This window comes from Salmo salar, chromosome ssa13, assembly GCF_905237065.1.
Source record: "Salmo salar chromosome ssa13, Ssal_v3.1, whole genome shotgun sequence".
Lineage (NCBI taxonomy): Eukaryota > Metazoa > Chordata > Actinopteri > Salmoniformes > Salmonidae > Salmo > Salmo salar.
Genome location: NC_059454.1, coordinates 28940154 through 29054025, shown reverse-complemented (window position 1 = coordinate 29054025; position 113872 = coordinate 28940154). Strand labels below are relative to the sequence as shown.

Here is a 113872-nt window from a genome sequence, read left to right as displayed (position 1 = left end):
AGAGTTTTTATTTGACCACATGAAGTACATGATAATTGTAATGTTAATAGGCCTAACAAACAATTGAAATAGGTAGCCTACCAGTTCCCTATGGTACCAACATTTTAAAAAAGCATGTATGTTTAGCAAACACTCCTAAGTAATTCACAGGGCTTCTCATCAACATGGAGTCTGTTGTCCCTTCTTAAGGAGTTTAGATGGATTTGACAATGAGGGAGAAAGGGAGGAATGAGAGAGGCCCCTGAGTTCATGCTGTGCAATTCAAGAAAGATGTTGCTGCTGTCATTGTTCATTTGGCACTTTAGGGCACTGGGAAAAAGCCAGTGTCTGGGAATTCCAGAGATTCCTGCATGGCGGTCCAGCTTGGTGGCATACAACCAGAATCACTTTGCTCCGCTGGAGTCTCCATAAAACAGGAGTGGAGAGAGCAACCATGAAGGGGGGATAAGACGGGCATTCACACACTGCAAAGCCATTCGTCCCCTGCCTGTGTACTCCCAAAACAAATCAGCAGTCTCCATTGCTCATTGTGCAAAATTGTACCGTAGCTAACCTTAAACACTACGAAGCAAGATCTTAGTGAAACATCTTCCTTAGTGAATAACTGAAAGGCAATGACAAATGGGGGGTCCCTTGATGTTGTCTGTATTTATCTACTACACTTAGATTTTAAAAAAGGTGCTATCTAGAACCTAAAAGGTTTCTTTGGCTGTCCCCATAGGTGAACCCTTTGTAGAAGCCTTCTTGGTACTAGGTAGAACCCTTTTGGTTCCAGGTTGAACCCTTTTGGGTTCCTTGTAGAACCCTTTCCACAGCCGAAGAACCCTTTTGGAACCCTTTTTTCAACAACAAAAAATCCGAAAAGGAATGATGATTCGTCATCATTGTGACCAAGGCTGTCATTTCTTGGTCCACCTAGGCACTGAGGGGCTACTCCACAGCCTTCCATATCCGCTCCACACACTACAGTTCTGGGAAGTATTGTGCACTGGGAACTAAGCTTTCCTTTTTTGAGGAAGTGACTTATCCATTACAGGATACAGTTCCAAATCGGTAGTGAACACCACTTACTCTGTACTAATACTGGCTTAACTATTTACACTTGTTTTAAAGTTTTCCAGCAAACAGTCATCTAACAAAATCTTAATGCATTTTGTTCTGAGTCAGTGTACCCCTGAAAGTGTAGGAATATAAATATAGCCACATCTTAGAGGAGCTCATCCTGACGTTTCAGAGAACAATAGCTACAGTATGACTGATGATGGGGCTGTGACTTTGTGTGATCCTTATGTCAACTGGCCCAAAGGAAATGTATTATTTGTGGCTACCACCTGCCTTTATTCATTTTCGGATGACAGAGAACGATGGAGAATTTTACTTTCATTGAACGTAATGACAGCTAAACTCTTCCCCTTTAGTAATCTACACGCTGCTGATATATCAAGTTATTGTGTTTTATTGTGTTTTGTTAAGATTTAGTGTTTTAAAATGATATATTATCATGAATTATAAACCAGTTTAGTCCTGGTTGTCCTTTGGGTGAAAAACAGAAGCTGCGGAAAAGTCCCGTAATGAATAATTATGCATAAAACTGGCAGACCTGATGTTCCTGTAAATATTATAATCTAAAAAGAACTCATACTGTAGATATTAGAAATAAAGAAATGCAAATTATTTGTAGAATATCGTTAATTGATAAAAATTAAGAATTCCTAAAGTCATCATATAAGTCATTCATTGGCTGGGGTGAATCCAGTACCTTGGGTTGGTTGACTCTAGTGTAACTGACATTCAGGGTGTGTGTGACAGAGTTTCCTGAGCTGGAAATGAACAATATCCCTTACGAGATGTAAAACAGAGACAGAGTTGACAGAGTTGACGTCCCACTTCTGTGTGTGGGTGTTCTCTCACAAACTCATCCCCATCATAACTTGCTGACTCCATACTGAAATTATCCCCCATCTGTTTTTGAACCAAACCTCTATGTGCTTTGAACAAAACACTCAAGTATCTCCTGTTCTATGTATTGTGGATATGACATACACTGTTGTTGCTGTCCTCCACAGACCTTAAATGATCTGAGTTTGAATAACCAGTGTTGTGAAAGGAGATTCATGTTCAGTATGCCAACATGCATTGTAAATTCACATTCAGTCCCAGGATATGGTGTAAACACTACCTCAAGGAAATGCTACATGTATATCCATAGCTGTTAGCTAATATTCCAATGTGGCCAGAAAAACAGTATTTTGTGACAAACAGGTGTCCTACCTGGAAGCCACCTAACCTCTGAGCAAGCATTAATTATGTAAAAACATTTTATGAAATAAAACAACAGAGACAAGCTGTGTTTTACGTGACACAAATCCTAATTGGCTCTAACTATAATGTTCTGCATAAATTAGCCATGCCCCCACTGGGCTGGGACTCCAAGCTGTTTTCAGAAATGTGCTCCCAACAGGATCCCTTTAATTGTTGAGAACAAAATACTACACAATACATTTTTCTTCAGTAGAATCGCCATAACAGAGTCCTACTGTTCGCAGCTGCTCTAAAGCATACTCATGATAGTACTCTGGCTGCAGAGATGGAATGGAGAGTCTGGGATATCTGTCCAATGAAACAATAAATCTTTCACTCCTTACAGTACATAAGTGCAGGAAACTGCAGAAAAAAAGAAGATTCTGGAAATGCTTTAACTCATTAATGATGTATACTCTTTTCATTTGGCACAGATCATTCTCCAAGATAGCTCTTGAAAAGTAATGAGACAGAGAAGCCCAAATTAATCTGGATTACTGTAATGGTTTATATCATGTTTACTGACATCTCAGTAGGCTATCAGGGATGGGAAAGTTTTCAAAGCAGCTACAACAAATCAATAGGCTTTAAAAAACGTCTTGGGAAAATCTTGTTGTGCATGGATATAATTCAAAAGTTCCTTTTTGGGAGAAAACATGCATTACATTTAGACATGGATGAAGGTAACCTGTAGCTGTTCATTTTACCACAATGGACTTCATTTAGCCAACTCAAAAGACGCCACTGTGGTTTCTTTGAACGTAAACAACCTATCACCCTAGCGGAATGGTGGTGGTGTATGTGTGTGGGGGGGGGTTAGGCAATGGGGTGTTGGAAGGTTGGATCAAGCCATTCATCTGGTTTGCATAACTCTGTCATATCAAAGGAGATGGGGCTAATTACCCAACTATGCACCATTCTGCCCTCTACTAGAATATGCGTGCGTGTGCCTTTGTGTGTTGGTGGGGGAGGGGGTTGTCTGTCTTTCTGGATTTGTGTGCATATGTATTTGTGAGTCAATGATTGTGGATGTATGGCTATGTGTAGTTCTGCTGTGTGAAATCACAGGCAATAGTATTGCTGTTTACAAAAGCATGTTTAGTGCCAAAATGGGACAATTCCAGCGCTAACTCAGAACCAACGGTGGACATGTAAATCCACCCAAGGGATAAATCTTCAATGTAGGACAACTGTCCCTCTTTGTTCACTGTTGTCAAGCACAGCACAGTTGTTTTTATTTTCTATGAGATATGTTTCAAAGTCACAAGAGTGTTGCATCTCTCTTTTGACTGCTAAGTGTGTTCAACGGGTGTGTTTAATGTGTTCACACTTTGCTGAGGGACTTTAATCATGCTCTGAGCAATTATATTTTATACAGCCCGCCAGCAGGAGACAGAGAAATGGGTGAACTCATGCAAGTTATCATCCGTCTCCCCCCAGGCTGCTCCATTCAAATGTCATGGCATCAAAGTGGTGGAAAGTCCTGGGCTGTCAGACAGCATCAGGAGCTTGTCAGGCCCTCCGGTGGGATAACCCCATCCAGTGAAATGGAAACCAGCTCTCTGTTCATGTTCTCTGTTCAGATACAGCATCTTCTCTCTCAAAGACAGTGGGAGCGGCACCATAACAGAGGAAAACACAGACGATGTCATTCCTCTGAACTAAATCCTGAATATGTATTTTGCAATCATTATAGGAATTCATATCAGACATGAATCCCTTTATAGTTTGTAGTTTCCTGGAAAAACAGGAAAAAACTGAGAACCATCTTGAAGCATTTAGTTTCAAGATTGGGTTTAAATGTGTCCCCCATAGGATGGGCTTGGCTTGGAGGGCTTTGATATTCAGAATAACTCATTGGGGATTAAGCATGACCTTTGAACCCATAATCCCCAACAGCAAAACACAGAGTTGGGAAAGGACTACAACTGTCAAAACTGCAGCCACCAGGTCATGCAATATGCTTCTGAGCTGTGACAGAAGTATAACAGAACCACATTATCCAAACAGTAAACTTATCCAAAGGGTACACTTATGATTGTATACACAACATACCCGCCAATTAAATGTTATCTTGCAAAATCAAATTATTTGAACATTATCTTTTTGGGATAGTCCAGCAGATGGGTGAAATAATTGTTCTGGTGACTATTAAACACTCTGAATCTGAATCCATTGCTGCCTAGAAAGCCAGCAGCCCGGAGTCACCTCTTCACTGTTGACGTTGAGACTGGTGTTTTGCGGGTACTATTTAATGAAGCTGCCAGTTGAGGACTTGTGAGGCGTCTGTTTCTCAAACTAGACACTCTAATGTACTTGTCCTGTTGCTCAGTTGTGCACCGGGGCCTCCCACTCCTCTTTCTATTCTGGTTAGGCCAGTTTGTGCTGTTCTGTGAAGGGAGCAGTGCACAGCGTTGTACAAGATCTGCAGTTTCTTAGCAATTACTCGCATGGAATAGCCTTCATTTCTCAGAACAAGAATAGACTGACGAGTTTCAGAAGAAATTTGTTTCTGGACATTTTGAGCCTGTAATTGAACCCACAAATGCTGATGCTCCAGATACTCAACTAGTCTAAAGAAGGCCCGTTTTATTGCTTCTTTTATCAGGACAACAGTTTTTAGCTGTGCTCACATAATTGCAAAAGGGTTTCCTAATGATCAATTAGCCTTTTAAAATGATAAACTTGGATTAGCTAACACAACGTGCCATTGGAACACAGGAGTGATGGTTGCTGATAATGGGCCTCTGTAGATATTATGTAGATATTATGTAGATATTGCATAAAATATCTGCCGTTTCCAGCTACAATAGTCATTTACAACATTAACAATGTCTACACTGTACTTCTGATCAGTTTGATGTTATTTTAATGGAGAAAAAAATGTGCTTTTCTTTAAAAAACACCGACATTTCTAAGTGACCCCAAACCTTTGAACGATAGTGTACATATCCTTAAAAATGTGAGTAGAAAAGTGGCAAAAACATGTGCCAACTGAATTTTTTATGTACATGTTTTCATGGCTAGTTCCAATAGTTTACATGTAAATGCTCCAAAAAAATATATGGGTGTTCCCTGAAGTCTACTGATTGCAATAATATGATATTATGTTTAGTTAAAATGCCATATGTCCAGCAGAGAGACAGGTGAGCCATTAAAATGAGAGCTTTCAGTCTTTACACAAAGTAAATAAAATAGTACATAAAAGTGTCTAGCTATAGTGCCATTGCAGATTTAATAACCTAATATACCACAGTGTTGTTGAATACTCGTTTCTGATTGGCTAGAACGGTATTCTAGAATGGACATTACAGTTTTTTTTACAATCGCTAGGACCCATTTCTCAATACTTAGGTCACTTTTTCAAAACTCTTCACACAGTTCTCCTAACTAACTTTCAGCTTGGCACAGCAGTTAATTTCACGTTCAAAATGCCCTAAAACTACCAAAACACTTCATACATGTCTCAAATCAACTCGTTCTTCCATAACACTAGCAAAGGTTGTCCCCCAACAAGCACACGTTGTCACTCATAAAACAACGACCTAAACAACACTAACAACAGGTAGCATTACACAATGTTTTCTTTACAAAACAAGAATGACACCTCGCTACTGTTTAGAATTCACTGCAGTATATGTTACAGGAATGAATCAGACATGATACAATATGCTTCAATATGTTTTATGTCATTGAGTGATTCCAAAATACAATAATTTGTATATACACCATCTACCGATACAGATACAGTAGCAATACTAGTCAACCCTGTCTTCTGCATTTGGCCACAGGTTCTCATCCACGTCACATCTTATGTCATCTTGGGCAATACACCTAGGAAAGAATATTTTGGCATGCCTGGTCCATCCCTGGCAATCTTCTGCAGATATGTCCAGGCATCCAGCATTCATTGCGTCCAGCAGGGACATTTGATCATGTGGATGGTGGTCATAAACCTTCCACCTCCATGAGGAAAATAATTCCTCTATGGGGTTGAGGAATAGAGAGTAAGGAAGGAGAAGAAGTGACATCATCCTGGGATGGGCTGCAAACCACTCTGTGACTGCACGGGAGTGGTGAAATGCCACAATGTCCCATACAATTATAAACGTTGGCCGATTTGGCCTCACTGCAACCCTTTCCTCACCTGGCACAACCCTTCCATAGAGGTCATCCAGGAATGAAGTGAGACGCTCGGTGTTGTATGGCCCAATTAGCGGTTTGTGTAACAGCAATCCATCAGAGGATACTGCTGCACACATTGTGATGTTGGCACCCCTCTGGCCCGGGACATCCACTGTGGCTCTTTTTCCAATCACATTCCTTCCTCACCGCTGTGTTTTGGCCAAGTTGATACCAGCCTCATCCACAAAGATGAATATGTGGGGTGTTTGCCTGGCTTCAATCCCCATAACTCTCTAAAATAAATCCACAAGGCAACATAAGAGTTAGGCTATTACGGTAGTTTACATTATACCTTAAAACATGCCATTGTGTGCCTCTGCCCTGTTTGGTTTAGTTCAAAACCAGTTCTGTATTTTATAGTCATCTTACCTGGACTTATTGGTTTCTGAGTTGCTTGACTCGTTCAGAGTTCCTCTCAAAGGGGACAGTGTACAACTGCTTCATCCTGACTTGATGTTGTTTCAGGACTCTATAAGTATTTGTTATGCTTACATTGTCTGCCAACACTCGTCCCGAATCTCTGTGAGTTTTATGTCATTGTTTCTGATGACCATATCAACGATTGCAGTTTCCTGCACAGCAGTGAAAATCCTACCTCTCCCGCCTGTAGGAGGTAACCGTTAGGTCCTAAGCAGAAATACAAAAGCAATTACACACAAGTAGGTTTGGAGGCTTTGCTCAATTTACTTCTGTAATGTGAAGTTCAGTAAGATGCCCTTGCAGAATGCACATCTTACCTTTTGTTTTGCCGGAAATTTCTCAGAATAGATGCCACTGTTGAGCGTTGCAGATTTGGCTGCACTCTCAGACCAGCATCTCTCATTGATAGATCATGATTTATTACATGATCAATTATAGTAGCCCTAATCTCATCTGAGATGACAGCTCTTGATCTTCCTCTCAGTCTTCTTCCACCACGCGTACGTACTCCTCTCCCTCTCCCAGCCACTCTTCTTCCTCTGTCAGCCACTTCTCTATCTCTGGCTGGGTCCATGTTTACATTACACTACAGCATTATTCCTAAGATGTCCCCTTTTGTATAGATGGTAATGTAATTGAAAGACTAACACCTGTGTAGGTGTTCAGCTACAATTGGAATCAGCTGTGGTTGGTCTAATTGTTTTGATAGTATTTCATTTTTTAGATTTGGAATATATTTCAATATGGTATTACTGTAGAAATGTAGCAAATTTATATCATATTCAATTTTGTGTTATTTTAGGTTTTGAACTTAAGTTTAACAGTTTTGAAAAGAGTATGTAAACATGTGCAAATTGGCCTGTAGGTACATAGAGTTTTGGTGGTGGTTGTGTCTGAGTGAGAAAAGAGTTCATGAAAATTGAAAGATGTAGTCATTGAATGCATTGAATCAGTAATTTTTTTGAGCACTTTTTAACCACTTTTCTATAAAATATTTAAATGAAGTAGGTGCCAGGCATAGAGGTTTGTGTCAAGAACTGCAACGCTGCTAGGTTTTTCACACTCAACAGTTTCCCAAGTGTCAAGAATGGTCCACCACCCAAAGGACATCTAGCCAACTTGACACAACTGTGGGAAGCATTGGAGTCAACGTGGGCCAGCAACCCTGTGGAATGCTTTTGAAACCTTGTAGAGTCCATGCCCCGACAAATTGAGGCTGTTCTGAGGGGGGGCCTTCCCCAAACTGTTGCCACAAAGTTGGTAGCAAAGAATTGTCTAGAATGTCATTTTATGCTGTAGCGTTAAGATTTCCCTTCAACCTAGCCCGAACCATGAAAAACAGCCCCAGACCATTATTCTTCCTCCACCAAACTTTACAGTTGGCACTATGCATTCGGGTAGGTATCATTCTCATGGCATCTGCCAAACCCAGATTCGTCTGTCGGACTGCCTGAGGTCAGACGATTTTACGCGCTACACGCTTCAGCACTCGGCGGACCCGTTCTGTGAGCTTGTTAGGCCTATCACTTCGCAGGCTGAGCCTTTGTTAATCCTAGAAGTCTCCACTTCACAGTAACAGCACTTACAGTTGACCAGGGGAGCTCTAGCAGGGCAGAAATTTGACGTACTGACTTGTTGGAAAGGAGGCATCCTATGACGGTGCCATGTTGAAAGTCACTGAGCTCTTTAGTAAGGCCATTCTACTGCCAATGTTACCCCTATGGAGATTGCATGATTGTTGGCTCAATTATATACACCTGTCAGCAACTGGTGTTGCTGAAATAGCCGAATCCACTAATTCGAAGAGCTGTCCACATACTTTTGTATATACTGTGCATTCGGAAAGTATTCAGACCCCTTGACCTTTTCCACATTTTGTTATGTTACAGCCTTATTCTAAAATATATTCAATCGTTTTTTTCCCTTATCAATCTACACACAATACGCCACAATGACAATGAAAGAACAGGTTTTTAGAAAATGTTGTAAATGTATTACAAAATATATATATATATATATATCACATTTACATAAGTATTCAGACCCTTTACTCAGTACTTTGTTGAAGAAACTTTGGTAGCGATTAAATCCTCGAGTCTTCTTGGGTAGGACGCTACAAGCTTGGCCCACCTGTATTTGTGGAGTTTCTCCCATTCTTCTCTGCAGATCCTCTCAAGCTCTGTCAGGTTGGAGGGCAGCGTCGCAACACAGCTATTTTCAGGTCTCTCCAGACATGTTCGATCGGGTTCATGTCCGGGCTCTGGCTGGGCCACTCAAGGACATTCAGAGACTTGTCCACAAGCCACTCATTTGTTGTCTTGGCTGTGTGCTTAGGGTCGTTATTCTGTTGGAAGGTGAACCTTCACCCAGTCTAAAGGTGCTGAGCACTCTGGAGCAGGTTTTCATCAAGGATCTCTCTGTACTTTGCTTTGTTTATCTTTCCCTCGATCCTAACTGGTCTCCCAGTCCCTGCCACTGAAAAACATCCCCACAGCATGATGCTGCCACCACCATGCTTCAGGTTTGCCAGATTTCCTCCAGACGTGATGCTTGGCATTCAGGCCAAAGAATTCAATCTTGGTTTCATCAGACCAGAGAATCTTGTTTCTCATGGTCTGAGAGTCCTTTAGGTGCCTTTTGGCAAACTCCAAGAGGGCTGTCATATGCCTTTTACGGAGGAGTGGCTTCTGTCAGGATGCACCTGAGCTCATTTTGAGTCTCATAGCAAATGGTCTGAGTACTTATCTAAATAAGGTATTTCTGTTTGTAATTTTGAATGCATTTGCAAACATTTCTAAAAACCTGTTTTAACTCTTCCATTATGGGGTATTGTGTGTAGATTGATGAGGATTTAATTTTAAATCAATTTTAGAATAAGGCAGTAACGTAACAAAATGTGGAAAAAGGGAAGGGGTCTGAATACTTTTCAAATGCACTGTATAGCGTAACATACCATAACGTAACTGTAAGACCAAAAGCAACACGTCATTTGTTATTAGATTTAAGGATGATTGTGCTGAATATTCACGTTTCTTCTCATAGTGTGGGCAAAACTAAACAGCACGCAACATAGGATAAATGTGCTCTGATGGAAGCAATACAGGTAGGCTAAGCTATAGCTTGTTAATATCCCCTGCTCTGAAATCCGATCAAAGAGTATTTACTCATATCACTCAAGAAGATCTAAATGCATATTGTCATGAAACTGCATGAGATCAAATGGTTATGGTTGGCATAGTAGGCAGCTTGGACGTTTCACCCGTAAAATGAGAAGAATTAGGCCTATGATGGCCTATTTTGAAATTAGGTTTGCCTAATTTGGCGTTTGGGGGTATTAAATGTCCAAACATTTATTCAAGTCAGTGTGTGTAGCCAACGGCAGACACTGCATTTGGATGATGCGTTTTATGCATATAAAATTATATTATTCAACAGGTTAAGACACATAGTACTTCACTAGTGAGAATAAGGTTCAATCTGCAATGGCAATATAGCTAGACATCTTTGTTAGACTTCTACTTACTTTGTGTAAAGGCTGAAAGGTCTCATCATAAAAGTATTTAGTTAAAATGGGTTACCTGTCTCTCTGCTGGACATAATACATTCCTATGGGATTTTACCTAAAGTGACAGATACAGCTAGAGCAGGTTTCCTGTCATTTTACTTCGAATTTAAACAAAACACAATATCATATTATATATCATTGCAATCAGTAGACTTCAGGGAACACCTGCATTACTTTTTAGAGTGTTTACATGTAAACTATTGGAAATAACCATAAAACATTTACTAAAAACAGTGCTAAAAGTTTAACGGATATTTTCAGTCTGAATTCAAAATGGATTAAATAGATTTTTTTCTCTCACCCATCTAGACACAATACCCCATAATGACAAAGTGAAAACATGGATTTAGATATGTTTGCTAATTTATTGAAAAGGAAATCCAAAAATACTGTATCTTATTTACATAAACATTCACACACCTGAGTCAATACACCCATTTGGCACCGATTACAGCTTTGAGTCTTTTTGGGTAAGCCTCTAAGAGCTTTGGTTGTACAATATTTGAACATTATTATTAAAAAAATTCTTCACGCTCTGTCAAGTTGGTTGTTGGACATTGTTAGACAGCCATTTTCAAGTCTTGCCATAGATTTTCAAGCAGATTTAAGTCAAAACAGACATTTGCATCCTGTAGCACTAACTCCAAAAAGTTCTGGGACACTGTAAAGTCCTTGGAGAATAAGAGCACCTCCTCTCAGATGCCCACTGCACTGAGGCTAGGAAACACTGTCACCACCAATAAATCGGCGAAAATTGAGAATTTCAATAAGCATTTTTCTACGGCTGGCCATGCTTTCCACCTGGCTACCCCTACCCCGGTCAACAGCCCTGCACCCCTCACAGCAACTTGCCCAAGCCTCCCCCATTTCTCCTTCAGATAGATGAGGTCCTGAAAAAGCTGCAATATCTGAACCCCTACAAATCAGCCTGGCTAGACAATCTGGACCCTCTCTTCCTAAAATTATCAGCCGAAATTGTTGCAACCCCTATTACTAGCCTATTCTACCTCTCTTTCGTATCGTCTGAGATCCCCAAAGATTGGAAAGCTGCCGCGGTCATCCCCCTCTTCAAAGGGGGAGACACTCTAGACCCAAACTGCTACAGACCTATATCTATCCTACCCTTCCTTTCTAAGGTCTTCAAAAGCCAAGTTAACAAAGATCACCAACCATTTTGAATCCCACCGTACCTTCTCCACTATGCAATCTGGTTTCCGAGCTGGTCATGGGTGCACCTCAGCCACGCTCAAGGTCCTAAACGATATCATAACCGCCATCGATAAGAGACAATACGGTCCAGCTGTATTCATCGACCAGGCCAAGGCTTTCGACTCTGTCAATCACCACATTCTTATCGGCAGACTCAACAGCCTTGGTTTCTCAAATGACTGCCTCGCCTGGTTCACCAACTACTTCTCAGACAGAGTTCAGTGTGTCAAATCGGAGGGCCTGTTGTCCGGACCTCTGGCAGTCTCTATGGGGGTGCCACAGGGTTCAAACCTCGGGCCAACTCTTTTCTCTGTATATATCAATGATGTTGCTCTTGCTGCTGGTGATTCTCTGATCCACCTCTACGCAGACGACACCATTCTGTATACTTCTGGCCCTTCTTTGGACATTGTGTTAACTAACCTCCAGACGAGCTTCAATACTCTTAAATGCAAGCAAAACTAAATGCATGCTCTTCAATCGATCGCTGCCCACACCTACCCACCCATCCAGCATCACTACTCGGACGGTTCTGACTTAGAATATGTGGACAACTACAAATACCTAGGTGTCTGGTTAGACTGTAAACTCTCCTTCCAGACTCACATTAAGCAGCTCCAATCCAAAATTAAATCTAGAATCGGCTTCCTATTTCGCAACAAAGCATCCTTCACTCATGTGGCTCAGTTGGTAGAGCATGGTGTTTGCAATGCCAGCATGGTGTTTGCAATGCCAGGGTTGTGGGTTCGATTCCCACGGGGGGCCAGTACGAAAAAAAAAAGAAATGTATGCATTCACTACTGTAAGTTGCTCTGGATAAGAGCGTCTGCTAAATGACTAAAATGTCAAATGTAAATGCTGCCAAATATACCCTCGTAAAACTGACTATCCTACCAATCCTTGACTTCGGCAATGTCATTTACAAAATAGCCTCCAACACTCTACTCAGCAAATTGGATGCAGTCTATCACAGTGCCATCTGCTTTGTCACCAAAGCCCCATATACTACCTACCACTGCAACCTGTATGCTCTTGTTGGCTGGCCCCCGCTTCATATCTGTCGCCAAACCCACTGGCTCCAGGTCATCTGTAAGTCGTTGCTAGGTAAAGCCCCGCCTTATCTCAGCTCACTGGTCACCATAGCAGCACCCACCTGTAGCACGCACTCCAGCAGGTATATTTTCACTGGTCACCCCCAAAGCCAATTCCTCCTTCGGCTGCCTTTCCTTCCAGTTCTCTGCTGCCAATGACTGGAACGAATTGCAAAAATCACTGAAGCTGGAGACTCATATCTCCCTCACTAACTTTAAGCACCAGCTGTCAGAGCAGCTCACAGATCACTGCACCTGTACATAGCCAATCTGTAAATAGCCCATTCAACTACCTCGTCACCATATTGTTATTTATTTTATTTATTTTGCTCCTTTGCACCCCAGTACCACTACTTGACTTTCTCTATTGTATTATTGACTGTATATTTGTTTATTCCATGTGTAACTCTGTGTTGTTGTTTGTGACGCACTGCTTTTCTTTATTTTGGCCAGGTCGCAGTTGTAAATGAGAACTTGTTCTCAATTAGCCTACCTGGTTAAATAAAGGTGAAATAAAAAAATAAAAAATAAGAAAACTGTAACTAGGCCACACGGGAACATTCAATTTTGTCTTAGTAAGCAACCTCAATGTCTGCTTTGTTTAGTTTTACCCATCTACCAATAGGCACCCTTCTTTGTGAGGCATTGGAAAACCTCCCTGGTCTTTGTGGTTGAATCTGTATTTGTAATTTACAGCCAGCTGATAATTGTATAGTGCATTCAAAAAGAATTTAGACCCCTTGACTCTTTCCCAATTTTGTTACGTTTCAGCCTTATTCTAAAATTGATCAAATTAATTTTATCCTCCTTAATCTACACACAATACCACATAATGACAAAGGGAAAACAGGTTTTTAGAAATGTTTGCAAATGTATTAAAAATAAAAAACAGAAATACCTTATTTACTTAAGTATTCAGACCCTTTGCTATGAGACTCGAAATTGAGCTCAGGTGCATCCTGTTTCCATTGATCATCCTTGAGATGTCTCTACAACTTGATTGGAGTCCACCTGTGGTAAATTCGATTGATTGGACATGATTTGGAAAGGAACACACCTGTCTATATAAGGTCCCACAGCTGGCAGTGGATGTCAGAGCAAAAACCAAGCCATGAGGTTGAAGGAAATGTCCGTAGAGCGCCGAGGCAGGATTGTTTCAAGACACAGATCAGGGGAAGGGTACCAAAAAAATGTCTGCAGCATTGAAGGTCCCCAAGAACACAGTGGCCTCCATCATTCTTAAATGGAAGAAGTCTGGAACCACCAAGACTCTTCCTAGAGCTGGCCGCCTGGCCAAAGTCAGCAATCGGGGGAGAAGTGCCTTGGTCAGGGAGGTGACCAAGAACCCGATGGTCACTGTGACAGAGCTTCAGAGTTCCTCTGTGAAGATGGGAGAACCTTTCAGATGGACAACCATCTCTGCAGCACTCCACCAATCAGGCCTTTATGGTAGAGTGGCCAGATGGAAGACACTCCTCAGTAAAATGCACATGACAGCCTGCTTGGAGTTTGCCAAAAGGCACCTAAAGGACTCTCAGACCATGATAAACAAGATTCTCTGGTCTGATGAAACCAAGATTGAATTCTTTGGCCGGAATGCAAAGCATCACGTCTGGAGGAAACCTGGCAAACCTGAAGCATGTTGGTGGCAGCATCATGCTGTGGGGATGTTTTTCAGCAGCAGAGACGATGAACGGAGCAAAGTACAGAGAGATCCTCGATGAAGACTGAGGCGAAGGTTCACCTTCCAACAGGACAACGACCCTAAGCACACAACGCAGGAGTGGCTTGGGGACAAGTCTCTGAATGTCCTTGAGTGGCCCAGCCAGAGCCCGGACTCGAACGCAATCGAACATCTCTGGAGAGACCTGAAAATAGCCAGAGACGCTCCCCATCCACCTGACAGAGCTTGAGAGGATCTGCACTAAATAATTGGAGAAACTCACCAAATACAAGTGTGCAACGCTTGTAGCGTCCTACCCAAAAAGACTCGAGGCTGTAATTGCTGCCAAAGGTGCTTCAACAAAGTACTGAGTAAAGGGTCTGAATACTTATGTAAATGTGGGTTGTTTTTTTTGTTTTTTTTTTGCAATTAAAAAAAAAAACCTGTCTGCCTTGTCATTATGGTGTATTGTGTGTAGGTTGATGAGTGAGGGAAAAACGATTTAATTAATTTTAGAATAAGGCTCTAATGTAACGAAATATGGAAAAGGTCCAGGGGTCTGAATACTTTCCGAATGCACTCTATGTGTGGGGTACAAAGATGAAGCAGTCATTAAAAAATCGTTTTAAACATTATTATTGCACACAGAGTGAGATCATGCATGTTATTATGTGACCTTTTATGTAATATTTACTCCTGAACTTATTTAAGCTTGCCATAGCAAATGGGTTCAATACATATTGACTCAAGAAATTTCAGCATAAATGTTTTATTCATTTGTAAAACTTTCTAAAAACATTATTCCACTTTGATATTATGGGGTATTGTGTGTAGGCCAGTGACACAAAATGTAAATGTAATACATTTTAAACTCAGGCTTTAACACAACAAAATGTGGAAAAGTTAAAGGTTGTAAATACTTTCTGAAGGCATTTCTGGGACATTTTATTGTGTTTTTATTTAATAAAATGTTAGGTGTGCTTGCAAAGCAAAACACAACTCCAAATGTATTACATACTCATATTATTATTTGATTTATTTAGTTCGCTCTAGAGCTTAAATTATTTAAGTAATTAACACAAAACCAACTCCAAATGTCCAGACTGCCCCAACTGTGATTGCTTGAGAAAAAAAATGTCATAGCATTTATACTTTTTGAACTATAACAATATTTAAATGAGCTCCCGATGCACTTCAATGGCAAAAAAATGTCCCATAGACTTGAATGTTAAAAAAAAACTAAACATTCTAGAACTATCTATTCAACTACACTGTTTAGACCATTAACACCAAACCAACATTGAGATGTTCAGACTGGCCAAACTTAGATTGCGTGTCAAAGGATATTTGATACTATGTATACTTTTGGAACTATAACCATTTTAAATTGTAATAAATTAACATGGGTGTGAATGAGAACCATAGGAATAAAGTGATAGCAATTCAAAATTATCCTGCTCCTTGGTTATCTTGAACGAGAACCATAGGAATAAAGTGGTAGCTATTCAAAATTATTCTGCTCCTTGGTTATCTTGAACGAGAACCATAGGAATAAAGTGGGAGCTATTCAAAATGATTCTGCTCCTTGGTTATCTTGAACGAGAACCATAGGAATAAAGTGATAGCTATTCAAAATGATCCTGCTCCTTGGTTATCTTGAACGAGAACCATAGGAATAAAGTGGGAGCTATTCAAAATTATCCTGCTCCTTGGTTATCTTGAACGAGAACCATAGGAATAAAGTGGGAGCTATTCAAAATTATCCTGCTCCTTGGTTATCTTGAATGAGAACCATAGGAATAAAGTGGGAGCTATTCAAAATGATCCTGCTCCTTGGTTAATTAAGCTACAAGACCAACTTTAAAACATTCAGGCTATCCTAACTTCAAATTCTCTAAAACCTTTATAAACTATTTTTTTTTTAGTATTAGCAAAATTACCATAAAATAACTCACCTATAGTAACTCAAGCTAGAGAGACCAAACTAACTTTCACATGTTCAGGCTATCCTAACTTAGCTATCCTAACTTCAATATTAGTTTTTACTTTGATCAATTATAACTATATACATTTGCATAAATATGCATAACATAACACACCAACAGTACAGTAACTCTTGAATCTTTCAAGTGACACCAAACCAACTTTCACATATTCAGGCTATCCTAACTTCAAATTCTTAAATAATGTTTATCAACTTTAACTATATAAATGTGCATACATTTGCATAATATAACTCACCAACAGTAACTCTTTTATTTTTCTATATGTACTTTTCTAGTTTTATTTTGTGTTTTTATTTTGTTTGTTTATTGTGTTTCCATACCCCCTCAAACAATCTGAAGTATATGTATCTGAGTTAGGAGTAAAAATGTTAATCATGATATGAGATCAGTTTGTTATTGATTTACAGGCGAACACTTTTATAATTTAGCAGTTGCCTTGAACAGGCGTCGGCTAGTTAACATTTTTCCATATTTTGGATGGTTATTTTACAGGTGAACACTTTTATATTTACGACTCGAGGTCTGAAAAGTGGAAAAGTGTCATCTCCACAGAACTGTCTCTGTCTTGTCCTGTCAAAAATACCTTGCCTGAGGCACTTTTCTGAGAGCTAGCAGGTTTGTGGATGTGAGCTTGTCAGTGAGAGATAAGAGGCAGACACTTTACAAACTTGAAACAAAATATGGGGGGAAATATGCATATATCTCTGGAAAGAGAGAGCAAAGAGGAATGTGCAAAATGACTCACCTCATATGGAATTACACAGAAATGTTTTTCACATTGTAGTATACTTTTGCGTTTAGAAAGCATAATTAGCATGCATTATCTTCCAAGTCATAAGGAAAAGAGATCTACACCATATATAATTATTCGCATTACCCAAGGCTTGTGCATATTTTCTGTCATGCATGTTTATATTAAGAAGTACATTGTAAAAACACTTGATACTGTAGTCTTCAATTTAATTGAGTTACATTTTGGGATTACACATAAAACAGACATTGACAAGATGTGCAATGGTATCTCCTATGAAAGTAATCTCACATGAAAACACTTCCAAAGTGATCTTATTCGATCAGGTCAATGTGACAACTACTATAGGTCTACTCATGAATGAGCATACTGCACATCTGGATATATTGGACTTCATACTGCACATCTGGATATATTGAACTTCATACTGCACATCTGGATATATTGGACTTTCCATACTTCACATCTCCACAGAAACAAAACACTTGTCCAAGTGCTTATTTAAGCAGATGAGGAAAACACTGTGATTAGCTCAAACTGTCCTCACTTTCAAGACTACACCTTATACTTTGAGATGGTGTGTTTTCCCCAAAAGGAAATAGCTTTCGATTTTATCTTGTATTGGCAGTCTGTTTGTGTCATTGTAAATGCTGCCAAGGGGTTTGATGGCTAGCGTTTACAGAGGAAGTTGAATCGGTAATAATAACCACCTGCCAGCATAAACCATAAGAGTAGAGGTTTTAGAGGATGTAACACTGTACAGGATTCTCCTAAAGGAAATGCTTCAAATGACAGGCCTGGGAAATGGATCTGGTCCAGCCTGAGGTGTGCCTAGAGTAAGGAGTTATATTTTAGCCTCATATCACACAGTCTCATGTTTACCCATGCACACCAGATAAATCCCTTTTGTCCTTTAGAAAAATAACTCTGGATATAAATAACTGGATATCCCTTTCTAGTGGAAAGACTGATTCATACAGAAGGACAACTGCTGTGTCTGTGGAAAAACTGACTAATAGCTGTGAAATATGAAAAACACAATGGAGACATTTAGAAACCGTAGGGCTAATTTATAGACAATATTTTGCTTGATGTCAGTGACACTGAAATGTTAGACCCATTGTGTTCATGAGATATTATTCAGTTTGTGGTAAAGATTAAGTGGCTAAAGTTCAATGGCAATGAAGGAGTGTCAGGAGCAACAAAAGAGGCTGAAGGCACTGAGGCAAGGCGGAGGTTCTCAAAGGTTGTGAGAGCATTGAGGAGTACATGTACTGTAGGAATCATGCATGTGGGAGCGAGGAGAATGGGTTTTATTTATACTTCACCTTCTGACTGAGACTCACCAGGGAGCTGAGAGAACTGCAGCAGGCTGCTACTCACAGGTGAAAACACTATTAAACAGGGCTTTCACATTGCAGGAAGATACATTCTCCCTTTGTCTTTCACAGAGTTAATCTGGACTTATGGAGAATGATGTAAAAGGGATTGTGGAGGGTAGCTGTTATTTGAAGGTTTGTGGGTAAAGTGGTTAACTGATTTTGTTTTCTCACAAAATATTATCAAATAATGACTGCAACCGGTGATCCAAAATCAGAAATACTTTCAAATATTAATTTAATTAATTATTTTATGAATTTTTGACAGATATCAAATTTTTACTTGCGTAACACATATGTAGCCAACACTACAAAACAAAACGATTGTTCACCTTTTCACTGTGTTTTTATTGACAAATACTTTTTAAGTGTATATTTGTATTTCAAAGGCTGCAAAATATATTGCCATTCCAGCCATGCACACTTCTTCATGATCAGAGTCTAGAGAGGCAAAAGAGTCCGGGGCTATGCTATGTATTATAGCACCATCTGCTGCTGAACAAAGAAGGTGATGCTGGGTGCTGTAGATACTGTAGACCAGGACTGGTCAACCCTCCGCCTGGAGAGCTAATATGGAGGCTTTTGCTCCAGCCCTGTTATAATATACCTGATTCAGTTATAGGTCCTGGTGACTTCCTTTTCCTGTAGTTTTCATTCACTGAAGGGGTGGCTATGTTCAAGGTTCCTCTGGACGGAATAAGGAGAAGGGTGCCAACCATTTCACATGATGATCCCTGAAATAGTTTTTCATATTATTACAATATAATAAAAAACATGCCTTTGTTAATGGGTGGGGTTAACAATAGCACACTCACTTGTTGAGTTGGAATGAAGTTGCAAAACTAAGAGTGAATGAAGAAAGCACATCCAAAGCAGAGGCCTACCTGTGATATTTTTGTCCCTTTCTCCTTTGATATTCCATTTCATCCACTGTCCAGACAGCCCCCTTGCCTCCCTCCACTCGCACAAAACACTTGTGCAAGCTAAGATTATGACGGACAGCGTTCTGTGGTGGCAAAGGAATACAGCTTGTGTTAGGATCTCGGGAGCCAATATTCCTCAAAACTCAAATGTAAGACTCAAATGTAAGTTAACATAATGATCCAAGGAGAAGCCAAACCTTCCATGTGGCCGTGTTGTGTCGGAAGTAGAAGAACATGGTGGTGAACCAGTTGTAGATGTCATTCAGAGAGCGCTGCTTGTCTGGAGTCTCCATTATAGACTGCAGACAGACATGGTGGACATTCACAGTAGACTTGTGCAATTGAAACAGCTCACATGAAGTCTAGACATAAATAGAAGTCTTGCTACTCATGTAGTCCAATACAATGGATTCGATATTAATGTCCCACTTGTGTAGACGAAAAGGTAGAATGTTGTTGTCTTTCAGCTCAACAAAGATGCGTGAACTACAGATCAAACTGTATTAGTTGCTCAGCCAGACTCTCGACAGTCTACCTTTTCCTTTACTCAAGTGTGCCTTTACCTGAGTGTTCAGAGGGACTCTACTGTCTGATTCAGACAACTCACCCATCTTATCAGGCAGGCGTAGGTGTACGGAGGCCGGATGTTGTTGTATTTGTAACACTCAACACTCGGGACAAGATCTGTGGGGTGCCCAATGAAAGCAAACATGCTGGGTCTTGAGTTTGGATCAGATTTTGTGGCAACGCGAAAGGCATCATCACCAAAACAAACAAGCAAAACACTTGGAGGAATGCAAAATGGAGTGGAACTTTCTCTAGCTTAAGAAAAGTGAATCAGCAGTCATGCTATGTGAATGTTATGTGAATGTTACTCCGTGTTGAAGATGAGCGTGAAATGGTGTTACCTGGGAGTAGGTGGTGGGGAGCGGCAGCGGGCCAATACTCCTGCTGTGCCAGCTCCTCTGGCTCTTTAGTGGCGCAGCGTGGCACTCCATCTGCTGCCCGGGCCGGGGAAGGGTTCTGGGGCAGGACTAGTGCCAGGCTGTGGCTGTAGGGCCAATCTGAACCTGCCTTCTGACAGGGAGAGACAACCAACAACACAGACATTCAATATGGGCAGGTTGGGGTGCATAGGACATTTCTTAAAAAGGGAAGGATAATGGGCAATGGCATGGGCGGTTACTATAGTCATTTGAAGGCATTAGCCAAAATAGGGAAGCCTTGAGGAGTTACCATGCCAGTTGACTTGTGTTCAGACAGGTGCAGATGGAGTTGCATTGCAAAGAGTCTCTGTTTTTCCACAGTCAGCTAAAAAAGAGAGAAGATTAATCAAGGTTCATTAGGGGCCACATTTCCACTTAGTTGGACTTGGAGCTTTACAACCTTTCTCTGTTGTCAGTGTTCACTATTTGGAGCTTTTCTGTAAAACTGTCTATTATACTGTGTGTAGAACTACAGGAACAAACCTGGGTCTCCATGTATTGCACCATGTCTTGTTGTACCCTCCACTGTGCAATGCTTCTGTCTCCATGGCCATGGTCAGAGTGGAGGTGTCTGGAGATGTAATCAAAGTCATGACTATAAAGAACAGCACTCCAACTGCATAACAATGACCAATGAAATGTACTGGTGCTCATGACTCACTTCAAAAAACGGGGAAATTCTTCAAATACCGCATCGCAGCCTGGCCAGCAGCAGAGTCCGTTGAGAAACAGAGCACTGGAGCTCCGTAGGGTTGGGTGACCTGGCCTGCAGAAGGAAGGGAGGAGTATTATCAACTCAGGACTGAACGCAATCAAACCAGCCTTGCATTGTTTATGCAGTGTCTGTTTACACACGTACACACACATAGAGGACGGCTCCTAATAATGGCTGGAAAGGAGCGAATGGAAGGGCATCAAACACATGGAACCCATGGAACCCATGTGTTTGATACAGTTTATGCAATCCACTCATTCCACTCATTCCACTCCAGCCATTACCACAAGCCCGCCCTCCCCAATTAAGGTGCCACCAACCTCCTGTGACACACATAACTCACTCATGATGCCTGGTGATGATGGAGCTCTGCTTAGGACTGGCTCTCCTCAGGGGCGAGGGGTGACGAGTGGGCCCAGGAGAGTGCTCAGAGTGTGGGGGTGAGGACTGTCCACGGCTCCCTGTGTCCACCTCCACCTTGCACAGTGATATGGGTTGAGCTGAACCGGCCGCTGCTATAGTGCACGGTGTTGGAAAAGAAAGGTAGAGAAATATTTATATTATGGAAAAAGACCTACAGTGGGAAGAAAAAGTATGTGAGCCCTTTAGAATGACCTGGATTTCTGCATAAATTGATCATAAAATTGTATCTGATCTTAATCTAAATCCCAACAATAGACAAACCACAGTCTGCTTAAACTAATAACACACAAACAATTATATTTTTTCATGTCTTTATTGAACACACCGTGTAAACATTCACAGTGCAGGGTGGGAAAAGTATGTGAACCCTTGGATTGAATAACTGGTTGACCATCCTTTGGCAGCAATAACCTCAACCAAACGTTTTCTGTAGTTGCGGATCAGACCTGCACAACGGTCAGGAGGAATTTTGGACTATTCCTCTTTCCAATTTTTTTCAGTTCCACAATATTCTTGGGATGTCTGGTGTGAACTGCTCTCTTGAGGTCATGCCACAGCATCTCAATCGGATTGAGGTCAGGACTGACTGGGCCACTCCAGAAGGTGTATTTTCTTCTGTTCAAACCATTCTGTTGTTGATTTACTTCTGTCTTTTGGGATGTCGTCCTGTTGCATCACCTAACTTCTGTTGAGCTTCAATTGGCGGACAGACAGCCTTACATTCTCCTGTAAAATGTCTTGATAAACTTGGAAATGAATTTTTCCGTCAATGACAGCAAGCTGTCCAGGCCCTGAGGCAGCAAAGCAGCCCCAAACCATGATGCTGGTGTGCTGTACCTTTTTTGGTGTGCTGTGCCTTTTTTTCTCCACACATAGTGTTGTGTGTTCCTTCCTAACAACTCAACTGTAGTTTCATCTGTCCACAGAATATTCTGCAAGTAGCGCTGTGGAACATCCAGGTGCTCTTTTGCGAACTTCAGATGTGCAGCAATGTTTTTTTGGGACAGCTGTGGCTTCTTCCGTGGTGTCCTCCCATGAACACCATTCTTGTTTAGTGTTTTACGTATTGTAGACTCGTCAACAGAGATGTTAGCATCTTACAGAGATTTCTGTAAGTCTTTAGCTGACCCTCTAGGATTCTTCTTAACCTCATTGAGCATTCTGCGCTGTGCTCTTACAGTCGTCTTTGCAGCACGGCCACTCCTAGGGAGAGTAGCAACAGTGCTGAAATTTCTCCATTTTATAGAGAATTTGTCTTACCGTGGACTGACTTTTGGAGATACTTATGTAACCCTTTCCAGCTTTATGCAAGGCAACAATTCTTAATCTTAGGTCTTCTGAGATGTATTTTGTTCGAGGCATGGTTCACATCAGGCAATGCTTCATGTGAATAGCAAACTCAAATTTTGTGAGGGTTTTTTATAGGGCAGGGCAGCTGTAACCAAAATCTCCAATCTCGTCTCATTGATTCGACTCCAGGTTAGTTGACTCCTGACTCCAATTAGCTTTTGGAGCAGTCGTTAGCCTAGGGGTTCACATACTTTTTTCATCCTACACTGTGAATGTTTCAATTATGTATTCAATGTAGACAAGAAAAATACAATAATTTGTGTGTTATTTGTTTAAGCACACTGTGTATGTCTATTGTTGTGACTTAGATGAAGATCAGATCAATTTTATGTCAAATTTATGCAGAAATACAGGTAATTCCATAGGGTTCACCTACTTTTTCTTGCCACTGTAGAAACACTTTCCATGAACCTCCTATATGAATTATGCATAATGGCTGTATAGAATTGTGTACAACATATGTAATGACACAATTTTTTTATTAAGCCAGCAGTGTTTCCATTCAAAAGTGCGACCCTACACCCGCATTACCTGGGGCATCAGGTAGCGTAGTGGTTAGAGTGTTGGGCCAGTAACCGAAAGGTTGCTAGATTGAATCCCCGAGCTGACAAGGTAAAAATCAGTGGTTCTTCCCCTGACAGTTAACCCACTGTTCCTAGGTCGTCATTGTAAATAAGAATTTGTTCTTAACTGACTTGCCTAGTTAAATATAAATGACCTATGTTGGGAAGGGGGAATAATTTTTTTTTTAAATACAATGAAAAGCTATAATGGTTTGGTTGTAAGGATGCTGCAGTCGGAGAGAAGTGAACTATGGAGTTGGTTTTGGATTCTATACATCCATTCTACATCCATTCTACATTATTACACAGCAGTGTCATGGACAGTGTTTCTCCATACAGAGCTGTTTTATTCTATCTTCTCATACGACATGATAGTTCAGTTGTATATGTACTGTAAGGGTGCTGGTGCAGAGGGTCAGTCAGAGCAGAGCTTACCCTGTGGTCGTACGTGGGCAGCTAGGACACCCTGGCGGAGGACAGAGGGTCTGTGCTGGCTCAGCTGGGTGCACCGAGACACCCGCTGCAGGAACGGTTTCCCCTCCTCCTCACTGGAACACTGGGAAGGACGAATAACATGCTCACACTTACAGTACCCCCCTTTTACCAGCAGGGAGTGCTCTGAGCAAACACAAGCAGCTTTTTTTGCGAATATCAGTGTATGCATTACATGAATCCCCAGTTCAGAATAGGGCCTTGAAACATGTTATAATAGGAGGTATAAGAAGAGGATAATATCCTACCTGCTGTAACAGTATGCTTTGGAGCTGAGATGAGGCCATAAGTGGACGTCCAGGTCTAATCATCAATGGGAAACCCATCTATAAATAATGGACATTTATCTATATCATTCATCTATCTCACTATTAGGAAAAACTCCATGTAATAAAAATATAGATATTGCCTCCTGGGAACTTGTCTTTAAATTAGCATTATTATACAAAATATAATAAACAAAAACAACATGAAAAAGCCAACTGTATGGAACTGTCTTGATTTACACTTTAGCTCTATACTTTCCATTGATATTTATTTTAGTCTTCTTCCAATTATGTGTTACATGTTGATTGAAACCACGCTAGCAGTTCAACCAATACCTGAGTAACAGAGGTACGAGCATAGAGCCGAGGTGAGAAAGAATCATTTGGCTTGGTACGTGTGTCTGGCTCCTCTCCGTGTTCACCCCGCCGATCTCGCTGCTGCTGCTGTCTACCACTGTTCAGCCGCCCACTCTTCAACCTCTCACTCTCAGTCTGTGGCATCCCTGGGCTTGGTGTAGAAGAGAGGAAACGGATGGTTAGTGCTAAGTGCATGCCTCCGCCAGGAATGCATGGGTGGTGGTGGATAAAAGTTGTGAATGTGTAGACAACATAAACATTTGCAAATAATCAAAAGTCACAATAGATCGTCCCCACACAGGGCACCAATTATGTAGAGATGTTCATATTTGTAAGGATATGTTGTATTCGGTCTTGCATATATTTCAACATATGATATTAAAACAACACATCGCTACTATAAGAAAGAGAGAGAGAGAGAGAGAGAGAGAGAGAGGAGGTGGGGCAAACCAATGTGCTCTTTGATAAATGTTAGACAGCAACAGGTTTGGAGGCATGGTGTCTTTTGTTCCCTTATCAGACATAATGAAAGGTAAAGGAGTTCAAACACAGTCTGGGCTGAGAGATGTTGTGGTTGCGCACAGGTGCAACTACACAGACATTGAAGCGTACAGAGATGGAACTGATAGCAGCAGGTATCTCAAAAACATACAGTGAATCGAACAGTGACATATTTAGTTGTTGTTTTGGCTCTGTACTCCAGCGCTTTGGATTTGAAATGATACAATGGCTTTGAGGTTAAAGTGCAGACTGTCAGCTTTATTTTGAGGGTATTTTTATCCATATCGGGTGAACCATTTAGAAATTACATCACTTTTTGTACATAGTCCCCCTATTTTAGGGGCCCAAAAGTATTGGGACAAATTCACTTATATGTGTTTTAAAGTAATCAAAAGTTTAGTATTTGGTCCCATATTCCTAACACGCAATGACTACATCAAGCTTGTGACTCTACAAACTTGTTGGATTCATTTTCTGATGTTTTGGTTGTGTGTCAGATTATTTTGTGCCCAATAGAAAGTAAAGGCAAATTTAACTTCCTGACTGATGTCTTGAGATATTTCTTCAATATATCCACATAATTTTCTTTTCTCATGATGCCATCTATTTTGTGAAGTGCACTAGTCCCTCCTGCAGCAAAGCACCCCCACAACATGATGCTGCCACCCCCGTGTTTCACGGTTGGGATGGTGTTCTTCGGCTTGCAAGCCTCCCCCTTTTCCTCTAGACATAACGATGGTCATTATGGCCAAACAGTTCTATTTTTGTTTCGTCAGACCAGAGGACATTTCTCCAAAAAGTATGATCTTTGTCCCCATGTGCAGTTGCAAACCGCAGCCTGGCTTTTTTATGGCAGTTTTGGAGCAGTGGCTTCTTCCTTGCTGAGCGGCCTCTCAGGTTATGTCGATATAGGACTCGTTTTACTGTGGACATAGATACTTTTGTACCTGTTTCCTCCAGCATCTTCACAAGGTCCTTTGCTGTTGTTCTGGGATTGATTTGCACTTCTCGCACCAAAGTACGTTCATCTCTAGGAGACAGAACGCGTCTCCTTCCTGAGCGGTATGATGGCTGCGTGGTCCCATGGCGTTTATACTTGCGTACTGTTGTTTGTACAGATGAACGTGGTACCTTCGGGCGTTTGGAAATTGCTCTCAAGGATGAACCAGACTTGTGGAGGTCTACATTTTTTCTTCTGAGGTCTTGGCTGATTTCTTTTGATTTTCCCATGATATCAAGCAAAGAGACACTGAGTTTGGTAGGCCTTGAAATACATCCACAGGTACACCTCCAATTGACTCAAATGATGTCAATTAGCCTATCAAAGGCTTCTAAAGCCATGACATTCTTTTCTGGAATTTTCCAAACTGTTTAAAGGCACAGTCAACTTAGTGTATGTAAACTTCTGACCCACTGGAATTGTGATACAGTGAATTATAAGTGAAATAATCTGTCTGTAAACAATTGTTGGAAAAATGACTTGTGTCATGTACAAAGTAGATGTCCTAACCGACTTTCTAAAACTATAGTTTGTCAACATGAAATTTGTGGAGTGTATGTAAACTTCCGACTTCAACTGTAAGTATTCAGACCCTTTGCTATGAGACTCGAAATTGAGCTCAGGTGCATCTTGTTTCCATTGATCATGCTTGAGATGTGTCTACAACTTGAGTGGAAACAACCTATGGTAAATTCAATCGATTGGATATAATTTGTAAAGGCACACACCTGTCTATATAAGGTCCCACATTTGACAGTGCATGTCAGAGCAAAAAGCCATGAGGTGAAGGAATTGTCTGTAGAGCTCGGAGACAGGATTGTGGTGAGGTACAGATCTGGGGAAGGGTACCAAAAAATGTCTGCAGCATTGAAGGTACCCAAGAACACAGTGGCTTCCATCATTCTTAAAGAAGTTAAAGAAGTTTGGAACCACCAAGACTCTTCCTAGAGCTGAACTGCTCTGCCAAACTGAGCAATCGGGGGAAAAGGGCCTTGGTCAGGAAAGTAACCAAGAACCCGATGGTCACTCTGACAGAGCTCCAGAGTTCCTCTGTGGAGATGGGAGAACCTTCCAGAAGGACAACCATCTTTGCAGCACTCCACCAATCAGGCCTTTATGGTATAGTGGCCAGACGGAAACCACTCCTCAGTAAAAGGCACATGACAGCCCGCTTGGAGTTTGCCAAAAGGCACCTAAAGGACTCTCAGACCATGATAAACAAGATTCTTTGGTCTGATGAAACCAAGATTGAACTCTTTGGCCTGAATGCCAAGCGTCATGTCTGGAGGAAACCTGGCACCATACCTACGGTGAAGCATGGTGGTGGCAGCAATATACTGTGGCGATGTTTTTCAGTGGCAGGGACTGGGAGACTAGTCAGTATCGAGGGAAAGTACAGAGAGATCCTTGATGAAAACCTGCTCCAGAGCCCTCAGGACCTCAGACTGGGGCGAAGGTTCACCTTTCAACAGGACAACGACCCTAAGCACACAGCCAAGACAACGCAGGAGTGGCTTGTGGACAAGTGTCTGAATGTTCTTGAATGGCCCAGCCAGAACCTGGACTTGAACCCGATCGAACATGTCTGGAGAGACCTGAAAATAGCTGTGCAGCGACGCTCCCCATCCAACCTGACAGAGCTTGAGAGGATCTGCAGAGTAGAATGGGAGAAACTCACCAAATAAAGGTGAAGTGTCCTACCCAAGATGGCGCCAAAGAGGATGGCTGACGTTTTACATGCCCGTAACCAACTCTACTTGTTCATTCTTTTGTGTTGTTTGTAACTTTTTTTATATTGTGTAGATAATGTTGCTGCTACCGTCTCTTATGACCAAAAATAAATTCTGGACGTCAGAACTGGGATTACTCACCACGAACTGGAAGAAGCCTTTTCCTTTAACGAGTCTGACGAAAAAGATATAGTGCTCTCCCGTGAACAGGCCCAGATCCCCATAATTTACATGAAGAAAAGACAGAGGAAAAGAGGATGCAGATCTGGCTGCATTTTGAGAATCTGTAGGCAAGCGTGTAAACTCCCACTGCCATAAATTCTACTTGCTAACATGCTATCATTGGAAAATAAAACTGATGATCTACGATTACGATTATCCTACCAACGGGACATTAAGAACTGTAATATCTTATGCTTCACCGAGTCGTGGCTGAACGACGACACAGATAATTTAGAGCTGGAGGGATTTTCAATGCACCGGCAGAACAGAGAAGCTACGTCTGGTAAGACAAAGGGTGGGGGTGTGTGTCTTTTTGTCAATAACAGCTGGTGCGCAATGTCTAATATTAAAGAAGTCTTGAGGTATTGCTCGCCTGAGGTAGAGTACCTTATGATAAGCTGTAGACCACACTATCTACCAAGAAAGCTCTCATCTATATTATTTGTAGCCATCAATTTACCACCACATACCGATGCTGGCACTAAGATCGCACTCAACCAACTCTATAAGGCCATAAGCGAACAAGAAAATGCTCACCCAGAAGCTACTAGTGGCCGGGGATTTTAATACAGACAAACTTAAATCAGTTTTACTACATTTTTACCAGCATGTCACATGTGCAACCAGAGGGAAAAAAACTCTCAACCACCTTTACTCCACACACAGAGATGCATACAAAGCCCACCCGCCCTCCATTTGGTAAATCTGACCATAATTCTATCCTCCCGATTCCTGCTTACAAGCCAAAACTAAAGCAGGAAGTACCAGTGACTCTCTCAATACGGAAGTGGTCAGATGACGCAGTTGCTACGTAACAGGACTGTTTTGCTAGCACAGACTGGAATATGTTCCGGGATTCATCCCATGGCATTGAGGAGTATACCACCTCAGTCATCGGCTTCAATAAGTGCATTGACGACGTCATCCCCACGGTGACCGTATGTACATATCCCAACCAGAAGCCATGGATTACAGGCCGCTTTGAAGGATCGGGACACTAATCCGGACACCTATAAGAAATCCCGCTATGCCCTCAGATGAACCATCAAACAAGCAAAGCGTCAACACAGGATAAAGATTGAATCCTACTACACCGGCTCTGACGCTAGTCAGATGTGGCAGGGCTTAAAAACTATTACGGACTACAAAGGGAAACCCAGACGTGAGCTGCCCTGTGATGCGAGTCTACCAGGCGAGCTAAATGCCTTTTATGCTCGCTTCGAGGCAAGCAACACTGAAGCATGCACGAGAGCACCAGCTGTTCTGGATGACTGTGATAACGCTCTCGTTAGCCGATGTGAGCAAGACCTTTAAACAGGTCAACATTCACAAAGCCGCGGGTCCAGATGGATTACCAGGACATGTACTCAAAGCATGCGCGGACCAACTGGCAAGTGTCTTCACTGACATTTTCAACCTCTCCTTGACCGAGTCTGTAATACCTACATGTTTCAAGCATACCACCATAGTCCGAGTGTCCAAGGAAGTGAAGGTAACCTGCCTAAATGATTACCGCCCTGTAGCACTCACATCGGTAGCCATGAAGTGCTTTGAAAGGCTGGTCATGGCTCACATCAACAGCATCCTCCCAGATACCCTAGACCCAATCCAATTCGCATCCAATTCGCCCCAACAGATCCACAGATGATGCAATCTCAATCGCACTCCACACTGCCCTTTTCCACCTGGACAAAAGGATCACCTATGTGAGAATGCTGTTCATTGACTACAGCTCAGTGTTTAACACCATAGTGCCCACGAAGCTCATCACTAAGCTAAGGACCCTGGGACTAAACACCTCCCTCTGCAACTGGATCCTGGACTTCCTGACGGGCTGCCCCCAGGTGGTAAGGGTGGACAACAACACGTCTGTCACGCTGATCCTCAACACTGGGGCAACTCAGGGGTGTGTATTTAGACCCCTCCTGTACTCCCTGTTCACCCACGCGGCCAATCACGACTCCAACATCATCATTAAGTTTGCTGATGACACAACAGTGGTAGGCCTGATCATCAACAATGATGAGACAGCCTATAGGGAGGAGGCCAGAGAACTGGCAGTGTGGTACAAGGATAACAACCTCTCCCTCAATATGAGCAAGACAAAGGAGCTGATCGTGGATTACAGGAAAAGGCTGGCCGAACAGGCTCCCATTAACATCAACAAGGCTGTAGTGGAGCAGGTCGAGAGTTTCAAGTACCTTGGTGTCCAGATCACCAACGCTCTATCATTGTCCAAATACACCAAGACAGTTGTGAAGAGGGCACGACAAAACCTTTTCCCCTCAGGAGACTGAAAAAATGTGGCATGGGTCCTCAGATCCTCAAAAAGTTATACAGCTGCACCATTGAGAGCATCCTGACCGGTTGCGTCACCGCCTGGTATGGCAACTGCTCGGCATCTGACCGTAAGGCGCTACAGAGGGTAGTGCGTACGGCCCAGTACATCACTGGGGCCAAGCTTCCTGCAATCCAGGATGTATATAATAGGTTGTGTCAGAGGAAAGCACATAAAATTGTCAGAGACTCCAGTCACCCAAGTCATAGATTGTTTTCTCTGCTACTGCACGGCAAGCGGTACCGGAGCGCCAAGTCTAGGACCAAAAAGGTCCTTAACAGCTTCTACCCCCAAGCCATAAGACTGCTGAACAATTAATCAAATGACCACCAGACTATTACATTGACCCCCCCCTCCATTTGTTTTGTACACTGCTGCTACTCGCTGTTTATTATCTATGCATAGTCTCTTACCTACATGTACAAATTACCTCTAACCTGTACCCCCGCACACTGACTCAGTACCGGTACCCCCTGTATATAGCCTCGTTATTGTTATGTTATTGTGTTACTTTTTATAATTATTTACTTTAGTTTATTTGATAAATATTTTCTTAACTCTTCTTGAACTGCACTGTTGGTTAAGGGCTTGTAAGAAAGCATTTCACGGTAAGGTCTACATTTGTTGTATTCGGCGCATGTGGCAAATAAAGCTTGATTTGACTCAAGGCTGTAATCACTGCCAAAGGTGTTTCAACAAAGTACTGAGTAAAGGGTCTGAATACTTGTGTAAATGTGATATTTCAGTTTTTTGTTTTATACATTTGCAAAAATTCTTAAAGCTGTTTTTGTTTTGTCATTATGCGGTATCGTGTGTAGATTGATGAGGAAAGTAAACTATTTAGGCAATTTTAGAATAAGCCTATAACATAACAAAATGTGGAAAAAGACCAGACCACCGTGTACAATTGCAAATGCACGCCCTCACCCAGCAACCCAGGAAGAGGAAACAGGAATTCAGTAGAAATAGAAAGTATTGAAGCTCTTTGTGGTTTCTCGTTTTTATCTCCACTTCACGAGCAAACCAAACATATCTCCTGTACAGAGAGCTCAGATCAAAGTAAAGAGAAGACTGAATCAACAAGTCACATAACAGGCATTAAATGAATAAGCAAATCTTTTTTATTTGGAATTGAGAGCTACGTGTTGATATCACACAGATTTGTAGAGTGTGATCTGATGAATGGATGTGCTACAAGAACATTACAAGTAGAAGATATTAACACTTCTTTCAACACTTCTCTCAACTGAGGGCAATGACATTCAGCTTTTACTGTAGTCTAGGAGTGGGTTTGATGATCAAAATACCATATTTGCAATCAACTACATACTGTACAGTGAGGGGAAAAAGTATTTGATCCCCTGCTGATTTTGTACGTTTGCCCACTGACAAAGAAATTATCAGTCTATAATTTTAATGGTAGGTTTATTTAAACAGTGAGAGACAGAATAACAACAAAAAAAATCCGAAAAACACATGTCAAAAATGTTATAAAATGATTTGCATTTTATTGAGGGAAATAAGTATTTGACCCCTCTGCAAAACATGACTTAGTACTTGGTGGCAAAACCCTTGTTGGCAATCACAGAGGTCAGATGTTTCTTGTAGTTGGCCACCAGGTTTGCATACATCTCAGGAGGGATTTTGTCCCACTCCTCTTTGCAGATCTTCTCCAAGTCATTAAGGTTTCGAGGCTGACGTTTGGCAACTCGTACCTTCAGCTCCCTCCACAGATTTTCTATGGGATTAAGGTCTGGAGACTGGCTAGGCCACTCCAGGACCTTAATGTGCTTCTTCTTGAGCCACTCCTTTGTTGCCTTGGCCATGTGTTTTAGGTCATTGTCATGCTGGAATACCCATCCATGACCCATTTTCAATGCCCTGGCTGAGGGAAGGAGGTTCTCACCCAAGATTTGACGGTACATGGCCCCATCCATCGTTCCTTTGATGCGGTGAAGTTGTCCTGTCCCCTTAGCAGAAAAACACCCCCAAAGCATAATGTTTCCACCTCCATGTTTGACGGTGGAGATGGTGTTCTTGGGGTCATAGGCAGCATTCCTCCTCCTCCAAACACGGCGCGTTGAGTTGATGCCAAAGAGCTCCATTTTGGTCTGTTGACCACAACACTTTCACCCAGTTGTTCTCTGAATCATTCAGATGTTCATTGGCAAACTTCAGACAGGCATGTATATGTGCTTTCTTGAGCAGGGGGACCTTGCGGGCGCTGCGGGATTTCAGTCCTTCCCGGCGTAGTGTGTTACCAATTGTTTTCTTGGTGACTATGGTCCCAGCTGCCTTGAGATCATTGACAAGATCCTCCCGTGTAGTTCTGGGCTGATTCCTCACCGTTCTCATGATCATTGCAACTCCACGAGGTGAGATCTTGTATGGAGCCCCAGGCCGAGGGAGATTGACAGTTCTTTTGTGTTTCTTCCATTTGCGAATAATCGCACCAACTGTTGTCACCTTCTCACCAAGCTGCTTGGCGATGGTCTTGTAGCCCATTCCAGCCTTGTGTAGGTCTACAATCTTGTCCCTGACATCCTTGGAGAGCTCTTTGGTCTTGGCCATGGTGGAGAGTTTGGAAGCTGATTGACTGATTGCTTCTGTAGACAGGTGTCTTTTATACAGGTAACAAGCTGAGATTAGGAGCTCTCCCTTTAAGAGTGTGCTCCTAATCTCAGCTCGTTACCTGTATAAAAGACACCTGGGAGCCAGAAATCTTTCTGATTGAGAGGGGGTCAAATACTTATTTCCCTCATTAAAATGCAAATCAATTTATAACATTTTTGACATGTGTTTTTCTGAAATTGTTTGGTTGTTATTCTGTCTCTCACTGTTCAAATAAACCTACCATTAAAATTATAGACTGATCATTTCTTTGTCAGTGGGCAAACGTACAAAATCAGCAGGGGATCAAATACTTTTTTCCCTCACTGTATGTAAAGCTATTCATCGTGTGTCATATCTAAAGTATTTCTCTTTGAGTTTTGTTATTACTCACCATCCTCCCATATCTAGGATATTATTCTGGTGTTGGCGCATTGGTACGAACCTATGGTTGTCATTGATTTGAACAGGAGCTTTTTTTGGCTTATAACACTACACTTGGGGAGGGAGACTTCATAAGCAGAGGAAATGTTATTGTTAATCTTTGATCCACAAAGGACATTATTTAACTTGATATTTTTCTAAATTCTATTACGTTTAACTCATAATATATTTTCTTCAAAATAAAATGTTCTATTTGAATGAGAACAAAACATATATAAAATAGATTAGAGTATACTGAAGTGGTGACAATTTCATGTCCAAAATGACCGAATTAATCTAAATAGCAAAATCAGTATGAAACCAAACTACGAATTTGATCTTCATGTAATACAAGTCCTACAGCTTTTTATTTTTATCATACTGAGCAAATTAGGAATTTGCTAACATTTTTGCAGTTTAAATTACAAAGTCAGGATATTACTTGAACATTTATGTCCAGATTCTATATTTCCAGATGTTTGGCTGTAAAGGAACATTTAAAAAGCAATTGAGATAGAACATGAACGTCTACTCAAGATTACTCATGCGGCATTAGCATGCAGCGTAAATCCAGCCACAACAAGTGAGGGGTGTAAATGCTGGAATGAGCAGTTCCCACATTCTACAAACCCACACTCTACAATCATGTCACACTGACTCAGAGCTTCCATTTATAACTATGACTAGTACATCACTATTGGCTTTCACCAGAATTTAACCTACATTTATTATTCTATAAACTACAATACAAAGAATTGTGCTCATTCCCTTATGTATTAATCTGTTCATCCTAATCTGATCTTTAAATTAGGTTAAGCATCAATATGTCCATTAGAAACACAACCTAATCTTCCTGGAATGTTTTGATGAGTTTCTGATTAAATGCATGTTGTGAAGCCTCAATACTTTATTTTTAGACTCACTGCAAATAAATCATAGAGACTAAATGCTTTCTTGGTTTCTAACCTAAAAATGTATATCTCACAGATCAAAAGTAATACAATTGAAAGACCAAAGCATAACAGTACAAATTCTGCAAGGTGATTCATAGTTTTTGACATTGATGTACCGAAAACATTATCCTATTCCATCATTTGCTTTTTTGTGGTAAAAGAAAGTACAGTTATTGACAGAGTCAGATAAACCAGAATGTAGGGTCATTTTGATTACACGGCAACATGTGATGATAACGGTACACATTCTTGAAAAAATTACATCCTTGTACTATATTTAAGCAATAAGGCATGAGGGGTTGTGGTATATGGTCAATATACCACGGCTAAGGGCTATTCTTACGCACGATGCAAAACAGAGTGCCTGGATATAGCCGTTAGCCGTGGTATATTGACCATATACCACAAACCCCAGAGGAACCTTATTGCTATTATAAACTGGTTACCAATGTAATTACAGCAGTAAAAATACATGTTTTGTCATACCTATACGGTCTAATATACCACGGCTGTCAACCAATCAGCATTCAGGGCTCGAACCACCCAGTTTATAATTAGGTATAAAATCCAAATGTGCCACAGAACAAATTCTGTTTGGTGTAAATACATGAAATTTGGCGTCAACAGTAAAAGTGTCTAGACAGGCCACATTGGATTTTAAGATGGTCATTATCGATCACACTTCCAGTGTCAATCAAAGTTGGGATTTAGAGAAAATATGAAAAAATCTAAAATACTAAAGCATATATTTTTTTAAATACAAAAGAAACAAATACTATTGTTATTTGACCTGTTCTAAGCCCAAATATGCTAAATATACACTGAGTGTACAAAACATTAGGAACACATGCTCTTTCAATGACAGACTGACCAGGTGAATCGAGGTGAAAGCTATGATCCCTTATTGATGTCACTTGTTAAATCCACTTCAATCAGTGTAGATAAAGGGGAAGGCAGGTTAATTAAATAAGGATTTTTAAGCCTTAGGGCAATTGAGACATGGATTGTATATTGGGGCAGCAGGTAGCCTAGTGGTTAGAGTGTTGGACTAGTAACCGGAAGGTTGCGAGAGCAAATCCCTGAGCTGACAAGGTAAAAAAATCTGTTGTTCTGCCCCTGAACAAGGTAGTTAACCCATCATTGAAAATAAAAATGTGTTTTTAACTAACTTGTCTAGTTAAATAAAGGTAAAAAAATAAAAAAGGATTGATATATGTGCCATTCAGAGGGTGAATGGGCAAGACAAAAGATTGAAGGGCCTTTGAACAAGGTATGATAGTAGGTGCCAGGCTCACCGGTTTAAGGGTGTCAAGAACTGCAACTGCTGTTTTTTTTATGCTCAACAGTTTCCTGTGTGTATCAAGAATGGTTTACCACCCAAAGGGCATCCAGCCAACTTGACGCAACTGTGGGAAGCCTTGGAGTCAACATTAGGCAGCATCTCTGTGGAATGCTTTCGACACCTTGTAGAGTCCATGTCGGATGAATTGAGGCTATTCTGAAGGCAAAAGGGGGTGAAACTCAATTTTAGGAAGGTGTTCCTAATGTTTTGTACACTCAATGAATGATTCAACTTATTGTCGTTTGTGAAATACAGCCGTTTCTGTATCATACTATATTTAGTCTATGGGCATGTGGTTACTGTTTTTTTTTACACAAGTCTGTGGGAGATAAATAGAGAGAATTATTTAGCATGCCTCATTCTCTATAGATGTGCATTGGATTTTCTTATACTGTACAATATACTCTAGGAGTGTGTGTTAGTGTGAGTGTGTGTGTATTTCTTTAGATATTGTTTATATATATATATATATATATTGGTTCAGGCAATATATACACCAAAATGTATTAAGATCTGAACATGTTTAAGATCTGAGAAGGAGAGAAAACGTTGTAAAAATGATGGATTTGCTTATGTTGCTTAATATACGCTACAGGTGTGTGTTTGTGAGAAAGCGTGTTTGTGGATTTTTTTAGATATGTTGACAGTGCCTCCAGAAAGTATTCACACCCATTGACTTTTTCCACATGTTGTTGTGTTACAGCCTGAACTTAGAATTGATTACATAGCAATTTTTTGGGGCATGGGGTTATACAAGATGCCCTATAATATCAGTGAAATAAGTGGAATAATGTTTTACAAATATTTGTACAAATGAATGAGAAATGAAAAGCTGAAATGTCTTGAGTCAATAAGTATTCAACCCCTTTGCTATGGAAAGCCTAAATAAGTTCAGGAGTAAGAATGTGCTTAACAAGTGACATGATGAGTTGCATGGTATCACTCTGTGTGCAATAATAGTTTTTAACATTATTTTTTTATGACTACCTCATCTCTGTACCCCACACATACAGATAACTGTAAGGTCTCTCAGTCGAGCAGTGAATTTGAAACACAGATTCAACCACAAAGACCAGGGAGGTTTTCCAATGCCTCGCAAACAAGGGCACCTATTGGTAAACATTGAATATCCCTTTGAGTAGGGTGAAGCTAGTAATTACACTTTGGATGGTGTATCAATACACCCAGTCACTACAAAGATACAGGTGTCCTTCCTAACTCAGTTGCCGGAGAGGAAGGAAACCAATCAGTGATTTCACCATGAGGCCAATAGTGACCTTAAAACAGTTAGAGTTTAATGGCTGTGGTAGGAGAAAACTGAGGATGGATCAACAGCATTGTAGTTACTCCACAATACTAACCTAATGACACAGTGAAAAGAAGGAAGCTTGTACAGAATAAAAAATATTCCAAAACATGCATCCTGTTTGCAACAAGGCACTAAAGTAATACTGCAAAGAATGTGGCAAAGCAATTAACTTTTTGTCCTGAATACAAAGTGTTATGTTCGGGGAAAATCCAATACAACACATTACTGAGTACCACTCTCCATATTTTCAAGGATAGTGGTGGCTGCATCATGTTAAGGGTATGCTTGTAATTGTTAACGGCTGGAAAATGGTTGTCTAGCAATGATAAACAACCAATTATTTTCATAATAATGGCCAAATGTTGCAGAATTCAGGTGTGGAAAGCTCTTAGAGACTTACCCAGAAAGACTTACAGCTGTAATCACTCCCAAAGGTGCTTCTACAAAGTAGGGGTGTAGGGGTGTGAATACTTATATAAATTATATACTGTATTTTTGTATTTTTCTAAAAACAATTTCTAAAAACCTGTTTTCACTTTGTAATTATGGACTATTGTGTGCAGATGGATGAGAGAAAAAAAATCTATTTTATCCATTTTGAATTCAAGCTGTAACACAACAAAAAGTGGAATAAGTCAAGGGTTATGAATACTTAGTGAAGGCACTGTATATTAGTCCAGGCAATATATATACCAAACATGTTAAAGATCTGATGATTTGAACATGTATTCATTCACATGACTTGATTCATGAAATGTGTAAAAACTGTAACCCCATGTATCCAAGGACTAAATATTGTACAATATCAAAACGTACATAGTAGAAAAAGATGTTCAGATTTGTCCGCCAGTAAGCTCAGAGAACAAGTTAACCAAATGAAATTAGAAATGTCCATTATGGACATTAATGGGTTAATAATAAAAGACACATCCAGGACAAGTCCCCATGTTAGTCACAAATTACTTTTCGCATCATGACTACCATGCAAGTGAAGAGATCAATTCATCAACAGTTCATTGTGTTATGAATATCAGGTCTTGGGTCTTAACCCAAATCAATTTAAGAATTATATTGGATGAGATTGTCAATCATTTTTTATTTATTCTTCTCTTGAACATACTGAATTCAAATAATCTACCCGAAATGTAATAGATATCATTCCAGAGTCGTTTCAATTTTGTGAATGATTGTGTCAGAACTGTGTCGACTGGGGTGTCATTGAATAATCCATTCACTGAGAAGTAAAAAAAAAAAAAAAAAAAAAGGCATTGAACATAATGTTTCAATGTGAAGAGGAATGATTAGATTGTTTTAGCCTAAATTATTAGTGATGCTTTAAATGCTTACTTTTACACCTGTTAACACCTTTTAACAGGTTCCTCACTACATCAGCCATTGCAAACTTTTCTTGATCGTGTGTACTTAAAAAAATCTATCAGCCGCTTTTCACAAAACATGCCTTTTTCACTCTTTCGCTATATGCCTACAATCTCTCATCTATGTTACCCAACTAGTATACAATATTGATACTTTTTACATTTTTAAAGGAGTAAGGTCCATGATCATTAGACTACACTATGAAATAGCTCATACACCACAGTTACATACAATCCACCATTACAGATCACACCACGGTCTGGAGTTTTGCGTACCTAGCATACCTCTGGTGGACACGCACCCCAATTTGAGAGACACTTGCCCACTGAATTATCTCCCTTCTGATGCTCAGAATGGTTTGCCAACAAATACTCTAGCTGAAAGCAAAGAAGTACATTCCTAAAATGCAAAGGCCACACACTAAAACAGACAGTTTTCTCACCTTACTCTGTATCTCCTGCTCACTTTCTGTCTTCCTGTTCTCAGGAGGAAGAGATGCTAGAAAATGAAAAAAGGTAACAAATGTGTCAGAGGAAGGGGGGGGAGTAGTATTCCACTAATGATGTTTGACGTCTATTATTCAACACTCACCTAAAGATGCCTCACGCAATGTGCGAGAGAGGGAACAGATGTGTGAAATGTGTGTTTGCAGAATCCAGTCTGTATTTATACCTGGAAGTTACTGAAGGTAAGAAAAGCTTTCTCAAAAAAAAAGTTTGAGCCTGCCAACAGAATAGAAATGTACTACATACATTCACATCCAACATTATTGGCACCCTTGATAAAGATGAGCAAAAAAGACTGTATAAAATATATAATACAAATACTGAGCTATATTGAATCCTCAAAAACATTTTAAAATTATATTATTTTATACTAGTACAATGCTCAGAAAATAATATTTTGTTTAACAAATAATAAAATAACATTTTCATTTGTGGGTCAATTAAGCATTTCTTTGTGGATTTTTATGTGTGCTTGGGGTTATTGTCTTTTTGGAAGATTCATGATGCCATTGACCTTAACAAGGGCCCCAGGACCAGTGGAAGCAAAACGGCCCCATAACATCAAAGATCCACCACCATATTTTACAGTAGGTATGAGGTTCTTTTCGGCATATGCATCCTTCATTTGAGACCAAACACTGTGTGGCCAAAGAGCTATACCCCAGTGAAACAGGAAGCTATGGAAGGTCACAATAATTTGACATCAACATTTTTTATGAGGAATGGTCTACAATCCCTCCCAATGTGTTCTCCAATCTCATAAAATATTTTTGAAAAATGCTCAGTGCCGTTATCCTCGCAAGGTGAGGTATAGAAAGGTACTGAAAACAGGGGTGCCAATAATTTCGACACCTATCTTTTGAGGAGGGAATAAATATGACTTGTTTCTGATCATTTGTATTCATTTAAAATAATATAATAAAATATATATATATATATATATATATATATATATATATATCATACAATTTAGCTCAGTATTTGGAATTTCTATTTTACACTGTCTTTTATGCTCATCTTTATCAAGAGTGCCAATAATTTGGGATGTGACTGTAACTGTAACTGGGACAGGTTTGACACAAATAGGGCTTGCATAATTTAAGTGACTTACCCTACCCTCAATAGTTTGAAACACAATATATTTCATTCCAAACAAATCCTTCAAGCCACAATGGCTATGAGGGCTCAGGGCTCAGGGCCAGACCCAGGAGGCAGATGGTTTGAGTGTTTGATATTTATTAGTTCCAAAAGGGGTAGGCAAGAGAATGGTCGTGGACAGGCAAAAGGTCAAAACCAGATCAGAGTCCAGGAGGTACAGAGTGACAGGCAGGCTCAAGGTCAGGGCAGGCAGGCGGGTACAGAGTCCAGAAAACAGGCAAGGGTCAAAACCGGGAGGACTAGTAAAAGAAAGAATAGCTAAAGCAGGAGCATGGGGGAAAAGACGCTGGTTGACTTGAAACAGACAAGACGAACTGGCACAGAGAGACAGGAAACACAGGGATAAATACACTGGGGAAAATAAGCGACACCTGGAGGGGGTGGAGACAATCACAAGGACAGGTGAAACAGATCAGGGCGTGACAATGGCAGTGTACAGAAAGAGTTTGTGTTGTGATACTGTTGATTAGTTAGGTAATCCACTGTATTGCACTGAATTAGCATAAGTAAGTTAAATGAGTTGGGTTGTCTGCATGCGACATGTCAATATTAGGAAGGTGTTCCTAATGTTTGGTATACTCAGTGTATGTTACAAATTTTGCAGAACTTCTGATATGTTACAAATTCTAGCTAGGTGGCTAATGTTACCTAGCTGACTAACGTTAGCTAGGCTAGGGGTTAGGGTTAAGGTTAGGGTTTAGTTTAGGAGTTAGGTTAAAGGGTTAGGGTTAGGGGAAGGGTTAGCTAAAAGGGTTAAGGTTTGGGTTTAGGGGAAGGGTTAGCTAACATGCTAAGTTGTTGCAAAGTAGCTAAAAAGTAGTAAGCAGTTGAAAATGTGCTAATTAGCTTAAATGATAAAGTTACTCTTGATGAGAACTTGCAACCTTTGGTTTGCTAGACATTCGCGTTAAAAACCCATCCACGCTGACCAACCACTTTCATGTTTTCCTTAATTAACCATCTGTCTTATGTAACCATACCAAATGTAACATTTTTTACTAATTTGAAAAGTAGTAAGCAGTTGGAAATATGCTAATTAGCTTAAATGCTAAAGTTACTCGTGATGAGAACTTGCAACCTTTGGTTTGCTAGACATTCGCGTTAAACACCCATCCACGCTGACCAACCACTTTCATGTTTGCCTTAATTAACCATCTGTCTTATGTAACCATACCAAATGTAACATATTTTACTAATTTGAGTAAATGTACATTTACTATGTTATATCTAGACTATGAGACCACGTTACGTGACACCATGACCCTGAGGGGCCTACACTCTCTGCAGAGCTATCTGCAGGCTCTAAACCCTGCATCTAGCCTACAATTAACCAGCACTGTCTCCAAACCACATCCCTAAATAACTTTCCAGAGTTCTCTCTTAACTCCTTTTACCCATTTAACTCTTGGACTGGCTATGAGGAGTAGGGTTTATCATGTGTACCAAGACACATTTGCCTGAAACTTGTATTCTTGTGTGAATGTAAAACACAGCTGAGGGAAAACAATGAAATTAACCTCATTCTGCGGTGGAACAGAGAAAGGACACAGATTGTTCTGTCTTTTACCACACATTCTGACATTCCTGACCACACATATTGTATTGATACTTGCTGACAAGACATTTGAAAAGCACTTTTTTGTGAATTTGCATCCTTACCTCCTACATATTAATTTGAAAGTGATTCATAATGAAATGAATATGTCTCTTATTCAACTTTTCCTCTTTCCTCGCGTGAGAGGAGTGGTGGTGAAAGTAGGCAGTTGTTGACCTCAAGGTGTCATAATCGTGACTTGCTGAAGGTTACATTTTCATTATGACGTACAGTAGTACATGCTCAAAACAGTAACAGCATGAAAAGTTCCCTAGAATGAAGGCCAGACGTAGGTTTATATTGAATGAGAATATAAGGTACTGCAAGAAGTTGTGCAATGTTTACCATTGGGTAGTAGACTGATCAGTATCGTTTTAGAATTAAACAGTTTATGAAAATATCAATGTTACAGCTGATGACATCAAAATGTGTATTTCTTAAGAGAAATTGAATTTCTTGCTGTTGTTGTGTCTACTTTACTTCTTCATTTATTCTGTAATAAAGATGATGATCATCAGTATCATTAATACCACCATCACCACCGAAAATTGTTAGCAAGGCATTTTACAGAGGAAACATTAACATAACCAACGAAAAATTGTCCATTACGCAACGGGGAAGCCCACGCGAGGTAAAGTACGACATTCTAAGCAGGTGTAAACACTTTGTTCTGAAAAGTTATTTTTCAGGTTTTCAAAGGTCATCTATCTAAAATACACCACAGGAAGTTGCAAGGAAGCTGTCTACTTGAGCATCTCAATTTCATTTTCAATACATTCTTATTAAACATTACCCTTATTAGATAACAACTGAATACAGGCCTTGACAAAAACCTGTGTGGGGTTTGTTTTTCATAACTGTTTTTTAATTAATGCCATGGTGTGTTTTTCAAATTTTTAGGATATAATTTGGAAATTCTGTAACAGTTACTGTATGATAGTAGGCCTATTTTCATTCATCACAAATCTATTTGTTAAAAACCAATAGTTTAATCTGCTAAGTGAAGCAACAAAATACACTGAAAATTACAGAAATATATCCATTGATATCACATGACTTTGACTGAATACAGATTGACAAAATGTTTTGTCCTAAAACTTATTAAAATGTTTTGTCCTAAAACTTATTTCAGAACTCATTAGCCATGCTGTATTAATAACTTGTCATTGAAAATAGTCTCATCAAATTTCAAGGTGGCCTTTTTCTATTACTATTTTATGACAATGGCCAACATACAGTATTAGTAATTTAGTACAAGGTTATATAGAGTTAGATAATGACTTTACTTGGTAATACTCATATGTGGTTCATCCTGTTACAGAGCTAACATTGACGTTGATTAATGCAGATGGAATTGAGATGTTTTAGTTCCAGTACCACCGTATACAGTATAACAACATTGAGGTCATTTGATTTAATTCTAACTACCCAATGGTAAACATTACACAACAGTATTTTATATTCTCATTCAATAAAACCTAAGTCTGGCCCTCATTCTAGGGAAATACCCATCAGTTTCACAGACCATTCAGATAACACTGTTGTCATACCAACAGATGAACCATAAACATGTGAGTACAAGGCTATTGAGAGAGATGAACCATCTCTGTTAAAGGGAAAGTTCACCCAAATTACAGATTTAAGTAATTGTATTAATAAAGTATTCTAAAGGCATACAGAATCTGCAATCCATAGTTTTGCAATGCTAACGAATATATTATCATCTTAATATTAGTACCATAAAATATAAAACAATGGGGGGTAATAAGCCCTGTTCTTCCAGATAGTATTGGGTCATAGACTCCCCAGATCCTTAGCCTACACATCAAAGACTGCAGGTTCCCAGACTACTCCATATGATATTCAGCTCTTTTTTATGGTCTGTCGAGACAGATAGGAACAGTTGTCCAGGAATCATGAGCAGTAGGGACAGGCTACAGTTCACTTTGCCTCCCAGCCAAGATCTTACCTGGGACCAGGCTTCCCGGTTGGCAGATGCACACTATATGCCTCGTTTGCCATACACACAACGGCAAGAAGTTCCTAGAAGTCCATTATTATGTAATATTCACCATTTACTTTGACATTGACCTTGGCTGAACAAGCTTATACTAGGACACAAATTCAATTGAAAAAAGACAGTTTTACATTCTTCCCCGGCCCCACAGAATGAAGAAAAACCTCCAATGGATTGTTGCTATGATTTTTGGGAGAGTTACTCTGTGTCCAGCTCTCTTTCCTAAATATTTCCCTTTGTCAGGAGATGCCATCTGGTCCCCTAGCTTCCAGCGGTTTAGACAGCTGTCGAGGCAGGCATGACGGCACTCGGCACAGTGTTGTGTCATGCCGAGACAAAACACCTTTTTACCAGGGATTTAGAGCAGGATTAAATGATTGGGCACCAAGAGCCTTACAAGGGAAGTGACTTACAGCACCGCTTTTTATGTCAATATCAACATCACCTGGTGAAGCCATGTGGTCTGATGCATCCACAATGCAGTCTGACCTTCACTAATACTATGGAAGTATTTGTAGAGATGACGATAGTGATGATGGTGATAATAATGATGATAAGGATGAGGATGGGGTTGAGGATGATGATGATTATGATTTTGATTATAATTATGATAATGATGATTATTATGATGAGGAGGATGATAGGGCGATGATGATTATTATGATGATGAGGATGACGATGATTCAAGTAAAAAAACAACATCTAAACAGATAGTCATCTAAACTAAAGACAGATGAGAAATTGCAGTGCACCTGACTTTTTCTTTAGCTCTCTAGAGTGGCAGCTGTTGCTTCAGTCTGACCCTTGATATATAGTGAGCTCCAAAAGTATTGTGACAGTGACACATTTTTTTGTTGTTTTGGCTCTGTACTCCAACACTTTGGATTTGAAATTATACAATGGCTATGGTAAATAATGTATTGTGTTATTTTGGAGTCACTTTTATTGTAAATAAGAATAGAATATGTTTCTAAACACTTCTACATTCATCTGGATGCTACCATGATTATGGATAGGCCTGAATGAATTGTGAATAATGATGAGTGAGAAAGTAACAGACGCACAAATATCATACCCACCAAAAAATGCTAATCTCCCCTGCTATTGTAATGGTGAGAGGTTAGCATGTCTTGGGGGTATGATATTTGGGTGTCTGTAACTTTCTTACTCATCATTATTCACGATTCATTCAGGCCTATCCGTAATCATGGTAGCATCCACATGAATGTAGAAGTGTTTAGAAACATATTCTATTCTTATTTACAATAAAAGTGACTCCAAAAGGACACAAGGCATTATATACCATTCATTTCTATTGGGCACAAAAAATAAACAAAACAAACAGCAAATGCATTCAACAAATGTGTAGAGTCACAAGCTTGATGTAGTCATTGCGTGCTATGAATATGGGACCAAATACTTAACGTTTCGCTACTTTAATACACATATAAGGGCATTACTTTTGGTTCCTTAAAATGGGGGGACTATGTACAAAAAGTGCTGTAATTTCTAAACGGTTCACCAATATGGATGAAAATACCCTCAAATTAAAGCTGACAGTCTGCACTTTAACCTCATATCATTTCAAATTCAATTGTCACTGTCCCAATACTTTTGGAGCTCACTGTATAAACAATCTATATTTACATATAAATATACTTTGCTATCACATGATCAGGTCAAGTAATACTTTATTATAGGGCCTACCACCATGATGGGAAAGCGACAACATTAAAAACAATAGCCTACAGCAATTGAAATATATGCTTTGTTAAAAAAAAAGGGCACAGTAACTTCAAACTGTCACATCATGAAGAGGGGAGATAATATTTCCAATATCCTTTCCATGTAGTGAAGTTATGTGACTGATTGTGTATTACACGGATTCTTTTTTCTCTCTAGAACACGGTACCACGCGCCTGTCCTATTCCGAAAGATCCCGAATCTTACCTCGCTAATTCCGAAGGGAGCCGAGGGAAACCCGAGGCTCCGCGCATAGACGAGAGCCGCTGTTTCCAATTCACCATTGCTAACAGCCATTTCATTATTGGTCATTTCTAGTTTTCATTATTTATACAAGGACCGAGGATGGATTCCGAACGACTTGACATGTCCGTGAAAGACCTGGGATTTGGGATTTATCACCGCAAACAATGAATCGTTTTTTTCAATCCCTTCAAAGACCAAACCAGACGGGTGCATTTTTAAATATATAGGGCGCCTACAGACACAGTGTACATATTTTAAAAAAAAGATGACTGCACTCTGAACGGAGTCCGCATATTGGCCTACAGTTGAATATGGAAGAGGATGGGTTATCACTGAAAATATAAATCACTGGAGACTAGAATGGTCGAAAAAAGGCGTCTCTTTTTTTGATGGAGAATCCAACAAGCAGAGCAAGACCCACGATAAAAGCGTGATGTTCTGTAATATGACCACCGTTATTTTCACAATTGAGATGCGTTTACCAGTGATAGGATCCAGTTGATGACATTCACCGAGAAATAAGTATTTGAAAACAGAAAAGATTGTCAGAATTGGAATTTACTCATTTGTTCTATTCTGTCAATGTGATGGGAATTTATTGCTGAACATTGGGAGAGCTTTATGGAAAACCCGAAGACATGACATGCACACGAAAAAAGAGGAAACGATCCTTTTTGTTCTTTAAAACCTGTGTTTATTTAAGAAGTCTGCAACAGGCTTAATTGACGGGGGAGCCTTGCAAAAGTAAAAGTATATGTGCATTAAGATCTGATTCTACTGAGGTGACAATACCTTGTATAAATTATGTTTTCAGTCATTTAATTGTGAAGGATGTCGACATTCATTGTGGATTATATTTGGAATTTATGCTCGTTTTGTTGACCCCTCTATGCCATTTACTGTTGCTTTACCATGATCTTTGAATCATTTTATATTTAATGTGGACTGCAACAAGCGGCCTAGAATAAAATCCTAAGCCTTTGTCTCGAGGACAAGCATAATAAATAAGGTAAGATTTCCTTTCACCTTCCTATGTCATTTTTTTGTTTCGGTGTTTTTGTTATTACTCCCAGGCCCCACGTAGCCTTATTTTTTCTCTCGGGTACCTGGTTAATTCGTTAACGCGAGTGAAACCCATTTTTGGGGCTACAACATAGCCTATTTCTGTTATGATTCATGCAGCCCCATGACGCATGCCATAGACAAACTGTACATGTAGGGCCTTAATATATTTTGGTTATTGTAGTCGACACACACCACTGCAGATTTAAGTGCCATTTGTGTGATCTATGCCCTATGTAAATTACATCAAGGAACCGCATTATGGACACGAGGCTATATCAATCGGTAACTATATTATTCACTGGGCGAATTTCCGTTATGACAGCATCGATACAGGTCTACCCATTTGCGAATGCGATGCAACTGGGGTGTTGGGGTCTCGTCATCAGCCCTCGGTGATGAATTATTATCAACATCATCTGTTCATGAATTCTGAAAGGATCGGATCAAGTTGAATGCTTCAAATGACCCAGTCTACCATAGGCTCTAGGCCTATTCGCAATTGTTCATGCATTTACTTAACTTCAAACATGACGCGTCAAGCCCACCACTAAACCTATTGTATTTTCCCTAGCCCCGGATGTGTTTATTCATATTCTAATACCGTTGTTTATAATTGCATTCGGTCGGTGTTGAACAGTGTCAGAGTGATTCCGGCTCCTTTGGTTGGTGAATTCCGCGTCGCCTCCTCCCACCGCGACCATGGCAGCGGTACTCTATTGCTGTTGCTATCCAGTTCTTGACAATGGCTCAGCTACCACCAACCCACTCCAATTTCTCCAGGCCCCTCCCCTCATGATCAATAGCCTTTCGGTATTCCTGTGAAGCTCTTATATCCCTATAGCCAGTATATTAATTTTGCAATCAAAATTATATAGGCCTACACATGGTGATGTAATCTTACCTCATCAATATCTTTCTTTTTTCCCAACGTTTGAACTCTTTTTCCACTCACATCTTTCTGTAAATTAATAATCTATTCTTCATATGCCTATTTCTCTAATACCTTTTTGGCCTCCAGGCATAAGTAACATAAGCGGCAAAATGAGTAGAATTGCAAGAAATGTGAAATAAAATTGCTAAATGTTCTCTCCGCCCCATTGGAAAATGGTTAGAACTGAAGAAAACTTGCTTTAAAACAGAAAAAATGTCTCCCTGCCCCGAGGCTAAATTTGTGGAATTGCAGGAAATGAACTTCAAAATTCTCTGCTGTCAAGAGTTGGCCTGCTTGTTAGCATTCCCCCAAACCAAATCTCGCTTAGGGCCTCCAAAAGGCTAGAGCCGGCCCTGACTGTAGGGCTTCTACAAACTGTTCTCATGTTCTAGCCACCAAGGTTCATGCCACTTAGACTAATAAAGTCACATGAAATGTAATAGACCAGAGCCTTATATTTGGATTATAGATTCTTTATCTCAATATAAGGCTCTGGAACAGCCTAATTCATTCTAAATATCTTAGGTGTAATGATAGAGGTGTAATGATAGAGGTGATTGAATAGGAGACACCAATAGTGTATGCTACAATAAAAAAAAATGATTCTAATACTTTACCAATTATTAGCCTATGACAGGTGTGTGTTTCTGCTGTGATTCTGCTATTGACACAGACAAGTGACCCTCAACCACATACTTCATCTAGCTATTGTTAATCTACTAACTCAATATATCAGGTGCCACCCAGGACCGGCCCCAGGCATAAGCCATAAGCAGTCACAGGGCCCCCGGTCGTTTGTTGGAATCTATAGTATTCCACAAATGTAACCATGGGGAATGGTAATATAGAAGACATTATGTCTCCATGACCATAGTATTGCATCATGTGAACAGAGTCAAATGATACCACAGTCCCTTTCTATAGCTAGCAACACAAAACTGTGACATTGCTTTGGTTTAAAAATGTCTCATGACTAATTAGGTAAGCCCCTGTTTATATCTGAAATATTGAATTTACTATAACAAATCAAAAATGGAAGAATATATGTATATGAGAGATTAGGCAATTAACAAGAATATAGGCCCCTATAGGTTTTTTAAAAAAATATGCCATATTGAAATTGGTTTAAAGGTACACTACCGGTCAAAAGTTTTAGAACACCTATTCATTCAAGGGGTTTTCTTTATTTGTACTATTTTCTATATTGTAGAATAATAGTGAAGACATCAAAACTATGAAATAACATATATGGAATCGTGTAGTAACCAAAAAAGTGTTAAACAAATCAAAATATATTTTAGATTTGGGATTCTTCAAATAACAACCCTTTGCCTTGATGACAGCTTTGCACAATCTTGGCATTCTCTCAACCAGCTTCACCTGGAATGCTTTTCCAACAGTCTTGATGGAGTTCCCACATATGCTCAGCACTTGTTGGCTGCTTTTCCTTCACTCTGCGGTCCGACTCATCCCAAACCATCTCAATTGGGTTGAGGTCTGGTGATTGTGGAGGCCAGGTCATCTGATGCAGCACTCCATCACTCTCCTTCTTGGTAAAATAGCCCTTACACATCCTGGAGGTGTGTTGGGTCATTGTCCTATTGAAAAACAAATGATAGTCCCACTAAGCACAAAAGAGATGGGATGGTGTATCGATGCAGAATGCTGTGATAGCCATGCTGGTTAAGTGTGCCTTGTATTCTAAATAAATCACAGACAGTGTCACCAGCAATGCACCCCCACACCATAACACCTCCTCCTCCATGCTTTACAGTGGGAAATACACATGCGGAGACCATCCGGTTGGAACTAAAAATCTCAAATTTGGACTCCAGAACAAAGGACAAATTTCCATCGGTCTAATGTCCATTGCTCGTGTTTCTTGGCCCAAGCAAGTCTCTTCTTCTTATTGATGTCCTTTAGTAGTGGTTCCTTTGCAGCAATTCGACCATGATTCACTCATGGTCTCATGATTCACTTGATTCACTGTCTCCTCTGAACAGTTGATGTTGAGATGTGTCTGTTACTTGAACTCTGTGAAGCATTTATTTGGGCTGCAATTTCTGAGGCTGGTAACTCAATTTCAAATATATATTTTTTATATTATATATATATATTTTAACCTTTATTTAACTATTAACGTATTATTTGCAGTAGAGGTAACTCTGGGTCTTCCATTCCTTTGGTGGTCCTCATGAGAGCCAGTTTCATCATAGCGCTTGATGGTTTTTGCGACTGCACTTGAAGAAACTTTCAAAGTTCTTGAAATTTTGCGGATTGACTGATCTTCATGTCTTAAAGTAATGATGGACTGTCATTTCTCTTTGCTTATTTGAGCTGTTCTTGCCATAATATGGACTTGGTCTTTTACCAAATAGGTCTATCTTCTGTATACCCCCCCCCCACCTTGTCACAACACAACTGGATTGGCTCAAATGCATTAAGAAGGAAATAAATTCCACAAATGAAGGCACACCTGTTAATTGAAATGCATTCCAGGTGACTACCTCATGAAGCTGGTTGAGAGAATGCTAAGAGTGTGCAAAGTTGTCATCAAGGCAAAGGGTGGCTATTTGAAGAATCTCAAATATAAAATATATTTAGATTTGTTTAACACTTTTTTTGGCTACTTCATGATTCCATATGTGTTATTTAATAGTGTTGATATCTTCACTATTATTCTACAATGTAGAAATAGCAAAAAATAGTAAAAATAAAGAAAAACCCTTGAATGAGTAGGTGTTCTAAAACTTTTGACCAGTAGTGTACATTTATGTATTTCAGCTCTTATTCATTAATATAAGCATTATTATTCAATAATATGGGTGTTGTTTTAAATGAAGGAGAACTGGGTTCATCAGGGACCACTGGGTTATTATGAGTAACTGTGTTAGCACTTTATAATAACTTTAATTAGTACGCCATCATAAATACTCAGGTATGCTTATAAATGTTTTAGAAATTATTCTAAATGTGTATAATAATTTTACTCTACGTATAAATAATTGTTTACTAAGAAAATTATTCTGAAGTGTTATCATAGACTTTGAGAACTAACTATGGGTGCACTAATAACTGAAAACAGTTTATTGTGTGATACCTTCATTGGCTTTCTCATATGGTATGCACTCCCCAGAAAAAACGAAACCATAGCTATTCTCCATCTGAAACTATCAATGTCCCCACCATTCATCACAATAGTTCATATAGTCTTACAGACAGACAGACAGACAGACAGACAGACAGACAGACAGACAGACAGACAGACAGACAGACAGACAGACAGACAGACAGACAGACAGACAGACAGACAGACAGACAGACAGACAGACAGACAGACAGACAGACAGACAGACAGACAGACACACACACACACAGAATAGCACAGCACAAGGCAGAATGGTCCTGTAGCCTAGCAACAAGCTGCTGTAATTACTGTGACAGAAATACATTAGTATGCCTGCGGTGAAACAATGGGTCTAAGCCCTTCTCTCTCCTGTAGGACTCACATACTCCATAATCATCACCTGTGCATTCCCCCGATCACTTCCGACGGTTTCATCAATACAAATGATGGTGGTGGAGTGGTCAATACCGATTGACTCCCATCACACACACACACACACACACACACACACACACACTCATACACAAGAGAGCATGCACAGACACCTACACATGCACACCACTGAGCTATCAGACATACTGTACATCTCAAGTGTCACTGTGCAATGCAACCTCTTTTGGAAATGCCCGGTCAGTGGTCCCCAAAGTGACTGCACCAATGAGGCTTCATCAAGCAAATGCCATCTCAACTTCACAAGTGATTTGTTTTCCCCCCATCTCCTTCACACACACACACACACACACACACACACACACACACACACACACACACACACACACACACACACACACACATACATACATACATACATACATACACACACACACACACACACACACACACACACACACACACACACACACACACACACACACAAAATAATATAAGGTGTTGTAGCCTAGCAACAAGCGAGGTAATTACCGTGACAGACTAGTTGCTGGCATGCCATGTAGCGTGTGGAGAAAACAGCTGATATGATTGGTGCTGAGGGGGAAGGAGAAGATGTTCCACAGCATGCTACAGCAGATGCCTATGTGAGCCCTGTTTCGCCCCTTGTAGAAACAGTTGATTGATTCCATGGGACAAATGATTTGTGTAATTCCGAGGATGATGACTTGAACATCTTCCTCCACTATTATGACATTTGATTCTGTATTACAGGCCTTGTATAATGCTCGAAGATAGGGGCTTTAATACAATGTATTAATGTTGTAAACAACTACAGTCAGAACTTTATTTTGGGGTAAAGGGTGGGACAGGTGGGACAGACTTAGACATAAAGATGGAAAATGAGTTAAAGGGATAGTTCAGGATACCATTTGTATGTCTCTGCGTCCAGTATGAAGGAAGTTAGAGGTAGTTTTGCGAGCCAATTCTAACTAGCTGTCACGCCCTGACCAGGTGAACTCAGGTATATTGGGTCAGGGTGTGTCATGTTAGGTATTTTTCATTGGTTTGTGTTTGGTTTACGTTTTAGCCTTGTGTAGGCTCTAGGTGGGTTTATTTCTATGTTGGGTTCTGTCGATTCCCAATCAGAGACAGCTGTCGCTAATTGTCTCTGATTGGGATCACATTTAAGTTGCTGTTTTCCCCACGCTGTTTGTGGGGTGTTGTCTCTTTGTTTGAGCACGTAACGTAGCTGCATTTTTCTTGAGTTTTGTGTACATGTTTAAAATTCCAGTGTGTTGAATAAACATGTGTTCGCTCCCAGCTGCGTTTTGGTCCGCTTCCTCGTCACCAGGCGACGAACGTTACACTAGCGTTAGCTTTGTGGAAAATAATAATAATTGTATCCACGGGTCCATCTGACTCTGGGGAAGTAGATAAAGGGGTTAATTGTCAAAATCCCGAACTATCCCTTAAAGATTTAACTGAAATGGAATAACATACCTTATTATTATGATGTACTACATACAGTGGGGTCCAGAATTATTGGTTCCCTTGATAACAATGAGCAAAAAATACTGTATAAAATAAATAATTCAAATACTGGGCTAAATTGTATGCTCATTTGTTAAACAAGTAATATAAAAAAGATATGGGTCAAAATTATTGGATCCCCTGTTTTCAATACTCCAGAACCATTTAATTACATTTGCGTTTTAGTCTTTTTAATTTTTTTTAGCAGAAGCTCTTATCCAGAGCAACTTACAGTTAAACTAGCTGAGACATAAGGCAGATGTATTATTTAAGATACTCTTTGAAGAGGTAGGTTTTCAGACATTTTTGTATTTTGGGCATGGACAGTGCTGTCCTAGCATAAGGGGAAAGCTGGTTCCACCATTGGGGTGCCAGGACAGAGGAGAGCTTTGACCACTGCTCCCGTAGGGGTGGGACAGCCAAGAGACCAGAGGTGGCAGAACAGAGCGCTCGGGTTTGGATGTAGGGTTTGAGCATAGCCTGAAGGTAGAGCAGGGCAGTTCCCTTTGCTGCTCCATAGGCAGGTACTTTGGTCTTGTAGTGGATGCCCGCTTCGACTGGAAGCCAGTGGAGTGTATGGAGGAGTGGGATGAAGAGAGAAATTGGGAGGTTGAACACAAGACGGGCTGCAGTGTTCTGGATAAGTTGTAGGTGTTTGATGGCACAAGCGGGGAGTCCAGCCAGTAGAGTTGCAGTAGTCCAGAAGGGATATGACGAGTGACTGGATTAGGACCTGCACCGCTTCCTGTGTGAGGTAGGGTCGTACTCCACGGATGTTGTAGAGCATGAACCTGCAGGAGCAAGTCACTGCTTTGATGTTTGCAGAGAATGACAGGGTGTTGTCCAGGGTCACGCCAAGGTCTTTTGCACTCTGGGAGGGGGACACAGTAGAGTTTTCAAACATGATGGAGAGGTCTTGGGAGGAAGAGCAGCTCCGTCTTGTTGAGGTTGAGCTTGAGGTGGCGGGCTGACATCCAAGCTGAGATATCTGCCAAGCACGCAGAGATGCGTGTTGCCACCTGGGTGTCAAGAGGGGAATGAGAAAAGCAGTTGAGTGTCATCCGCATAGCAACGATAGAAGAGACCATGAGAGGATATGACAAAGCCGAGTGACTTGGTGTATAGAGAAAAGAGGAGAGGACCTAGAACTGAGCCCTGGGAGACACCAGTAGTGAGAGCACATGGTGCAGACACAGATCCTCTCCGCGCCACCTGGTAGGAGCACATGCCAAGTAGGATGCAATCCAGGAGTGTGCAGAGCATGAGACGCACAATCCTGAGAGGGTGGAGAGGAGGGTCTGGTAATTCACAGTGTCGAAGGCAGCAGATAGATCGAGGAGGATAAGAACAGCAGAGAGAGAGAGTCAGCTTTGGCACAGAGAAGAGCAGTCTCAGTTGAGTGACCCGTCTTGAAGTCTGACTGATTATTGTCAAGAAAACCGTTCAGAAAAAGATAACGAGAGAGTTGGTCAGAGAAAGCACGCTCAAGTGTTTTGGAAAAGAATGAAGGGAGACCGATCAGAGGGGTTGAGTGTTGGTTTCTTGAGGAGGAGAGATACTCTGACCATCTTGAAGTCAGAGGGGACGCAGCCAGTGGTCAGGGATGAGTTGATGAGGGAGGAATGGGAGAAGGTCTCCAGAGATGGTCTGGAGAAGGGAAGAGGGGATGGCCGTCGAGTGGGAAGGTTGTAGGGCATGGCTGGATTTCAGCTGGATTTCAGCAGGATTTCAGCTGGAGAGAGAGGGAAGAAAGAGGTCAAGGTGTAGGGAGTTCTGTGTGAGTGGGACCAGTGGACTCAGTATGCTGAGTGAATGAGGAGTGGATGTCATCAACCTTTTTATCAAGAGAGGAAGGAGGGAGAGGAGGTGGAGGATTAAGGAGGAAGGAGAAGGTGGAAAAGAGTTTCCCAGGGTTGGAGGCAGAGGCTTGGAATTAAGAGTGATAGAAAGTGGCTTTAGCAGAGGATACAGAAGAGAAGGTAAAGAGGAGGGAGTGGAAGGATGATAGATTCTCCGGAAGTTTAGTTTTCCTCCATTTTTGCCTAGCTGCTCAGCACCCTCCCCCTGCGAGGATAAAGTCACTGAACCTTTTTCTAAAATGTTTATGAGATTGGAGAACACATTGGGAGGGACCTTAGACCATTCCTAGTCAAAAACCTGGTTGCCTCTGCCTGGAGGCCGCAAGTGAATCTTCTAGCAAGACAATAACCACAAGTGTACACCAAAATCCACAAAGAAATTGTTAATTTACCACAAAATCAACATTTTGCAATGGTCATCTCAGTCTCCAGAATTGAACCCCATTGAAAATGTGTTGTTTGGATTGAAGAGGGCAGTCCATAAGCACAGATGAAGGATATCGAGGATCTGGAAAGATTCTGAATGGAGGAATGGTTTAAGAACCCTCCCAATGTGTTCTTTAATTTCATAAAACATTTTAGAAAAAGGCTCAGTGTCATTATCCTCGCATTGGGAGGGTGCTGGAGTATTGAAAACAGATGATCCAATCATTTTGATCAATATCTTTTAAATATTTTTTATTACTTGTTGAACAAAACCTCTTTCTCTGAGCAATTGTATTAGTATAAAATAATGGAATTGTTCTATTTTTTGGTAGCATACAATATAGCTCAGTATTTGTATTATTCATTTTATACAGTCTTTTGTCCTCATCTTTATTAAGGGATCGTTAGCTGACATGGTCTAGTTGATCTGGAGATTTCTGAATAGTTATAAATAGCTCTCTTAAGACAGGGGTTCCCACACTTTTTCATTCGGGGCCCCCCTTCCAGCATTGGGGAACATCCCCCGCCACGTCTATATCTATGGGCACCATCACTGTTCAGAGAATTTTGCAGGTTTAAAGCTTATTTCTTGCAATTCTACACATTTTGTCAGGGTGCAAAGAACATTTTTAAGTTTTAAAGCAAATTTTCTTGCAATTCTATACATTTTGCCATGCCATGTGATATTTGAGTGACAAAAAAATTGACAACAGTATATATGGGCTAAAAAAACATTAGCTGACATGGGCTAGTTGATCTGGACATTTCTGACAAGTTATAAATATCTCTCTAAGGTCTGCAATGACTGACATGACAAGAGGAACTGATGATGCACTAGCCAATTTCAAATTGCACTTTGTGCATTCTACTATTACAACTTTTAAGAGTAAGTTGAAAGCCGGCGTGATTTTGTTTTATTATTTATTTTGGGGGGGAAGGGGGACCCACGGGCCCCAGAGTTTGGGAACCACTGTGCTAAATGACATCAATGCAAATGTAAAAAAATGCTGCTGGAGTATTGAAAACAATTTTGACAAATAATCATTTTGACAAATATCTTTCATATTTTTTTTAATTAAATGAGCATACAATTTAGCTCAGTATTTGTATTATTTATTTGATACCGTATTTTTTGCTCATCCTTATCAAGGGATCCAATCATTCTGGAAACCACTGTATGTAAACTGGGGCTACTAGGGCTAATCATCTGCATATAGGTAGTTACACGGTTGGTAGAACGGCTGTGTCTAACACTTCATACTCTTACCTAACTCCATATTGGCCTAGCACGATATTGACAGTTAGGTAATCATTGCATATCATAACCACCACTTCCTGGAAATTATGACATTTTACAAAACAACTGCTGCAGTCCAGCTAGGCCAATGCTGGAATCATAAAAGCATTGTATTTTAATACTAGAAAAGCCAAGAGACACACACCTCTCATATTAACCTTATACAGTATACTCCCTGTAAACGCTTACACTGTTGTATTATTCCACACTGATGTAAGACCTGGAAGTCCATCCAAACGTTTAATGCTTGCTGTTCTTACTTCCTGTTTACAGGAGCTGAAGCTGTGAGAAGAAGAGGCACGAGAGGTAGAGCTACAGGAAACGAGGGGCTTAGTGAAAAATGGGGCAATGCGGACTGAAGCGCTCCGGTTCCATGTGAGATCAAAAGGAGAGGCAACCACGAGGACGAACGAAAGGGCAGCTGGAGGAGGAGGCGGAGGAGGAGAGGGAGAAGGAGGAGTGGATTTCAGGAGAGAAGAGGGCATAACCTGGGAGACAAAGGGATGGCCAATGGCAACGAGACCAGTGAGGGGCTCGGCGGTCCCCTGGCGGCGGTGGTGGCCACGACGGGAGGGATGGCAGTCGGGGGCCCATCGTCAGCTGTGTCCACCTACATCAAACTGGTCCTACTGGGGCTAATCATCTGCATCAGCCTGGTGGGGAACCTGGTGGTGTCTCTGCTGGTCCTCAGGGACCGGGCCCTGCACAAGGCCCCCTACTACTTCCTGCTGGACCTGTGCCTGGCCGACACCATCCGCTCGGCCGTCTGCTTCCCCTTCGTGCTGGTGTCCATCAAGAACGGCTCGGCCTGGACCTACAGCGTGCTCAGCTGCAAGGTGGTGGCCTTCATGGCCGTGCTCTTCTGCTTCCATGCCGCCTTCATGCTGTTTTGCATCAGCGTGACGCGCTACATGGCCATCGCCCACCACCGCTTCTACTCCAAGCGCATGACCTTCTGGACGTGTGTGGCGGTGGTGTGCATGGTGTGGACACTGTCGGTGGCCATGGCCTTCCCACCTGTCTTTGATGTGGGCACCTACAAGTTCATCCGCGAGGAGGACCAGTGCATCTTCGAGCACCGCTACTTCAAGGCAAACGACACACTGGGCTTTATGCTGATGCTGGCCGTGCTGATCCTGGCCACGCACGTGGTCTACATGAAACTGCTGCTCTTCGAGTACAAGCACCGCAAGATGAAGCCTGTCCAGATGGTGCCAGCTATTAGCCAAAACTGGACCTTCCACGGGCCTGGCGCCACCGGCCAGGCGGCAGCCAACTGGATCGCAGGCTTTGGTCGGGGCCCCATGCCGCCCACCCTGCTGGGCATCCGGCAGAACTTGCACAACCAGAACCGGCGCCTGTTGGGCATGGAGGAGTTCAAGGCGGAGAAGCAGCTTGGCAGGATGTTCTACGTGATCACCCTGTTGTTCCTGGTGCTGTGGTCACCCTACATAGTGGCCTGCTACTGGCGGGTGTTTGTCAAGGCCTGCACCATACCGCACCGGTACCTCTCCACCACCGTATGGATGAGCTTTGCCCAGGCAGGGGTCAACCCCATTGTCTGCTTCTTCCTCAACAAGGACCTGAAGAAGGGGCTCCTGGCACACCTGCCAGCCAGCTGTAGGACTAAACCTCATCTGCCCCGAGAGCCTTATCGCGTCATGTGAAGGGGACGGTGGGCGGTCGTTACCTGGGGAGGGTGGGGTGACAGGGATGTCTGGGAGTTGTTTGGTTGGCTGAGGGACCATTTGAGTTGTTGTGGCTTTTGATTCAGTGCAAGATGATTTAAAAGGGGTGGGTGTCAGTCTGGAACTGCTGAAGAGGTTAGAATTTCAGAATTCCATTCACCTCCATGTGATGTATCTGGGTTTCTCCTTGTCAGAGGAGAGCAGAGGTATTTCAAGCTCATTTGGGATGTTCTAAATAGTTTTTCTAAAGTCTTATTGGGGGAGTATTACACACAGTAACAGGCATGTGGTTGCTGCAGTGTAGAAATCATGAAACCAATTGTTGGTCTAAAATTATTATAGAAAGAATGTATGATTTCCGCATTTTATTATCAAACCAAAAACACCTTTGACTCCAGCTTATAGATTTGGATAGATTTTTAGATCAGTTACATTAAACTGCTAACTGCCATTTTTATTTTTTTAATAAATGGCCTTCTCCACACAGAAAGAATAGGAGACTGAACCAACAACAAAAGAGTCCATCTCAGATGCATGTATGTATTCTTACTTTTAATGTGGAACAAATATGAAACTGCTTCCTTCAACTGCTTCAATCAAAGGCATCAGTAACACAGTCAAACATACAAAATATGAGTTTTGTACAAATAGCATATTCAGGCACTCTCATGGGTTTATTTGGTGTTTCTCAGATTAATTATTATGTTTATTTATTTGTCCATCTTGAGATCTACATTAATTTTGATGATTTGAACAACTAATACCCTTGAAAGAAAACATGCAAGATTTAGTGAAGTCGACGGAAGTAGAAACTGACAAGAGGCTATCATGGAAAGTCAGCAAGAGTTATTATGGCATGGTCATACGTTACGAAAATGTGCAATTAACATTCTCATTTGGTCTAATGAACACCTCAAATCAGTGGGAGATGGGAAAAACACGTGTTAAGAAGAGCTGCCATCGAGAAAAGTTTGATCTTGTATTCATTAGCGTTGAACAGAAATGAGCAGATACTAATTGTGAAGTGTTAATAGTAAGACAGAATTATGAAGTGCATGTTTAGGTGATATTTGTGTTATCCCATGATTCCTGAGGATAACTTAAACAAAACAATGCCCCAATCAAGGACAAACTATGAGAATCTGAGTCCATTTTATAACAGAAAACCAATGATGCATTGACAGAAAATGCTCAGTGCTCTTTCTAAATTCCTGTTGCTGCAGGTGGTATTGTTACAGATGATTGAACACCTTGGAAATCTCTTTAAATCTCACAAATTGTTTAAAAAGACAGTTGATAGTAATGTTCATAAAAGCTAAATCAGAATGTTTATATCTTCAGATAGAATAAAGTTATTTATCTTTGATGACAACATCACTTCACATGAAGGTCTTGGAAGAGGGGTGGGGGGAAAAACTTGCCCATTTATGTTTTTGCACATCGGAGGATGATAAATCAATTGTTTTTTTCTTAACATGATTTAGAATTGAACCAGAATGCTAACCAAGTGTAGGTCAGGACACAGAGATTGTAATATCTTAAGTGAATGTCAAGGAGAGGTTTGGAACGTGATACTATCCCTTTGTGGGTACAACTGTATGTTTCTTTAGGTTTTCTAATTGTCAACTGTTGTCTGCAAACAATAACAATGACACAAACTAACAATAACAATGAAAAAGCAACAGAAATTTGAATTGTTATTTCTATTATCTGGGTTATGGCCTTACTCTGTAAAAAAAAAATGAAAAAAAGTTGGTTTATAACCAATGCAAGAAAGAGTTGACAGCTGTATGCCTCTATGTGTTGAAGTAATAAACATCAAGGGATTATTCCAACTAATGGGGAAACACAACACTGTGGAATTAATGACTTTCGGTGGGAACACATAACTCTCCCCCTCGCAACCTAAAAGTAAATGCTCCAGTCAAAAACTTTAACAAGGATGGTATTAGAGAAAAAACACTTGCCAAATTGTAACACGGGAGTGTACAATTTTGTGCAAAGGACAGAGGAAACTTTAATCCAAAATGGACAATTAATGGAATTAACAAAAGCCCTTCCTGGATTAATGTGGATTTCTTTCAGAATTTTTGTTGTTGTTTCTTCTCTTATCAGTGGAAGGGGGGAGGGGATGAGGCTGGTGTTGTGTATTGATCTGTGAAAACAAGGAATGAAAAAAGATGTGTGAATTTTGGGGTTGGTTGGTGTTGGGGAGGGAAGGAGGGAGACCGGGAGGGATTTTTTGATAAGCAGAAATGCCTGACAGTGCTTTTTTTGTTGCTTCAGGCACACTACCTTTTGTAAATTAACTGTGACCTCTGTACTATTTAATGTGTATATGGACAATGGACTAACTTGGAATTGGGGGGGGGTCCCGGTCATCATATTTTTACCATGCATGTGTGTGTGAGTGTTTCTGTACGTAAGTATGATGGTGTGTATGTTTAGAGGCTAGACTAGAGGGATGAAAACAAGGATATTTGGGGAATAGGAATGGCCAGAAACACGTTGCATTTTGAAAAATGTCAGTCCTGCAATGCTTATTCGAGTCTTTTTCACCCTCAGCCTGTTCCTGACACAGAGAATTGAATGTGCTAAAACCAATGAGGTTCATTCAAAAACCTGATGCAACGAGTGTGTCTTCTTAAACCATTGAATTGAAAAGCCTCTAGAGGTATAACATTTTTTACACGTGCAGTTCCTCTAAATTGGACGACAGAGCCTTCTGTCTGAATGGGGATTATGTTATTGCTTGTATGGGAATATAAAGGTTGAAGACAGTTTGAGATTGTCTTGGGGCGAGTGGTTCTATCCACACAGATACTATGATTATTGCACTCTTATTAATTTCCAATGTGTCTCAGTGAAAGGAATAACATCATATAAAATAATGTTATACATGATTTTTGTTTGGTTTGAAATACACTGCATTTTGTTAGTCATAGAACTGATTCAATTTCTATCTCTTCTGTAGTGTTTGGGCTTTGTAAAAGCCCAAAACCATCCAAAAGCCAATTTGACTTTGAATATTTCATTTGATGTCTCATCTAAGTTCACGGATTTTACAGTGTAGCTGTAGTTAGTATGACCCTGTATGTGGAGAGACTACATACATACTTATGTTGTGGATTTAAAATAAGAAATTTCACATGTGTGCATCCACAGTGTTATTATACATGAAATCTATGAAAACACAGAATCATAAGAATAGTCTCTGAATAGTACAACAAATCCTGAATTTCAGGACTTAAACAGTTTTTTTTTACTTTACCCTTTAAGCTGGACCCAAAATGTCAAAGCTCACAGAACAATCCGCAGATGAATATCAAACGTAAAATACAAGAGGTTTGAAGGATACCTATGTAAATGTCTTTAAACCCCTAAATATTATGGAAGCAGCAAGTCAGAGTGTGTGATTTCCATTTCTTTCTTGTATTATTTAAAAAGAAAATGGTTGAGCTGTTAAGCATGTCTCGCGCCATTTAGGATTTTTGTTGTTGGTTTTTGTAATGAAAAATAAATTTCCTTTGAAACTATTCTCTGCTAGAGTATGTTGCTCCTCACCTGTGATATTAATGCTAACATGTATTTTGTGTATTGCACTCATAATGGTTTTTAGCACACGCAACAGAAAGAGTATGAGTTCACAGGGTTACAAGAGACCATTGTAAAGGTAGTAAAGATACGGTATTCCTTTTCCATGCCTTGTTATCCATATTTAAGGTCACCAAGTTGTCAAGAGTTTACAAAACCCCAGATTAGCATACATTTTGTCATTTAATCTGCCTTTTAGATGATCAGCACTTGTGGGTAGAAAGAAGCTCATGATCAGTTCGCAGATCCGTAATATTATGATAAGCTATGTTTCAACTTTTGATGTTATCTTTCCTTTATACCAACTTTTGGCATCAAACTTGGGAAGCTTCCCCTCAAATTAATTTACAACTAATGCTATCCCACATGCTTGAAATTAAATAGACATACCTGTACATAGTGGCACAGCGGTCTAAGGCACTGCATCTCAGTGCAAGAGGAGTCACTGCAGTCCCTGATTTGAATCCAGGCTGCATCACATCTGGGAGTCCCATAGGGCGGCACACAATTGGCCCAGCGTCGTCCGGGTTTGGCCGGGGTAGGCCATCATTGTAAATAAGAATTTGTTCTTAACTGACTTCCCTAGTTAAATAAAGGTTCAAATAATGTATATATTTTATTCAATATGACCAAAGTATTGAACAAATCTAGATATTTCTAATGGTTCTTTAGAGAATTCATATTTGTCATATAACCTCATCCTCATACAGGTTGCTCATCATTGTTGATGAGCAACCTGAAAACAACTCTCTAGTCAGTCCATTCATAAAATCAAATCCCTGTTCTCACACATGCCTGTTCCAGACAGGGGCAATCTGGGTGCTTTGGTTGATTCTCCATTTCCATCTCTGATCCTCCATAAATCCAGCCAATTCAATAAGGGTCCCAGTCATGCCCTCTCACCCAGCAGACACCTAGCCTAACGCAGCCCCCCATGGGTGTCCTGCTGCCCCAGGCTCTGGTGCTGCTGCAGACATCTGAATTCCAAAGTAAAGCTAATGCTAACCAGAGGCAACTGCTTGACCAGAAGATTCTGAAGACTGAGATATGATAGTCCATGATAGCTAATAGGGAGCAGCCTCCTGACCCTTGACGTGTCAATAGAAATGGTGTGTATTGGTGCCATTGCATTGACGTTGAGAGGGGAAGGGAAAAGGCCCTGTGCTGTGCTCACTAATGCCAGTTACTGCCTATACAGCCTTGACTAAAAAGAGCTCCAGTACATATCCTTGAGCCAAGAGCGGAGAGAGCTGTGGCCTGGTGAATTCATCTGATAGAGTGGGAGGTGAGAACAGGCAGTGGAGGGACAGAGAGGGAGGAGTGTGTTGTGTGTGAGACATACATAGAGGGACAAGCACTACTCTTTACTGAAAGACTGGGATGGAAGATACAGGTATTGCTGTCTAAATGTTGATGTTGATGTCTAAATGTTGATAGAACAAAATTACTGTCGACCCAGAGACATGTCATATTTTTGCCGTTTGAGCTAGTGCTAATACTTAATGTCAGGACAATTATAAAAGGAAAGTATACATTTTTTTTTAATGAGAACACCATTGCTTGATGAGTTTAAAAACCTAAAATATCTACATTCTGACCAGGTGAAAGCTATCCCTTATTGATTTAGTCACTTGTTAAATCCACTTCAATCACTGTAGATGAAGGGGAACATACAGGTTAAAGGAGAATTTAAGCCATGAGACAATTGAGAAATGGATGGGGGGGGCACTTAAGAGGGTGAATGGGCAACACAAAATATTTAAGTACATTTGAACAGGGTATGGTAGTAGGTGCCAGGCACACCGGTTTGTGTCAAGAACTGTAACGCTGCTAGGTTTCACACTCAATAGTTTCCCATGCGTATCAAGAATAGTCCACCACCCAAAGGACATCCAGCCAACTTGACACAACTGTGGGAAGCATCCCTGTGGAATGCTTTCGACACCTTTTGGAGTCCATACCCTGACAAATTGAGGCTGTTCTGAGGACAAGAGGGGGACTCCAGATTAGGAAGTTGTTCTTAAAGGTTTTGTACACTCACTGTAGCTACAGCAGCACCATATTATTGGGGGATTTGATGTGAAGTCATAGGAATGCAGTTGCACCATCTAGTGGTATTGAGGTTGTACTCAAATTAATTTTAAACTTTACATTTTGATTCAGCTACATTTACATTACACTTTTAGTGCTGCATCACTCAAAATATTGTCCAGAAGAATAAATCAGATTAAAACTTTTATTTACAATGTTTTTTGCTGGCTGTAACCTTAAAAAAGATTTGCATTGATAAAAATGAACGTGAATAAAAGAAAGTTAAATATAAATGACTAAGGAAAAAATAAAAAGGAACAGCTTTGTTTGGCCATCACATTACTACATGAACAATAATATTGACTTCCACACAAAGGACATTTCTCATCTGATTCACACAAAAATAGGTTAAACCATGGAGAGCCGTTTCATGGTGTGGCTTGTTGTGAAATTATACTGCAGCTCACAAACAACCAATTGAAGGACAACAAAATGGGAGTGTCAGAGGGGATTCATTCACATTTAAGAAAAAGTAGGCCAATTCAAAAACAAAAAAAGCACTGGGACAGTTTGGAGGTACACAAAATTCCTAAACATTTTTTCAGGACAACATACAGCACTATCTACAAGAAGTGGGGAAGAATTGCAACTTAGTCATTTTCTCAACAGTCATTGAAAGCATATCAGTATAAAAGTACACCTTTTACACGTTATAATGTTTCTTTACACCAACAAGGCTTGAAGCTCAATAAACTTGAGACAGGACGAACTGCTAGCGAAAATGACTGGGCACCATAGAATTTGCAATGACTATGTTCCACTGAATTTATAGGTTGAGATTTTGAATTCTCAAACACTGACAAAATGTACAGACTGACAAGTGCACTACAGATATGTAAGCTCTGAAGAAATTCTAAAATCCAGATTTGTGTAAAATGTATGTTTAAGCTGGGTCATATTGGCCATTGTTTTACTAAAATAGTTTACCAACATACTAGATACATTTGGCGACATTTAAAATGAAGTAAAAAATAATAATATTACAAAAATGCGTCATATCACTTTTGATATCACCCAACATGCACCAATGTGGCTTAAAAGTTAATGAAAGTAAAAAAAAAATAAAAAAAAATTGACAAATACAAATAAAGCCGTACAATTTTCATAATTCCCCCAAATATTACACAGTGTCTGTTCAAGCTTTGCTGTTCCGTTTACAATCCATATCAGAAGAGATACTTCCGACATGTGTCAGATCCACACCGGCATTCCACCCGAATCCGCTTTTTGGGAGAGCTTGGGAGTCCCGCTAAACTGAAATTTGAGTCCATCCTCGTGCTCTCCGCATCGACTGGATCAACTGCAATGACAATGTCAAGAGTCAAATTCAGCCAAGACAGCACATCTGAGATATATGCGTTATGGTTAGCTCACCTGCACCACATAATTGTCAAACTGCTTAACAAGCCAAATATGAAAATAATTTTGCCTAAGCATCAAACACACTCAAGAGTGAAAAGCTAAACAAAGTTTCATGTTGAAATGTCCAGTGTTCATTGAAATTGTATAACTCAATGTAATTAATGTGTTACTGTAGTACAAAAACAAAGTTGGGTTTTCCCAGCTGCACTCTCCTACCTAGCCCTGAAAGGACTGAGTTTAGGTAATATGACACATTTGGTGCCCACTCCCACTTTTACAGTTAGTGAAAGTAGCTAGCAAGTTACCTGCAATGCCCACTAGCAGTGATGGGTGATGACAAAATGACAGAGCCTATTCATTTTCAATGAGCCAGGTGAAATGTGCAAAGCGAAGAGAGCGATGCAGAAAAATGGAGAAAGCCGAACTCTATGCAAATCTCCAGCGATATTGCGGCACGATTACCAATAGAGGCTCACGATAGCTTCCAGCCGATGCTGTATTGGATGTTGATAAATCCACTACCTATCGTGCTGTGGGCTTGCTGCTCGAAAGAGTCACCCACATGGTGATCAACTGTTGGAAAACCAAGTGACTTGTTGCTTTCAGTTGATATTAGTAACAGTAGCTGTATTATCTACCTTTAATGTGTAAACTGTCATGTTGGGTCAAGCTAGTAGAGCCGGGACGAAACCAGAATCGCAATACTCGTTAGTATCGTGGCACGTAAACAAAACACGAAGCAGATTTACCTTCTTTAGGAAAACAGCCCTAGTGTTGGAAACATCATTATGTTGTCATCCACAGTCACATGTATTTATTTTCTAAGTTATAACACACTATATATATTTTACATATAGCAGGTTTTTAAAGGAGCAAAGCGATTAGTTAGCCTTGTGTTTTCATTTTTGAAATGTAAAAAATATCTTGATACTAGTGTCGTCACAGCCCTACATGTCAGGCAGTGAAACTTCACACTTACTTTGCATCTTGTAGTCAAAAGTGAGCTCTTCTCCTGCTCTGATGGGGCGTGTTGAAAATAAAGCTATCCTCGGGAGCCTCTCATCCAGGTTGTCTATAAACACATTGTATACTTGCAGGTTGGGGTTGCACTGCAAAACAGAGAAGAGACAACTTAAAGGTCAATACTTTATGGTCAAATCACATTTCAGCAATTAATGCTTTATTTCAGAATAGCCTACTGCTTATAATACATTCATAAACACAATTCTATTCAGATTTTCATACAACTTTGAGAAAGAATGCTCTATAATATTGACAAATTTGCTGCACTTCATGCTGTTTGAGGAAGCATATTACAATGCAATACTATAACATTCATCCATTCGGCTGTGTCTACGATGCGACTGCTTTCACTTGCACCTAGAATACCAAAATATACTACTACCAAAAAGGTACGACATGGTGCTTTGGCTACTCTGCAGGTATGCCTCAGGTTTTAAAAGGAGAACATATATGATAATGTGCCACTCACACTGTGGTTGACAAAGTGGGAGATGTTGCCATGGTGAGCAGCATCCACTGTATAAACGTCCTCCACGTAGTCCAGGTCAAACAGGTAGGTGGCGCCCTGCCGGTCGTACAGGTGTCCTCTCTTCTCCGCCTCGTCCGATGTGATGATCTTGACAAACAGACGCACACACCACTTCAGAAACTGTTCAAACACTCGTAATAGAAACACAGCACTAGCACAACGTTTGTCTAATGTTCTTTGTCCATTACTCCAATCCAATTTATACATTTTCATGACAGAATAGCTAATTCTGGTAAATGCAGTTGACATAGGCCAATACATTTTACCTAAAGTATTGGCCAATACTTTATACTACTTACCTCTCCAACATACTCCATGACAAAGGTGTTCTTTTTGATGTGCTGTAGTGCGCGCACGCCCCAGCCTCGGCCGTTCCCAGTCTTGAAGATGCACAGGTCGAATGGAATGCCCTTCTGGACCACTCGGTTGGGGCAGTCAGAACCGCAGCTGCAGCGGGTGTTACACTCGTAGATGGGCTCCCCGGCCCGCACTCGCACCTGGCCCTTGTCAGTGTAGGCCAGGCGGTGGAGGGAGGCCCCGGGGCAGCAGCCTCCGACCGGATCACTGAAGCAGTCCTTACACTCACAGCCAACGGCCATCTCATTGAGCACGATGCCCTCGCCCACCTTATAGGTGTTGATGTAGGTGAAGTCCCTGGGAGGGCCGTCCAGGTCCACCTCGTTCAGGACAAAGATGCGGCCTGGGTGGTTGCGCGTCTTGTTCAGGTCGGCCTCCCAGTGCTGGAGCCTCTGGCGGAGTTTGGCTTTCTGCACCAGGATCCAGGCTACGTCCTTGTCCAGCCGCTTGGGACAGGTGGTCCGTCTCTTTTGCCGCCTCAGCTCACGTTCCATGTCCTCATGGAACTGAGTCATCAGTTTCCTGCACTTGAGATTTTTGCGGGGCTCCCAAGAATTGGCCGACTCAGGGAAGCCCTTCCATTTGACCAGGTACAACTCCTGCTCCTGATAGATGACAAGAGGACACATGACTTGGATTGCGTATTAAGCCACAAAATAATTATATTGAACGTGGTACATTTTACAGTGAGGTCCAAAAGTATTGGGACAGTGACACATTTTGTTGTTTTGGCTCTGTACGCCAGCACTTTGGATTTTAAATGATACAATGACTATGAGGTTAAAGTGCAGACTGTCAGCTTTAATAGAAATGAATGGTAAATAATGTAGTGTCATTTTGGAGCCAATTTTATTGTAAATATGAATAGAATGTTTCAAAACAGTTCTACATTAATGAATGAATCATTAATAATAAGTGAGAAAGTTAAAGGGATAAATATCTTACACCCCCCCAAAGATGCTAACCTCTCCTGTTATTGGTAATTGTGAGAGGTTAGCATGTCTTGGGGGTATGACCTTTGTGCCTCTAACTTTCTCACTCATTATTCACAATTCATTCAGGATTGCCTGTAATCATGTTAGCATCCACATTGTTCAAAAACATTATATTCTTATTTACAATAAAAGTGACTCCAAAATGGCACTACATTATTTACTCTTCATTTCTATTGAGTACAAAATAATCTGAAACCAAAACAAACTGCAAATGCATCACAATTTGTCGAGTTATAAGCTTGATGTAGTCATTGCGTGCTGTAACTGCTGACTCTTTCTCAGTATCCATATGAAACCAAAAGTTAAAGGAGCCACACCAACTGACAGTTGCAATGCTCGAGATAACTCTACCGAGCACTTGTCCCAGCCTTCATAGTCCCATTGTGAATTAATTCACTCACCTTAGACTTCTTGTAGTCACAGAGGTACTCAACCTCATAGTCATCGATGTTATGCTTGTTCACCTGTAGTTCTTTACAGTGAAGCCTTTCCTGGCGGCAGACAGCCTGCAGATCGTCCAAAGACAGCTTGCAGGATACGCTGCAACCTGCAATGGTGTAATTGTAGCCACCATGTTTAGCTAGCTACGTTAGCTAATAGCTGCCAACTACGTTAGGTTTAGAAGGCAACAAATGAACGAGACAATTAAATATATTCAGCTTGAACATATTGTTATTTGTTGTAATTTGGAATTGTGCAGGCTAACGGGTTCTGTGAAATGATTGCAAGACAGCTTGCAGACACTGCCAGACATTTCTAGCTAACTAGCTACTCAACGAGGTCTGTGTTTTGGCGCGTTATGAAGTTATCCGTTGTTTGCAAGTAGCTATGGCTGTCTGAAAACCGGGCCGATTTTCCTCGAATTTACGCTTTATATTGCCATGCAGCTTGCGATCCTTTCTTTGGCTAGTTTAGTTACTAGTTATTCGATATCCGTATGCATTCGTTTAGCTTTTAATCAAAACGTTAGCCGCTACAATTTATTTTTTTAAAGACCACACAATCGAAGTGCGCAGATAGAGCTGCCTACTCAATGTCATTGTTATTGCTTTATCAATGCTAAATATTCCATGACAAGCGTGTATTAAAGGTCACAGAATTAAGTGTAACATTTGATCAGTTCAAACAGCCACAATAACCTCAAAACACAGCAAATATACACGTATTAACTTCCCACCCTCCTTACCGTTCAAATCTTCCGCCATGTTTTCCGCACCGCCAAAATGGAACAATCCTTCGATTGGGGGAAAGACTTTCGAGGAAGCAGCGGTTTCATGCTGTTGATTGGATGGAGCACATTCTAGCGGTATTTCTATTGGAGCAGAAATAACTGTTGCTGCAAGCGAAGCTTTGTAAGGATGTAATTCTTTTGCAAGGTCAGCAAGGTATGGAAAGAGAAGAATATGCATATTCTCACTCTAATATTCAGATAATATTGGTGGGGAATGGATATTCTTATTTATTAATTAAACCATTGGAAAAATGTGTATCACTAAAAGGTCACAGTAGACACATTGTTTCAAAACGTGGCTCTTACTACATGCCTGGGGGAGTTACAGTAGCCAGCGTAAACTACTTCATATTTGTTTGACATTATATTTTACAATATGAGACCTACAGTACACTACATGGCCAAAAGTATGTGGACACCTGCACGTCGAACATCTCATTCCAAAATCATGGGCATTAATATGGAGTTGGTCCCCCCCTTTGCTGCTATAACAGCCTCCACTCTTCTGGGAAGGCTTTCCACTAAGATGCTGGAACATTGCTGCGGGGACTTGCTTCCATTCAGCCACAAAAGAATTAATGAGCTCGGGCACTGATGTTGGGCGATTAGGCCTGGCTCGCATTTGGCGTTCCAATTCATCCCAAATGCTGTTGAGGTCAGGGCTCTGTGCAGGCCAGTCAAGTTCTTCCACACTGATCCCGACAAATAATTTATGCATGGAACTCACTTTGTGCATGGGGGCATTGTCATGCTGAAACAGGAAAGGGCCTTCCCCAAACTGTTGCAACAAAGTTGGAAGCGCAAAATCAGCTACAATGTCATTGTATACTGGAGCGTTAAGATTTCCATTCAATGGAACTAAGGGGCCAAGCTCGAACCATGAAAAACAGCCCCAGACCATTATTCCAAACTTTACAGTTGGCACTATGCATTGGGGCAGGTAGAGTTCTCCTGGAATCCGCCAAACCCAGATTCGTCCGACGGACTGCCAGATGGTGAAGCGTGATTCATCACTCCAGAGAATGCGTTTCCACTGCTCCAGAGCAGTGGCGGTTCTAGACCATCAACTGGGGGGGCCAAGCTGGGGCCAGTTGTACTGTTAGAGGGGCCAGTTACATTAGACGTTATTGTCATGTTGTTTTCTTCACTGCATTGCAGGCATTAGCAGGCAAAAGACCATGTTCATAATCATCATTGTTGCCACTGTCTAATAACAGATGTAAAAAAAGAACGATAGCAAAAATGTATGTAAAAATTATTTCATACTCCACATTTAGGGGGGCCACAAGGGGTTCCAAAATTATTGTCACAGGGGCACTGCAAGCCCCCCCCCCAGAACCGCTAGTGCTCCAGAGTCAAATGGCGGCTAGCTTTACACCACTCCAGCCGACGCTTGGCATTGAGCATGGGGATCTTAGGCTTGTATGCAGCTGCTCGGCCATGGAAACCGATTTCATGAAGCTCCCAACAGTTATTGTGCTGACGTTGCTTCCAGAGGCAGTTTGGAACTCTGTAGTGAGTGTTGCAACTGAAAACAGACGATTTTTACGCGATATGCACTTCAGCACTTGGCGGTCCAGTTCTGTGAGCTTGTGTGGCCTACCACTTCGCGGCTGTGCCGTAGTTGCTCCTAGACGTTTCCACTTCACAATAACAGCACTTACAGTTGACTGGGGCAGCTCTAGCTGGGCCGAAATTTGAGGAACTGACTTGTTGGAAAAGTAGCATCCTATGACGGTGCCATATTGAAAGTTACTGAGCTCTTCAGTAAGGCCATTCTACTGCCAATGTTTGTCTATGTTAATTGCATGGCTGTGTGCTCGATTTTATACACCTGTCAGCAACTGGTGTGGCTGAAATAGCCGAATCCACTAATTTGAAGGTGTGTCCACATACCACACAAAAGTATCTTTGGTATCAAGGCACTTCAGAGGGAAGGCTAGGTCAGAGGCCTACTATGTATGTGGTGTGAGAAGCTCATAGGGAGCCAATATCATCTGCCCCATGGGGCAGTTATGAGAACAGATTATATTAGTGCTTACTTTGAATTGAACATTACATTAACCCATGAAGGAAATCAAATTCATATCAAACTCCAAAGATTTTTTGTACGTTTTGAGAGACGGCATTAGAGACGCAGAGACCGATTAATAAATATGCAATAGGCGTTTTAAAAATGAGTTTATTGGCTTTTTGAGATAACATTGCAAAACAAAATGTAGAGTATAAAAAGTAGGAAAAAAATCTGGGTAGGAAAAAAAATAAAAAAATCACAGCCTATCACACCAGTAGCTACCAACTTCATTCAGCTAAGGAATAGATAGAATGGATAGAGCCAGAGTCTCAGTCAATATACGCAAAAAGGAACAAACTGGTTAAGGTAGTACCTCAAGCGGTGTGGTGTGTTTCTTCCATTTTCTGGAGGTGACCCCTATGTTGTCTTCCCACCAGGAGATTCCAGGACAGTACATTCCATATTGTCATACAACAGTAACATTTCTAGACTCTACAACATTGATGTCAGCAGTGACAGTCAGTTTGGGCAACTCCAAAGTGCCACTTTCATCAGTTACGTTTTCTGGCCTCACCGTCTCTTGACGTCTTGGTTGAAGAGGGAAAGGGAAGCAATCCAAAGGGGCGTGTTCGACTTTACAGAGGCTGTCCTCATTGCTGTCACTACTACAGTCGGGATTGGAGACTCTGGCGCCGCCCCAGCAAGGCCAGGGGTTCTCCCTGAGTGGCACCACGTCTTCAGTCTGAACCGCCTTCTCCATCAGCATGCCTCTCGGGGGCCTCTCCTCCAGCCCAAAGCCCTCCTCTAGACTAGGCTCCACTTTACGGAAAGTGTGGCGGGCAAAGAGGCATATGCAGAACATCTCCACAATCACAGAGTAGTGGTAAATTACTGAGAGAGGAAGATAATAAAATAGAAAAAGTTACCACCAATGTCACATTGATAATTTCATAATAAACATTTATCTCCACTGTTACAATATTGACATGGAGATGATGTTGAGAGGGAGATGTATGGGGGAGGACTTCCATCACAGTGCACTTACGCTGGGAACGCATGAGGACAGAGAAGGGAGGGGTGCAGGGCACCACCTCCAGGGCCCCCATGGTCTCCAGGATTCCACTCTGAAGGCCACACAGCACCAACACTACAATGATACAGACAAATTTGGCCCTCAGCCCATAGCCAGGCAAGGCCTTTTTGGTGGCCTTGTAAAACAGCAGGTGGCCATAGAAGGACAAGAAGGTAGACACGCCTATGATGACATTCATGTACATATTGGGATTGGCATAATCCACCTGTGAAAAATTGCATGGATATGGTAAAAAAAAAAGAAGATATATATTTATATATATATAATGAACTAATTGACTTATTAACCAGGGACTCATTTGCTTAAATTAAGGACAAAAATAAATTGATTACAATGCAAATATGTCTTGCGATATATGCAATCCACTCACATCTCCATAATCATACTGCTCATCTGTCCAGAGGACCAGAGTGACAAAGAACAGGATGGTTCTGACCACAGACAGTTGCAGCACAGCAGCCATCATCCATCCCAGGCTGGTCCTATGGAGGGTGAGGTAGAGGGCAGGGTGATTACGGCAATATATGTGCATTTATCATTATCGCAACATGGGAGATTATGGTGATATTTTGTGCATTTATCATTATTGCGATGTGGCCATATCTTATGAATCTATCATTATCAGGATATGGATTCGCACACTGAGGAGGACACCCAGTTATAAAGTACCTGTTGATGGCTATCATAGGGAGGCAGCAGCAGCAGCAACATGGGAACGGATCCGGAGACACCTGCTCTCCAGCTAAGATCTCCAGCATGCGGGCCTTACCCCCAAAGAAGTCTGTGATGAGCCCCATAAACTTTAGCAAAGTAATGGAGTGGTACCTACAGAGCGAGAGCGACAAATGGAGAGATAGTTTTACTGATGGATGTTTTAGCCCAGAATGATGTGAACAATTTAAATTAGTACACAAAACAAAGTGATGGTCAGAAAGAGGTTGTACTCGATACTTACAGAGAAGCTATGAAGCTACATAGTGAGGAGGAGCGAGGAACGTACAGCGCAATGATTGAGGTTAAGCCAAAGACCTGACCGAAAGAGAATGAGTGTAGTTAGGCAACAATGACAAAATGTACAAATACCTATCCGAAACAATTGAAATGTGTGGCAAAAATGAGAGGTCCCTTTACCGGGTACATGCCCAGTATCCACAGGTAGAGGCGCCGGCGTCTGGAGTAGGGCACGTGACGCAGGAAGAAGCCCACCTCTTCTAGGAACAGGGCCAGCATGATCACAGCGAACCCAGCAGGAATGAGAAACAGCCATAGCTCATCCTTGATCACTGGGTACAAACGCACAACACAAGGACTTGTGGTGGGACAAATCATATACAGTGAGGGAAAAAAGTATTTGATCCCCTACTGATTTTGTACGTTTGCCCACTGACAAAGAAATGATCAGTCTATAATTTTAATGGTAGGTTTATTTGAACATTGAGAGACAGAATAACAACAAAAAAATCCAGAAAAACGCATGTAAAAAATGTTATAAAATGATTTGCATTTTAATGAGGGAAATAAGAATTTGACCCCTCTGCAAAACATGACTTAGTACTTGGTGGTAAAACCCTTGTTGGCAATCACAGAGGTCAGACGTTTCTTGTAGTTGGCCACCAGGTTTGCACACATCTCAGAAGGAATTTTGTCCCACTCCTCTTTGCAGATCTTCTCCAAGTCATTAAGGTTTCGAGGCTGACGTTTGGCAACTCGAACCTTCAGCTCCCTCCACAAATATTCTATGGGATTAAGGTCTGGAGACTGGCTAGGCCACTCTAGGACCTTAATGTGCTTCTTCTTGAGCCACTCCTTTGTTGCCTTGGCCATGTGTTTTGGGTCATTGTCATGCTGGAATACCCATCCACGACCCATTTTCAATGCCCTGGCTGAGGGAAGGAGGTTCTCACCCAAGATTTGACGGTACATGGCCCCGTCCATCGTCCCTTTGATGCGGTGAAGTTGTCCTGTCCTCTTAGCAGAAAAACACCCCCAAAGAATAATGTTTCCACCTCCATGTTTGACAGTGGGGATGGTATTCTTGGGGTCATAGGCAGCATTCCTCCTCCTCCAAACACAGTGAGTTGAGTTGATGCCAAAGAGCTCCATTTTGGTCTCATCTGACCACAACACTTTCACCAGTTGTCCTCTGAGTCATTCAGATGTTCATTGGCAAACTTCAGACGGGCATGTATATGTGCTTTCTTGAGCAGGGGGACCTTGCGGGCGCTGCAGGATTTCAGTCCTTCACGGTGTAGTGTGTTACCAATAGTTTTCTTGGTGACTATGGTCCCAGCTGCCTTGAGATCATTGACAAGATCCTCCCGTGTAGTTCTGGGCTGATTCCTCACCGTTCTCATGATCATTGCAACTCCACGAGGTGAGATCTTGCATGGAGCCCCAGGCCGAGGGAGATTGACAGTTCTTTTGTGTTTCTTCCATTTGCGAATAATCTCACCAAGCTGCTTGGCGATGGTCTTGTAGCCCATTCCAGCCTTGTGTAGGTCTACAATCTTGTCCCTGACATCCTTGGCGAGCTCTTTGGTCTTGGCCATGGTGGAGAGTTTGGAATCTGATTGATTGATTGCTTCTGTGGACAGGTGTCTTTTATACAGGTAACAAACTGAAGATTAGGAGCACACCCTTTAAGAGTGTGCTCCTAATCTCAGCTCGTTACCTGTATAAAAGACACCTGGGAGCCAGAAATCTTTCTAATTGAGAGGGGGTCAAATACTTATTTCCCTCATTAAAATGCAAATCAATTTATAACATTTTTGACATGCGTTTTTCTGGATTTTTTTGTTGTTATTCTGTCTCTCACTGTTCAAATAAACCTACCATTAAAATGATAGACTGATCATTTCTTTGTCAGTGGGCAAATGTACAAAATCAGCAGGGGATCAAATACTTTTTTCCCTCACTGTAGTTCCCAGAAGACAACACTAGAGCTAACATTATCATAAACACTGGTGACACACTGGTGTGAGGTAAGTCTCAGGCGGAAATGCCCCAATACATTAGCAGGGTTGGTGTAGCAGAGAATGGCTCAGTTAGCATCACTCAGAATCTAAGACGGCAAACACCAATATTGCACATAGTCAAAGTATTGAAAATGCATTGTGCCGTTTTTGGCATAGAAAGAAAATGTTGGTGTCTTCAAACACGGACCTTTATCACACAGAACTTGATATGTATCAGATCCAATGACTGTAAAATCTCTGGCAAGTCAAAAACATAGCCCATACAGTTCATGTGAATGCATAAATGCTGGTCTTACCGCTGAAGAACTCCCAGGACAGCGGGATCTCTGCTCCTAACCAGCTGCAGTTAACTCCTCTCCTCATCCTCTCAGAGAGCACAGTTCCCACTAACAAACACCACAAACCCTAGACGTATTATGAATAGGACAGAATTTAGAGTAGATCTCAAATTTAGGGAGGGACAATTACTTTTGAACTAACTGACCTCGTATAGAAAGACTGATGTAATAAAGGACGAGACTTTGTTTTTCTATTCTCAAAGGACAGACACTTGGCGAGTGTCTTGTCAGTTCCGTGTTGAGATGGTGTCCTGTCGTCTGAACGATGCTTTCCTGATAGCAGTGTTTAATGATTGACTAAACACAGGTAAGCCAACAGATGGGGAGCTAAGTCCACTCTGGAATGTGTCAACTTGTGTTGTCTCTGAACCAATTATGAGGGGGCTCTAAACAAGCTGGGTTGTGAAACTAACGTAACAAATTGTTTTAAAGTTGTCATACCATGTATCATTTAGCTATTTGATTTGGAATTCTAGGACCCCTGTAGGTATCAAAACAATTGTTTAAAATTATTTGATAAAATATTGAATTTGGGCTTTACTAGTATAGCCCATAGAAATGCATTGAATAACACATTCATAAATGGAAAAACACAGTAAAAAAAAAAGGATAAAAAATCATAAGGAATGAGTGTCTCTAGGAGATACAGTATAAGAACGCTCAGGAAATATTTTACTTTTTTGGACACATATTTAACCCCTTTTTTTGTTGGTATAAAACTACCTCCATAGTTCCATAATTTTTTTAAATTGGTGTTACCTTCAGTCGAGTCCTGTCATTGTTGTGGGGGTTGTAGAGCAAAACAGAAATACCACCGTGTTCACAAGTCTCCCCTTTCCAATATGGGGTCATATCAGCAGAGGCTGCTGAGGGAAGAACAGCTCATAATAATGGTCGGAACGTAGCAAATGGAATGGCATCAAACACCTGGAAACCATTTGTTTGATGCATTTGATACCATTCAACTGAGCCCGCTCTCCTCAATGAAGGTTCCACAAACCTCCTGTGGGTATTATTAGTTTGTAGCCCAAACGGTTCGGATGCTACAGACAGACATTGGCACATCGGCGGTACTGATTTTAGACCAGTCCCATGGGGCTTGTGGGGGTCGTAGAGCAAAATGGAGTACACCATCGTGTTCGTGAGTCTCATCTTTCCATATAGTGGTCATATTAGTTAGTCGGCCAAACCGTTCGGACACTACGTTTTCGTGAGAAGATCCATTTTCAATGTCTCCTGGTCTGACAAACAGTGCTGTAGCTCTACCACTTTCCACCGCAGATACGGAAGGCCGACATCGGCAGATGCGGTGGATTGAGATGCAGCCCATGCAAAAAAGCCCATACAGATATCTCTACCTTAAAACTGACGGATTTTGATGGGAATTGTTGTATTATGTTAATTAGATTGACACATAGACTCTTAAGGATTAAGACAAATTATATACAATTGTCTTTGTACACAACACTTGTAATAAGCATGATACTCTTCTTAGTGGTTAAGATTAACTCCACTGAACAAAAATATAAACGCAACATCTAAAGTGTTGGTCCCATGTTTCATGAGCCGAAATAAAATATCCCAGAAATGTTCCATATGCAAAAAATGCTTATTTCTCTCAAATTTTGTGCACAAATTTATTTACATTCCTGTTAGTGAGCATTTCTCCTTTGCCAAAATAATCCATCTAGTTGACAGGTGTGGCATATCAAGAAGCTGATTAAACAGCATGATCATTACACAGGTGCACCTTGTGCTGGGGACAATAAATGGCCACTCTAAAATGTGCAGTTTTGTCACACAATGCCACAGATGTCTCAAGTTGAATGTAATTGGCAATCTTGACTGCAGGAATGTCCATCAGAGCTGTTGCCAGATAAATGTTAATTTCTCTACCATCAATCGCCTCCAACAACATTCCAAAGGCCACAATCAACAGCCTGATCAACTCTATGCGCAGGAGATGTGTCGCACTGCATAAGGAAAATGGTGGTGACACCAGATACTAACTGGTTTTCTGATCCACGCCCCTACTTTTTATTTTAAGGTATCTGTGACCAACAGATGCATATCGGTATTCCCAGTCATGTCAAATCCATAGATTAGGGCTTTGTGAATTTATTTCAATTAACTGATTTCCATATATGAATTGTTACTCAGTAAAAAAATTGAAATTGTTGCATGTTGCATTTATATTTTTGTTCAGTATACTTGATGTACTAACCATTGTTTTGATCTGGCATTTTAAATTATATAATTTGCTGCAAAATACAGTACAATCCTTCACCTTGTTGAATAAATAATGTTACTACTAGGGTGCGTTTTACCTCCCATTACCAAATAAACCCTTCCTTGATTAGTGTTTAAGTAGGGCCACGGAACTAGAAATAAAATGTCTTTAATAGAAAAACAGATACACAAGTAGAAAAAAACTACCTCCATCGAGAACATCATGTATTATAAACTGGGTGGTTTAAGCCCTGAATGCTGATTGGCTGACAGCCGTGGTATATCAGACCGTATACCACGGGTATGACAAAACATGTATTTTTACTGCTCTAATTACGTTGGTAACCAGTTTATAATAGCAATAAGACACCTCAGGGTTTGTGGTATATGGCCAATATACCACAGCTAAGGGCTGAATCCAGGCACTCCACGTTGCGTCGTGCGTAAGAACAGCCCTTAGCCGTGGTATACTGGCCAAATGCCACACCCCCCGTGCCTAATTATATAACATCAATGGTCCAACATAATACATTCACTTAAGGCACACTGCACCTTAGCCCCAGGTTAACAAATGCTTGTATGAACACAGGATAAGCTAGCCCAGGGCCCAGTCTTAGCCTGGGGCTAAGAACAATGCAGTGTGAGAAGGCTAATAGTGCTACTAATATACACAGAAGCATAAATATTCATAATGATTGTGTGTGATCAAACTCCAAAAGACCTGAAGATGAACAGTAGCCTATACAGAAGCCACTGACAAATCTTCAGCCTACCTCTGGTTCTCAATCTCAACAGTGTGATGCATCATAGCAAGGAACTTGTGTGTGACTGGTTTGTTAGTGTTCACCACAACAAACAAATACAGAAAGACCCTAGTAAACAATGCAGCATTCTTCCAGTCATGATGGTGTGGGACAATCGCTACTCCGTGTCCACTAAGTCTTTACCCACACCAGACCTTGCTAGGTAAGATGGCCCACCTGTGAACTAAGGGTTCTTTTTGGACCAGGCTTTTGTCTTCTGTTCAGTGCAGACCTTCGCCCAATGAGATTACTGAATGAGGCGGTAGAAGAGCCAGCTGCCGAACACCAGCCAGTGGCCGGCCCAGTTCAACTCTGACCACTTCTGAATGGTGTGGTTGGCCACATAACCCTGAGAAGGAGGACAATGGTGACTAAATGTGTAAAAGTAATACATTCATATAGACCGCTGTTTAATTCTTATGTTCTCCATTAACTTGGCCCCAGCCAGCAGTAGCAGGTCATTGGTGGGCCTTACCTCCTCTGCAGCCAAGTTGTCTACTTCAGCGTCAAACAGGGAGCCCAGGTATGTCAGGTGGAAGATGGCCATGGCACTGAAGGCCAGGTTGATGCCATACACCCACAGCTCCTACGAGAGAGGCACAGATCATTCACTACACTGGGGATGTGTTCTGAATCCCAAACCTCCCCGCAATGTGCACTAGCTAGCTCACTCACTCACCCCACATGGACCCATTCAATGTGCACTAGCTAGCTCACTCACTCACCCCACATGGACCCATTCAATGTGCACTAGCTAGCTCACTCACTCACCCCACATGGACCCATTCAATGTGCACTAGCTAGCTCACTCACTCACCCCACATGGACCCATTCAATGTGCACTAGCTAGCTCACTCACTCACTCACCCCACATGGACCCATTCAATGTGCACTAGCTAGCTCACTCACCCACCCCACATGGACCCATTCAATGTGCACTAGCTAGCTCACTCACTCACCCCACATGGACCCATTCAATGTGCACTAGCTAGCTCACTCACTCACCCCACATGGACCCATTCAATGTGCACTAGCTAGCTCACTCACCCCACATGGACCCATTCAATGTGCAATTAACAATAGCTTCTCTTATGGAAAGCACCTTCAAAATATGATATACAAACGTGAGTGTAAAACATTCCTGGATGCAACAAGCATGTACCTTCTTCTGCTGATGATGGCAATTGTTGGGACACTGTTTGGACAGGATACAGGCACTAAAGATGGCTGCCAGCCTCTTCCTCAGAACTGACAGAGGATGACAAGACAATAAGGTGATGTACAACCTTTGAAACAAAACTCACATAAAACAAGCGAGCATGTGAATGTGAAAAGCAGATAGGCGCGGTAACTTCACCATGTTCCACGTAGGTGATGAAGCCCAGAGACAGCAGCACGGCCCCAAGATGGAAGCTGAGGCCCTGGAGAAAACAAAATGGCAGATTGGTTTTACAACATCGGAAGCTGATCAACCAACTATTCACTTTGGCCTCAGCCAGAGGGATAAGGCAGTGACATTTTCAAAATCAGAACAAATCTTACTAAAGCAAAAAAACAGTATTAAAGTGCAATGGTGAGTGACCTTTTCTGAATCATCACGTAAGATGACATCACTGAGTTGGTTGACTCATACTCACATGTAGCAGGGCACTGGCTGTGTAAGTCACAATGATGGAAGAAAATGTGCCAAGTTTCAAAGCACTTTTGAAAACATCTATAACAAAATGGGGGAAAGACACAGTAATCAGTTGACATTTTAATGTGTAAAAAAATAAATATGGTTGGTTAAACAGGGCCCATAGTTCTAACATTTCTGTCTAATCTGTTTATAGTAAATTGAAGGTGTAATGATGCTTACATATGTTGAGCCAGCGAGACATGGGGATGTTCCAGGAGGTCACCACCAGCACCATGGACCTGGGCAACTCCACATTCAGAGGCTTAACCACTTTCAGATCCCTAAAAACACATTTTGTGCATTCATGGATATGCACATGCATGCACGCACACATTATTTTCACATATCTTATCTAGACAGATATTACAATAGGTACATAGTATAGTAACACAGTGTCTATCACAATACTGCAATTATAAACTTAACCTACAGGCAAATTGATAATATTTGAAATATGTGTACCACTAATTGAACCATAGATCGTATGAATTGAACTCCCCATTTGACATTGTCTTTGTCTTCAGTGAAACCTGCTCCTGCCAGCACAGTAGTACTTTCACTGAGGTGGCCCACAAAGTAGTTACTGAAGTGGAAGGCTACAGCATTCTCATACGCATGGAGCCACCTGTACACAGGGAAAATAGACAGGATAGCTCTAAGATACTGTTTATAGCCTTTCTTCATTCAGCAATAATGCCAGGAATAGCAATATGCACTGACACCATCTTGAAGTGTTAACTATTGCTACTACCACTGCTTGTCTGAAGAACTTTGCTTGATGTTCTTCATCACAATAACCCTTACCTTGCTTATGTGCCTCTTGGAAGCAGAGAAACAGAAATAAATGGAAATCACTAATATAAAGTTGGTGTACATTCACATATCAAAATAGCACTGACATTGGAATGACCAAGGAATTGCTCAGTGAAATGTGCACTCACGTGCGAAGTCCTCTGCTCCCGTGGATTGGAATGAAGTAAGGGAAGAGGTATGGGGCGATGCAGTTGGATATCACCAAGCATACCTGGCATTTCACCAAGCTGACTGAAAACTTCTGGAGCCAGGACCAACTCTGGGGGACAGAGAAGCCAAGTTAAAAAAGGACAGATTTTAGCAGCCATTTTGACTTAAAGCAGCTACAGTATGTGGATCTAACTGCGGTGAAAAGAGGTGTAAACTTTGCACCAGCGCAAACACTTAGTTAAATCTGGATCATTATGTTATAGGCCTATATGTCAAATGGAAATTCAGATACTATCCAGGAATCTATTCAGCTTTCTTTTAACAAGTTGACTGAGAATACATAATTTTTTTGTAAAACAGTAGCACATCTCTTCAGCTGTGGCTTACCAGTTTACGGCTCTCAATGGCCTCTTTGTAGTTTGAGTAGCTAATCCAGGGTCCAAAGATGACAGTGCCCACAAAGAGAATGTAACCTGTGAACTCCAGAGGGTTGGGCACAGCGAGCACAGTGCCTCTGTCCAGGTCAAAGGCCAGAGAAATGGCCTTCATGGCCACCACCATCTGAGAACCTGAGGAAGTGGGGATGATAGGCAAAGCATGCACAGTTGTTCCTTCACTAAGGACTCGAATACAATGTAACAGGAGGATGTCTGTGTCTGAATCTATAAAATCATGCATTTGTCTCATACTGTCTTTCCATCCAATCATTCACATCTGCGCAGGACATTTACCTCTCATTTTATGCCAGGTCACTGTGTCAATCATATGCAGCTCTCTGGAGAGAAAAAAGCCCAGGAGAAAACAGTTAAGTGGAGCAACATTGCCTATGATGCAGCATTAGCAATAGATGGAGTTATCATTTTCATTCATTACCCCATGAGTAGATAGATGAGGATAGTGGCAGAGAGGAAGATTCCTCGGCTGCTGGAATGGCGGTTGAGGAACAGGACAGTGTAGCAGAGCATACTGAGCATTAACACCCACACCATGGACTGCTCAAAGAACAGGTAGAGGGCATATAGACCCGCTGACACTGAGCCAAAGTGTTTCACAGAGGATGAGAGACCTACTGGAGGACAGGAAACACTAAGTACCAGGCTGGCACCACCAAAGGCCTTTGTACAAATTGGGGTGCTTTTCTAGACATCTGTAAGGTAATACTGAATGCTTTATCTGTCATCATTACATGTGTCCCACACACTGTGGATTGTGTCATGGCAAAGTATACATTACATGATTCAGTCTTTGTCTCTAAAGTTTGGCACATCCTCTGTTTAATCCTCATTAAATAATGTTATTGGTCAAGTGTTCAAGTGAACTCACCCAGCCTACAGAGGAGTCGACAGAGCAGGCAGAGGAGCAGTAGCTGCCAGACCTGTTCCACTCCCTGCTGTGCCGTAGGGAGCACACAGCTCTCCCCTAGCTCCTGGAAGAACTCTATCCTGCTGAACTCCATGGTGTAGCCTCAACTCTGCCTGGCTCTCACTGGAGTGGAGAAACATGAAAATAATGCAGCTGTATGTGCGTGATCAATGTTAAAAAGGGATAATGTATAAAATGTCCTACTGTTCAATTGTCAGTGTAATTTAAATGAATGCCTTGGCTTTCTTGAGTATAACTTATTATATATTATGAGCTTGGTACAATGGCCCACAACAGGTTGTAATCAGGGTTGTGCGGTCTGCCCAACGCATCACCGGGGGCAAACTACCCGCGCTCCAGGACGCCTACAGCACCCGATGTCACAGGAAGGCCAAAAAGATAATCAAGGACATCAACCACCCGAGCCACGGCCTGTTCACCTGCTATCATCTAGAAGGCAAGGTCAGTACAGGTGCATCAAAGCTGAGACCAAGAGACTGAAAAACAGCTTCTATCTCAAGGCCATCAGACTGTTAAACAGCCATCACTAGCACATTAGAGGCTGCTGCTTATAGGCATAGACTTGAAATCCCTGCCCACTATAAGGAATGGAACACTAGTCACTTTAATAATGTTTACATATATGGCATTACTCATCTTATATGTATATATATATTGTATTCTATTCTACGGTATCTTACTAGGTAGCCTAGTGGTTAGAGCATTGGGCCAGTAACCGAAAGGTTGCTGGATTGAATCCCAGAGCTGACAAGGTAAAGATCTGTCGGTCTGCCCCTGAACAAGGCAGTTAACCCACTGTTCCCCGGTAGGCCTTCATTGTAAATAAGAATTGGTTCTTAACTGGACTTGCCTAGTTAAATAAATGTTAAATTAAAAAACAAATACATAATAATAATGTTTACATATCTGGCATTACTCCTCTCATATGTATATACTGTTTTCTATACTTCTTGGGTATATTAGTCACTTAATGTTTACATATCTTGCATTACTCATCTCAAATGTATATACTGTATTCTATACTGTTCTACATTATCTTAGTCTGTTCTGCTCTGACATTGCTTGTTCATACATGTATATAGTCTTAATTCATTCCTACTTAGATTTGTGTGTATTGGGTATATGTTGTGTAATTTGTTAGATATTACTTGTTCGATATGACTGCACTGTCGGAGCTAGAAGCACAAGCATTTCGCTACAGCCGCAATAAAATCTGCTAATCACGTGTATGTGACCAATACAATTTGATTTCATTTGATTTGTATTACCGGTATTTTGTGTTGTCAATAATCCGTGTTGGGGAGTAGTGAACTACATGTAGTTCAACAAGTAATTTAATAAATATTCAGTAGCTTCGTGGTAGTTTAACTAAATTCAAACCTTGGTAGTGTTTGCAGTAGTTTATTTTGCCATGTAGTGGTGAAGCTAACTATACTCTACTTGTTTTGCAAAAAGAAAAGATAGGTGAAGTAGGCAATAATGTTCTTTCTTTTTCAGCATCAGACCTGCCTAATTCTGATTTTGTGTTTAAAAGGCTAACTTCTTCCAGTGTGAAGTCATTGGTAGCAAGCTTGGTAAACTGTATTTTCAGAGTAGTTTCCCCAACACTGTAAATAACGTAAAATGTTTGAGTAAATGTCTGAACTCCATTACAAAAGTAGCTGGGTCAAACTGTTGAAATAAAAAATAAGAAATCCTCTAAAACATTGTAATTTTTAACGAGGTTTTGTCATGTTATGGCAGTGGCTACTAATTTAAGGCGGGGTTGGCAAAAATAGCAAACTTGCCTGTTGCTCGAGACAATGGCACAAGGCAGAGGCAGCAAGAGTGCAACACATTGAAAGGATAGCTAGCTAGCTTGCAGAGTATTTGTGCCAACTCTCGATATCTGGACGAAAGTTGAAGAAACGCCAACCTCCGCTAGCTAACTTTAAACTTGAATGAGTTGTTCGCTAACATGCAGCCAACACTGCTGGCTAACTAATAAAGCAGGCGAAGTGAAACGCTAGCTAACTCGCTAGCCAGCCAGAGCTCACCTGAAACAGTTTTCACTTGTCTGATTCGTGTCCTACTCGTCCTGTACTATGCCAATGTCCGCGTCCATTCGTCTCCTACTGAAAATCAAGTTATTTTAGAATCAATATATTCCAAAAATGTTTTGGAATAGGAAATCTCGTGCAACGCATTACCTTGAAAGACATTCGTATTTCGACTCTTCATAGTCACTGGCTACACTGTCCACCAGGGGACACCATTCTCTGAGCTCTCTCTGTGTTTGCATACTGAGTGCAAGCGGAATCCACATGCTATATTCCAAATGATCAAGCTGTTTTTGTATAAACCTTATGTACGTGTTGAGAGGGTTAAGATGCAAGTCACACTTTGAACGGATTGGACTGCCATTCTTTGTCATTTTGCTCACTGAGAAAACGCATGGCCCCTGCTGTAACAGTGCGAATGTGAAAAACACAATTACTCTAATAACATAATTACACTGGCTTGAATAATATCCAAACATGCATCAGCACCCAAACCTTTGAATCTAATTTCTAGCAAAACAGCAGAATATCCTACATGACAAGGCTACTCAACCCGTGAGATATGAACTACCACTTTTGTCAGACTTATGTTACCTTTAACTGTATGTACCATACCCACAGCACTGACAATCATTCCAGAAACTATATATTTTAAATGTGTAGATTTTATTGTGTCGATGCAATGGATAATTCTTGTGTATTGTGTATTAATGAAAATGTTACATTTGTTTCAAGTAATTCAGCCTTAGCTGCTATTCAGCCTTAGCTGCATGTTGCCTTATTGAAATAAAACCACTCTTTCTTAACTCACACCTTTCTCTTCATGACAGATAATGAGATGTCTTTGCATGAAATAGCCTATTCTATTCAATTGTACACCATCAACCTAAGAAACAATGAAAACCAATATTTTTAGTATGTTAACAAAAGATGACTGTAAATTCACTTCAATACCAGTGTTCACAACTGTAAGCTTCAGACTTCTATTTTTTTGTCATAGAGAAATGAGATTGAAACTGATCTGGAAGAGGGAAGAAAGATGAGAGGAAAGAATAAATGTTTTCCCTTCATCTCCCCTTTCCTTCTGAGGGTCCTGGGCAGTATCCCCCCCTGTCCTTCTGTCTTAATGCCGAGCCTCTTCTCTCTACTTCCTCTTTCCCTCTCTCTTGTAGGAGCATATGTTAAGACTGGGCAGTTCTCTACTAATAAGAGGCTCCTATTGTGTCAGGTTTCTTTTTTCAGAGCAGTAGTAGTGGTTGTTATAGTTTTCTTGGTGGGGGAATGGTGCAAGGCTTGCTGTGCTGGCAGAAGGTTTTTATAGGACTCTTAATGAGTTTACCTCCAGGTGGTCGGCTCTGTAGACCCACTGCTTTGCACATGTTTGTTTGTTCTGTGTTGAGAACAGTCAGGCCCTGAAGAGGTCCACATTTCACCTTCTATCCCCACTTTCCTGGTGAGAGAAGTTTGTCAGTGAGCGGTAACAGAGAGCATTGACATGAAACCTTGTCATGAATACTTTAAATTCAAACAGATGCACATGTATACATTCAATATATACTAAGATAATAATATGTTTTTAAGCCTGTTGTTCATGCAGTATATAATAAATGATAAGCAGGCCATATGTGATTATTAGGTTTGTTTAATTGAGTTGCAGTGTTGGCAGTGTCTATGTTGGCAGTGTCTCCCTCACCCCTAGGGAGAGAGGCACGTGTGGCACATTCAACTCCAGTAAATAATCAAACAGCCCTTTCATTCTCCTCAAGAGGTCAGCCCTTTTGCAACACCTGCTCCCACTGGAGGAGAAAGAGAAACCTCTCCGGGGTGGCGACCTCTGTTACCACGCACCTCCGTGAGGTCAGGGGTCAAAGAGTGACCGGTGTGGCTGCCCATCATGACACTTCTTCTCTGGGAGAGGTGTCCTGTTTCCCTGTGACCTCCAGGGAATAGAGTGAAAAGTTGGTCATCAGAAGACATTTTCATTCATTATTGTATAACAAATAAGTAAATCATTCATTAATAAATGTCCTCATTTTGTGCAGGTCTAGACATCAAAATGTCTCCAGCCATTATAATACTACATGAAAACATTGTCTGCAATATTGTGTTCTTTATTGTATTGTTTATTTTAGATGTGTGTGTGAAACAGATGTAGGAACATGCATGGGGAAACAGCTTAATAACAAAGGCACAGAAATGCCCGGTTTTGAAGTACTGTTTAAAAGATGTTCACAATGTAATAATGTAAGCAGATTGAGTTAATTAAGTATTTTTTTCATGTGTAACAATTTCATAATCAATATTTTACGAATGGCAATTGCAAGGGGCTTTGCCTCTCTGGATGACAGCCATAGAAAGCAGGCCGGCAGCTGCTTATAATGTCCCACAATTTATATCTTAGTGCATAAATATGGGGGAGTCCTACATCCCCTTACCCTCCATACATGATCTATATACCATGAACGTTATTTGCATACAGATGCCAACTCAGCCTGGCTAGGGCTAGTTGGATGAGAAAGGGGGGGGGGCAATTCACCCAGTCCTTTGGCTCTGCGCCATGGCGACAGGAATGTGGAATTAAAATGACCATGGATACTTCGGAGTGTTGGCCGGTACTAATTCATCTTTGAAGATGTCTAATCTAACAGTGATATTGGCTGGGCTTCAGCAGTCTGCAGGTAGATTTTATATTTTTCTGTCTTTCTTTTTGAACGAGGGGGAATGGGGGCTGCTGTATAGCCGGAGGCAAGGTGACGAAACAAAAATAGTCTGGAGACCAGAAAGTGAGTGGGGGGGGGGGCTGAGCTGGGTGGGAGGGAGGGAGGGTGTATGAGGGCAGGTGGCATGAACATCTAGAGTAGAAGGCAAATTGTCTTATTGGGAGGGGTGTGGTGGGGGGTCTATTGAGAAGTTGAGGGATGAATGAAAAAAGAGGACTATTGGCACGTTGTCATATTCACTCCACCAAAACAAGTGAACCTATATTTTCGACATCTGCTGAGCTTATTTGGCAAGGCATGGCAGAATACTATCCACACAGTACTAAAACTTTGAGCGCAAACCCATTGGTGAACACTCCTCTTGATTGCAGTTCTCTAACAACTCCAAATATGTCCTCAATATTTTGGTATTTTAAGTGTGATGCATTTTTACAAATAGAAAAATTTACTTGAAAATACTGAAATGTGTCTTTTTTTGTATTTGAGCTTCAAATAATTATTGAAATGACCCAGGGATATTGATGCTGTCGTTCTTTTCACACTAACTTTAGACAGACTAGAGTGATATTACACTGAAGAGTGACAGCTGTGGCAAAAAGCCTTTTTTTCACTATTCACACAAACACACACACGCAGACACACACACACGCAGACACACACGCACTCACAGAGTCCTCATTAAGCAGCCAATGGTCTGGAAATCATCCCGCTGGCTCCGCCCCAAAGTGTGAGCAGCCTTTGTTATTGTAATCAGGCTCTTAGTGTGCAGGGGGCAGGGGGTGCATGTGTGTGCGTGTGTGCAGTGCAGCAGGACTTGGCCATCCGTCAGTACGCCTCCTCACAGCTCCCATCCATAGGCCCATACAGCATCAGATTTTAAAAAACAACTATTGATGCAAACACTAGAAAATACAGTTTATTTTGATGAAAACCATTGATGAAAACCATGTGAAAAACACCAAATCGAAAAAGGAAATTTCAAGGTAATCATAATCAGGTCTCAGCCATACGCCTCAACTCTCAAAAGTTTGAGCCTGCAGAATACCTTTACGACAACCAGAAACACTGTCAGAAAGGAGGTGGTGGGGGGGCTGCAGCCTGCGGTCATCAATATCTGCAGGCCATCTGTCATAGGGGTCTATGGAGGTGCACAGTCTCCACTCAGGACGAGAAGGACATATGGTGAACCATAAAGTTACAGAGCACCATTCACAGGGAGAGGAGAAGGGCCAGACTAACAGAGACACAGGGACAGACAGACAGACAGACAGACAGACAGACAGACAGACAGACAGACAGACAGACAGACAGACAGACAGACAGACAGACAGACAGACAGACAGACAGACAGACAGACAGACAGACAGACAGACAGACAGACAGACAGACAGACAGACAGACAGACAGACAGAGTTGAAAACAATGAGAGAATGGGAAGCAAGTAAGAGAGAGAGATGGCATTTGTAGATGACAGTCAGGCTACAGTGTGTCAAATGGTAGGCATGTGTCTGAGAAACGTCCTTCATTGATTTGTAAGTAACTGATTGATAGACCTGTCAAACCTTGAATAGAACTCAGTGATCGGGGTTTGGCATCCCTATCTGACAGAACACAACCTTACTGTAGCATGTTGCTGTACTATAGCACAACAAATGTGGTGTAATAGCCTGAAGGAAGAACGTAATTACACTGAAATTAAGGGTATAGGCTATGTGAGATTTCATTAACCTATGAGTAGGCATACTAGGCCTATAACTTGTTTCCACACTATTGCCATGTTATAACCACTTTATTGCATGCTATTCTATAAAGTGCTACCAACATAATTGCATTGACTAAATTAATCTGATTGTGCATTTGTACACACTACTTCAGTATTATATAATTAGTTTCATTACATTTTATGGGAAATTGGTAGGGTATGCCTTCCTTTCACCTGCTTATAAGATTCTGAGAGAGGCATTCTAAGAAATGAAAGCTTCCTTTCAGAGACACTTTGAAAGCTCAAGCATCTTTGAGGAGTTGCGATGAGAGAGCCGGGAAGAAGTTGAATTTCACTTGTGACTTACTAGGGATACCGCGACCCCTTTGTGTTCCTTTTCAATGGGCATTGTTTTGGAACGCTGACAGTGTGCGGCGCTCTCATTGGCTGTTTTTGGAAACAATAAAAGGACCGGTGGCCTCTGATTGGTTCAAATCGACAGCTGCCCAATAATACCCCCCTTCCCGAATCGTAAGTTTCTCTACCCAACTTTCCATAGTATGAAGTAAAGTTGCTGCATTTGGAAGCGGTGTGCAAGGGGAAAAGTCACAGCAAAGATGAAGATGAAGCTGTGTAAAACTTTTTTAGGTGAGTCACCTATTTATCATTTGTTTCTCGCTCTCTCTTCAGCAAGCAATGTGTTGACGGCTAACTGAACTATGGTTAGGAGCAGATGTGACGGTCTACGCATCTGTCACTTTTTAGACTGTTAGGATAGGCCTTGCCTGCTCTTCTGTTGTAGCCTAAACTGGCATGTTCTCTATTCAAACTCATTTAAAGACACAGTAGCCTATTCATCGTAAAGAAAGTGTCAGTATTTGCATTGGCTTTTGTGATGATAAAGAAGCATCTTCCATCCACTACAAAACACTCACAGGTGGCGTCAACATTATTTAAACATTCTCCAATTATGTTAATGTACTTCTTCGTATTTCATTAACAAAAACTCATCAACTATATTTACACAATGTCTAAATTGAACCCAAAATGTACGGAAGCTATAAGCTTGTCGACAACGTATAAAAAAGGTTGATTTGTAGTCTGTGCCCAGTTGCTGAATTTTCTGGGCCTTTTAACCGTTCAGCCGTTTATGAAAAGTTTTTCAGTATATGCCCGAATTTATATTAACAGAAAAACAATGTTGAATCCTAACCACACAAGGCCCTTTGTGCTGACCAAAGATTTCCTGAACTCACACTCTGTTCAGACACTTTGTTAGACAAAGGAAAGTTTTGTCCCCTCAGGGATTAGTGGCTCTTAACTCTGTATAGGAGACGTCAGGCTGCAAGCGTATTAAACATTTTTGTGCGGGGTGGGGGAGTCTGTCAGATTGGTCCATCTGTTTTTGGGGAGTCGAGAGAGCAGCCTACCCTCTCGTCGGTCACCCACCATGTAATATTTATACAGCCTGTCCCAGTCACAGCAGATCCGACGCTGATTGTATTCCAGAGTAGGGCTGTCCATCTGCACTGGGGCTTTAAAACGTGACTGAGATGGGGGAGAACATGGCCCCAGCTGGTAACCGAAGAGGAGTTGAGACTTTAAATATGCAAAACTCTTTTGAAGTTGCTCCAGCTTTAATAGTGCCAAAATGTTGATCATTTTTTCACCATATTTACAACCGGACGTTTGAGGGGTATAGACTAGGCCTACTAGGGTACTTTATATGCCCAATAAGTAAAAACATTGATTTACACGCATTCAAAAGTGTATACTACTATAAAACTACTAATAGCATATTCGTTTTGTTTAATTATTGATTGGTTTTCCTAATGTGTATAGGTATAGGCTTCATGATTAGACCTAGATTATGGTCATAGCCTATATATTCGTGGTTATATTAGCATTTATTAGCCTGCTCTATTTTAACAATACATTGTTCTAAAGTAGCTTTTTTTCTGTAACATTATTTGATTTTCCTCAAAACACAATCAGTAGAGAGCAAATATAGGCAAAGATACTTATTGGGCTCCCGAGTGGCGCAGCGGTCTAAGGCACTGTATCTCAGAGCTAGAGGGGTCACTAGTTCGATTCCAGGCTGTATCACAACCGGCCATGATTGGGAGTCCCATAGGGCGGCGCACAATTGGCCTAGCGTTGTTCGGGTTTGGCCGGGGTAGGCCGTAATTGTAAATTAGAATTTGTTCTTAACTGACTTGCCTAGTTAAAGAAAGGTTAAATAAAAACTGTTGGGTTACTACTACTTCGTCCAGAGGCGCTCAGGCTGTAGGCCTAATCGTATTGCCTATGTATTGTTGCACAAGAAAAACTTGTTCCCTCTGAGAAGGGTAAGTTACGCTTTTTTTTGCCTTGACAACAATGTTTCAGTTTTTGTGCTACGAAGACATTGTCTTTAACAGACACCATGCAATCGATCGTTTTTTCTTCTCCAATAAAACATCGGTATTTAAGTTAACTTTGAAGGAATTTAAATCGGTGTGAATTGGAAAGTGGTTTATATTTAGCTCTGAGAGTAGTTACCACATCTATAAGGACCAACGTTACAGTATGTTTATGGACCGCCGTTTTAGCAGAGCGCTCAAGCTACTGTCCATGGTGCTGAAACTAAGGCACGCACCACCCGGGCTACTGAAATCTTCAAAATATTTTTACGGTGCTTAGATTTACCTTGATACTGATGCTGATGGAGGGTGTAGACTACAACAAATTATGATTGATGCTGCAGCATGATAACTGATATAAAAAAATTACCGGAGTACCCGAAGCCACCTCTTATCCTATGTTATGGGCTTTGCTATGGTGATGTCAGAGCATGGGGGGAGGGGTGAACAATGACCCATGAGCGAAAGGTAAGGCAATATTACGTAGGCCTGTTCTCGCTGACAAAGGCAAATGAAGCCATGTTTTTTTGCTTATGAATTTTGGAGTAGGCTATTCTACATTTAAAGTTGGAGTAATGCCGCTTTTGTAAACTGAAGACTGGTGGAAGAGCACTGAGCTCCGGATTATGTTTGATGTCTCTAACGGTCAATTAAAGAGTTGCGGGGATATTGTGGAGGTAGTATTCAACGCTGAGAAGAAGTTGTTGAAATAGGAATCAGGAGGCCCGCCTTACCTACTTGAAAACAACGAAGCAACCAGAGCCATTCAATAATGGTATTTATAATCATATTATGGTTTCAAATTCTGTAGTATAGTTAAATGCGTGTGTTCCTCAAATGTATTTGAAATCAGATTGAAACATATTTATTATCTTTTCGCGAACATCCATTGCTGTTGGTTTCTATCGACAAATGGATGTCCCGGTCTTAATTCTTAAAGATGCAGTCTCTTTAGGATGCTAATTCGTATAGAACATAATTGTATCTTATTTCACACAACCTTCAGTACTATAGACTTATGGCATGAATAAACAGAACACACAGTTCTGTTTTGGTAATCCAAAAGTAATCCGAACGGCCAGAGAATGTCATTTCGGACGAATGACGAACTCTTTTGATAGTCCCCTTTAAAAAAAACGTTGATCGTTTTGATGTGAGTTTCAGATAAGCTATATTGTTCACAGTTTGTAAAAACATTAATGTGTGATTTGTATCGGACTTCGTGTTGCTTAGGGTTTCTGAAACTTCGAGAAAAGAGGCATATAGACCTAATGTTGATAAGTTTGAAAGCTGTAGGCCTATTGTGTGGCATTGTACATAGCCATGTAATTGTATTTTATGGTTTATCCTTTCTTTCCATTACGAAGAGCCTATAGAAAAGTAGGCTACCGGGGTGATAATATAAAATAATATTTGAACCACTAGGCATATTTGTTTCGGTTTAGGGTTCTATTGTGAAAGTAATTGAGTGTTTTTGCGATCCGGAGAGGCATAGGCCTTTATACGCGCAACGTAGCCTACTTTTCTTGTTCTTATCTCGTGTATGTTTTTTGTCTTTATATTTCAGTTGTATGTGGATGTTCAATCGATGATCAAGGCATAAACCGGCATGTTATTTGGTTACAAAGTGACTTTGCAATGGGCCTACTGCTGCGTTGCTATATATCTGCCTGTGCTTTCCTACTCGGCTTGCAGGAGGTCGTGTTTGTAGTCGATGACTGTAAAATGTGTCAGTAGGAAACTGGGGGAGGTGGAGCTACATATCTGAGAGCCGATGATCATGTGGCCCTCAAATGTCACCATCTCCCGGGGCTATGTGCGCTAAGAGTGCCATTACAACGACCTTATTATTATAATAGCACTAGAAAAACACACCCAAACTTGATATTTGAAGGCTTTCTCTCTCTCACTAAAGCAAGACCGATAAACTCGAAGGCGTTGTGTCATAGCGGAGTGTGTGAGGTCGTGTTAGCAGCACCATGGACAGCACCGTGGTGTTTTTGTGCAAGGCCGATAAACAAAGCCACGAAGCCATTTTCTTTCTCTTTAAACACATATTCATAAATAATTTAAATGTATTAAAATGTGTCTTACTCTATGCCTTGAGGTCTAATTCCATTATGTGAAAGAGAGAAGAAAAATAGGCTAACATGGTCGAGGAGGAGGCTTTGGGTAGGCTAGTTGCAGTGCCGTTGTAAATGCAGTTTAATATTTTAGTATATACTGATTAACTGTCTAGTTCATTAAAGGCTATTCCTCAAATAATATAATCACCACCGGTTATAACGTCCAAGTATATAGGCCAAGTAGGCCTAATCATAGGTATGCCTAAAATGCTATATGATACGTATTTTTTTGCACATTGCTGCATGTTTAACGCAACATGATCTTGGAACAGTGTAATGTCATTGATTTAACAGCGCTAGTGATAGCACATGGGCAGACCTTCTGTACTTGTCGGCCTACTGTATTGTTCTCTTTTATTTCTCTGGGAGAATCCCAACCACACAGCCCTATTGTGTATGGGGAGCTTGTTGTGTTTGCAATAACAGTCATGGTTATTTATCGACCTCTTATCAACCATCGACCGTTTTTACCTGTAGCTCTGTCCAGATTGAACATGTGATGATTTTCTAGGGCTGCTCTTCAAGGATCGTTTTGTGTTTAATCTTTTTAGAACATTTTGTACACAAATAAGAATAACAACAAATAAGAACACCAACAATTAACATTACATTATGTCATGGAATGAAATTGCTAAACATGGAAAAAATAAAGCATGTCACACAGTCTAATATCTTGTATCCCTAATAGGTTAGGAAGTCACCAGTATAGGCCTGTCTAAGTATGTACACAATATATACAAAAGTATGTGGACACCCCTTCAAATGAGTGGATTCTTCTATTTCAGCCACACCGGTTGCTGACAGGTGTATAAAATCGAGCACACCGCCATGCAATCTCCATAGACAAACGCTGGCAGTAGAATGGCCTTACTGAAGAGCTCAGTGACTTTCAATGTGGCACCGTCATAGGATGCCACCTTTCCAACAAGTCAGTTCGTCAAATATCTGCCCTGCTAGAGCTGCCCCGGTCAACTGTAAGTGCTGTTATTGTGAAGTGGAAACGTCTAGGAGCAACAACGGCTCTGCCACAAAGTGGAAGGCCACACAAGCTCACTGAATGGGACCACCGAGTGCTGAAGCGTGTAGCGCGTAAAATCCTCTGTCCTCTGTTGCAACACCCACTATCGAGTTCCAAACTTCCTCTGGAAGCAACGTCAGCACAATAAATGTTTGTCGGGAGCTTCATGAAATGGGTTTCCATGGCCGAGCAGCCGCACACAAGCCTAAGATCATTATGCGCAATGCCAATCATCGGCTGGAGTGCGGTAAAGCTCGCGCCATTGGACTCTGAAGCAGTGGAAACACATTCTCTGGAGTGATGAATCACGCTTCACCATCTGGCTGTCCAGTGGACGAATTTGGGTTTGGTGGAGAGAACGCTACCTGCTTGAATGCATAGTGCCAACTGTAAAGTTTGGTGGAAGAGGAATAATGGTCTGGGGCTGTTTTTCATGGTTCGGGCTAGGCCACTTAGTTCCAAGAAAGGGAAGTCAACGCTACAGCATACAATGACATTCTAGACAATTCTATGCTTCCAACTTTTTGACAACAGTTTGGGGAAGGCCCTTTCCTGTTTCAACATGACAATGTCCCCATGCACAAAGCGAGGTCCATACAGAAATGGTTTGTCGAGATCGGTGTGGAAGAACTTGACTGGCCTGCACAGAGCCCTGACCTCAACCCCATTGAACACCTTTGGGATGAATTGGAACACCGACTGCAAGCCAGGCCTAATCGCCCAACATCAGTGCCGACCTCACTAATGCTTTTGTGGCTAAATGAAAACAAGTCCCCACAGCAATGTTTCAAAATCTAGTCGAAAGCCTTCCCAGAAGAGTGGAGGCTGTTGTTGCAGCAAAGGGGGGACCAACTCCATATTAATTCCCATGATTTTGGAATGAGATTTTCGATGAGCAGGTGTCCACATACTTTTGGTCATGTAGTGTATGTCAAAGGTGGGCAAACTTTTGCGCGCCTCTGTGCGGCCCTCCATTGAATTTCGAAATCCCCATGTGGCTCTCGAGCCAAAAGGTTTGCCCAACCCTGATGTATGCTGTATGCTGTTGATGTATAACCCTGACTGTGTGTCCTATGTCTCTCCTCTCCAATAGAAAATGAGTTCAGAGGGCAGCTGCTGAACCAGAGGTGGACGCGAGGAGACAGAATAAGCAGATTCTGTGAGACCAAGAGGAGCCTTCGAATCAAAGTCAGAAGCTGTGTGTGTGTGTGTGTGTGTGTGTGTGTGTGTGTGTGTGTGTGTGTGTGTGTGTGTGTGTGTGTGTGTGTGTGTGTGTGTGTGTGTGTGTGTGTGTGTGTGTGTGTGTGTGTGTGAAAAAGAGAAAGAGAGACAGATAGTAAGTGCAGTGTCATGACACTCTGTGTGTTTCAGATGAGTCAGGACACAGCAGAAACGAGAACCCGGACCCGCTCAAAAGGCATCAGAGGTGAGCTGGGGCCAAACACACATGCACGTACAGTAGACACGCACGCAGCCACCGCACGCAGCCACACATTCACACACACTAATTGAAACGGCTTCATTTGTAGTGTATTTAGGATAAGTGTGTGTCTTATGATGTTCTCTCTCTGTCTTTTTATTCCCCAGTACCCGTTGAACTCGTGGGAGCAGAGTTAAGGTGAGAGAATACTTTTGTTTTCTGCTACTGTATTGAATCCAGCCACACAGTTGTCCTATTTCTGTATACATGTAGTCCACTCCTGATAAATGCAATATGGCTTTAGACTGGTCGGGTGCACTAAAACCAGAGCATGCAGATATTCAGAGCAAATAAACTAGGCTGGTGATGAACTGAAAAGCACATACAGAGTTTGAACGTATTCATTGTGCAAAATGAATAAAACAAATGTTTGTTTTCTGTTTGTACCACTAAGTAGCTGCCCCACCCCCGGGTGCGATGGTTCAGGCCATGTCATAGGGAGATATTCACGACACAGAAGGTATGATATACTAACTACACTAACCACCACCAACTCTTAGCGCTCCTCTGTTAACACCGGTTTTTAAATACAAATACTATTCAATTGAGAAAAAGCTCCATTAAAAATACCACATATAGTGGTATTAAGGGTAATTCAATAGTCTCTTAAAGACATTCTCCAGCGATTGTTTTACTTTACCTGTTGAAAAACAATATCCCATGTATAAATACAGTAAAGTGCATACACTAAAGGGTAAAAAAATGTGTTTTGAGCAAAATAGTGTTTTTTGGACAACTGCAAACTTCAAGGAGTAGGGCATTGGTCTGATGGTGACTTTGTGATGTCATCGGCCACCCTCCTTGCTCAAGGAACAGTAGAGAACAAAAGAGGAAAGGCTCCTCCCCCCACTTGTGCCATGTCATGAGGATACCTGGACCACCTATTGAGATGTGCCTTTTGTTAAGTAAATCAGGTGTTAAAAGAGATGAAAAGGAGACTGGAGTAAGACTTTAACACCCATCTCCTCACCTTGCACCCATAGCATTCTTGGATGCCCAATAGTGAAGAAGAGGAAACTTGTGGAGGCGGAGGCAGAAGAGAATCAACCTTCCCCCAAGAAAAAGACCCTGGCCCTGAAGTTGGCCATGGACGAGGGCTTCAACACAGCAGACAGTGATGCCACCAGTGAGGCAGAGCATAAGGAGGGGGAGGAGTCAGAGGAGGAGGAGCAGAAAGAGAAGGAAAATAACAAAATGCCAAACCCAGCCATGTCCATGAAAGGTGAGTCAAGAGAAGACCAGAATCCAAGGAATATATCACATTTATCATGGATTGCTATTGGCCATTGCAGTGGTACAGATTGATAATGATACTAAAGTAAGTATTGATGGAAAGACAAATACAGGGAGCGCTCATTATTTAGCAATAATCTATCAACTCTGCACTGTACACAGCCGATTGCTCACAGGTGGTACCCGAAGACACCGAAAAAGAGACGTCTTTCGAGTCCGACACCATAGCTGTACCTGAAGCAGGTACTTCGCAGAAGGACACAGCCACCATAACCCAACAGCAAGCTTCCACAGAGGCAGAAGCAGAGGCAGAGGCAGACAGACACAAAGAGGAGGTGCAAGTAGTGGCAGCGATACAGGCCGCTGAGGAGGAGAAGGAGGAGGAAGATGAGGATACAGTTGATGTACACAGAACAATAGAGCAGAACAAGGGTGACAATGAAACAGGGAGAGCAGAGAGTGAGGAGAAGCAAAAGGAGGAGGTAGGAGAGGAGGAGGAGGGAGGAGGGGAGGAAGAGAAAGAAGAGGAGAGGCAATTTGTGAGTCAGGAGATCTCAGATCACCAGTATTCCAGTGGTGACTATAGCAGGCATCAGGCAAAAGAGGAGGGAGATGAGGAAGAAGAGAAGAAGGGAGAGGAAAAGGAGGAGGAGGAGGAAGAGAAGGAGGAGGTGGAAGAGGAGGAAGAGGAGGTAGAAGAAGAAAAGGAGGAAGAGGAAGATGAGGTGGTCTACATGGAGCCTGCCATCCCTTTTGCCCCTAGTACTCCTGCTCAGGAATGTGAGGATACAGAACTGGCAGCGGGGGAGGTAAAGATTGGTTCCCCGTTGACTGAAGACGAGGAAGAGGAGGAGGAAGAAAAGGAGGAAACAGAAGCAGGGGAGGTAGAAGAAGAGGACCACAACTCTCACAAAGCCCCACCTACCACAGTGGTCATTGAGATACGATCTGAGGAGGAGGAAGAGGAGGAGGAAGATGAGGAGGAAGATGACTGTCTCTCACAGGGTTCTGGTGTGACAGATGACTCAGAGACCTGGGATATGACCCGGGGGAACTTGGGACTGCTGGAGCAAGCCATCGCCCTGAAGGCCGAGCAGGTGAGAGGGCCGCACGTCGACCAACAGTCTCCAGAGCACCAGCACTACCACAGCCCCGACGACAGGGCCAGCAAAGCCATGGACCAAGCCATGCGACACAGAGGACACCACAGCAAAGGTAGGACAGTTTATGCTTTATCAGGATATCTTTTAACACGCCATAGAATCAGAATCATGTTCCAATTGTTAGGGATTTTGCTCACTCAACATCCCTCCCCTTCCCATCCAGAAAAGAAGGAGGTGAAATGCCCTACCCCTGGGTGTGATGGGACGGGTCATGTGACTGGGCTGTACCCCCACCACCGCAGCCTCTCTGGGTGCCCTCACAAAGACAGGATCCCACCTGAGAGTGAGTACTAGCAGAGCACTAACACGCTAATACCAAAGTTCTAACAGCGAAACATTACACCTACTCGTTTGAACAATTTGCATATCTGACCCACATTCTTATATCTCTCTGTCTATCTCTCCCTAGTACTGGCCATGCATGAGAATGTGCTGAAGTGTCCAACTCCAGGATGCATAGGCCAGGGTCACGTAAACAGCAATCGCAACACACACCGCAGGTATTATACTATCCAACGATTACAACCTGACATTGACCTTGTATTTCTGGTGGAATTCTATGAGAAAATGTATACATTTTCACTATCTCTCTTTGTCCCTCTCAGTCTGTCCGGTTGTCCCATAGCAGCTGCAGAGAAACTCTCCAAGGGGGGCCATGTCACCCCCAGTCACCCCCAGCTTTCAGTCAGCGAGCCCTCAACTGGGAGCCCCCATTCAGACAGAGTTCTCAGGTGAGCCCTCTCTGGTCCTCCCTTTCTCCATATCTCCACTTACTACAATAGCTGTCCATCTGATGCATTTTACTAATCTTTTACCCCTTCTCTTATACAAAATGTTCTGACTGTTTCACCACCTCTGTCTTACCTTTCACCTCTCTCTCTCTCTCTCTCTCTCTCCTACAGACCTATGTGTTTTGTGAAGCAGCTGGAGATCCCTCAGTACGGCTACAGACCCAACATGGTGCCTGCCACACCCCGCGCCAACCTGGCCAAAGAGCTGGAGAAATACTCCAAGGTCTCCTTCGACTATGCAAGTTTCGACGTCCAGGTGTTTGGGAAGCCTTTGCTGGTTCCAAAGATACCCGCCACCAGTCAAACCTCACCCAAAGCCTTCAAATGTAAGATGATCTTGGCATTTGTTGAATTTCTGTTGGAAACCAAAAGGACATCGTTTTTTTGCCCTGTAAGCATTCTATGGACAAGGTATCACAGCAATTCATGCTCTGGTTTGTTTCCCTGGCACTGTTTCCACATGCTAACTTTTTAGCATTTGTGGCACAAATCTTATTCAAGTCATGAGACCGATATTAGCATTTTTCGCGCATCATGTCCAAATCATCCAAAAGCATTTAATTTTTTTTCATTTTTTCATTTTTAAAAGTCTATATATAGCATGTGCAAATGAGGTAGGATAAGGGAGGTAAGGCAATAAATAGGCCATGGTGGCGAAGTGATTACAATATAGCAATTAAACACTGGAATGGTAGATGTGCAGAAGATGAATGTGCAAGTAGAGATACTGGGGTGCAAAGGAGCAAGATGAATAAATAAATACAATATGGGGGTGAGGTAGTTGGATGGGCTATTTACAGATGGGCTATGTAGAGGTGCAGTGATCTGTGAGCTGCTCTGACAGCTGGTGCTTAAAGCTAGTGAGGGAGATATGATTCTCCAGCTTCAGAGATTTTTGCAGTTCATTCCAGTCATTGGCAGCAGAGAACTGGAAGGAGAGGCGGCCAAAGGAAGAATTGGCTTTTGGGGGTGACCAGTGAGATATACCTGCTGGAGCGTGTGCTACGGGTGGATGCTGCTATGGTGATCAGTGAGCTGAGATAAGGAGGGGTTTTACCTAGCAGAGACTTGTAAATGACTTGGAGCCAGTGGGTTTGGCGACGAATATGAAGCGAGGGCCAGCCAACGAGATCGTACAGGTCGCAGTGGTGGGTAGTATATGGGACTTTGGTGACAAAACGGATGGCACTGTGATAGACTGTATCCAATTTGTTCAGTAGAGTGTTGGAGGCTATTTTGTAAATGACATCGCCGAAGTCGAGGATCGGTAGGATGGTCAGTTTTATGAGGGTATGTTTGGCAGCATGAGTGAAGGATGCTTTGTTGCGAAATAGGAAGCCGATTCTAGATTTAATTTTGGATTGGAGATGTTTAATGTGAGTCTGGAAGGAGAGTTTGCAGTCTAACCAGACACCTACGTATTTGTAGTTGTCCACATATTCTAAGTCAGAACTGTCCAGAGTAGTGATGCTGGATGGGCGGGTGGGTGCAGGCAGCGATCGGTTGAAGAGCATGCATTTAGTTTTACTTGGAATTAAGAGCAGTTGGAAGCCACGGAAGGAGAGTTGTATGGCATTGAAGCTCGTCTGGAGGTTAGTTAACACAGTGTCCAAAGAAGGGCCAGAGGTATACAGAATGGTGTCGTCTGCGTAGAGGTGGATCAGAGAATCACCAGCAGCAAGAGCGACATCATTGATGTATACAAAGAAGAGAGTCGGCCCGAGAATTGAACCCTGTGGCACCCCATAGGGACTGCCAGAGGTCCGGACAACAGGCCCTCCGAATTGACACACTGAACTCTATCAGAGCAGTAGTTGGTGAACCAGGCGAGGCAATCATTTGAGAAACCAAGGCTGTTGAGTCTGCCAATAAGAATGTTGTGATCGACAGAGTCGAAAGCCTTAGCCAGGTCGATGAATACGGCTGCATAGTAATGTCTCTTATCGATGGCGGTTATGATATCGTTTAGGACCTTGAGCGTGGCTGAGGTGCACCCATGACCAGCTCTGAAACCAGATTGCATAGCGGAGAAGGTACGGTGGGATTCAAAATGATCGGTAATCTGTTTGTTAACTTGGCTTTCGAAGACCTTAGAAAGGCAGGGTAGGATAGAAATAGGTCTGTAGCAGTTTGGGTCTAGAGTGTCTCACCCAATTGATTTTGAAGCTCAACAAAGTCACTTATAAATGATTTGAACATGATGCATGAAAAATGCAAATATAAGTCCCATGACTTCCTAAAACGTTAGCATGTGAAAACAATGCCAGGGAAACTAAACTAAGGCATGTATTGCTGTCATACCTTGCCCATAGACCGCTTACAGGGTAAGGAAACTTATGTCATTTTGTAATTTGGGTGAACTGTCCCTTTAACTAACAAAACATAACTTTTTCGTTTCACGTCAGTATTCATGAGAGAAATTGGTTGGTAGTCTACGATCATGACCCTGCTGGTTATAGGGGAACTGTAATGGCGGCTTGGTGCGTGTTATACTGTGAAGGTAAATTCCAATTAGCACACACCCACCCTCTCTCTCTTCTACAGCTAAACCATTCCCTAAGGCCACGTCCCCGGGCCATAGCTTCTCGGGAGGATATGCAAAGAGCAGCTCCTCCTCGTCCTCCAGTGGCTATGATTACACCCATGATGCTGAGGCTGCTCACATGGCTGCCACTGCCATTTTGAACCTGTCCACACGCTGCTGGGAGAGTCCAGAGAACCTTAGCACCAAACAACAGGATCCAGCTGGCAAGGTAGGCCTCTCTGCTACCCAGCTCAGCCCAGCGTAGCCTGTTGGTGGTTGACTTTATAAAGAATATATTTTTCCCTCCTCATTACTACCCACACACACACACACACACACACACACGCACCCACACGCACACACACACACACACACACGAACACACACACACACACACACACACACACACACACACACACACACACACACACACACACACACACACACACACACACACACACACACACACACACACACACACACACGCGCTAACATAGTCCTTGTACCTTCAGGACATAGATATTGAAGTTGATGAGAATGGGACACTGGACCTGAGCATGAAGAAGCCCATCAAGATGGAAGGGATGCAATCACCAGACCCCTGTTCTTCCTCCTCCTCGCAGCACCCGGGAGACGTTCCCTCGTCCCAGGGCCACCTACAAGAGGAGTTGGAGGGGCCTCTGGACTTCACTAAGCCAAACTGTCCCAAAGAGAAGGAGGAGCAGGATGAGGTAACTGCCTTATGCCAAGCCTGCGACTAACACCAAACCATTGGAATGATGATAATGTAATAGTCTTGAGAGAGGTTAGTGTGTGTTCCAATCTCAGCTTCCAGTGATACACCAGAATTGGAAATATGGCAAGGTGAGACTTGTGTGATTATGTTCTGATTGCATGATTTTTTATACTGGAGCTGTCATCTTTGCCAGATCTTCTGTGTAAAATAGCTTTTTTTTTTCTCAATGGGACAACCTGGTTTGAATAAAGGGTGGATTACAAGATAAACTATAATCTCCACCCTTACCTGTGTTTGTTTGACCTTCTGCCAGATGGACTATGTGGCCCACTCCTACACCTCCTCTGACGCAGAAGATGATGACATCACCCAGGAGAGCATGGAGGACAGGAAGTACCCAGGCGAGGTCACCACGTCCAGCTTCAAGGTCCAGTTCTCACCCAAAGACTGCAAAAAAGAGGTTCTACTGTAAGAATACTCTAAAATAACTTCAATCCAGCATTCATAACAATGTTATAAGTAAAAAAGAACCTACATTTTAATTATCTATGTCTCTCTACCTAGTACTCTAATATCAAGGCTGACACATCACCATTATAAAGAATTCAGTTCAAAGTAGTACTGCCATCCACCCTCATGTTTTTGAATGAATTCATGAATGAATTTCTAATCATTCCCAATTATCTCCAGATGTCCCACCCCAGGTTGTGATGGCAGTGGGCACATCACTGGAAACTACGCTTCACATCGGAGGTATGACACAGCCCTACTCCCCTGCATTACAACCAATGCAGTCGGTAGCGCTGTTTCACATTGTACGTCTTACAGCTGCATTTATAGTGTTTTTCAGGCACTGACACTGAATGTCAACTAATCTACACATCTGTATAAAAAATCCTGAACTTTCAATAATTACTATACTCTATTGCTCTTATGAGTCCTGTAAACAGTATTCATTGTTATGATTGTGATTGAGATCTTTCCTTAATTCTGCCCTTATTAAATGACTACACAATATACTCTGTCTATGTATATATTTTCCATATCTTCTAGTCTGTCAGGCTGTCCTCTTGCTGATAAGTCTCTTCGGACCCTCATGGCTGCCCACTCTGCTGAACTGAAGTATGTCTGTGCTTGTATTACCTCTTCCTTCCTTCCTTCCTTCCTTCCTTCCTTCCTTCCTTCCTTCCTTCCTTCCTTCCTTCCTTCCTTCCTTCCTTCCTTCCTTCCTTCCTTCCTTCCTTCCTTCCTTCCTTCCTTCCTTCCTTCCTTCCTTGTTTCTAACCCAGGCATGTGTGCAGGCATTGGTTCCAGTTCAGCTCCAACACACCTAAAAACCTAATTGTTGTCTGACTTCAAGGATTTTAATTAGGTGTTAGTGCTGGGCTGGAACAAAAACCTTCACACACTGCGGCCCTCCTTGACCAGAGTTTCCTATCCCTGTTCTAACCCTACTTTATACTGACATGACTGAACCCTTTGTATTGTCACTACAATGCGCGGGGATGTGTTTTCCCTCTGCTGCGAACTCCTGTATCAAACAAATTCTATCCCATAGAGAAAGTGTTAGCTACTTTTATGACAAAGCGCTTTCATATGATCTCTACATTTGCAACAAATATGAATATCTCATGCAGTGCTATGCTGACCTGACTTTTCTCTGGTTGACTCCCAGGTGTCCGACCCCTGAATGCGATGGATCAGGTCACATCACTGGAAACTACGCCTCCCATAGAAGGTATGCACAGATCATTTATTGCTTTTGTTTTAAAAACAAAAGTAATCCTAGAAAATCCAACTGGAGGATAATCTAAAAAGGACTTTATTCAAATTTCTCTCTACGTCTCTGTCAGTTTGTCTGGATGCCCCCGTGCTAAGAAAGGTGCCGTCAAGACAACACCCACCAAGGATGACAAGGAAGACTCTGAGCTTTTAAGGTCGGTCCACGACAAACCATTCCTTTTCTTTACCATCCACACAACAGACCGCCCTTTATTCGGCCCTCTAGTTTTCAAACTATTACTGATTGCTTCCTCTGTCTCTCTCTTTCTATCCTTTCCCCTCTCATTCCCTGTTGTCCCTGGCTTTCCCCACTCCATTAGTAGATGCCCGGTGCCCGGCTGTGACAGCCTGGGCCACATCAGTGGGAAGTATGCCACCCATCGTAGTGCCTACGGGTGCCCGCTGGCAGCGCGGCGTCAGAAGGAGGGGCTCCTCAACGGTTCTCCTTTCTCCTGGAAGGCCTTTAAGACGGAGGGCCCCACCTGTCCCACCCCCGGCTGTGATGGATCAGGACACGCCAACGGCAGCTTCCTCACACACCGCAGGTATTACACTCAATCAAATTCAATCGTTTTTTGGCGGGGTTCGTGCAAACACTTTACAAAAAGCTGGGCCTAAACCTGAAATATTATTAACCTATTATAGGTTATTATTGAGTTTGTTTATTTTATGATTTCATTTCATAGATTTCTACATCTAGTCAGGTTTTTAAAGCCCAGCAAAACATATTGTATAAAGACAAAAAACTGATTGGCATATTAAAATGAACTAAACTAACTGGCCGTATTCTAGCAGTGCTCCATCACCAGCCTCATCTCTCTTTTCCTCTTCTGTTGTTCCAAGTCTCTCTGGTTGTCCCAAAGCCTCCGCTAATAAGAAGAGAACTAGGTTCCCTGGAGACGAGTACATTACAGCAAAGTTCAAGGCCAGCGATGGTAAGTCTGGGGATATACAGTAACTGAAATGTTTAATCTGACAGTTTCTGCATAATAGGGAAAATCGTAATTTCCACTTAACTCAAATTTTCACTTAGTCATGCATTGATTTCAGTGGAAGTTAGGATTTGTCCCAACATTATGAGTGTGTCAAGTCAACAATACATCAGCAAAACTGGTGTTTGACTGTTTCTAGTTGATTTATTGGTTGTTACTGGTTGCTTAATTTCCCCAGTTCTGGATAATGATGAAGATATCAAGCAGCTGAACAAAGAGATCGGGGAACTGAGTGAGTCCAACTCAGAGATGGAGGATGATATGATGAACCTGCACACACAGGTGAGTCTGATACTTGTTAACAATACCCACTAAATACTGTCCCGACCGTACATTCCTAATTCAATTCAAAATCAAAAACAGATTGTATAAAGGGTGTTTCTGACTGGTTTGTGGCTGACTGAAGAACTGTGGTTGATTGATTGGTGGTTCTCTGCTCCAGATTTCATCCATGGAGAAGAACCTGAAGAGTATGGAGGAGGAAAACAAGCAGATCGAGGAGAGGAATGATGCCCTGTACATGGAGCTGTCTGGCCTGAGCCAAGCTCTGATCCGCAGCCTGTCCAACATCCGGCTGCCACACATGGTGAGTTACACATAGGGATGGATCACTCAGAGCATGCATGAACTCACGCACACCCACATACTCTCCAGAAATGCAACGCACTCGCTTACAAATTAACGCATACAACTTGTCTTTAAAGCGTTACTTGTGTTTACTTCAGCAGGAACCTATGTCGGACCAGAACTTCGATAATTACGTGGACACCTTGACCCATATGTTCTCCAATAAAGATTGCTACCAAAACCCGGAGAACCGCGCTCTGTTGGAGTCCATCAACCAAGCAGTAAAAGGCATTGAAGTGTAGTCTCTAAAAGTGTGGTGAGACATAATGGAACATAAGAAAGAGAGGTAGAAGAGGAGAGAGGAGGCAAGGTGACATGGTGTCTGGGTATACAAAACCCAACAACCATAAATAATCATCCCTTGCTTTTGGAATATATACTTGGTTTTTCTCTGATTTGTTTTGGAGAAAATATGTTGTCCATTTCATGTTGCTCCCCTCCCTGTTTGCATGAAGGTTAACAGGATCAATGGACACACGAGTGTTTTTGTGCGCATTGGAGTAAACTGTGTTGGTGTGGGTGTTTGGGAACCTTTTGAGGGGTATAATAAAAAAAAGACATCCACTTTAATTGTACAGAACAGACTAAGAATGCAGTATACTGGCTCCAATACCCCATCATAACATACGCTCCAAAATAGTGTACTTGTGTTCCAACCCTATTGCGTAATGTTGATAGTATTTATGGGCATAGATATTGCACTTCCAGGAATAGTTTGTGGTTTCATTATTATTGTTGTGTATGAATTTGAGTCTGTTTAATATATTATTTATTCATGTTGTGTTAATTTTGCTTATTTATTCAGCATTTATTTATTGACCTATTTATTTATTTTTACAAAAAAAAGACACTGAAGACATTTTTAAACGGCGACTGAGAGGACTTGTTTATCCTCTGCATTGTTGAGAAAGAGGAAATATTTTAAAATATCAACTATAAATTGTTTTATATATCTTATTTATTTGAAATACTGGGATCTTTTTTAAGTGCAAATATTTTGTAACCGACAAGTTTTGATAATTTTTTAAAGAGTTCGATTTTTGTTTATATCATTTCTTTTCTTTCCATAAAGTATTTTGAGACCTTTGCAATGAACTAGGAAAAATGTGATGAACGTATTTCATATTTATTTGATAATTAAGAACAAAGTGAATGGAGATGTTGGTGTATATTTATTTTGTATTGTCTATGTCACGTGTTAGTGATGATGGCTGTGTATGGATTAGTCTTTGCCCATATGTTGATTTTGAAATAAAGGAAAACCTGTGCTAAGATAACTAAGCATCATGGAATATTTCATGATTAATTATAATTATGCGTAATTATTGTGAAAGTGTATGAATATTGTTTATGGCTACAGATATTTTGTTGACGTCCCTTCAGAACCTAGAAATGGCAGTGGATGTCAGCAAACAACCTATCGGGGCCAGGATGGAAAAGCTTGTCATAGTGTTTGATGAGGCGAGTGATTGCGTTCTTCGGATCCCGCACTCCTGGGTGCACCAATTCTGGTTCGAGAGTCTCAGCTCTCCAGAGCATGCTCCCAACTCGAATGAGACCTGTAGACTTGTCCAATTCAGGAGTGAGGTTTTGGAGGCTGCTTTTCAAAGGGACTACTTCACAACTTTCCAGCGTATGGAGGTCTTCTGGGAAGGAATTTCTCTGGGAGTGCTGGAGGAGCAGGATCTCACATTGAGAACCGCCAGTAGCTGGAGAACCAGGGTTTTGAGAGGGAGTTTGGTTGATGGACTGGTAAGTGACTTCAATCAGTTTATTCCAGGTATTGAAGTGAGTGGCGTCTGGCAGCGGAGTCACAGTGGTTTTCTCAACTCTGATAGTTACTCCTGTGGTGCTACAGAGGGAGTCTTTGGCCACTGATTCGGGGGTAGGTGAAGGAATGGAGGGCCATGATTCAACCTGTGTGGAGCCGACAACTCAGCCACTCTTTCCTCTGGGGATGTCATCTGCTGGGTTGATCTGTGTGTCAACATACCTCCAGTTCTGAGGTGATGTGTGGTCCAGGATTTTAGTTACACGGTTGGCAACAAAGACTTTGTATCGAAAAGAGTGATTTCTGAGTTAAGTGTGGAGCAATTGAAGTTGAAAATTCCTGGTGTTTGTGATGCCCACCATTTGGTGCGACGCAGACCCGGTGGGGAGCATGGTGAGATAGTGTCATTGTCAGTCCTTTTGAGTCAGAGTCTCTACCAGACAAAGTCATGTTAGGATACATCAATTATCCTGTTAGAGCTTTTGTCCAGAATCCACTGCGCTGTTTCAGGTGCAACGTTTATGGTCATGTTGCAGCAGTGTGTATGGGGGAGATTCCAAGATGTGGGAAGTGTGGAGGCAACCATGGGACAGAGGATTGTGGAGGTTCGGAGGATAAAGTTGTGTGTGTTTCAATCGTAGGGTTGCTCATGTTGCTGGGGATCGGAAGTGTCAGCTGCGAGAGAGGCAGATAGAAGTGGCCAGAGTCAGAGTAGTGCAGAGGGTGTCATATGCTGAGGCAGTGAAGAAAATGGAGGAGGATGGGTCAAAGGTGAAGGATCCTGATAGGATTCCAGTCAGTCGTAGATTTGAGCCAGTACAGAGGGATAGGGTAACGCGTGAGTTATTTTTCAGTAAGGTTGACATCTTAGCGTTCATAGTAATGGTTATCAACTGTACCGCAGAAATGGAAAGTAAATCACTGAAAATAGATGTTGCGGTGGCAGCTGCAGAGAAGTATTTGGGTAGATGAGATTTAACTTCAGAAGCATTACAGCAGGGGTGGGCAATTCTAGTCCTCGAGGGCCTGATTAGTGTCCCAGTTTTGCCCCAGCCCCAGCTAACACACCTGACTCCAATAATCACCTAATCATGATCTTCAGTTTAGAATGCAATTTGATTAATCAGCTGTGTTTGCTAGGGATGGAGAAGAAGTGTGACACCAATCAGGCCCTCGAGGACTGGAGTTGCACACCCCTGGTTTACAGGGTGAGTTGAAGTGTGGTGTATTTTTATTTTTATTCATTATGGATCCTAATTAGCTGCTTCCAAGGCAGCAGCTATCTTTCCTGGGGTCCAGCAAAATGAAGGCAGTTAATTCAATTTTAAAAACATTACAATACATTCACAGATTTCACAACACACTGTGTGCCCTCAGGCCCCTACTCCACCACTACCACATATCTACAATACAAGATCCATGTATACGTGTGTGTATGCATGTGTCTGTGCCTATGTTTGTGTTGCTTCACAGTCCCCACTGTTCCATAAGGTGTATTTTTATGTTTTTAAATCTAATTTTACTGCTTGCATCAGTTACTTGATGTGGAATAGAGTTCCATGTAGTCATGGCTCTATGTAGTACTGTGCACCTCCCATAGTCTGTTCTGTACTTGGGGACTGTATAGAGACCCCTTGCGGCATGTCCCGTGTGGCTCACTTGGTAGAGCATGGTGTTTGCAACGCCAGGGTTGTGGGTTTGATTCCCACGGGGGACCAGTACGGGGAAAAAATTATGAAATGTATGTAAGTTGCTCTGGATAAGAGTGTCTACTAAAATGTAAAATGGGTATGCATGGGTGTCCGAGCTGTGCGCCAGTAGTTCAAACAGACAGCTCGGTGCATTCAGCATATCAATACCTCTCATAAATACAAGTAGTGATGAAGTCAATCTCTCTTCCACTTTGAGCCAGGAGAGATTGACATGCATATTATTCATATTTGCTCTCTGTGTACATCCAAGGGCCAGCTGTGCTGCCCTGTTCTGAACCAATTGCAATTTTCCTAAGTCCCTTCTTGTGGCACCTGACCACGACTGAACAGTAGTCCATGTGCAACAAAACTAGGACCTGTAGGACCGGCCTTGTTGATAGCACTGTTAAAAAGGCAGAGTAACGCTTTATTATGGACAGACTTCTCCCCATCTTAGCTACTGTTGCATCAATATGTTTTGACCATGACAGTCAACTTGCTCTATTTACACATCATTTATTACAAGATTTAGTTGAGGTTTAGGGTTTAGTGAATGCTTTTAGTTTTAGAAATATTTAGGACTAACATTCCTTGCCTGTAAAGGTCTGGGTGTAGCTGGTGCAGAGGAGTCAGGTGCAGGACAGCAGAGATGAGTAATAAAAGTAATTTTACTCAAAATTACCAAGTACATGTAGAAATACCAAGCCCACACAAACGGACCAAAATACAATACACAAACACGCACAAAAACCATGGGGAAAACAGAGGGTTACCTGTAGCAAACCTCATTCAGTCTCCTCAGGACTTTGAATGGCCCCACAAACCGCGGGCCCAGCTTCCGGCAGGGCAGGCGGAGGGGCAGGTTTTGGGTCGAGAGCCAGACCCGGTCCGCCTCACTGCGGTGGCGATCGGTGCTCACCTTCTGACGCCTCACAGCCCATTGCAGGTGCACATGAGCAGTGTCCCAGGTCTCCTCCGAGCGCTTAAACCATCCACCGCAGGAGCCTCGATCTGGCTCTGATGCCAAGGTGCCAGAACCGGCTGATACCCCAGTACGCACTGGAGGGGAGAGAGGTTAGTGGAGGAGTGGTGGAGCGAGTTTTGGGCCATTTCTGCCCAGGGGATGAACGCCGCCCACTCCCCCGGCCGGTCCTGGCAATAAGACCACAGAAACCTACCCACATCCTGGTTAACTCTCTCCACCTGCCTGTTACTCTAGGGGTGAAAGCCCAAGGTAAGGCTAACCGAGACCCCCAGACATTCCATGAACGACCTCCAGACCCTTGACGTGAACTGGGGACCTCGATCAGACACTATATCCTCAGGCACCCCAGAGTGCAGGAAGACGTGTGTAAACAGGGCCTCCGCAGTCTGTAGGGCCGTAGGGAGACCGGGCAAAGGAAGGAGACGGCAGGACTTAGAGAACCGATCCACAACGACCAGGATCGTGGTGTTACCCTGTGAGGGAGGAAGATCCGTGAGGAAAACGGGTAAGGACTGTAACTTCCCTCTGGGCAAGTGCCGAATGGCCTTGCACTGGGCGCACACCGAGCAGGAGGAAACATAAACCCTCACGTCCTTGGCCAAGGTGGACCACCAGTACTTCCCACTAAGACAGCGCACTGTCCGACCGATGCCCGGATGACCAGAGGAGGGTGACGTGTGGGCCCAATAGATCAAACGGTCGCGGACAGCAGACGTACTGACGCCCAGCTGGACACTGGGGAGGAGTGGGCTCTGTAGTAACGCCCGCTCGATGTCCGCGTCCAGCTCCCACACCACCGGTGCCACCAGGCAAGAGGCCGGAAGTATGGGAGTGTGATCCATGGACCGCTCCTCTGTGTCATACATCCGGGACAGTGCGTCTGCCTTAGCGTTCTGGGAACCTGGTCTGTAGGACAGGGTGAAAACAAAACGGGTAAAGAACATGGCCCACCTTGCCTGGCGAGGGTTCAGTCTCCTCGTCGCCCGGATGTACTCCAGATTGCGGTGGTCAGTCCAGATGAGAAAAGGGTGTTTAGCCCCCTCAAGCCAATGTCTCTACGCCTTCAGAGCCTTGACAACAGCCAACAGCTCCCGGTCCCCCACATCATAGTTTCGCTCCGCTGGGCTGAGCTTCCTCGAAAAGAAAGCACAGGGACGGAGCTTTGGTGGCGTACCCTAGCGCTGAGAGAGCACGGCTCCTATCGCAGCCTCGGACGCGTCCACCTCCACTATGAACACCAAAGAGGGATCCGGATGAGCCAGCATGGGAGCCGAGGTAAACAGAGCCTTCAGGTGACCAAAAGCCCTATCCGACTCAGCCGACCACTGCAGTCGCACCGGTCCCCCCTTCAGCAGTGAGGTAATGGGAGCCGCTACCTGACCAAAACCCCGGATAAACCTCCGGTAGTACTTGGCAAACCCTAGAAACCGCTGCACTTCCTTTACCGTGGTGGGAGTCGACCAATTACGCACGGCTGAAATGCGATCACTCTCCATCTCCACCCCTGAAGTGGAAATGCGGTACCCTAGGAAGGAGACAGACTGTTGGAAGAACAGACATTTCTCAGCCTTGACGTACAGGTCATGCTCCAACAACAGTCGACCAAGCACCTTGCGCACCAGGGACACATGCTCGGCGCGTGTAGCGGAGTATATCAGAATGTCATCGATATACACCACTACACCCTGCCCGTGCAAGTGCCGGAAAATCTCGTCTACAAATGCCTGGAAGACTGATGAAGTATTCATCAACCCGTACGGCATGCCGAGGTATTCATAGTGCCGTGAGGTGGTACTAAATACCGTCTTCCACTCGTCCCCCTCCCGGATACGCACCAGGTTGTAAGCGCTCCTGAGATTCAATTTTGTGAAGAAGCGCGCCCCATGAATTGACGCTATCGCACTGGCTATGAGAAGCAGCGAGTAGCTGTATCTCACAGTGATTTGGTTGATACCTCGATAGTCAATGCACGGGCGTAAACTTCCATCCTTCTTCTTCACAAAAAAGAAACTCAAAGAGGCAGGGGAAGTGGAGGGCCGAATGTTCCGCTGCCCCAGGGATAACCGCAGTCTCCTCCTGTGACAGGAGATACATGTGACTCCTGGGAAGTGCTGCGTCTACCAGGAGATTTATAGCACAATCCCCCCATCGATGGGGTGGTAATTGAGTCGCCTTCTTCTTACAGAAGGCAAGAGCCAAATCGGCATATTCAGAGGGGATGCGCACGGTGGAGACCTGGTCTGGACTTTTCACCGTAGTAGCACCGACGGAAACCCCTAAACACCTCCCCAAGCACCTTCGTGACCACCCCTTGAGAGCCCTTTGTTGCCACGAAATAGTGGGGTCATGACAGGCCAACCAGGGTATGCCAAGCACCACGGGAAACGCAGGAGAATCAATAAGGAAAAAACGAATTCTCTCCTTGTGACCCTCCTGCTTAACCATGCCCAGTGGAGTGGTGGCCTCCCTAATTAGCCCTGACCCTAATGGTCAACTATCTAGGGCGTGTTTCTGTAAAGGTCTGGGTGTAGCTGGTGCAGAGGAGTCAGGCGCAGGACAGCAGAGATAAGTAATAAAAGTAACTTTACTCAAAATTACCAAGTACATGTAGAAATACCAAGCCCACACAAACGGACCAAAATACAATAAACAAACACGCACAAAAACCATGGGGAAAACAGAGGGTAAAAAAATGAACATCTAATTGGGGAATTGAAACCAGGTGTGTAAAACAAAGACAAAACAAATGGAAAATGAAAAGTGGATCGGCGATGGCTAGAAGGCAGGTGACGTCGACCGCTGAACGCTGCCCGAACAAGGAGAGGGACCGATTTCGGCGGAAGTCGTGACATTGCCACCCATTCTGAAATGAAATGAAGCTCTTTGTTAAGTGTTGCAGTCGCTGAAGTAGCTGACATGTATAGTGTTGAGTCAACCGCACACATAGACACACTGGCTTTACTCAAAGTTAATCAGTACATTTAGTAAAGATTGAAAAAAGTAAGGGGCTTATGCAGCTGCCCTGGGGAATTGCTGATCCTACCTGGAATATTTTGAAGATCCATTAAAGAACACCCTCCGTGTTCTGTTAGACAGCTAACTCTTTATCCACAATATAGCAGGGTGTGTAAAGCCATAACGCATACATTTTTCCAGCAGAAGACTATGATCGATAATGTCAAAAGCCACACTGAAGTTTAACAAAACAGCCTCCAAAATGTTTTTATCATCAATTTCTCTCAGCCAATCATCAGTTATTTGTGTCCCATCCTCCCAGGCTGTTGGCAGGGGCAGATATGGTCAAAGTAGTGGAATGGGGTAGTGGGTTTTTATTGAGTGTAGATGCCAACTGCAGAGAAGTACCTGGTTCAATGATATTTTACTGGAGAAGAGTTAATGGGGTGG

The 113872-nt window shown here is 41.9% G+C and overlaps 6 protein-coding genes across 17 annotated transcripts; 2 read left to right on the top strand and 4 right to left on the bottom strand.

Annotated features, from left to right (window-relative positions):
* Window positions 1-18791: 18791 nt before the first annotated feature.
* foxp3b (forkhead box P3b) lies at window positions 18792-39107 on the bottom strand. 4 transcript variants are annotated; one of them, XM_014135151.2, is made up of 14 exons: window positions 39042-39107; window positions 38893-38948; window positions 24625-24796; window positions 24271-24348; window positions 23966-24086; window positions 21538-21709; window positions 21141-21245; window positions 20963-21050; window positions 20730-20804; window positions 20402-20570; window positions 20101-20177; window positions 19691-19792; window positions 19455-19576; window positions 18795-19304 (listed from the first exon to the last, which is right to left on the bottom strand). In XM_014135151.2, exons 3-14 carry the CDS (start codon window positions 24787-24789, stop codon window positions 19247-19249), a joined length of 1332 nt encoding a protein of 443 aa, XP_013990626.1. In that variant the 5' UTR covers window positions 24790-24796; window positions 38893-38948; window positions 39042-39107; the 3' UTR covers window positions 18795-19246.
* Window positions 39108-45702: 6595 nt separating this feature from the next.
* LOC106566828 (probable G-protein coupled receptor 173) lies at window positions 45703-60393 on the top strand. The gene is made up of 2 exons (XM_014135278.2): window positions 45703-46723; window positions 56613-60393. Exon 2 carries the CDS (start codon window positions 56843-56845, stop codon window positions 58004-58006), a length of 1164 nt encoding a protein of 387 aa, XP_013990753.1. The 5' UTR covers window positions 45703-46723; window positions 56613-56842; the 3' UTR covers window positions 58007-60393.
* Window positions 60394-63843: 3450 nt separating this feature from the next.
* LOC106566827 (histone-lysine N-methyltransferase SUV39H1) lies at window positions 63844-69241 on the bottom strand. The gene is made up of 6 exons (XM_014135277.2): window positions 69165-69241; window positions 68380-68525; window positions 66926-67588; window positions 66567-66713; window positions 66054-66183; window positions 63844-65012 (listed from the first exon to the last, which is right to left on the bottom strand). Exons 1-6 carry the CDS (start codon window positions 69181-69183, stop codon window positions 64879-64881), a joined length of 1239 nt encoding a protein of 412 aa, XP_013990752.1. The 5' UTR covers window positions 69184-69241; the 3' UTR covers window positions 63844-64878.
* Window positions 69242-71373: 2132 nt separating this feature from the next.
* On the bottom strand, window positions 71374-75924 carry si:dkey-16n15.6 (organic solute transporter subunit alpha). The gene is made up of 7 exons (XM_014135534.2): window positions 75588-75924; window positions 73448-73599; window positions 73272-73345; window positions 72986-73141; window positions 72687-72798; window positions 72269-72521; window positions 71374-72114 (listed from the first exon to the last, which is right to left on the bottom strand). Exons 1-7 carry the CDS (start codon window positions 75652-75654, stop codon window positions 71690-71692), a joined length of 1239 nt encoding a protein of 412 aa, XP_013991009.1. The 5' UTR covers window positions 75655-75924; the 3' UTR covers window positions 71374-71689.
* A 2087-nt stretch (window positions 75925-78011) lies between these two features.
* On the bottom strand, window positions 78012-84988 carry porcnl (porcupine O-acyltransferase like). Of its 4 annotated transcripts, none has more exons than XM_014135274.2 (14): window positions 84875-84988; window positions 84722-84796; window positions 82626-82787; window positions 82176-82371; window positions 82034-82077; window positions 81690-81871; window positions 81281-81411; window positions 80839-80964; window positions 80520-80620; window positions 80299-80375; window positions 80019-80082; window positions 79824-79909; window positions 79137-79247; window positions 78012-79010 (listed from the first exon to the last, which is right to left on the bottom strand). In XM_014135274.2, exons 3-14 carry the CDS (start codon window positions 82756-82758, stop codon window positions 78909-78911), a joined length of 1353 nt encoding a protein of 450 aa, XP_013990749.1. In that variant the 5' UTR covers window positions 82759-82787; window positions 84722-84796; window positions 84875-84988; the 3' UTR covers window positions 78012-78908. The 4 variants fall into 4 exon arrangements, with proteins under 4 accessions (XP_013990749.1, XP_013990751.1, XP_013990750.1 ...); XM_014135276.2 differs by having other exon boundaries at window positions 82176-82368; XM_014135275.2 differs by having other exon boundaries at window positions 84722-84799; window positions 84875-84978.
* A 4695-nt stretch (window positions 84989-89683) lies between these two features.
* On the top strand, window positions 89684-107297 carry LOC106566825 (myelin transcription factor 1). 6 transcript variants are annotated; one of them, XM_045693113.1, is made up of 23 exons: window positions 89684-89794; window positions 95786-95880; window positions 96064-96118; window positions 96280-96310; window positions 96570-96632; window positions 97156-97394; window positions 97568-98620; window positions 98732-98851; window positions 98978-99068; window positions 99174-99299; window positions 99471-99685; window positions 101904-102112; window positions 102396-102614; window positions 102933-103087; window positions 103310-103372; window positions 103673-103741; window positions 104295-104357; window positions 104473-104556; window positions 104722-104946; window positions 105245-105336; window positions 105572-105675; window positions 105836-105979; window positions 106119-107297. In XM_045693113.1, exons 1-23 carry the CDS (start codon window positions 89764-89766, stop codon window positions 106260-106262), a joined length of 3690 nt encoding a protein of 1229 aa, XP_045549069.1. In that variant the 5' UTR covers window positions 89684-89763; the 3' UTR covers window positions 106263-107297. The 6 variants fall into 6 exon arrangements, with proteins under 6 accessions (XP_045549069.1, XP_045549071.1, XP_045549070.1 ...); XM_045693115.1 differs by having other exon boundaries at window positions 96567-96632; window positions 102507-102614; XM_045693114.1 differs by having other exon boundaries at window positions 96567-96632; window positions 106122-107297.
* The last annotated feature ends 6575 nt before the right edge of the window (window positions 107298-113872 follow it).

What these genes read in the sequence shown, in the direction of transcription:
- foxp3b (XM_014135151.2), bottom strand. Translation starts at nt 24,789, where the DNA reads ATGCCACAGACTGAGAGTGAGAGGTTGAAGAGTGGGCGGCTGAACAGT. An exon ending in TGCAATACATGGAGACCCAG is followed by an intron (nt 20,805 to 20,962) that starts GTTTGTTCCTGT and finishes TCTCTTTTTTAG; the next exon opens with CTGACTGTGGAAAAACAGAG. An exon ending in TCCCCACCACCTACTCCCAG is followed by an intron (nt 20,178 to 20,401) that starts GTAACACCATTT and finishes GGCACCCCACAG; the next exon opens with ATCTTGTCCCGAGTGTTGAG.
- LOC106566825 (XM_045693112.1), top strand. Translation starts at nt 89,764, where the DNA reads ATGAAGATGAAGCTGTGTAAAACTTTTTTAG. An exon ending in CTCACCCAAAGCCTTCAAAT is followed by an intron (nt 99,686 to 101,903) that starts GTAAGATGATCT and finishes TCTCTTCTACAG; the next exon opens with CTAAACCATTCCCTAAGGCC. An exon ending in GCCCACTCTGCTGAACTGAA is followed by an intron (nt 103,742 to 104,294) that starts GTATGTCTGTGC and finishes GTTGACTCCCAG; the next exon opens with GTGTCCGACCCCTGAATGCG.
- LOC106566827 (XM_014135277.2), bottom strand. An exon ending in CCCACTTTGTCAACCACAGT is followed by an intron (nt 66,184 to 66,566) that starts GTGAGTGGCACA and finishes TCTGTTTTGCAG; the next exon opens with TGCAACCCCAACCTGCAAGT. An exon ending in TTTTGACTACAAGATGCAAA is followed by an intron (nt 65,013 to 66,053) that starts GTAAGTGTGAAG and finishes TTGTCATTGCAG; the next exon opens with TTGATCCAGTCGATGCGGAG.
- si:dkey-16n15.6 (XM_014135534.2), bottom strand. Translation starts at nt 75,654, where the DNA reads ATGAGGAGAGGAGTTAACTGCAGCTGGTTAGGAGCAGAGATCCCGCTG. An exon ending in TGTAGCTTCATAGCTTCTCT is followed by an intron (nt 73,142 to 73,271) that starts GTAAGTATCGAG and finishes CTCGCTCTGTAG; the next exon opens with GTACCACTCCATTACTTTGC. An exon ending in TGTCCTCATGCGTTCCCAGC is followed by an intron (nt 72,115 to 72,268) that starts GTAAGTGCACTG and finishes TTCCTCTCTCAG; the next exon opens with TAATTTACCACTACTCTGTG.
- porcnl (XM_014135274.2), bottom strand. Translation starts at nt 82,758, where the DNA reads ATGGAGTTCAGCAGGATAGAGTTCTTCCAGGAGCTAGGGGAGAGCTGT. An exon ending in TCGACTCCTCTGTAGGCTGG is followed by an intron (nt 82,372 to 82,625) that starts GTGAGTTCACTT and finishes CCTGTCCTCCAG; the next exon opens with TAGGTCTCTCATCCTCTGTG. An exon ending in CAGCCAGTGCCCTGCTACAT is followed by an intron (nt 80,083 to 80,298) that starts GTGAGTATGAGT and finishes TGTTTTCTCCAG; the next exon opens with GGCCTCAGCTTCCATCTTGG.
- LOC106566828 (XM_014135278.2), top strand. Translation starts at nt 56,843, where the DNA reads ATGGCCAATGGCAACGAGACCAGTGAGGGGCTCGGCGGTCCCCTGGCG.